The 132,868-nt window shown below is 42.1% G+C and overlaps 6 protein-coding genes and 1 long non-coding RNA gene across 22 annotated transcripts; 4 read left to right on the top strand and 3 right to left on the bottom strand.

Annotated features, from left to right (window-relative positions):
* Positions 1-9,773: 9,773 nt before the first annotated feature.
* LOC133262379 (uncharacterized) lies at positions 9,774-32,733 on the bottom strand. 2 transcript variants are annotated; one of them, XR_009741287.1, is made up of 3 exons: positions 32,191-32,733; positions 12,888-13,083; positions 9,774-10,086 (listed from the first exon to the last, which is right to left on the bottom strand). It is a non-coding gene; the product is annotated as an uncharacterized LOC133262379 (long non-coding RNA). The 2 variants fall into 2 exon arrangements; XR_009741288.1 differs by lacking the exon at positions 32,191-32,733 and adding an exon at positions 26,627-26,701.
* A 1,188-nt stretch (positions 32,734-33,921) lies between these two features.
* On the top strand, positions 33,922-39,174 carry FAM210B (family with sequence similarity 210 member B). The gene is made up of 3 exons (XM_061441256.1): positions 33,922-34,205; positions 37,241-37,413; positions 38,846-39,174. Exons 1-3 carry the CDS (start codon positions 34,029-34,031, stop codon positions 39,060-39,062), a joined length of 567 nt encoding a protein of 188 aa, XP_061297240.1. The 5' UTR covers positions 33,922-34,028; the 3' UTR covers positions 39,063-39,174.
* Positions 39,175-42,260: 3,086 nt separating this feature from the next.
* Positions 42,261-50,227, bottom strand: AURKA (aurora kinase A). Of its 3 annotated transcripts, none has more exons than XM_061441250.1 (9): positions 50,105-50,227; positions 49,457-49,544; positions 48,342-48,624; positions 47,714-47,768; positions 46,616-46,807; positions 45,884-46,022; positions 45,377-45,525; positions 44,633-44,807; positions 42,261-42,973 (listed from the first exon to the last, which is right to left on the bottom strand). In XM_061441250.1, exons 2-9 carry the CDS (start codon positions 49,508-49,510, stop codon positions 42,782-42,784), a joined length of 1,239 nt encoding a protein of 412 aa, XP_061297234.1. In that variant the 5' UTR covers positions 49,511-49,544; positions 50,105-50,227; the 3' UTR covers positions 42,261-42,781. The 3 variants fall into 3 exon arrangements, with proteins under 3 accessions (XP_061297234.1, XP_061297233.1, XP_061297235.1); XM_061441249.1 differs by lacking the exon at positions 50,105-50,227 and adding an exon at positions 49,864-49,990; XM_061441251.1 differs by lacking the exons at positions 49,457-49,544; positions 50,105-50,227 and having other exon boundaries at positions 46,616-46,804; positions 47,710-47,768; positions 48,342-48,508.
* An 806-nt stretch (positions 50,228-51,033) lies between these two features.
* CSTF1 (cleavage stimulation factor subunit 1) lies at positions 51,034-58,758 on the top strand. Of its 2 annotated transcripts, XM_061441244.1 has the most exons (7): positions 51,034-51,169; positions 51,702-51,872; positions 52,567-52,762; positions 54,178-54,455; positions 55,260-55,457; positions 56,028-56,418; positions 57,821-58,758. In XM_061441244.1, the coding sequence occupies exons 1-7, from the start codon at positions 51,050-51,052 to the stop codon at positions 58,078-58,080; spliced, it is 1,614 nt and encodes a 537-aa protein (XP_061297228.1). In that variant the 5' UTR covers positions 51,034-51,049; the 3' UTR covers positions 58,081-58,758. The 2 variants fall into 2 exon arrangements, with proteins under 2 accessions (XP_061297228.1, XP_061297229.1); XM_061441245.1 differs by lacking the exon at positions 51,702-51,872 and having other exon boundaries at positions 51,037-51,169.
* Positions 58,759-61,187: 2,429 nt separating this feature from the next.
* CASS4 (Cas scaffold protein family member 4) lies at positions 61,188-82,804 on the top strand. 5 transcript variants are annotated; one of them, XM_061441358.1, is made up of 7 exons: positions 61,188-61,636; positions 73,928-74,356; positions 76,587-76,691; positions 77,532-77,681; positions 79,083-80,414; positions 81,185-81,244; positions 81,927-82,804. In XM_061441358.1, the coding sequence occupies exons 1-7, from the start codon at positions 61,592-61,594 to the stop codon at positions 82,338-82,340; spliced, it is 2,535 nt and encodes an 844-aa protein (XP_061297342.1). In that variant the 5' UTR covers positions 61,188-61,591; the 3' UTR covers positions 82,341-82,804. The 5 variants fall into 5 exon arrangements, with proteins under 5 accessions (XP_061297342.1, XP_061297344.1, XP_061297346.1 ...); XM_061441359.1 differs by lacking the exon at positions 61,188-61,636 and adding an exon at positions 64,733-65,064; XM_061441360.1 differs by lacking the exon at positions 81,185-81,244.
* A 1,469-nt stretch (positions 82,805-84,273) lies between these two features.
* Positions 84,274-112,091, top strand: RTF2 (replication termination factor 2). Of its 3 annotated transcripts, none has more exons than XM_061441252.1 (9): positions 84,274-84,381; positions 85,448-85,542; positions 85,647-85,740; positions 85,935-86,074; positions 87,217-87,295; positions 103,333-103,446; positions 106,894-106,948; positions 107,035-107,127; positions 109,557-112,091. In XM_061441252.1, exons 1-9 carry the CDS (start codon positions 84,313-84,315, stop codon positions 109,736-109,738), a joined length of 921 nt encoding a protein of 306 aa, XP_061297236.1. In that variant the 5' UTR covers positions 84,274-84,312; the 3' UTR covers positions 109,739-112,091. The 3 variants fall into 3 exon arrangements, with proteins under 3 accessions (XP_061297236.1, XP_061297238.1, XP_061297237.1); XM_061441254.1 differs by having other exon boundaries at positions 106,894-106,936; XM_061441253.1 differs by lacking the exon at positions 106,894-106,948.
* Positions 92,982-100,224, bottom strand: LOC133262287 (beta-1,3-galactosyl-O-glycosyl-glycoprotein beta-1,6-N-acetylglucosaminyltransferase 7-like). 6 transcript variants are annotated; one of them, XM_061441308.1, is made up of 7 exons: positions 100,150-100,224; positions 99,777-99,887; positions 97,152-97,279; positions 96,604-96,698; positions 94,809-95,840; positions 94,275-94,370; positions 92,982-93,565 (listed from the first exon to the last, which is right to left on the bottom strand). In XM_061441308.1, the coding sequence occupies exons 5-7, from the start codon at positions 95,782-95,784 to the stop codon at positions 93,339-93,341; spliced, it is 1,299 nt and encodes a 432-aa protein (XP_061297292.1). In that variant the 5' UTR covers positions 95,785-95,840; positions 96,604-96,698; positions 97,152-97,279; positions 99,777-99,887; positions 100,150-100,224; the 3' UTR covers positions 92,982-93,338. The 6 variants fall into 6 exon arrangements, with proteins under 6 accessions (XP_061297292.1, XP_061297295.1, XP_061297290.1 ...); XM_061441311.1 differs by lacking the exon at positions 97,152-97,279; XM_061441306.1 differs by lacking the exon at positions 100,150-100,224 and having other exon boundaries at positions 99,777-100,105.
* Positions 112,092-132,868: the final 20,777 nt, after the last annotated feature.

Consider the following 132,868-nt stretch of genomic DNA (forward strand, 5'->3'; position numbering starts at 1 on the left):
TCCAGCAGGAAGGAAAAAGAATAGTTTTCAAAGAACACTATGAAGACTAATAAAAACATCTTTGCCCATATATATCTTTGAAGAACATTCAAATGATGCTGTTCTGTTTGGTTGTGAAGGTTAAAACTTAAAAGGTTAAAATACAGCCTTGTTTATAAACAATTCAATCAATAACATACTGGACAAAGTCATTGAAGAAGGAAGATAAAGCAGGTTCTTACTGCCAGAGCTACACATGAAGCCCATTTGCACTGGTGAAGCTAACTACAGCACAAGAAGCACAGCATCACAGCTGCACATTTCATTGTGCTCTTCCCTAGGCTGCCACATAACAGGGTCACAGCTCAAGTCAGGCTTTACACTGATGAATGAAAATAAGCTCCATCAGATCTGTTTCAAAGAGTTAAACATAGCTTTTGATGTTTTAAATTGCCCTAGAAAACATGTATTTTTTTATTCTTCCTGCTTAAAAATAATTATTTCATTTTTTTCAGAAATAACAGGCATAGGGAAGCTTGCTCCTAATCCACTTTTCATAATCATCCACAACCTTAACATCACCACAGTCATTACATATTTCATACGCAATTTCAATCGTAGCACAAGAACTATGCTCATTCATCACACTCATAACATACACCTCTTAAAGTCAACCTAAAAATCACTGAGTAAGGTACCAACACAGGACCTTACTGCTGGCACCAGTGCTGACTGGAGTAAAAGGCATATTTCTATCACACTCACTGCTTCAGCACTATGCAGAGTATCCCTAAACCTGCCTGATATGGGGAGGTTTCTGTATCATAGATGAATTAGAAAAGTCTCAGAAAGCAGAAAAACTGGAATGCAGTAAATTTGATGGTTTTGCAGTGCTGCATTGGTCAATGGGGCAGAAATCCAGAAGCATGTACTTAATCAGGAAGACTTGAACCAGGACAATTATGTAATATTCACATCATTCTGACACTGGTGACAAAAGTAGATCTAATCATTATTCTTACACCTTTAAATGACCGAGCACAAGAAGAAGACACACTTCCTTGTTCTGGGATGGAAATCTATTTACTATCTGCTGTTTTTGCATTCATAGCGTCACAGTTAAGTATCTACCCTAAGCAGTTATGAATTTCCAAGGTCTTTGTGTCTTGCTTTACGTGTCTTATTTCTTTGTTTATAAAAAAAACACACAGCTATTCCTCTCTTATGATTACAAACACAGCAGCATTGCTGGATTGATATTTACTTTAAAAAAAAAAAAATCTATAAATCCATGCATTTACTGCTCAGATTGTCTCCATTAGTAATGACCAGTCACTATTCACCTTGAAGCCTAAGTGATACAAGTTTGGTTTGTTCTATATCTATTATTGACTCAAGATCAGAAATATATATATTAGAAAAAAAAAAAACAACAAAGAGAACAGTCCTCATCCGCTGTAATGGGTACAATAAGCAGCACAACACTTTCAACACATTACTGATATAATCACTACAATTGTAAGGACACACACTGGAGGCAAGCTGCAACTCAACTACAAACCCAAAGGACAAACATGATGAACTCAAGACTACTCTATATTAACATATAAATAATCATAAACATGTATTAATTGATGTAACAACAAATATAGTTTAAATAGGATGAAGGCTTGCTTTTTTAAAAATAAATACTCATACACTGTTTCAGGAACACTTCTAGCTATTCAAATTCACTAACTTACCTTGAATTAACATTTAAGCACAGATAAACCTACAGACATGGCAGGAAATAACCATTTCTTCAGACTTGCATATTTGCACAGGTACAAGAAACTATGGGTGAGACAAAACAACTACAGACCTTTCACCACATGCACCTGCTATTACACGCGTTCAAATTTAGGTTTGCCCACTCAACACAAGCCCATTTTGTACAAGCAGTTGGGTAGCAATTGCAGTGCCTCTTCATCTTCAAAAACCATGCTACTGAACCAACCTACCCCAAAGGGGCCATTATATTGAGTGAGTTGATAATCAAAGCAGTGAAAAGGTGCAGCTGGGAGAATCACTCTAAGCAGCTATTTCCTGTGATGAGAAAAAGCAGTGAGGACCTATTAACACTCATTTCATTAGGGGTTCATATCACACCTTCATGGAGTTTTGCATGAGTGTTGGTGTTTATGACTTAAAGCTGTTGAGAGCATGCTGAGAAAAGCATCCAAGTGCGATTCAGAATAACTGCATTAAGAAATGGATTACTTCCTCTGCCATTAGCATGCAGCTGTGAAGGTCATCTCAGGACTTCTTCAGCTCTAAGTGTATTTAACTCCTCTTATTATAATATCTTACCTCATGGTGTTGAGTATTCCCTAAGGCTAATGTTGCAGGCAAGGAAGCTCCTCTTCAGCAGCTGCTGAAGAGGATGAGACACTTTCACTCGCTGTCTAGAATGAGGTCACAGCTTCACCATATCTATGCCAGGAACAACTTTCTTCTTCAGCTACAGAGAGAGCTAATGGGGACTGCTGAAACATAGCACTCTAAATGTTTTTACCTAGTTGCTAGTTTCATCAGGATAAGCAGCCACGCAAAATTCTATATTCAGGAAACAAAAAACAAAAAAACAGAGGAGCATTATTTTTTGCAATAACTTGCTTTGAGAACTAATGAGTCTTTTTATCTCAACTTCAGTGAAAGACCCTGACTTTCCATCCAACCCTGTAGGCCTTGGACTTCCCAAATTCAAAATGAAATAGTGAAAATTTTACAAAGGTGTATTTATATGAAATGTGCACACAATGGAAAAAGACAGACAGAAGCATTTCTATCCCTTTCAGTTATGCCATCATTCTGAGATCACAGAAAAAATCTGGTTCTGAGATTGACCAAACACTTGGAGATCTGGAGCTCCAGCACCGCCAGGAGGCAGGAGTCCCAGCATGCAGTGAGATAATTCCATGAGTCATTGCAATTCAGATGTTCATCACCACCAGGATCAGTGCCTTTAAGAAAATATTAGGCAAAAGCAAGAGGTAAAAGAAAGGTGGATGGGAATTAAAGTCTGAACAGTTGTGCAAAACAGTTACTGGATGCACATAGTGACATTTAAGACACAGGAGAGAGCAAGATCTGAGGATGGATATCTTTGGTGCCTATCAGCATGTAAGAACCAATAAGTGTGAAATCAACAGCTAATTAATACAGATTTTGTCTGTATTGTTGCTACTGTCTTATTTCACAAAGCCTACATGCTAGTCTTGTCTTGAGCCTTTCAGAGCAAAGCACCTCTTCACACAAGACTTGTCCCTCAAGATGAGGCAGAACTCAATTACTCTGCATTTTAGCAAAACACCAGAGCAACCCTTGCAGCCTTTCGCTGCCTGCCTCTTCATCACAGTCAACTACATGATACCTGTAAAAAGACTTGCATTTAGTTATCTAAAAATTGTACTGCATGTGCTTGGAAATGTGCTCTAAATCAAGGGCTCATCACTTAAATTTCTGAAGTGGCTTATGGACAGCAAATAAAGATAATATTTTGTTTTCAAATTCTCTGCATGAAAGCAATTTAGGGGGACTTAAGAATTCAAAACTTCTGGTAAAACAAATCAGGAAGCGGGACTGAACATGAGGCATGCAATAAACTTGTCTTCATACATAAGAAAGCAATTAATAGATTTACATATACACTTGATGTGTAAAACTTAAACCAAACACTGCACTATTATGCTAACAAAATGCACTGCATTATATTTTTATGTTTAGGTAACAGGCCATCTATTTAATCAGAAAGGCACATTATATAATGCAAAGGTTGGTCTTTAACACATAGATGCTCCTAAACTGTTAATACATTTCCAGGCTTGCAGCCAGGTATGAGGTGGGTGGCCTTAGTTCTTGCCTTTGTGACCATACAGATTTTCATTTCCTTCTGAGTCAAGAATGTGTAAATCAGTAGCTGTGATCATGTATTCCAAAACAGCTATCACAAGCACCATTAACCACCTTCCTAGCCCTCTTTTGAGAAGACAGCTATCACAACTCTAGCACAATTCCGGTAATGAAATCTATTTGCATAGAGTCTAATGCTTAAACAAGCTTTAAAGGGTACTAAGCATCCAGTTTTTCTAAGAGATCATGGGCAAAGTAAATCAACATATAATTTAATTTATGGTGATAAGCCATGCAAATTGCATGAAGTAAATTGCCAAAAAGAAAATCTGGGTATGCCTAGCACAAGTTTTTGCATGTCCAAATAGATTGTGTATATGTTAATAAATTAATTTATTAATTATTGGGGAGGTAGGGATTTTCAGAAAGAGGTATTCTCCGACCAGGTTGGTTCTGGCATTTTTCATTCAGGAGTCAATGCATACCACATAGATAGTCTTGGCCCAGAGGCCAGAGGTCTTCCCATTTTAACCAGATATCCATCAGGCCAGCCTGTTTCTTCTGAAAGACACAAGTGACTTTCTCAGTACCAAAATGATGAAAGCAGGTGCTACTGAAAAACACAAAACAAGGGAGAATACTGACTCCTGCATTACACAGTGGCCTGAACACTCAGTTGCAGGGAAGGCGAATAGCAAAGACAGGAAAAATGCCCATCAGCAGACATCAAAGCAGTGTTAAAACAGACCTTTTTAAGCAGAATCAACTAAAATTCTCTGAAATCAATTTTCCTCTCTTAAGGGGCAGCACGCTGCTCCCAGTGACATCTAGCACAGTAGGCAGTCACAAGCAGAATCTGACTGGAAGATGCTCTTAAGCTCATTTGATTTACTCTGTGTCTCCTTGCTGGCCATGCCACAGTGTTTTTAACTCTATGCAGCAAATGCAGTCTCAGCTATTACCCTTTTCTCTGTACTGATGGCTATTGTTACTCAAATGATAGCTGAACAGACAAATAATTTGCCCCATTTCCTAAGTACTATTTGACACTACTGCCCTGTTTAATGCCATGCGTAGCAAATGGGAACTTCACAGAATGAGGCCTAAGGAAAAAACAAATCAATAATCCATGTATACAACTGGCATAAACCTGACATTCCATAAATAAACCTATGACTGTGTGGCTAGAGTTCATGTGCTGGTATGGAATTTGTGCCCAGAAAAAGCAGGTTCATGCATAGGAGTAACTGAGAAACTTCATACAGGCTGATATATACAGTGAAGAGGACAGTGTTCAACATTCTAAATCTACTTAGGTAAACGCAATTAGTCACTAAGAGATCATATTGAATTATTTATGATATCAAAGAAGTTCCCATTGATTAAAACCAGACTAGATGAAGCAGAAAAAACTGCAGCAAGAATTTGTGACAGTTGCATATTGCAATAGTAAAAAGCTTTTACTAATGAGTGATTGTTCTCTCCTGCTAATTGCATTTAGATCTGAAAGCATAGGCCTTTTTCTTTTGGCCAAGCAAGCTGAGTTGAAACCAAAATAACATACAGGCATATACAAATGAAAACATGCACAAGCTGACTTGTGAGTGTAATAACAATGCAAATGTTGTTTCCACTACTGATGCATATAATTTAGTCTCATTATGGATGATCCAGCATGCAATTTGATAATTCTATCACATTGTTATTGCCTAAAATGCAAATATTCTTTTGTTGTCAAAAAAGTATCTTAAAATTATAAACCAGAGATGTCATAAACTCTGTTACAAAGTTAATAACTATGAAAACCTAAATTTTAAATCAAAAGCTAGAAGAAATGGGGATGACATTGGAAGCAATGAGGCAGTGACTTTCTATGAAGATAAAACATTGTATTTCTTTTTCTTTCTTTTTTTCCCCCAAAATTTCTATATTTAATTAGTTACAAATCTGTTGAAAGAAAATCATGGAATCAGATGGGGCACACATAAGTTACTAAATATTCTTTTTGGAAATGAATTCACCACGTAGAAAAACATGATGTTCTCAGAGCTTCAATATATCATTTTCTCCTCTCATCTCAAATAATATTAAACTGGTTTAGATTAGATGTCTACCACCTCTGATTATTTATTGTGTAGTGTCACTAGGAGCTGACGTGTCACCATGCAAAGGTTTTTTTCTCTTGTATTAAAATACCTTCTTTTCTGGCAAAACACTAAGCCAGATGCACTGAGCAGGCTCATGTATTTCCAAAGGCAATCATACAAAAGAGACAAGGGAACACTTGCCTCCATGCAATTCTGCTAACAATAAGACTTTACATCATTTTATGCAGGCTTGATGGGAAGTAGTCCTAACCTTTGCTGAGTCCAAAGGGACAGAAACAGGAAACCTTCAAGGGGCACATGAAAACTTTGCCCTGTAGTTTTGGCCTTTATTTTTAGGTATTCTCAATTTTTGTCAGCTAAAACTATACTGTACTTTTAAGGGTTAAATGACAAGCTAGTAATACCCTTTAAAACTTAAAGCCTACACACTACAGATATGTAAGGCAACCAAGGCCAAATAACTGTTACTTAGAGTGAAATAACCACAATCTAAATTCCATATGATAACACATGCACAGTGAAAATCCATGCTTTCTCTGACTGACAGGTTAATCAAAATGGAGCTAATTATTTCTAAGATAGGCTGGATTTTAAATATAATTTTTTTGATCTAAGTGCAGCTCCTTACCAGAATCTAAGAGCAGTGAAATTACTGACACTCCAAATAGACAAGAAATATTCAAAACCAAATTATTACCTGAAAAGCAATATATGAAGAGGTATTGAATATTGTACCAGACATTTCTGGTTTGCTTTGCTTAAAGAAGACTAGAGTATGAGGCTTTGTTTTTCCCTTGCTGCTGGCTTACAGACCAGAAGGCTACTTAATTGTTAGCATGAGCAGAAGTATCTTTTGCATACCTCCCTGCTGTTGCCCCTCTTCTAAATGAACATGATTTCTTATTTAGCCACCAAAACACACTGCTGTTTTCATCTTTGATGGATCCATAAACTTAAGGAAGAGATCAGAAAAGATGTAGGGGACCATTTCTTAATTGATGCCAAATATTGAAGCTAGCAAAGTTGTCAGGGAGGATGTTTAATTCAGGGAACAGTATTTTCCAGATTATAACAGCCAAGAGATAGCCCAGGGAGCAGAATTTTCAGGGATAGCTGGAGCTCTGTGATGGTTTTGTGGTCTGTTTTCTTAAATGCTGTCCCTTTGGTAGCTCTGCTTAATTAAAAATTATTCTGAAACACTGAAGTAATATTTTACTTCTAATGTGACAGTTACTCCCAATTTGTTGCATAATTACTAATCAGAAAAGGCAAATAGCTGCCTAATAGCTGCCTAGGCATATGCACAAATATTGCTATTTTGAAAATTAGCTCACTGATACACTACCCACTTCCTTGTTTTCCTGGGAGCTGGTAAGAGCAGAACACGTAACACACGGTTTTGACATCATTTTTCTTGAAGAGATAAGCGCATTAAGACAGCTCTGTAAGCAGTGAGTGAAAGCTCTCCACGATCAAAACCACCACTTGTGCTAAGAGCAAAAAAGTAATTTCTGTAGGGGAGGAACAGTCTAGAAACAAGCCATAACTTAATGAGAAACTGTCATTACAAAATATGTCATTGCTCAAAAAGTGTCGCTTAGCGCAACCATGTTAATTTAAAAAATCCATGTTCAAAAATCTTGTTTACACTGTGAATCCAATAGCACCTTGCCCATTGTGTCAGCACCTCTGCAATCAGACCCACACTGGCTGTACGTTCATGGTACGTAAGCAGCTAAAATGTGTACTTTAACATCCTACAACCGGTAGCTCACAGTAAAAAATAGCTGTTTCTTAAGAACTTTCCCATCATCATGAGTTACATACATATATTTACATCTATATCTGTGCATTTATACATGTATATGTACAAGCCATACACTCATTTTCCTTATGAAGGCACACTTTGAATAAGCCACTGACAATTCATAGAAAATCTGGAATTAACCAAGTTTTGCTGTCATGTTTGTTCTTTGCATTTGTTATTTGTGTTCTTTTGGTGAGAATTTAAGCACTCCCTGTTCTGCTGCCCGTCTTACAGCTAGCGAGTTTGAATTAAAATGTACAAAATAAATGAGATCCACAGATTTGCCATCGGCATTTTAAGATAAACTGGCACAAAGCAATCTACAATTTACTTAGGAAGATTAGCACTACCTACTTCTTGTGCGAAGCTTGAATCAAAATGGTTCTCTTCTAGACCCTCTGTCAACTTAATCCAACTGTTGTTTCAATTTTTGTCGTCTTATGTTGTGGAGCTACAGAATACAACTGTTCTGTATGGCAGAAACTCGAAAACAAAACTAATTCCTTTTTTTATTTTAAAGGCATGCTGCGACCAAATTTCTTCAAATTGCTGGGAACATTGGGTTCTGGGAGACTATAGGATTTTAACCATAAGCACCACAAAATGGGAACTGCTGAGTGCCCCCTGAGCAAATCCAGCCAAAGTCTGTAAATCTAACTCAGCAGGTCAGCATTTCTGGAGAGCTCCACATCCTGTTTGGAAATAACAAAAGAAGTGAGAAGCATTTCAAGCAGCTCGGCACCGCTCCATGGCAGAGCACAAACCTGCAGTTTGAGCTCAGCGTGGTGACTTGTGCAAGCCAGAGAACATGATCTGGCTTTTGGTACGCATTACATCTTGCAGAAGGTTTGCTCGTCTTTTCCCCAGATCCTCACATATCACGCCGTTCACAGATGGCCACCACGAGCAGGTTGATGCTGAGAGCAGCTTGCTGTGCCACAGCACGGGCATGATCAGAGGCACTCAGCAAAAGCACTGTCCTGCAGGAGTGCCTGAATTCGAACAGATCTAATCAGCAGTTCAGACAGGCCTGCCTTCTCCACCTGGCCAGAAGTGTTTATAGACAAAAACAATATGCTAGCATTTCCCTGACATTCACGCTAATAAACTGTGGAAGGAAATCAGCATTAGGAAGCAAAACAACATGTAATTGCCATAGACAAGTATTGCAAAACAGCCAATTTGTCTGTGATTCAAATGAAAAATCACTATTACCCTGCCTTGACTTGCTGTCTTCTGTATCAGAACCTGTTATTAATCATATTCCCAGTCCAGCCCCTAGAAATAGTACAGTTTAATACTCAGCAGGAAATGGGCATATTGACATAATAACCAAAGTGTATATATATTTTTTGGTTGAATAATTGCTTCCTTTCAAGGGAGGAAGGTTATGAAGCCATCGTGAATTCAACTTTGACAAAAAACTCAGTTTTAAATAGATACCAAAATGGGAAGGTCGCTCAAGTGGAAAAAGATTATCACTGGATGCAACAGTGTACATTAAATGACAATTAGAGAAGTTTCTTATTAAAACAAAACACAAAAGGCTTTCTTGACACCATACTGTGAGATACTGGCAGGTTTTTATTTCTCTATAAGTAAATGCTTCAAGCTCTGACTCATTACAGTGGCCATCTTCAGACCTCTAAATAACCTTCAACAACAGTAACAGAAACACTTGAGAATGTCACCTAATCCCAATAAGGTGAATTATTAATTGAGGGAATCATTAGGGTTTTTCCTAATGATCAAAAATCCTCTCTGGAAAAATTATTATGGTCAGTGCTTTTGTACCTGGCTGTCAAGGGCCTCTCAATCCCACTGCTGGAGAATCTTGTTCAACGAGGTAGTTCTTGTTCAGCAGTGGGAGTGGGACGAACTAGAAGACACAACAGCAGTACAGGTGGCCCATTCCTCTAAAGACTTCTGAATTTGGCTGATAAAATGCATCTGCAACCACTTTCTCAGAATAAAACTAAACTGCCTGGAGTTGATGGCCAAGTATGTGGAAGGAAGTGTTCACAGAGAATGAACGAGAGCAAAGACATCTTCAATGCATCAGCATTTCTTACACCCATCACTAGTTTCTTTCCATGCAGCTTTTATTCTCTTGGTTGATACCAATTGTACCTTTCCTGTAGTTTTTTTGTGAAGCAAAGATTTGTGCATTGGTTGCCCCCTGGCTGCTCTTGTTTATAACATGCTGCCATGATTCCAGATTAGTGCTTCTGCTTCTAGTGTTCCTGTTAGAAAAGGTGTGACTTTTTTACAACAGATGATCATCTTCTCCCTGGGGTTCTCCTGCAAAGCAAAAAAAAAAACCCAGACATGAGGCTAAAGGTTTTGTTTCTGAACAACGGGAAGAGGTCATCCAACCTGACTCCAGTGTACTCAGACTGCACCAGTCCTGGAGGTGCTGTGACTTAAAGGTTTGCCATAATGCACTTGGATGGATTTTTTTTTGCCCAAGATAATTAAAGGAAGACAGACTGGAAAGATCCTGCCATTTCTGTAGGCAGAAGCACACTGCACCGCTTCCTGAGCTACATGACACTTTTTAAAATAGACAATGCAGAAGGACTTTGTGATTACTGCTATCAAGAAGTAATGAATGCCTGAGAACAGGGTAGCATGAGGAGATTAGCAAAACTGCCAACTGGGTGTGCAGGATCTGACCTTCAGGACACTGGTAATTTAAGAGAGGAAGGCCTGTGTCATAGATGGTGAATATTTCATGCTGAATATGTTCTGGGACCTGTTTTTCTCAATACCTCATTGCAACTGCTGTTTCACAACAAAAGCAAAAGCTACAATGCATTTTTGATGTCCTAATGACGTTGTTTGGTTGATTGATAAGTTAAAGATCAGCCCTATTTGATTATCAGCCTTTTCCATAAGGGTTCAAGCTAGCTCATTTAGAAAGGAGCTGCAGAAGAGTTGCAGTAACTATAGCAAGTGGAGAAGCACAAAGCAACAGGCCTCTCAAGCCCCTTCTGAAACTGAAGAATTAAGCAGGTTACTGCCCCTTCCCAATGCTTTTGATTATCTTTGACATCATAAACTCCACCCTGGCAGCTGTGGTTCCAATGGGTTGTGTCCTATTGGAAAGCACAACTGTTCCCAGTCTATCACTGATGGTGCAGCTCATGTCAAAGCTCACATCATGACATGATGCAGCTCATGTCAAAGACCAGCAGTTTTATATCAGGACTTATACAATAGCAGGCCACTGATCATGAGTGAGCATGAAAAGCACATACAGTCTCTTGTATTAGACTTCTTAATGCTTCCCTTTATTCTCACTCTGTTTCCTTCTCACCCAGGGGATAAATTAATATTTTATGAGGATATGTCTGTGCTTCAGGCATAAGGACATACCTACAGAGTAGAACAGTCAAGAGAGGCAAAAAATTCAAAGAACCATGAACACTTGGCTCACTTCTTTTCTAGGACCTGCTGAAGCAAAATCCTGGAGTGTTTGCTTGATTTTAACACCTCAACAACCACCAGAAGAGATCTTTCTCCCAGCAATGTCAGCAGTAGGAGGTAACTGAAGGACATAATACAGCAGTGTTTTCAAGGAAAACTTGTTTTCAGACACCTGCTGAGCATCATTAATACATTCATTCTGGTTAGGCTAACACAGTCAGTCAAGCATGGACTTCCAACAGGGACTGTTCTTCTCACTGACGGGTGCTGAGGATGCTTCTATCATCTTTGAATATAACTCACTAACGAACATTTCCGGTTTGCTTCAGCCCCAGAAAAACAGCACAGGTAATTGAACTGCACAACAAGAAAATAAGGTAGACACTCAAGGTGCCCAATAAAATAAAATAAAATACATTGAAGACATTTCAGCAACTAGCTCTGGATGACCTCACCCAAACTGTGCCAGAGCTCGGTTTTGGTGGAGCTCTGGAATGTGTTTGGACCTATTTTGCAGACTGCATCTGAGCAGCATGCAAGACATTCTTAACCAAAGAAAAGGAGAGGTGGTTACATGTTTCCTGTTGCTCTGAAAACCTTCCAGTTTCTCTTGCATCAGCAGACACCTCAACAATAAAATAGCTTTGTGGCTTTGTCAATTATGTGAGTCCCCTCCTTTGAGGACTTAGGGAACAAGGAGGAGTCCTTGTCCTTGCTGTCTCCCAGTGACATGCCCTATCACCTTAAAGTGACGCTATAGTGTTATCTCCTTACTGCATTAAGACATGGTACTTAAAATGTTAGCCACCAAAACTGAGGACTTTCTATTATGCTGTTCAGGCTTTTTACTATCAATCTACAATCCTCAAGTACAGCTTTCCAGTGGCTTTCAGAATCACAAATACATTGTAAGAAAAAGCCCTTTTTCTGTTTTGTAGCATTTAAAGGTAAGCAATTTATCATGTAAAAGTCAAAAGGTAAGCCTTCCTGATGTCTTTTAGACCAATGGAAACATTCCAGACAATAACACTTTTTGTTTCCTGTGCTGATGACGTAGATGTTATGGCAGACTGCAATCTAAGCCACCTGCAGTAACCATTTAATGCTTTAATTTTTTCCATTATATGTAATTTGGGTCTTCTGGACAAGGAAGTAGGGAGCGCATGGATAACCAACATAGCTAAAAGCTTTGCAATTAGCCCAGTACATAGTTCAGTGCAATTAACATTAGAATGAGTTTGGATTTATATTTTTTTTAGCCAGATCCTGAAAGACCAAGCAGTACATCACTTTTAAAACAGTTCAAGCACCATGACAGTCTCAAAATTCCCATTGCAATGGAGAAACTCTTGGAGTTTCTGGAGAAGTAGGTTTCTTTCCACTAACATCAAGGCAATTATAGTTGCCCTGATAGTGTCACAGCAAGTGTGGGGAGAAGAATGAGGACCTTTGTGACCTGCCCATTTGAAACCAAGGTCAATTTATGAGGTTCTTCTCACCCTAAAATCCATGGGGAATTAGGAAGTTTTACTCAAAAAGTGAAGTAATAAAACAGAGACTTGTTAATCATCTGACCCTCTACCCTGTGCCACACACAGAGATAAAAGTCTTAGAAAGAAAAGAAGTTAATACATGCCAAGGTGGAACATATGGACACATCTGGGCACTCCTACCTGATTTTTCCTTCAAGATGGTTCTGCATCCAGGATGCTGGCTCCTGCTGGCAAGGTAGCAAAACTCCTTATACAGCATGTGGGAAAATTAGATCCCTAAACAGATCTGTGGATTCTTTTACAGGAGCCCTGTAATTTCTAAACTCACACAGAAATGACAAGACTGTCCTTTTTTCCCTCCTGAGGCTGACCAATCCTGCTAAAAGCAATAAAAGTTATCAGCAAAACTTTCAGAAGCAATGCTAGATACTGTTTAAATATTTTGCAGTATTAATAAGGGAAAAAAAGGAAAAGGCGCAAGTTCATGAAATGTCATGGTCCAGTTAAAAATATGAAGCAATACAGAAAGCTACAGCACTCACATAGCTCATAAAGGAACGTTCTGTGCCCTCATTCTGAGCATAACCTGGGATCCACCTGAGGTTGTATAAAATGCCTTTTTTCCAACTTGCCACAGCATCCCACAGTTATTCTCTTTGTAATACAATTGATTGCTTAGCTGCAGCTGATGCTCTGCTTTTATATACTGTGCCCCGGCTGCTGCAGCCTTCTCTTTTCCCCACAGAGCATCCTTAATTAAATTACTCTGCATTGTACCCAGACTGCAAAGGGATGGGGAGCTAGAGCTAGTGCACAGCTTCAAGCGTTCAAGCAGGAGGAAGCCAGAAACAAAGACTGGTTTGTCTGGACAATGGTGCAATCCCCATGCAGTAAGCATGGGTCCTCCTGTGGGATAGCCTACAACCACAGAGTACACAGGAGACAGAGTAGTTACCAACTAGCAGAACATCAGTCTCAGGAAATGTCTCATAATGGAAAATAAAAATCCTTGGAAAAGACCTTTTCCAGGTTTAGTAAGGACCTGCTGGAAGAAGGCAGCTACTCAGGGTGACTCAGGGTTACCACAAGCAAGTTTAGGTCTGCTAGCTCAGCCCATTTATTGGACTTCTGGATGCAAAGCTGAACTGATTTGCACTGATTCATATTAACTTCTTGAGTAATGCCCAAACACACCTGGGAGGTTCAGTCTTATGACCTAAAACATCCTGCCCCATTCTCTTCCACCTCCAAATTTCCAGTAACTGCTCTTGCAAAAAATAGGACTGTATTGCTTGAATTTTAATAGGAGGCTTCTCAGAGTGGGACAACTCTGTAGATTAAAAGGTTTCTCAATGAAATGAGAATTGAGATAAATGAGCGTGAACTCATCAACTTAATCAAAATAATAATTTGGTCATATTGCAATTCAAACAGAAATAACTTCCAGTATCTGAAGCAGTAAATAATTAGAATCATAGAACCTACCTCCCTCAAGTGGCACCTGATTGCATGTGGCATTTCACGACATGGACTCAAGTTGATGCAGAGACTCAAATCCCAATTTATTACAACCAAGCCCTTTTTATCCCCCTGTTCGGTACTTTCCCAACCTGCACATGCATACAATGCTCAATCTCATTGGCCCCTGTAAAACTCTCCAGGTAAATAGTCCAATCACAGTGCTACAGACCCTCTCACAACCCCCACATCCTCCAGCCTTCAACGCCTCAACTCATCGCCCCAGGGCTTGTCAAAGCACCAAGGCCTCAGAGCTCATTCCCAAACCGTTCTTCATGAAAATCTTACCGCCTTCACTCCCCACAATTGCATATCAGGAAAACAGGCCACCCAGGAAGCGGTGGAGTCCCCATCCCAGGAGTTATTTAAAAGACACGTAGACTGGGGACACAATTTAGTGGTAGAATTGGCAGTGCTGGGTTAATGGTTGGACTCAATAGTCTTAATGGTCTTTTCCAACCTAAGCGATTCTATGACTCTGTGATCTACAGAATATGATGGTTACAAAGGGTGTTCTGAAAAGCAATAAAAGCAATCCTGAGTATTTTTTAAAGAGCAGGGGAGAACAGAGGAGAAATAAATTCATCAGACCTAAGATGAACTTACCACACACATAAAATAAACTTCACAATCTGATCATCACATAAGATTCATCACAATGGAAAAAAATAATTAAGCCAATGCGCATATCAGACTCTGAATCAAGCAATTTTGCTGGGCTAAGCCTAGAATAAAAATGATCTTGTCTGTGTGTGACTAAAGGTTACTGCTCTTACAAATCAAATGGAAAAATGTATTCATCAAAAACATATCTATTAGCTTCACAATAGTAAGCACTCTGTGAATCCAAAGAAGTTTCTTAGGAATAGGTAATGCTGAAGGCTTACCCAGAAACTAGATAGCTGCTAATTTTCAGAAACAATTACTCAATTTGCTAGCAAATATTTCTTCCTGCAGTGCTTTGGAAGAGAGGGTCAATTCTACTCACTCACTCATGTCTGTTTTTGCAGCTCTATATACTTAGGTATTTTTAATTTTCTGGTAACTTCTCTTAATATAATTTTGGAGATTTTATTAAGTATTTCATATAGCAACCCATTGTAAGTCAATCTCCAACATAATGTATTATTATTTTATATGCATCTTCAGCTCAAAAGTATTTCAATAAAGCTCTAAAAGCAGTGGCAAAGACAATACACTGTGTTGTGCATCACCATGGCAATGCTTCAGAAAATAGCTTTGATTTGGGGTCAGAAAGACCAAACATTATAATAGATTGAAAGGACAGAGTTCACCTTGGTACAACCTAAAACTATCATGGTCTAACTATCATGTTCTCATTTTTTGAGATGTGCCCAAAACAGCAAGATTCAGGCAAGAAGAATGCCTGTTGATGCTAAAGTGACTCAGACCTTCAGTAAACAGGACACATTCAGAAAGTCTATGAGTAGGGGTAAGGTCCATTTTCCCAGAGCCAGTCTTTTGAAGTTTAAGCCAGCCTATATCAAAAGGCAGGATTATATTTCAAAAGAATACATTTTTATGGATCATCTGTTGCTTCATGTATTACTTAGTGCTTCACTTAATCCTCAAATTGTGTAACTGGACTACTTTACGTGATTATAGTAATATCTATCCCTACAGCTAAGTAAACTGAGATAACAGAGGTTAAGCATTTCTCTCAAGACAGTGAAACCTGGATGAGACTTTGATTCATAAACCTGTGTGCTCCCTGTGGACAGCATTGCCCTAAGCATTGCCATACTGCAAGTGAATAGCTTACATAGATGTACGGAGCTGGCACAACACTTGCACCAGCTTCACGTTGTGTTTCAGCTAGTAGAGCCCTGATCCTGGGGTTGGATATCTAGATCACCAGGCATAAAAGCAGCTTTGGGTCCTGCCAGCTCAGAAAAGCCTGGTGCAAATGATCCTACATTCACAGTTAACATAACCACATATATCTCATACCTATCTGCTCCTACCAATGTTGATATGTCTTCAATCTGGAATCCAGAATCCCACACTTATACATGGAGAGTAGCTTTGGGATTGGATCTTTTGTAGGGCTGCCTGGCCCAACACTCAGTCTCAACAACAAAGCCAACCCTTTATTCTTTAATTTCAATAAGCCCCCAGCCCCCACATGTGTTATCAGACAACATGGGAAAGTTTTCAGAGGACATTCTTTGAGTGAGTACAATCTCAAATGGAAAACACAATTAAACGGCAAAAGCAAATAGAGTACTGTCACCTAACTGGGGATCAAATTAGGCCCTTCAGCTTGAGAAGTGCTTATGATACATGTTTTCACTCACTATAAATCCATACAGGTTTAGAATTTGTCAGTTTTCCTCATTAGCTGTAACTCAAAATTGGGTGATTCACTGTCTTTACTATGGATCTATAGTGTATCTCAAGAAAGCTGCTTAGCCTTTATTTGCTTCTGCATCTATAAAAGAGGGTTAAAGATTTTACCCATCTTTAAAGAGTGTCTTCAGAATTACAGGTGCAAAGGCTATTATTTATTATATTATTATTATATATTAGTTGGCAGCTGGGCTTAAACCAAGACAATGTTATAGTAAGTGCGGTTATGGGAGAAGGCTGTGAAACGGTTCTTGCTTTGTTTGTGAAAGTCATTTTCCTCCCTTAGAAAATAACATGTTATATTTGAAACTTTTGATGTTCAATTTAAACAAACGGTTTCTTGATCAAGAGCAGTTTTGCACAGTTTGCTTAACATCCATCGCCCTTTCCTGCCAGTCGCACTAGTGAGCTTCTCCACCTGGTGGAATAGAAGAGAGTGACAGCTGTGTCTGGCTGCAGTACAAGAAAGCTGGGCTTTTTCTCTTCAACATTCAAGGTTTGACAGAGAGCAATTACACCATTACCATCACAAATTGTTTGTCTGGCTACCTTCCAAATTGAGGGAACCACGGCATAAAAGACTAGTGTATCTTGCAGACCTCTACATTAAGGAATTAATTTAGTCTTGCTGCCAAATTAGCTATGCAATTATATGGTAATACATCATGTCATAGAGGACTGCAAAGTTATTTATATGACTGAAACAACATGATGCACATGTTCAACAAAACAACAAGCAAAACTTCTTAACTAACCTCCTCTACTAAAACACCCACTTTCTTTGCTGTTATCCCTTCTGAGGGCTGAGATTAACTATGCAGCTGAAAACTTAGGGGAGATGTGGGTTTGGGAATTCGGAAGGCTGAATCGCAGAAGCGTTCAGACTGGAAACTGCTCAGGAGAGTGCACTGGAGGGAAGCACCAGAAACCACATCTAGGCTCTGCCCACACTACACCTGGATCACTTACAACAGCCAGGGGCTATGCAGAGAGTCAAGAGGTGACAAGAGTGGGTGAAGAGAATAAGAACACAGCTGCTAAATGACTCAGTGCTGCAGCCAGTACCTGCACAGAACATAGCAACAAAGTGGATGTTTTGGTAGAGGGGGCTAGTTGAGAAGTTTTGTTTCTTGTTTTGTTATTGATTGTTTGGTGTTTTTAAATCACAGATAATTTCTAAAAAGGAAAGTACAAAACCAAACAAACCAACCGACTGCTGGTGGGGTCAGGCTGGGTGGAAGAAACCCAGAGAATATTTCTTTGTTCTTTCTGCCTCATCTCTTAAGGTAACTTCACCCCTTGATTCAAAGAAACAGTCATCTTTTCAAGTTTTGTGAAATTCCTGCCTTCTCTCCCCATGGCTATTGACTGGTCTCTCTTCATGGGAAGGATCCCACTTCAAAACCTCTTCTGATTCTTCAATGCCATGCCCAGGGCACCAAACATCACTGTGCCCCATCATCAAGTGTCTGTTGTTCTGTGCATACAGATTGGTAATCAAGGAGTCACTGGCACAAATTTCTCTCTAGGTAGTCACACAAGTGATTTTTAAGCAGAACTGGCAACTTGCTAAGGTCAGTTTTGTCATTACAAGTGTACACGAGTACAGGCAGCACAGGAAGAAGGGTATAAAAACTGGATGCAGAGGAGGCAGGGAGTCATGATTCAACAGTTGCATCCCACTTATGTGTTCTTTTATGGTTGCTTAAATTAAAACCTGGTAAAGACATGAAGTGAGAAGAATCCTCTGTTTACGTTAGTTTAGTGCTGGGATAGTTGCCCTTAAAGAACTAGTGCAAGTTTTCATCAATGCAAGATGAAAATCAAACACAATAGACAAAGGAACAACTGATCTACAAGCAAGACACGGGAGAATTCATCAGTAATATTTAACTTCAGCTTGAGGGTGATTCAGATCCGGAATACATAAAAGAGAGATGTCAAGTCAGAAAAAAAAAAAAAAATTACATTAAAATAATCACTGGTTCTTCCAAAAGCTTACAGTGTTTCTCAGCAATTAATTCCTTTGTAAGTTTAAAAAAAAAAAAAGAAAAAAAAATCAAGCTTTAACGTGATAAGAATTACTTTCAGCAGTGTGTAAAGCTAGGAAATGGAAGTAATTTTAAGAGTACTTCCCAGGCTACATTCTCATCCAGATGCCTCAAATGAAACAGGAAGCTTCTCACTCATTCACGTCAGCTCTGGAAAACAATGATTTATTTCATGCTCTGCAGGACTATGACTTCTTCATGGAAAAGCTAGGACCTGATACAAGCTCTGCTGTGAAGACAGATGTAGGAGCAGAAGACCTGTTTCCTCCCGCAAGATATTTTAGGCACACCGAATATCAGTAGTAAACTGCTTCTTCACCTTACTTATTCCATTATAAATGAGTGGCTGTTTGTCTGGTTTCTGACACTATGGGAATGCTGACAAATCCACTAAATCAAACATTTCTATCTAAGGCCAAAAGGGAAAGAAAGAAAAACCTTATTAGATCCTTGAAAACAAATATGAGGGCATGCAGACATGTAAGGTTTGATTATTTCCAGTTAAAGCTGTTGGGCTGGTTCACAGATTTTGCTAACTGCCCTCAGCACTCAGATTACCAGCTCTCTCTGTTCCTTGGTCTATTGAATGTTAAAACCCCAGAGATTTTGCAAAACTTAAGTTCTAACATCAAATATCAGAAAATGCCATTTTAATCACGATAGAACTGATGAAACAAAAACAAAATTTAAAATCAACAGATGTCAAGCTATGTTAGGTGAGCGTCTGCTCATTTTGAACATTAATACAATTCCAAAATGCTCATTCCATAATTATTATTTTTTTAAGGGAAAAAAGAGAAAAAGTTAGGTTAAAACTAACAGCCAGATGCACCCGCCTCAGCCTGCTACTTTGCATTCAGTTAACAAAGCAGCTGGAAAGCCCATCTAAATGCATGGTAAAGCAGATTTCCTTCTGCTTTGCATCCCCTGAGCAGTCCAAAGCAGATAGGGTTTTTTTTTAATTTTGAAACTGTTCAATTAACTTAAAATACCCTGCTCATTCCTATGTGAAGTCCTTTCTGTTCTAGGAGACTGGCTTTTTGTATTCAACTCACTGTATTTAAATAGTGCAGCTAAAGATCAGCTTATAACAGATGAACCACTACTAGGTCATTAGCAACTGTATCTCCTAAAGTTTGCATTGAACTCCAAATTGGTTCATTCAAACATAATTAATCATAAAGGAAATTGGTGTGTTTCTCCCTCACCTTCCAGGCCTGGTGGTAACACAAGTGTGCATGTGTTAAGCCAGGACCTCAACAGAAAAAACACAGTGTGAAAGTGTCAGCTGCCTTCCACAGGAGTCTGAGCCAAAGGCCTGAAGGTACAGTCAGGATTCTGAGGCTCAGTCACTACCAGATAATTAGTCTTTCATTAAAGTTCAGCATCTGCATATTGAATTAATTCTCTGAAGCAGGTTGCCAGCAAGAAATTACCCCACATCCCCACTTTGAAACAGCAGGGTGAGAGCAACTCAGCATGATAAACAGCCCAGAGTTCATATTATAAAGCCAACTTGGTTTTTCTTAAATAACAATCAAATTTCATATGAATGAGGAAGCAACTAAGTTCAAAATATAACAGTGGACAAATCTTGTTTCTCTTTTTACAGACCCCTAAATACTGCTATAAAGTACCTGCTCACCAATTCTTTTTATATTATATGCTTTAGGAAATGTGCAAAAAGTCACCAGATTCTTCTGAGGGTCAATGAAACATCTGCCTGAGAGCACACAGTAGTCTTATAATACGGTTTAAGAAAGAAAGTGAAGAAGAAACCAGAAGACAGATGTATTAAACAGACTTCCTCCCACAGTCACTCAAAAAAAACCCAGTAGTCATATCTTCAACAAATTTACAGGAAGTTCAATATCTTCCCTGTTGGACATTCTTTTACCCTCTGTCCTGGGTTCAGCTTTAGCAGGCATTTTTGTCTTTCCCAGTAGCTGGTGCAGTGCTGTGTTTTTTACTTTAGCCTGAGAGCAACACTGATAACACGCTGATGTTTTTAGTTGTTGCTAAGTAATGGTTATTCCAATCAAGGACTTTTCAGTCTCATGCTCTGCCAGTGAGAAGGAGCACAAGAAGCCAGGTGGAAGCAGAGACAGGACACATAACCCAAACTAGCCAAAGAGGTATTCCATAACACAGCACATCATGCCCAGCATAGAAACTGGGGGGAGTTACCCAGAAGGCCCAAATCACTGCTCGGGTCAGGCTGGGTATCAGTCAGCAGGTGGTGAGCAGATGTATTGTGCATCACTTGTGTTTATTTTTTTCTTTTCCTTTTCCCCTTTTAGTTTTATATTCTCTTCCCTTGTTATTTCCCTTATTATTATCATTGGTGGTAGCAGCAGTGGTTTGTGTTATACCTTAGTTACTGGACTGTTCTTATCTCAGCCCGTGGAATTTCTATTCTTTGGCTTCTCCTCCCCATCCCTCTGGGTGCAGAGGGTTGGAGGGAAGAAGAGGGGAAGTGAGCAAGCAGCTGAGTGGCTCTGAGTTACCGGCTGAGCTTAAACCATGACACCCTCCTAATATACAAATGCTCCAATTGCAATATAAGGTTGGCACCTTGTAGTCTACAGCAGGAAACCACAAGCTGGACAATGTGGGATTTTTTTAATTTTCAGTATTTTTCCTAATAACAAAGGTTCCTTCCTTCATTTGGAGCACTGCTAACTACAAAAATAAAAGCATGCAACACAGGTTCTAACTTGTGAGCACATCTGGTGGCTGCCTCAGAAATGCAGTTCAGATGTTGATAACGAGTTAAAAATAACATGGGTTATGAGGGAAATTATTTCAAATTTTATCTTCAGTCAGTGCCACATAGAATAATCAGGAGATTATTTTTAAGCATTTTTTTGTAAGCTCCAGGGACTTATGCAAGAGCTCCTATTGTTAACCTAGATGGAAACCATTCTTCTAGCTAGCATTTTACATCATTAACAAAAAAAAAAATCTATTGCTGAGCATGAATATACAGCTTAGAATTTCAATTTGATTGTTATTGTCCACTGAAGTACATCCTGTGAACTGATTATGACCTCGTTCCTTAAATAAAGATCTGAAAGGTCCCGAGTTTTTTTTAAGCATCTCTCGCAGCACACGCTGAGTTTGCCACAGGGTCAATTGCCCTGTCTGGCAACAACCCATACTTAGGCAATGGTAATGTGTGCTCCCAGGGTTGCAGTTTTATATCTGTTCCGTTGTAAAAGGGAAACTTCTGAACTGAGTGAATTCTTGGCTCAGCTCCAGCCTGGTGGCAGTGCTCAATGCAGAACAGGTCAAACAAGCAGGCAGGGGATGCTGCCTGCATGGCTGGGTGCACAGACAGAAGCTGGGCATAGCCAAAGCTGCACCTCTGCAGTGACAGTCCTGATGCCTAGGGAGAACATCCTATTCCAAGGGAAACAGATGTAAGAGGATTGGGTGTCATAAACTCACGACTATTTCTTTCCAATCTCACATGTGTAAAGTTGCTTATAGGTGACTCAGAAAACGTATTAGGTAAGTTATTGATCTGGGGTCTATCAGCTCCTTAAAATCAGTGTCTGCCAATGGCGTGTGAGAAAGTCTATTCAGGCATCACAGCTGGATGATGCTGTCTGAAGAGATAAAAGACAGCTGAGCCGGTTCATAATTAACATTCCCAGTTTCTATTAATTTCGACATAGTCAGCACTGATGATGATATTGCACTGGAACAACAGTGACCCACTTCAAAATGACACCAACAAGGCATCTTTCAGATCTTGTTGAATTAATCATTTACATTTCCTGCTAAACACTATTTCCTGGCAGCCTGTAACAAGATTCTCAGATCGATTCTGCCCCCTGTTCCCACCACACAGGCTGGTTTGCTCCCTGTTTGTTCCCTTTTGGTTTATATGCCAGTTTGTTATTCTAGGGTATCTGTGAGTGCTGAACACTCTGGTTTGTAACTCCAGTGCCATTGCCTCAACTTCAAAAAGCACCAAAGAGTTTATCTTTTCTTTTCCTCCTAAATTCCTGACTTTATGCTGATAACAAAAAGGAAGGAAATGATCTGAACTAAGCCCGAGCTCTTTTTGTTCACTGAGAATTAAATACAAATATTAAATACTGTCTTAGGAAAGAGTGCAGTGTGCATCAATACAGTTCCTCCACACATAAAATAAAAATAGAGCAGAATTATAAATGTTCATATAACTTCCATCTAAAAAGTGTTCACCTGTCACAAGTACTTATAAACACTTCACCTCTAACAAAAACAGTATTAAACATCTACGTGCACCATTGTCTCAGTGTGTGAACTGCTTCACGCTAGCTTTTAGGATCAATTATTTTGTAATAAATCAAAAAAGGTGTTCATTTTTCTTTCATTTTTTAAATAGCTTTTAATGCTATTCCCATGGAAACTGCTTACAACCACTTGTCTAATGTTTGTGGGTTCAAGCATTATCCAGGTACAACTCCAAATCCCATAGGCTGCACCAAAAACCTGAATTCAAAAAGGACTGTTACCAGCAATTGATAAACACTGGTATTCATTTACTCTATGAGTCAGCATGAAACAGAGCTGCTTAACGTAGTAAGTGTTTAGCAGACAATGTATATTGTTAAATCTTTCTATCCAATGCAATTACTTTGCCTGTACTACTGTGAGACACAGATGAAGGCTTTTCTAGTCATAGGCAAAATTAGGTTTTGTAACCACAAAGATGAGAAATAGTTTATTTTCAAACCAGAAAATTTCAGGTTCACTTTGGCAGCAGAGTAGCTTCTCCAAAACCATAGTCTCCTGGTTATCTATCCGTGATGCATGTTGCATTCATTAAAAATCTGATACTTCACAAACAACTGAGAACAAAGCAGGTGCTGCTTGTTTCTGATTGTTAGCAAAGCCGTCAAGATTCTCAGGGGTTCAATACATCTGACCCCCAATTAGAAGCAAAATGGTCTACCAATTTATTATTTTTCTTAATTATCTCTTTCTAGAAGGCAGGAGGCCTATTAGTATGTGGGGGATGATGTACCATGGAAGCCACTGAGGGTTTCCATAGGCCTGAATCTGCTGTTACAGCAGACTGATAATTAAGGCTCAGATCACTCTTTGATTTACGGCGGTTTTATACTACTGCAACACTATTCTCTTCACTGAATTGTATCCAGTGTTATCAGGTTGAGTTTCTTTAGGAGTTTCTGTAATCAGGTTATTTTTTAAAGCTCATCCAGGCTTCTGGAATAAGAGTATCCATTCATAGACAGCTTTTCTTCTAACCTTCCCCTTTCTTCACAGTTTGTTGTTGTTGTTGTTTGCTTCTTTTTTCCTTTGAATGCTTAAAAACCTTTGTACAACATCGAAGATCTTTACTGTTTTCTGTTTTTCAGCTCTGCTTTCCAATGCCCCATTTAGATTCACATTGCTAGATCTCCTTCTCTCCCATTTTACAAACTCTGTGTTTACAACAGTGTAACTAAGAATTGCCTCAGTAAGCTCAAATGAGAAGTAGTCTGTAATAAACAGATAAACTTGCTAAACCCATGAATAATAAGTGAATTCTCACATACTATCCCATAGGATAGCAAATAATGAGGAATGTCTTATACATTATTAATAAGAAATAATGAATAATTGGAAGTAATACAGCAGAATGGCTTTCCTCCTTCTTTCCCTAGGGCTGAGGATACCTTCTTAGCCCTCCATCCTCTAGACTTGCTACTGTACCAGATCATATAGGGTGGTTCTTCCAAGTGTATTTTGGCAACTGGCTGCACATCAGAGAACAAGTAAAGAACTTTCTGCAACAGTAAAAAAACATTCAGCAATTTAATTTATATTTCCATATTCTCAGCAGATATGCTTACACTTGGCAGCAGCTCTAAGAGTTATTAGAAGTCAGATAGCCACATTTGCATGTCATTTGGCCTGAAATAATACAGCTTTTTTCTCAGCAGAGCTCATTAGTTCAGCACATAACAGTTAACATGACTTCTGGTTATCCTGAAGCCCTAGAAGCTTGGACTTCTCTCAGTAAAATGTGCTGTAGGCCTTCTCAATGGAAAAAATCTCACTGTTTTCTGTGCCTGTGGTGGTTTAAACCCAACCATGCAGCTCATTCACTCACACCCCCCCTTCTTTCCCTCACCCTGCTCCTGGAGGGATGGGGAGGAGAATCAAAAGAATGCAACTCCCACGGGCTGAGATAAGAACAGCCCAGTAACTAAGGTATAACACACATCACTACTGCTACCACCAGTAATAATAATGATAAGGGAAATAACAAGGGAAGAGAATACAAGACCTCACCACCTGCCGACCGATAACTCCCCTCACCCTGCCCAACGAGCACCGACCGATACCTAGTCCAACCCCGCAGTGCCCTAGCCCTTCCAGCTAACTCCCAGTTACATCCTGGGCATGACGTGCTGTGGTATGGAATACCTCTTTGGTCAGTTTGGGTCAGGTGTCCTGTCTCTTCTTTCTCCTGGCTTCCCCTCCTCCCTGGCAGAGCGTGAGACTCACAAAGTCCTTGGTCAGACCAAACATTTGAGTGTTATCAGCTCTGTTCCCAGGCCAAAAGTCAAAACACAGCACTGCACCAGCTACTAAGAAGGAGAAAAAAATGACTGCTACTGCTAAACTCAGGACAGTACCCACACAGCATGAGGTGCAGGATGCTTTTTTCCTAATGAGAACTAGGGAGTGATGAATGGGGACTGGCTGGTGACTGTTACATTTCCCTAACAGAACTCAGAGGCCAACAAAACCTACACCCTCTTTGTTCCAGGGCAGCTGGCTGCATGACTACTATTGAATTAACCACTTTGCAATAGCAAGATTTCAGACATGGTTTAAACCAAACAATAAGTCATAACTGCATTGCACAAGCCAGCTCCCAAAACCAGCCCAGCTGTGAAAAGTCAGCAGTGCCATCCATTGACTAAACTTTGTAAGGCATGTGCTTGGCAGGGGAGAAATATCTATCAGTGAACAAGCAACATCCCTCAGTGCTGCTTTCTTGCTATTTCAGACAATTTCCCAAAGAAAGCCTGTATGGACTCTGGTCCCAGACAAGTTCTTACAATGCCTGCTCTCAAGCAACAGCTGCCAGATACGTCAAAAGACTTTACTCATGCAGACAGAACACCTGCCATTACACTTGCTGACTCATGATGGAAGGAGGCTTCTGCCAGCTAACTAGTGTCACAAGAAGAACATGACAAGTCACAGGGTGACCACACACCCAGAGGCAAAGAACAGGCTCTTTTCTCCTATTGAGATCGTGTAACAAGCACCACCATAATGCAACATCAGAACCAGGTAAGGTCATAAAGCTGACAACCCTTTACAAAATGACCATTTATAGTGGTCCTACTTTACCAAATCACACTCAAAAATATGACATAAATATTTTATTATTGATAGATTAGGTGCTTTAAATGAATATTCCCCATTAGGGATTGTTAGAAAGGTCAGCAGACCAAAAGGCTGCTTGTAACTGTGGTCTGTAATCTACAATGTTCTCTAGTTATGAGCTCATATTATAAGCTACTCACATCTATTAAATGATTTTACCAACACAACTAATATCATTATTATTTAAGGTTTGATCATTCAAGATAGTTACAATTTTGGGTGTATCTCAAATTCTGGCTGAAAAAAAAGAAAGAGCAGAAGACACCAAGTGAAGGCAAGCTCTCCTCCTGCATCTGCTCCTCTTCTGGTCTCAGGAAACTTATTGATGCAATTCTTCTGATGCAAAAACAGAGACAAGGCACCAGCATGGGGACCTACCCTTCAGTAAAAGGCTCACTTGTTGCATTGCTCCTGAGTGGTGGCTCTGTAGAGCAGGCAGGAGGTAAGGATCACTTTATCCCCTTTAGCCATGCTCTGAAGGAAGTTCCCAGAAGGTTTTCTTCCTTACGCCCAGTCACATCAGAACGTCTTTGTCAAACTAAAGGTTTATAATCAAAAGCGTCAAGGTAAACTCACTTGCACATATTGAGTACAGACTGGGTGCGTCACTCACTTTAGAAGGACATGTCCCAGCACAGCAGCATAACCACCCGAAAGATGTGGGAACAATTTCCAGTAACCTCATACAAATAGGGGCTAATGACTGTGTTTAGAAATTCACATCGGCCTTTTCTGAGTACGCTGCAGACTGAATATTGCATTGCACTGAGCTGTTTGGCCAGAATCTCATTATGGCATTATGCAGTGAGAGGTAGAAAAGAGGGAATCTGGCCTTGGCTGTTACTTGTTCCATCTAAATTGGCTTACAATTTGTTTTATTGCAATATTGGTAGGGAGCAAAGGGCAGAAAAAGCTGCACTTGAGAATCTGAGTCATAGGCCTCTACAGCAGAATGTTATCAACTATTTACATGGCTTTTAAGCCTGAAGGGGAAGAGGACAACTGGCTTTTGTATTTGAGAAAACAATTTGAGATTGCTGAACCTTTAGGAAAACAAACATAAAATATGTCTCTTGCTTAATTTTTCCTAAGTTCTCATGAAGCGAATTATGATCAGCACATTATTCAGTAGTGAGTCAACTCAAAAAACAAATCTAAAGGAGTCGATGCAGATTTGAAGGGCTATGGGAATCAGAAGAGGTGTAAAACAGCTTGAGGAGGCAAAGCTTCTAAATTTGTCCCCATAATTTTTGACAAATTTCACAAAAAAAAAAAACTTTACCTATTTTAACAGTGGCAGATATTAAAACGAATTCACAAAACAGCATCATTTTGTATCCCTCTCTGTGTTAGATTCATCATCACAAGGCATTGCACTTCTGCTGGGCTAGCTGAGTTCATCTGGTTTAAAAGTTTGATAGCTTTCTTCCAGAGGTATGGGTCTAAAGCAGACACCTTTCCTCAGAGTGGGCTGCACTGAATGATAAATTAAATAGCCATCTGAAATCTTATCTAAATGCCAAACCCCAGGTACCTGAATGAATTGTTTGCACTTTACTGCAAAACAAATATCAACCTAAGGGTAGAAGATGGTAAACGCTTCACAGACACAAGGAATGGAAACTTTGCTAGATGCTCAAAAAGGTGACTTAAATGGTAAAGCCTGGCTGTCAAACTGTGAGTAGGTATGTGATAACATGTTTCAAGAAACTAACAGTGGGTACAGAAACCATTGCTGCTTCAAATGTAACCCAAGTTAATAGTTCCGGAAAGGTGAGAACAGCCAGTGACTTCCATGAAGTCAGTTGTGTGTCCTCAGTGCAGCAGTATCACACAGAGACAGAGCAAAAGAGGGCAAGAGCTGTTTGAACATGGAAGCCGAGTTACCCTCCATGTTAGGGTGAAACGCATTAGTGGGTGCCAGGGAAGCTGCTTCTGCTGCCACTCCCTTTAGTTTGTCTGTTCTGTGAAAAAATCAACTTCTTGCTTTGCTACCTTCTTGCTTTTCCCACAGCTAGCAGGAGTCATCAGATGGGATTTTCACTCACACATGTCCAAATGGCTGTATATCACACCATCCAAATGAAAAGACATCTCATCAGACTACTGGAGAGGACTCTTGTGGAGAGTAGAATTAATGCTGCTGATTTGTTGTGTCAACTAAGGCACCAATATCCTGAAAAACTATGCTTCCTCCATGAGGAAGAGTGGGACCTTCACTGCTCAACAGCAACAGTCTGCTCGCACATGTGCATGCCAAGGATGGGCACATGAAATCAGCAGCAGATCACATAAATACAAGCAATATGGACATTTTCACTTTTTTTTCTCTCTCTTTTTATTTTACAACCCTTTTTTCTCAACAAGAATAGGGAGTCAAAGAGCAAGATCTGCTTAGCAATTGAAATTCATCCTTGTGCAGAGGCTCCCAAGAGCCATCACACAAATTGAAACATTAGCTTTCGGAAGCATTGGGGCTGAAGCCACAGTGAATGAAAGTTCCCACATACCTCCAGGGCCCTGAAATGAAACAGGGCCACACAGCCCCGTTTTCCAAGGATTTGCAGGTAAATAAATCAACTAATTCCTCCTCTGCTGTCTTGTTTGGAGATTTTTCTCACCCTAAATTCCCCTCACAGACAAAAATATCTGGGCTGGCTTCCTTCAGATTTAGCTATCCTAGCAGGGCAGTCTTCTCCCATTGCAATAAAAGATACCAAGTTTTAATGATTTTCCACTGGTTTACCTTGAGGAGGAAGATGTTCCTGAAAGGTTAGTACGTAGTTGAGCATTTGTAACACAGAAATTTCTTACTATGTTTGTAAACCGCCAATGGATTCCTCAAATAATAAACAGTCATTTTGTTGTATTTTGCACAGGTACAAATTTTAATTTCAAGGAAATAAAGATTCCTGATATTGCTTTCCTAATATCATTTTAATTCATAGTCATCAACTACCCACATTATCTTCTTAATTTAAACACCTTCAGAACACAATGTGAAAAATCCAATGTACTAAAGAATTAGGCCACTTCAAACTTGTTCACATGCCATGCCTTTAATTTGCTATTAAAAAAAAAAAATTAGCTTCTTTTGTGAATGAGGTTCATGATCAGTTCCCAACTTCTCTCATTATATTTATGTACATGGCATTACTAGATTTGTAATAATACTAAACAATATAGCTTCCATCATGCATAAGCAATCAACTCCCACTCTCATATAGGAACCAATTCCTACTTGTTCATTAGAAGGCATTATATCTTGGAACTAGCACATTCACGATCCCTGAATTATTTGTAGACTAAATGATTTGAGAAACGTGTCATGAATTTGCTCTTGTGAAATTTATAAAACTTAGAAGACTTCTAAGATTTATTTGTCATCAAAACATCATTGTAGTTTGACTGAGACATTATTGAAAGTAGACTGTTACTGATTTACTAATCACTTTTACCCTTGCAAATGTATTTAACTCCTGAACTAGCTCATTGCAGGGTCCCACAACCAGCACTTTGGCTAAACCACAGATTGAACAATTCTGCAACATGGATTTCTAGTTACAGAAATCATGTGCTGTAGCATACTTCAGTTCTGTCACTGTGCCTATAGCGCTGTGAAATCAAGAGAGATTTTGACTTCAAAAAGTCAAATTATGGAAGAGAAAGTATTATATAAGGGGTTTATAATAGATATCTTGATAAAGAGTACCCCCTGTGCTACTTCATTATAAGTGCTCTGATAAAAGCATGACAAACATTTCTGACACATTTTATGAGAATGGCCATTGTGGAAAAGTCTTCACCTCCTGGGAATCCGAATGCATCTTCTGGTGATATTTTACTTACTGCCTCTTTGGCAATCTCTCATCTTGATTCACAGCTTTACTCTTACTGACAATAAACAGTAATTATGCAATAATAACATGAACGACACAAAACCAGAGCAGCACTATCTGGTTGTTGGAAAATTACAAAAGGGAAATAATAGAAAATCTACATAGCAACAGGCTGAGAGAGGAAGACAGGACACAAATGCGGTAGATGAAGTACATTGTCAATCTAAGCCTATTTTCACATAATAGATCCCAAAGCCATCTTGATCTGTGAATTTTGGGATTCATGTCTTGACACACTGTGCTCTTGTTTGAGGGCTGCTGAACACTCTTTTGAGATCTGTAAATATTTTGTCATTTTGCAGCATGCTTTTTTTCCAGTGTGTTTTATATTTAGCAGAGATACCAAAACATTTTAATACAAGTGCCTGTAAGAAAATGAATGACAGAGAAATAAGTACACTTATAAGAGATAAACTATTAAAGTGTTACTTGAAAAGTAACATATTATAAAGATTTATATTCTAATTATCAAAGATAAATAGGACAATATGAGGTAATTTTAGAAAAATTAAAATTACTAGTCAGTCCTGCTTGCTAACAACAACAATCATCTCTATTGACATGAAAGATAAATGCACTGTATGAATGTAAGAGAGAAAATCAGTAACCAAAAAGTTAATTTCTCCTTCACATTCAACTGCTTTGCACCCACTCTGGTGGGCACAGGGTTATGTCCTCCCATGGGATCCAGTAAGAACAAGTTACTAGTTACAGCTAGTAAATACGAGTTCAAGGCAGTTCTTTGTTAGGCCTAAAGTCTTGTTCTCCCACTTGTGCTACAAATTAAGTTAGCATATGTGGTGCCCATCTACAAGAATAGATGGAATGAAGATTCAGGGAACTGTAAGCCTGTCAGCCTGGTCTCAGAGCCAGGAAAGGTTATGGAGCAGATTCAATTGAGTGCCATCAAGCAGCACGTACAGGACAATGAGATCAGGCCCAGTCAATGTGGGTTTATGAAAGGCAGGTTCTGCTTGACTAACTTGGTCTCCTTCTGTGACAAGGTGATCCACTGAGTGAGGGTAAGGCTGTGGATGTTGTCTACCTAGACTTTAGTAAAGCCCCTTTGGCACTGTTTCCCACAGCATTCTCCTGGAGAAACTGGATGCTCATGGCCTGGACTGTTCACTGCAGTACTGTTCACTAGCTGGATGGCCAGGTCCAAAGAGTGGTGGTGAAAGGAGTTAAATCCAGTTCCCAATTTGGGGAACACAAGTGGTGTTCCCCATGTCTCAGTGTTGGGGCGAGTTCTGCTTATTATCTTTATCAATGATCTGGATGAGGGAATTGAGGGTACCCTCAGTACATTTGCAGATGACAGTAACTTGGTTGAGAGTGTTGATCTGCTTCAGGGTAGGAAGGCTCTGCAGAGGGATCTGGACAAGCTGGATTGATGGGGTGAGGCCAATGTTATGAGGCTCTCCCTGCACTTGCGAACTATCTCCACATTAAGGCATCTTAAGCCCAGGTGTTTGCTTGGTTTTCAATGAGCTTACATCATTTGATGTTTATGGCATTGTTCCTTCTTGCTTCTAGCAAAATCTCCCACTGAGACTTTGGAGACAGCAGCCAGACACATAAAACTGCCAACCATAATGCTTTTATGCCTCGTTAAATGAACTCCTGATCTTTTCTGCATTTGCCCAGGCTTTCTAGAGAGCCAGCAGCAGCATAACACATATGTCACAGGAGAGCAGCCCTGCGTTCTCTACCATGCAGTGGCTCTAATGGGTCTGCCAGACACAGGGAAGTGCCCAGTGCCTGTGTGCAGAGCCCAGTGGTGGTTCATGTCAGCAGAACTCAACTCACGTCTCCCTTACTGAGACCAAAATTAACTTTTGGGATTTTCCTATAATTCATTAAAAAATGATGACAAAATTGGAGTGTGCTACGATTAGAGCATTGCCACATTAGTATCATCTGCCTGCTCAGGTGGTGCTGGTGTATAAATTGTCACTGAAAACACATCAGCAAATTGCTTTGGAACAGTAATAAACATAAATACATGAATATGAGTATGTGAAATTGTGTTCCAAGGAACTACAAAGCACACAGAGAGAGACTGGATTTATGAAGCAAGAACTAAAGGAAATGTAAAACCCTACAACTGGCAGTGCTGTTTATTATGCCCAGAACAGACTCTATTTTAATGCATGCAAAGCTCTCTCCCTCTCTTCCTCCAATACACTCCCTGAAACCCATCTGTTCCATGGCACATTGCACTTAACAAGAGCCACCCACCATGCCATTTCAGCATTGTTTATTCAGTGTTGTCCTGTGCAGTTCCAGCTTGTGCTCCTAAACTGCAAGCTCTTCCAGAGGGAAAACCTCTTTATCTGACACAGCGCTCCTATTGTACTCAGCCCTGTATGCTTACATCCCTGCAAAAACAACATGCCTGAAGAGGAAAGGCTTAGACACCAGGAAAAGAGAAGTAATTTACTCTTGGAGCTCAGCATTCAGATGCATTGTTTCAGTACATTAGTGTAGTATTTATCCTCCCCACCCCAGTGAGCAGCCTTGTCTGTGATGGCAAGAAGCCACCATTCCAGAAAACTGCAACCACTGCAGTTATGAAATGTTGGCATTGTGCAGGACGAGGAAGAGTGGCCATGAACTAAACCATGAGGAGTTTCACATCAACATGAGGAAGAACTTCTTTACGCTGAGGGTGGCAGAGCACTGAACAGGCTGCCCAAGGGGTTGTGGAGTCTCCCTCTCTGGAGCCATCCCAAGCCCGCCTGGACATGTTCCTGTGTCACCTGCTCTAGGTGGTCCTGCCTTGGCAGGGAGTTGGACTGAACGATCTTCAGAGGTCCCTTCCAGCACCAATGACTCTGTGAACCATAGGTATTAACACAGTGCAGGTCAGTCTTCCTCCCAAGGAACAAGTGACAAGCTGAAGGGGAATGGCCTCAGGTTGTGCCAGGGGAAGTTTAGATTGAATATTATGACAAATTTCATCAGCAAAAGGGTTGTCAAGCACTGGAGTCCCCATCCCTGGAGGTATTTTACAGACATTCTGATGCGGCACTTGGGGACATGGTTTAGCGATGGAGTTGGCAATGCTGGGTTAACGGTTGGACTCAATGATCTTAAATATCTTTTCCAACCTACACAATTCTATGATTCTGTGTTCAGTAGCATTAACATTGAATAGCTGGAACACTGCAGAAGGTCTGGAAATCACTGCAGTTATCCTCTGATCCTGAAAATTACCAACCAACCAAAGCCCTGCTCATTGCAATCAAGCTCCCCAGGGCACTGGGATTCACTCCCTCTCCACCCAACATCTCCAGCTCCCCCAGACTGATGTTACACTTCAGTGGTATTTTTAATTCATACTTGTTCTATTGTGGTTTTAATGTAGAAACAAGAGGTAAACGTGAGACTTCTCAGTGCTTGCGGGAAGCTTCTTCTGGTCTTAGAGACGCGATGAACCCTTTGGAGCTGGATAAGCTCTGTGCTTGCACTCTGCCCTGCACCATGAAGTCCTGGCAAATTACCAGAGCTCCTCAAGATAAAGCCGGTAAGGAAATAAACTGCTTGCACCGTAAGCCCAGGCACCGGACCTGCAGCAGCAATGACGCCTTAACCACCTCTCCACTTCAGCGCACACGGAGACCTCGGGAGCACGCTGAAAAGGCGACAGGCACCGCCTCCCCTTCACACTTACAAGACTAAATATCACCGAGGGGAGTGGAAAGGCGATTTTCCCCGTCTACCGAGCTACCTGCAAAGCCACACCGCAAAGCTGCAGTGGTCACCCCCATACAGCTCCCTCCTGAAGGGCTGGGGACTGTTCACCAGCCAAGGTGGGGCAGGGCACTGCCACTGAACACCTCCCTCCCCTCAGAGTACAAGCGGACACTCACTCCCCTCACCGACCACATTCAGCCACCATCCCGCCCAGCGGCGGGCACCCTCCTCCTTAAAGGGATGGATCCTCCTCCTTAAAGGGGTAGCGCCCTTACGCACGCCCCGCCCGGCAGGAGGGGCGGGTGTTCGGTGTGTCATGTCTGCCCGCCTGCCCTCCTGGCCGTGCAGAGTTGGGGTTGTTCCGCGGCCGCGCCGTTGTCATGTACCGCCTGGTGCGCCTGGGCCCGCTGCGGCCGCTGGTGCCCCTGCGCAGCGCCCCGCTGCTCGCTGCTGCCTCTCCCCGCGTCCTGTGCTGCGGTCCCCGTCTGGCCTGGGCCGGCCTCAGCCCGCCGCTGCCCCTGGTAACGCTGCGATCCGCCGCCGGCAGCTCCGCCAAGGTAGGGGAGCGGGGAGGGGGCTCGGTTGGGACCCGGTATCCTGGGGTACTGCCCTGTGTGAGGGGGCAGCGCGGCCCAGGGCCCGCCTCTGAGGGGAGGTGTCTCGGTGAGGAGCGGGTTGTAGCTTCGATTAAAGCACAAAGTTGTCCTGGCCTGGAAGTGTTTTGGGGGCTGTCTGCAAGGTTAGAGGTTCGGCTGGCCTGCAGCACCCTGGCGTGTTTGCCCTGCGAGCTGCGGGGTTTGAGCACTTGGGGCGAGTCGTGAGGAAATAAAGGGGTTTCGGTAGTTCACGCAGAGCGGGGCAGGAGCTGCTCCCGGTGACCGTGGCTGAAAGGGTTTGCTGACAGCGGCGGCGGGTCCCCAGCCTGCCTGCGCCGTGTCATCAGCTGAGACGTACAGCACGAACGTGCACCCCGTTAGGGACGTGTTTCACTGTGCTTTCAACATCCAGGTGATTTCTTGGAGGTGGGAAGGGGAAAGTAATACTAATTTCTACCATTATAGAATCACAGACTGGTTTGGGTTGGAAAAGATGCTCTCGTGAGACCTCACTTGGAGCATTGTGTGCAGTTCTGGTGTCCTCAGCGTAAAAAGGACATGGAACTGTTGGAACAAGTCTGGAGGAGGGCCACGAGGATGATCAGGGGACTGGAGCACTTCCTGTATGAAGATACGCTGAAAAAGTTGGGGCTGTTCAGGCTGGAGAAGAGAAGGCTGCGTGGAGACCTCAGAGCAGCCTTCGAGTATCTGAAGGGGGCCTATAGGGATGCTGGGGAGGGACTCTTCATTAGGGACTGTAGTGACAGGACAAGGGGTAATGGGTTAAAACTTTAATGGGTAGTTTAGATTGGATATAAGGAGGAAATTCTTTACTGTAAGGGTGGTGAGGCACTGGAATGGGTTGCCCAGGGAGGTTGTGAATGCTCCATCCCTGGCAGTGTTCAAGGCCAGGTTGGATGAAACCTTGAGTGAGATGGTTTAGTGTGAGGTGTCCCCGCCCATGGCAGGGGGGTTGGAACTGGATGATCTTAAGGTCCTTTCCAGCCCTAACTATTCTATGATTCTATACTGTATTTCAGTAGGATACAGGGGGCTGCTTGACACCTGCTTGTGAATGTAAGTTTTCAATACAAAGCTTCATGTACAGTTTTAATTTCCACAGCTTAATATTCAGGTTAACTTTGGTAGCCTCATTACAAAGCATAACATGATGCTTCAAATTTGTTTTCATGTCCTTAGTTTGCTTAGGAAGCTGAATCTTTGCATAAATTATGTGAACAGAACTGGCTTTCTAGGAGAAATATTGTAGCAGAATTATATGGAAAATGGGTAGCTTTCTCTGCTAAGTTGTTTGTTGTTGAGGACACAACTGTACTGGGTACTTCAAATAACATCTGTCAAAGTGAGACTTTTTTAACATCTTGCTTCAATACCATGCAGAAATTGCCTGGCTTGTGAGCCTGAGAGCACGAGTGAATTGAAATGTACTTGAATGATGAGAACAAGCTATTCTTCAGTCCTTATAATCCATCTTGCAGTTGTGGCTGTGAGACATGGAGTTCCCCTGAGGCTTATGTATCTGTAGATTTGTCAGATCCTATTCTCATGGCAGCTGTGTGAAGAGAATCCTTGTGTTTGGCTCCTTAAATTAGTAATAATCATCTTTGGATGAAAAATTCACTGTAAGCTGTTAAGTCTTAAACTACCATTCAAACCATGCTTGGCTTTTAAGAAAATCACACTGTTGAATAAATGAGCATTCGTGACTAAACACATGCTGTTGGTTGAATTGTTAGGACAGCTTTTGGCAGAAGGTACTATGAGACTGTTTTGTTCAGTTCAGCTCCTGAGCCAAAAAAAAACCAAAAGCTAACATTATCCGTTATTTTTTTAAAGATATGATAATCAGAATAAGTTGGGCTACATAATTCCCTAAATACATATTTAGAGAAAAAGACAAAGCAGCAGCAAATGTAGGGGTTTTGGGGGAGTGGTGTGGTTGGTATGTTTGTAATCACAGATTAAAGCCAGTTCATCCTACCATGAATGTTGTGGGAGAAGCCTCTCATGTGTATCCTAATTTGCACTTTCACTAACTCCAGGGATTAATCAAAAGTATTTTTCTTCTAATTTTCTTCTAATTGAAAGCAATCTACAGCAGGACAAAGTGCTGCCAGGCACTCAGTAGCTGTTGCTGTCCTGTGGGCAGCAGTGGCCTTTAGTGTGCTTGACAGGTTGTCATGACTGCTGCTGAATTCAGCTGGAAAGAAAGGACTCTTCTAATCTTTCCTGACGACTGCTTGCTAATTAAAGAAAAATCCTGAGGTCTCTGTGGAAACGTTTTCTTTCTCCCATTCGTATTTCTTCTACGGCAAGTATGAGGAGGTATCCAAGGGCTGTCTTTTTTACTAGCCCTTCTTTGCCTGCATCACACTATCACATTGCTCTGGGGTATATTTTAGTATAAAGTTCTGCACTTTAAATTTACCCAGTTTAAAAGCTGTCAATAAATTTCACTATGACAAATGAAAAAAACTTTTCAGTGAAGTTAGGCTATTTACACCAGCACTGGCATGTCTATGTAGCTATTGTCTACACTGTGGCAACAGCATTGCTCATGGCTGTCAGCAGCAGTTCCCTGGTTCATCCTTTTTTTCAGCTGATCTACGGAGTGTGATTTATAGGAACTTATGTTGGACTTCTATCAAGAAGTTGCTAGTAAGTGAGCATCAGTTGGTATCATGTAGGCTTCCAGTGCCATGAGCAGCTTAGCTCTTGAGCAAAAAGCTGTGTTACAAGAATTTGCTGTATAAAGCTGAGCAGTGGGTGTAAGCAAAGATCTCTTTGGCACCTCTGTCTCATCTCTCAAGTGACTGCTATACTGATGCGAAAGAGCAAAAATGTGTTACTACCTTCCCAAAGCATTCTGAGCAGTGCTGTATGCAAGCCACTTCTTTCATTATTTCAGATTGGCTCAACTGACTGGAATAGGGTATTGTGCTTAATGGTAATAAATACTTCTGTTTTCTTTTTAGGATGCAGGTGGATCCTCTGAAAAGGCAGCCACAGATCCCAGTGGTGAAAACAAGAAACTCAACAAATCCCAGCAGCTGAAACGAGTGTTTAAAGAGTATGGTGCTGTAGGGGTTTCATTCCATGTTGGAATTTCATTAGTATCTCTAGGTATCTTCTACCTGGCTGTGTCAAGGTGAGGTTTTTACAGTTGTCTGTAGCCTCTAGTTAATGGTTTAGCCAAGAAAAATACCTTACTATTGTGCTTACTTCTGCAAGGGGACATTTACTTTGTGCCACTTTGATCTATACGCAGTAATCTTCTGTATTCTGAGTTTAGATAGATCTGTAAATGGATCTAATCTCCCATCAAGCATGAGAGAAGTTGGATGTACATGGTCTTTTTTATGTAAGTTCAAGACCCATGGTGAGCAGGTGAAAACAGCAGAGTGGAGACTGCACCGGAGTAACTAAACAGATGAGAGAATTCATTTTTGTTCTGCAGAGATATCTTTTATTCTCATGCAGTAGCATGGTCTGCAGAGATAGAGCCATACAAAAGTGCTGGTGCTTAGAGATAAATTTGTTTTTCTGGGTATTGAACTCTGTTTTTGCAGTTGAACTGCAGAAGGTAGCAGATACTGAAACAGGATTAGATTATAAAAGAAAATACTAGATAACCATATAGGAGTCAGGTGGGAAATTGTGTCTGTGGCTCCTGGTGGGAATGCCTCAGTTATAAATAATCTTTGAGCATGAGGTATTCCAGTTGAGGAGACAGGGAAACACACATTATTCCTCAGAATATTCCCTGCTGCTTACTCTTGCCTTCAGTGGGGGGTATGTGAATGCTGATTTCTCTCATTTAGTACATCGTGGCACACACAGGGTGACAATGAATTTTCTTCCTTCAGGTATGATTTAACAGCTTTGGAAAATTACTCAAAATGTAGGGACCTTGATGAAAGCTGTTATGTCCATAGAGAATTAAAATATTAATGGATTCGGTGGATAACACTTATTTGAGATCCATAATACTTCCTTCACTTGCTTGATTTTAGATAAGATACTTGTAGTTTTCTCAGCTTTTGCTCCTCTGTTAGAACACTCTAAGCCTAGCAACAGATACTTCGTTTGGTTTGGGTCAGTCTATATTAATGTGATAAATTTCATCAAGACACAAAGAGGCTTCATTGTAAATCTTGGGAAGATGAATTTCCAACACCAGTTCATAAATTTCTAACTTTTTTAAAGTTCAGAAGTAGAGAAGCGGATTCTTTTCTCTCTGAAGGTTGAACATGGGGCTGAGTATTCTCCATGCACATGCTGCAGCTACTCAGTTGTAAAACTAAGAACATATTCGACTGCACAGTAACTTGCCCTTATATAAGGGGAAGAAAAAGTGCATTTGATAATATTGCATGTGTTGTTGCTACAGAAGTAACTTAAGCTGTTACTGCTGAACTGATTGGTTGAGTTTCTTATTTAATAATATCTAATTTATAAATAATTTATAAAAAATTCCAGTTGGATGCCATGTAAAATTCCCTGGAAAAGAAAAAATGGCATTTTATATTTTTTTAGTATGCAACCTTAAAATAAAGAGATCTTGTGTTCTTTTTCCGCAGTGGAGTGGATATGACTGCAGTTCTCTTCAAACTTGGTTTCAGTGAATCATCATTGCAATCTAAAATGGCAGCTGGCACAAGTACATTTGTGCTGGCATATGCCATTCACAAGTTGTTTGCTCCAGTAAGAATCAGCATTACCGTAGTTTCTGTGCCATTCATTGTCCGATACTGCCGGAAGATTGGTTTCTTCAAACCTCCTACCCCAAATCCATGAGGATTTCTTACTGGTTTTTACTCCAATTGTTTTTGTTTTTTTAATGCTCTATATCCACATAGCTTTTCAGATTGTTAAATTTCTTTAAAAGATTTGTTTGGATCCATGTAAATGCTGACCTCCTCTTGCATTTCTTACTTGTTCTTTCAGGTGAATGGTGGTGAATGGTACACTGTGAAAAAAGTGCTGTCCTTCTTTCCATTTTGCCACCTCTTCTTTAGAAAAACCTGTAAAAATGGTTTTCACTGCAAGTGGTAATATAAGTGCTTGACAATGAGCAGTCTCTTTAGAACACACAGTTCTAGGACTTTATAATCTAGCTTTTGGGGCCTTAATTATTTTTTCTTGTCAAAATAGAGTGCCAGCGTTAGTTTGTGTCTGTGTATTTGGGAAACAGTAAGATTCTCTTCCTAATAGGCTGTGGGATCAACAATATCCTACTATATGAATAGTTCCTTTGGTAAGGGTATATACTGAAATCTAAAGTGGTAGGTGGGTGTTTCTTTTGTTATAGGAGGCATACATCATGAACACAGTCTTGCAGCACAACACACATGCTGAGTTAACTTAGGCAGGAGTACCTGCATGCTTAGTAATCGCACAGTAATAATTGGTTTAGCCAGAACAGGCAATGTACTGTTCTGAAACTACAGCTCCTTTGAGGTGCTTCCATGTTTCAAGAGTTTATTTGAAGATGGGTTTTATTTATAGGCTAGGAGCTGGCCTTAATAAAGTCCTTTTTGTGTTGTTTATTTTTTTTATGCCTACAGACTCTACTGAAATCAGTGTAACCAAAATTACCTCCTGTGGGAACATACTCCAAAGATTATCAAGTCAGAGGCAAAGGTATCTGGGGGTTTTTAATGTATTGAGATCTAGCTGTGTACTAGACACATTTTTTTAATCTGAAAACTAATCCTAGCAGCTTTCTGCTTCTGTGGGTGAAACTCAAAACTGCACCTGAAGTCCAGACATTGCAATTCATAGCTTCCCAAGAGCAATTTATGTGCTGTTGTTTGACAGACTTTTGAATGTACCAATTAGAGGTGATTTTCAATCTTATTTGGATGCTGTTCCTGTTAGAATGCAACTGCACATGAACCACTTTTCAGTTAAACTAAAAACTGGATCCCAAATACTTGAGTATTGACTGCAGCATTGTGGTAAACCTGGGTTTCAGGCTCAGCTCACAGCTGTGAGATAGCTTAAGTCAAGACTTTAGGACCAGTTCCTCCTTCCAGGTCTGCTCTTTTACATTGGCCTTTGTTGATACTTACCCCAAGGTGGCTCTGACACAATCTGTTCATTCAGGAATCTGATTAAAGTAAAATAGCATGCAATTACCCTGAAATTTAGTGAACTGAGAGAAAGGGAAAACTGTAGAAGAGGTAGTTTACTTCCTTTGCCCTGTGGAAGCAAGCTGATACTAGAGACTGCCAACTGAAAGCAAGGGGCCCCTTTGGTCTGTGGGGCTCTGCTGTTAGCCCATTTGCGGGGTTTCTGTCTTAGGATGGAAACAGTCCCTGCAGTGAGCAGATACACATACTGGAGGCTTAATATACAATGCAGACATAGCCATCCATGGCACATGCGTAAAGGTGCATTACACTGGTATTTTGTGCAGTGTTTAACAGCCACAGGAGCAGGGCATAATGAGAATTAGCCTTGTGGTGTAGCCTGTAGAGCTTTAAGCTGTGTCACTAAGAGAGCTTATGTCATGCACAGCTGCTTGGCTTGCTTGTTAGCATATGGAGCCAGTGCTCTGGTGCTTCACATACCCATGTGTGGAGGAGGGATGGCTGTCCCATTCATTTGAACTAGCTGCTTATTCCCCAAAAATAAAAGAAACAAAATGCAGTTGGCTTGCTCCTGTTTTATGCCTGTTTGCAAGTATGGCTGCTGAAGCTGGCAGCTTGGCCAGGGCACTAGCTTCAACTTCCCAGCTCTAATTAGAGCATAAGGAAGCTCTGCCTTTACCCCTGACTAATCTGTGTGATTATACCTGTTATGTGGATGGAAGCTTAGTGCAGTTCTTGCCTATCAAACAGTGCACTGTCTGCACCACAGGTAAAGGGTTAGCATGGTATGACAATGTGCAATGAACAGTAGTGCAGCTTTCTGTGATCTGCTACATTATAGAACAAGTAGCATATTTTTAAATTTCAAGTGGGCTGTCACTGTTTCTTAAGAGTAAGTTTTACTTCGGCTTTTTTTCTCTCCTGTTCATGGAAGCCTTTGGGTTTTGGTTTATTTTTCCTGCATGTCCTCTGTATCGGTTCAGGGCAATGTTCCGTTAACAAGGATAACAGAGGAATTCCAGAATCATCATGTGGCAGCCTTGATTTAATCAGTCATTTCTGATAAGTACATTTTGTCCTAAAGTTGATAGAAAAGGAAGATGCAGGCTTTTTCTAAAAAGTCTCTCTGTAAAGCAGGAATCATTTAAAGCAAATGCACCTCAAAGTTCTTAGTGCTGGTACTTTTATCTGGAGACTTCCTTGCCGTAAAGAAACAGCTTCATTTAAATTATGACCAGGATTCAGATGACCTATTCAGATAAATATGGTTGTATAAACTACTGGCAATCTTTGATGAAGCTTTTTTTACAAAGTATTATATTAATTTGAGAGTATATTTTGAATTCTAGAATCCTTGCTGTAAAAAGACTGTTTTTTTTAAATGGTTTGTAAAATAGCAATGAGCTTAAAGCCTTATAATGAAAATACAATAAATTGCTTTCTCTTAATTTGCTTGGAGTTTTATCAGTTCTTATGCTTTGGTGGCAAGTGCCTACCCTTGCTCCATTTTAGGAAATAACATCTTACAACACCAGATGTTAACATTAGTTCCTGTTACATATCCCATTGGAAAACAGTACCTTCCAGCCCTTTCTCCCAGTGTTGTCTTTGAATAACTGCATTTAAAGAAAGGATGAACCCAAGCTTCTGCCTAGGTAAATGGCAACATGTTTGGTACTTGTAGTCCTGTATGGCAAATGTAGAATAGGGCATGACCATACCTACTTTTGGTACCTGCACTTTGAGCAAGAACTTTATACCAGCCTCCTTTTTGACAGAGGTGGGAGGTAAACTTACTATGTGATCACAGCCAAAGAATCAAGCTGTCCTGATGGTAAAGACAAGGGGTTAGACACAGCCAGTGAAAGTGATAATACCATCAGGAGCCTTACCATGTTGCAGCATTATACAACGCATCTTTATTTCAGAAGTTGACTGCTCACATTTAAGATAAAAATTAGACAAAAATAATGCACACATCATTTTTAGGACATTTCAAGAAACACATTCGCCTTGCTCAGTTTCAGATTACACCACAGTTATGATACCCTTAGCAGCCCAGTAAATTCAGAGGCAGGTATCTCTAGGATATTGCACTGTTCAATAAGCTAAAACAACTTACTCTTGTTGGACCAGTGAACCTTTACCAGGACAGACAACATCATAAGAGCCTTGAACAGCTTAATACTTACATCAACAAACCTGGCCCACACATGACAAGATTTCAAGTATTCTTTTAAGTATTCCACAATGTCCAGCTAGAAGTCAAATAATTTTACATTGTGATCAGAATTTAATAAGACTGCCAACCCAAAGACTTGCATTCCAATTGCTACTAGATTCCAAGACCTGCTTTTTGTATTGTAGGCATTACAGTAGTCACAGTACAAGACTCTCATTGATCCCATGAGGTTGTCCCTGCTAAGACTGTGTTCTGGATGGGGCAGCAGCATCACTTTTTCTGCTACTGGGCACCTTTGTAGAGTTTGCTGTAATCCAGGGATGAAGCAGTACATCCTTCAGGGGCAGTCGAGAGAATGGGCTATGCTTCAGAAGCTTTGAAATTAAATCCCTCGCACCTTCTGTTACAAATGGAGGAAACTTGAATTCCACCTAGGGAAAAAAAAAAAAAAAAGATACTAAACATGATGCAGAAGTTCCTTAACAATAACCAAACTAGAGACAAAGGGCTCTACCCTCTGATGTAGATCTAGAAAGGCTGAGTCAGCCTCAGGCTATGCACCTTATGCCTGCTGAGGCAAGATTAAGTAATTTCATCATAATGCTGAAGAAAACAAGGTTCTCAGAAGTGAAGCTAATATATTGGTTCAGTGTACTTAAGATCAGTTTGCTGGGACCTCTCTAGGGTATGCAAAAGGAAAGGTTAAGCTTACTTATTTTCAGTAACACATAGGATGTTAAATATTCATTTTATAAATTAGAAAAGGAAAGAGGTGAGAAGATTGGTTGCTTCATGAAGAGGTAGAAGTTCAGATGCAGGCAGAAACAGGGCAGAACTAAATACATAAGTGTGGAGGGCCAGAGCAAGTTTCACCTTGATGAGCTGGCCTTGTGTCCTTGAAGCAGAGGAAGGCAGGAGAGGAGGGGACTTGCGGTGGAAAGAAGGAACTCAGCTAACGACTGGAGGAATGCATGGACAGCAGCATTGAACCAATCAGTGTAGCAGTAGAAGCTTGTGAACACAAGGCAGTACCCTATCGGAGTGTTTCTGGTGGCACATGCTTGTAGAACAATATTATAAAAAGCCTGTTAGCGAAGCAATAAAGGTCTTTGGCCTATACCCCTCCAGAGTCCATGTCGTCAATCTCCACAATAAGGCAAGGTATCTTTAAGGTCTCATTCTACTGCATGAGTGAAGATTGTTTCAGGGATTTAGTTTTAGAATCATAGAACAGTTAGGGTTGCAAAGGACATTAAGTTCATCCAGTTCCAACCCCCCTGCCATGGGCAGGGACACCTCACACTAAACCATGTCACCCAAGGCCCTGGCCTTGAACACCACCAGGGATGGAGCATTCACAACCTCCCTGGGCAACCCATTCCAGTGCCTCACCACCCTAACAGTAAAGAATTTCTTTCTTCTATCCAATCTAAACTTCCCCTGTTTAAGTTTGAACCCATTACCCCTTGTCCTATCACCACAGTCCCTAATGAAGAATCCCTCTGCAGGATCCTTATAGGCCCCCTTCAGATACTCGAAGGCTGCTCTGAGGTCTCCACACAGCCTTCTCTTCCCCAGGCTGAACAGCCCCAACTTTCTCAACCTGTACAGGAGTTGCTCCAGCCCCTGATCATCCTCATGGCCTTCTCCAAACTTGTTCCAACGGTTCCATGTCCTTTTTATGTTGAGGACACCAGAACTGCACACAATACTCCAGGTGAGGTCTCATGAAAGCAGAGTAGAGGGGCAGGGTCACCTCCTTCAACCTGCTGGTCACGCTCCTTTTGGTGCGGCCCAGGATATGGTTGGCTTTCTGGGCCGCAAGCTCACACTGCTGGCTCATGTTAAGTTTCTCACCAACCAACACCCCAAGTCCTTCTCCGCAGGGCTGCTCTGAATCCCTTCTCTGCCCAACTTGTAGCTGTGCCTGGGATGGCACATGGCACATTTTATGCATATCATTATGTCTTTCTACAGTTCTAGTAGAAATACATGCTCTGCTTCAAAATGAGCATTTGTTACACTTCAATAAGAAGACAGAATTGAAAGCACAATTCATCTGCCTCAGTCCAAGTAAGCGTGGCACATACCCTGGAGATAGCTCTGTAGGTTTCCTGGTATGTTTCTGATTCAAAAGGTGGTTTCCCTACAAGGAATTCATAGCACAGAACTCCCAGGCTCCAAATATCCACCTTTTCATCATGTGTTCTTCCCTCAATCATTTCAGGAGGTAGGTAGTCAAGTGTCCCACAGAGAGTTGTTCTCCTGAATAAAAGGCAAAGTTAATAATTTACTGATTATGGCAATTGTAAGATCCATTTAAAGAGCCAGATAAAAGCTAATGCTGGCAATCACCTGTACTTCAGTGTTGTCTACCCTGGATAGACTGCACCACCAGAACACCTGGTAAAGAAGTGCTAGCAGTAATTTTGCCAATTTTGCTTTAAAACATTCCAATCACTGCAGTCAGCCTGATCCCTCCTTTCTTTATTCCACTTGCTAGATTAAGTATAGTATTCCTTTGTCAGATGCAATTCACACCAATTGGGAAATGACTTAAGTATATTGCTAGAGTGATGTTTGAACACATGTGCTGGTCTGTGCTCTCAGGGACTGCTCTAACCCTAACAACAGTACACCAACCTTCTTCACTTCCAGGTTCAGCAAGTTTTTAAATATACAAGTTGCTGCAGTGGCCCAGTTCTTAAAGGATTTTTTCCCCACTATTTTAGTAAGTTAACATTTACTTCCATTCCACAACTGTAAGAGTGACAGAGAGTAACATTTTCATTACAGAACTCTTTCACTGCGCAAGGTATGTACTACATTCTCACCTCGAAGATGGAGCATGCACAGACCATCCAAAGTCAGCAATTTTTAGTTCTCCATTTGAACCAAGCAGCAAGTTTTCTGGCTTGATGTCTCGATGAATGACGTTCTTTGAATGACAGTATGATAGAGCATCTGCTAGTTCCGTGATGTACTGTATTCAGAAAGAGAACAAAACTTTAAATTCATTGTCACTCTAGCTTATCTGACTACATTATAGCCTTGTCTAGGCCTAATTAGAAGTTACAGCAATTATTCCTCAAACCCTTTGAAGTCTGACAATACAGGCTCTGCCTGAAATGACCAAGCACTTACAACTATCTTCAGCAGTGCTGAATATCATATCAGTGCTGTGCAGCAACATTTCTTTCTTGTTGCAAGTACATCAACTAGCATCTAAGGAATCACAGTTTCACACAACAATACAGAACTTTATCTGAAGATCTAGCTTTATGCTGCAAATATTCCAAATACAAATAGCAAGTAACACATCAGAAGCTAGAACAACCTACAGTAGCAGTTCTTTGCTCATCAAATTTGGTGAGCTTCTGAAGTTCTTTGTAGACTTCTCCACGTGGTGCATACTCTAGGATAAGGTAGACCCTTGTAACATCATGGAAGTAGCCATATAATCTGAGAATATTGGGGTGCCTGCAAAAAACATTTAAATATTTTTTTCTGAACAGGTGTATTTGTCCATATAACTTTAATTTCCCTTTTCTGCCCTCCCCCCCCATTGTAATCTTGTAAATGTGCCTTCAGCTCACAACATACCGATTGAGAGCTTCATAGCAGACAGATGTTTATCTAAGAAGCAGTTTAGATTCCCTGCTAGCAAGCAGCTAACCAAAAGTTTCGCCAATTCAGATCTTCTTGTCCATGCCCTTCTACAGCAAGTGGAAGAGTAATGACCATTGAAGGTACAAATTCTTATGGGTTTTGGAATTTAACACTTTGTGAAAACTAGTTTCTTCAAGTTAGGCTTATTTTCTGAGAAGCAAAATGCCAGAAACAGATGTTGAGAAAATGCTGTTACCCACATAAATCCAAGCAGCAGGAAGATCTTACCAGAGGTTGCTTCATTGCAAGGTAGACAAAGATAAATCTCCTTGTAGAAAAGCAAGAATTCTAACTAGCAATTTCAAGGTGTCACACACTTGAAACTTTTCATCAGGTTATGCTGTCATAAACAAGGTATTTTGTTTATTTGAACACAAAGAGTGTAACTGGTCATGAAATTTTACCTAAGATGAGACTGTATTTCAACTTCTCTTCGTAGCTGATGCTCTACACCAGCCTCCTCAAGCTGTGTTTTAAAGAGCACTTTCAGTGCCAGAATAAATTTACTCTGCTTCTCACGCGCCAGGTACACATTTCCAAATTTTCCTTTCCCCAGAGGACGACCAATTTCAAAATCATCAAGAGACCATTGCCTTCTGTAAGAGGAAAGAACAAGTTACAAAACCTAGATACTTGTGTGGGCTTTGACTCTAGGTTTACGGTCTATAGTGTTCCTGTTCAATAGATCTTAGTGATCTTTATACCACCATCAAGAGAATAAAATATGCCTTGAGACTTTTCAAAAGAAAGTTCTGAAACCTTGTCTCTTCCTTCCTAAAGTTTACACACAGACACACTAATGTCAACCACACTACTAGAGGTTCCACTTAAACTTGAGAAGAAACTTCTTCTCAGTGAGGGTGACGGAACACTGGAACAGGCTGCCCAGGGAGGTTGTGGGGTCTCCTTCCCTGGAGACATTCAAAACCCGCCTGGACGCATTCCTGTGTAACATTATCTAGGTGTTCCTGCTCCGGCAGGGGGATTGGACTAGATGATCTTTCGAGGTCCCTTCCAATCTCTAACATACTGTGATACTATAAAATACTAAGCCAGGCTCACTTCAATACACTTAATACAGACCTATCATTAGAGCATTTCAGAGCTATTTAAGATAGCCATACTACAGGTCTAACTTCACCCTTGAACTCCAGCCTGTTGCACATATGACAGAGGCTTTGTTTTCAAGTGTGCATCTTGTGATTGGAGCAGTGGCTATCAGTGTTCTCTCATGGGAAGAGCTATTATGCATTTAGCCAAAAGTTTTCTTTAGATTACAGGAAGTTCTTGCTCCTGAGAATTACCAGGTCAAAGTAAGCTTTCCTAGTTTCATCTGCTGTCTCTATGAAGCAAGTGTAGGGCCACTGCTCTCCACAACAAAGAGGCTCAAGTAGCCTTCAGCTTAGCTGCAACCAAGTTGCAGCATGAAGTCCTAGAAGACAAAAACAAGCCAAATCCAACAGGGCTCAGTTAGCTTAAAACAATTTTGATATAAAACTTACTTTTTAGTCTCTTCTTTTTTCTGTTTAGAGGTGCTTTCTGCTTCAGAACTTTTTGCTATGTATAGAAAAGTAGATCAATTTTAAGAAACAGACCCAGAACCACAAGACAAAAATCCACATGGGAGCAAATCTAGCCTCTGTGCAGTATCTCAAGCAGTTCTTTAAATACATTCAATGACATTTTCAACAACTTACTACTGGCAAAGCAGCATAGCAGTTACCAGCAATAAAGATGTAACTTTCAAAGCTTTCTTGAAATTATAAAAAAAAAAACACTCCCCCCCCCCCCAAATACAGTATTTTTATATACAAAAGATTAACATGAATACTGGAAAAACTGATGTATGAGTACCAATTACATTAACTCACAGCCAGATGAGCATCTGCAAATTCTTAAACACTCATATTGGCCCTATATGGGTAACCCTGGCAACAAGGAGAATGCAGTAACATCTAAGCTGAAGCTGTGCTGCTGTGCTGTTTTGGGGCACAACCAAGTACTTCTCTATAAGGCCATCTCTCCATATAATCAACATCAGCTTTTTCTGCACTCCCCTCTGCTTCATAGAGCAGAAGTATCCCGAGTGTCATAACTGTACAAACACATATACATCATCTTCAGAATTACCAGGTGCTGGAGTCTGTTGAGATTTTTCATTGCTCTTGCTTGGAACTTGAGGCCTAGCAGTCGCTTGGACCGGTAATTTTGTTCGGGACTGCTGTGTTGTCTGGTGATTAGACAGTTTTTGGCTTGACAATAGAGGCTTTTGTGGCTGCACTGGAACTCGCTGAGCAAAGTTTGAAGAGCAAAGAACACGTTGCGCTTGAACTCCGCTGTTTAGTAACTGACTCTGGGAGGAATGCTGAGACACAGGGACACGCTTCGGGCCATCCCCAAAGGGATTAGCAACCTTCAAAAAGAAAAAATTATGTATTACTTGTAGAATAGCATACTACAACCCTTACGGCCACATTCATAAAGCACGAGAACACCACAAAGTACATGAACAGGAAAAGTTAGTGTAGTCTGATCTGGTTTATGATTAAAAGCATTCTTAAATTTCTAAACTGACAAGAAAGTTAAGTTTTCTACAGCAGCAAACATAGCTAGCAGAACTTTTCCACACACTTCTCCAGAACATCAGCCAAAGGTATTAAGACAGCAGATCCTTACTATAAAAACATACACTCCTTTGAGCCATTGCTTCCTTTAATGCTGGTCATCTTAACATACATTGCACTGCAACAGGAGTTCCACAGAACAAACCAAGTTCACTCAGTAAAAGCAGATAGCTGAACCTTAACCTTTTGCTTCCAATAAGAGAAAGTAGTTTGGGTTTATGCTTAAGAAAATTCTTAGTTCACAACAGGGTTGGGGTTGGAAGGGACCTTAAAGCTCATACAGTTCCAGCCCCCTGCTACAGACAGGGGCACCTTCCACTAGACCAGGCTGCTCCAAGGGCCATCCAACCTGGCCTTGAACACTGACAGGGATGGGACATCCATCTGAGTTGCCCCATTCTCTGAGGAACCTAGTTGTTCTATGATACTTTGGCTACAGTGAAGTTCAAATGCTGATTAGCTTTAACAATTTTGGCAATTATTTCCTGTGCATGGAAGCTACTGTTTCAAGAAAGCTTTCCCCCTTTTAGCTGCTTAGTACAATTGATAATTACTAGTTTGAAACCTGTAGCTCTTGTGTTATCAGGATAAACGCACCCACCAACCTAACGAGTCATTTACCTTTATAGTACGGCTGTAGTACCCAGAGGGGTTCTCCTTTGTATTCTTGTCCATAGTGCCCGAAAACAGCAACTACATGGAGCTTAGCCTACAGACAGGATGTGGCAAACAGAGTCAGCTCCACAGAAAACACCACGCCTCGGGTCTCCCCTCCCCGTACGCAAGCGCCGGGAGGCCCCAAGACCTAGCTAAAACCTAGCTAAAACTTCGCTATACCCTAGCTATACTCCACCTATACACCACAGCCACCCTGCGCTCGCAGCCTCCCGCCGGCCGGAGCTCTCCCATCGAGCACCCACGGCGCCCAGGGCCCACACAGCGCGGAAGCCCGGCTGCCGCTCACCCTGAAGCTCCGCTGCCTCCGGCCGCCACAACCGTTTAAATTCAAACCGCCCTCCCTTAAATACCCTTTAAACCACCGCCTCTCACCATTGGCCCTTCTCCCGCCGCTCGCGCCCGCTGATTGGCTGCTTTTCAACCGGCCCGCCGGCCCATTGGCTCTTCACAAGCTCCGCTCGTTGCGAGGCTGAGCCTGGCCGCCGTGAGCCTCTGGGGCGCATGCGCAACGGCAGCCTGCTGCGTACCCCGCGCGGGCCCGCCCCGCCCGCCCCGAGGGCGGTGTTTGCGCTACATGCGTATTTTACGTACCGTCTCTCCGCCGCTGGTTCCTTCCGTACTCTAACTGCGTGGACCGGCGCCGCTCGCATACTTTGCTCCGCCAAGTCTCTGCCTGCTCGGGTCTTCCGCTACGTAAATCGCGTACGCCCAGACCACCCACCTGTGGCAACGCTACAACTACCGTCCCCTCCTCGCAGCCACCGAGGCCTCGGAGCCTGCCGCCGCCGCGGGGGGAAGGGCGCCAGGTTCGTCCCGCATCCCGCGAGGCACCAGCCGCTTCCCTCTCCTTCTCCAGCACACACTACCCGCCGGCCCGGGCCGAGGGAGAGGCGGTGCTGCCACCTCGCGTGGAGCCGAGCGCGAGTGGGGCCGGGGGCCATTGTGTGCAGCCGGTGAGGTAGGTGCCCCGGTGGCAGCTCGCAGCCCCGAGGGGCGGGAGGACGGGCAGAGGGGTGAAGCAGGCCTCAGCCTCGCGCTTGCCGGGACGTGCGGCCCAGGGCAGCACCCACGTGCCGCTAGCTCTTGAGGACAAGTGCGAAGGGCTCCCCCGCCTCGGCGCAGCACAGCGCGACAGGGGACGCCTGTCCTGAGGTGGCTCCACCGGCCCGCGGACCCCTCGTGTCACAGCAGAGGTGACCCGCAGCCCGTGGCAGTGCCCAAAACCGCACGGGTTCTCGAGGAGACGCCGAGCGGCAGTGGACAATCAGCGAGCGCGGTTTGCAAGCAGCAGTGTAACAGGAGTGTGAGGCTGCTGCACTGTCTCAGCTGCCCCTGTGGTCCTGCTCACGCCTGTGAGGGGGACCTTGGCTGCCGGGTGACAAGCGGCAGCTGAAGCTAGGTTCAGTACTTCGGGCCTCTAAAGAACCGTGATCGAAGGCAACTTTTAACTGTCTCTGCGGTGTTGAAAACAAGCGCGGAGGCGAACCAGTTGTGTGTGTTGGTGTTCACAAGTGGTACAGGATAGGTAAAAAGAAGATGTCGGGTCGCCGTGTCGCTGCAGCATGTGATAGACGTCAGCTGCCACGGGGCATGGGTAGCATGGCATCCCCCCTCCTTGACCCGCGCCCGCTTCGACTGCCGTTTCTTGAGGCTGACGTGAGTAGGACTTTTCGGAGGGGGGGGCGTGCTCTCGGGGCGGGCTCGGCCTGCCGGGGTTTGAGCGGTCCGGCAGCGGGAGGTGCTTGCGGCCGCGTAGCCCAGGTGCGGGTCGGCCTGCAACGCCGGGCAGCGATATCAGCACTTGCTGTCTCACAGCCCGCTCACGTCCCCGTGTTTGGGACCGCGGTCTCTCAGCGGAAGCAGCGTTTCGGAGCTTTGCCGCTGGGACACAAAAGCACCCGGCTCCCCGCCTCCCGCCAGCAATCGCCCTCCTGCTGCGAGCCGGGGACCTGCCGCCTGCGTCCCGCCCTGAGCGCGGCTGTGCCGGCTCGGGCCAAGGCCCCGACCTCCCCGGAAGGGGAACGGGAAGGGGACGTGGTTTGGGACCCCGGGCGCGGCCGCTCCCGCCCCGCCCCTCCGCGCCGTGCGGGGGCTCCCTCGGCGCGTCACAGGTCACGTGACACCGGGATTTGCCAGGGCCCGCGCGTGGTGTCACGGTCATGTGATTTTGCGATTCTCTCCCTTCAAGAGTCGCCTCCAATCGATCTGCGGGCGCTCGATGCAGCAGCCTTCGCGGAGGAGCATTCTTCGGTCCCGGCCGCCGCCGCCGCCTCCTCCCTTGCCGCCGCCGCCCATCGATGCGCTCAGGGCTCCGGTCGCCATTTTAGGGGGAGAGCGAGGGAGGCAGAAGGAAGGGTCGGTAGGTACCGGGGCTGCGCCGCGCTGTCCCCCGCCTTCGGCTCCGCTGCCCGTGCCGCGCCTCGCCCTCGGCAGCTCCCGCCCGCAGCTGCCCGCCCCTCCCCCGGCGCTGGAAGCCCGCGTACTGTGGCCTCAGCGCTCCAGCGAAGCACTCCCCGCCCTCATTCAGCCCCTTCTCCCCCACGCCCCCTCGCTGCCCGGTTATTGGTCCCCGGAGCCGGTTACGGGCCGTGCAGCCCGGGGCTGTGAGAGGGTTTGCGGGCGGTGGGGAGGATGCGGTGTCCCGGGCTGAGAGAGAGGGAGGGAGCGGGTCGGGGCGGCGGGAGGGTGCCAGCGTTGGGCTGCCCTGCGTGGTTTGGGTCGATCCCCTCCCCAGTGCCCGGGGCCGCCTTCTGGCGAGGCTCAGTGGAAGGCCTTTGACAGAATCATTCTGCTAACTAATGCCGCATTATTTCTGTCTTCTCCATTGCTCCTTAATATACAGTTCGTGCTCTGTTTATTGGTGAGGTTTTAATTTCTACAGCAGACAAGTGCAACAGGTTTTTCCTTGCCTTTTGTTTTTTCTTTCAGTCTCTGATTCTTACCTAAAATAAAGGTGTCTGCACTGAAATTGGGCAGGATGTGCTTTATTTGAAGGTTGTGCTTTTTTTCATGAGACTCTCTTGTATGTAATTTTTCTTCTTTATTTATTTCAGGCCCCTCCAAGGCATTCCTTGCTCACAATGTATAGAACAAAAGTCAGTTTGAAAGACCGTCAGCAACTTTATAAACTGATAATTAGTCAGCTGCTTTATGATGGATACATAAATATTGCCAATGGCTTGATAAATGAGATAAAACCACAATCAGTCTGTGCACCATCTGAACAACTGCTGCACCTAATTAAGTTAGGTAAGCTGCAATAAAAAGCTAACATAAAAGTCTAGTTTCTAAATCTCTAGTTTAAATCCTTGTGAATTAAGAGGTTAGAGTTAACTGACAATATGTCTTTTATGCAATGGTTATGTCTAGTAATAGCATAACACTTCACATACTTAGATAAAGCCTTTGCCTCTGTGGCTTTTTTGAAGGGCATTCTGGCTCTGTGTTTCATTGTTTAGTATGCATTAAAAGCAAAACATCACGTAGTCAAAATCCCTTTGTTTGCACTTCTGTGCCACATAAGAATACTTGCTCAAGGTCCTGGGTGACTGGCAACCTTCTGAAAGCACATTCCAGTAAACAGGATCACGGTGTCCACAGACCTAACAGTTCTGTGCCAGACCCACACAGTTCTGTGCCAACTTTAGAGATATTTTCTATATGATTCTTCCTGACAATGCTGGAAAGGGAGCAAGCCCTTCCATTGGCAGTCTTTGCTAGCCTTGGTGTATCAGTCTCAAGAAAATTAGCTTCACAATCTAGGGTCTCAGCAGAGGTGTTGCCTGGTCTCTCTCTGTGCATTTTTCTCTCTGAAAGTACATCTGTGCCCCAGTATGTAGTCACAACACCAGAGCTGCTGTTGAAACAAGCTGACTTAAGATACTGGAAGAGGTCTAGCCATGCCATCATTGTATTGTAACTGAACTGGTTCTGCTGCCTGAACTAGTTGACTTCCAAGGTTATAAATATGTGAAGCCCTGTTTCTGAAATAAGAATGCTAGACTTGCAATTTGTAGATGAAAGCAAGAAAAACTTGCATTTGATGGATCGATGATCAAAGTTGGGCACATAGCTGGAAATTCTTGTGTCTGCTCTGTTACCACTTCCAGTGCTGAACTCTCTTCATAGATGCATCCTGAAAATAAATAAAAATCTATAGGGTGGGTGTGAAGAGGAGTAAGTGTTTCTGTTTGCAGTGCTGCACTAGTTATTGTTGGAGCAGAGGGTTTTTTTCCCTTCAGTGCAGTGAAACAGAAAGAAGATTTGGTAAATGCTTCAGTCTTTTATTTTAAATCTCATGTAACAGGGCTCCAGCTTGTTTCTTCCTCTGTGAAAAGCTGCCAGTGGCTTCACAGACTTGATTGTCAATGCATTTGTCATTCTACTCTCATACTGTCATTCTACAGTATTTGCTGGTTGTATTTTCACAGTTAATTTTGAGAACTGTGTTCTGCTCTATGGTAGCCAAATTACTTCTCACTCCTCATAAGAAGTACTGCTGTGTCACTAAATCTGCTCTGCTAGCTTAGCCTTGTTCACCAGGAGCTGCCTCTCAAAACCTGACTTGTAGCTGTTACCAAAGCCTATGGCATAGGTATGGCCACAGCCTATCTGTCTAAGGAGAAGGTTAACCTGGTTTAAGTGCATCAACTTCTCTCTTTCAGGAATGGAGAACGATGACAGTGCTGTTCAGTATGCAATTGGACGGTCAGATACAGTAGCTCCAGGCACAGGAATTGACTTGGAATTTGATGCAGATGTACAGACCATGTCTCCCGAGGCTTCCGAATATGAGACTTGTTATGTCACATCTCACAAAGGGCCGTGTCGTGTAGCTACATATAGCAGAGACGGACAGTTAATAGCTACAGGATCTGCTGATGCCTCAATAAAAATTCTTGATACAGAGAGAATGTTGGCCAAAAGTGCTATGCCTATTGAGGTAAAAATACGACTTGAATCGTAACCACTGTGTGAATTCTTGAGGTGCTGTCTGTTTCATGCTGTGTCTGTGCCTTGTGGCTGGTTCAGTGGGTTCTGTCTCGCCATATTTCCTACTCCAACAGCGGCTCATAAAGTACCCTTGAAGAGAAGGAAGAAGAAATAGGGCAAGTGTACCTGTGTAACTTCTGGCAGCAGTCCTAAGAATTGAGCCAGAGATTGCTTCTAATAGATGCTGATAATTGTTACACTGTATAAACACAGTTCGTTTTTGAGCCCACATATACCTTTGCCCTCCACAGCCTCTCGTGGCTGTGTGTTCAGAACTGTTTCACATAATACATGTTTATTTGCATCATTTTTTTTTCTCCAGTATGGTTACTAGGTAGTAGTTTAGAAGTGGGTGAGTTGGGGTGCTTTTGCGCAGAGCGCACACCAAATTCTCAGCAGTATCCTGTGAGTAGAAATTGCAGTTTTCCCAGCTGGTACAGTGTCCCTTAATTCTTACAGCAATACAGTATTTTGGTTTGGACTACTTATGACAGTGGTATGTTTTCTTGCATGCATTCTCTGCTGCTGAAACTAGCGTGTCCTTGAGCAAGTCAGTTGACCTTTGTAAAGATACAGGGATCTTATATGATAACAGTGTCTGATGGGCCTTCAAATAACCGAGATAATGGTGATATGTGCCTAGGCATGTGTCAGAAATGTAGTTGTTTAGCTGCTCTGGGAAGCATAAAACCTACTTTTTCTGTTAAAAAGCATGTTTACTTTCTAACACTCACTTGTTCAATGTTCTTTGTAGGTCATGATGAATGAGACAGCACAGCAAAACATGGAAAATCATCCTGTTATTCGAACTCTGTATGATCATGTGGATGAAGTTACGTGCTTAGCTTTTCATCCAACAGAACAGATCCTAGCATCTGGTTCAAGGGACTACACACTTAAGTTATTTGATTATTCAAAACCTTCTGCCAAAAGAGCCTTCAAATACATACAGGTTAGATACGATACCAGTTCAGAGCAACCAAAGCTTGAATGTATATGTACTTGAGGTATCAGTAACCTGAATTGTGTCTGGGTTTATAAGTGCTTAGGTTTGTAGGAGTATGCACATACAAAATGTGGAGACATTATGGTAAATACGTGTTAAGAGTTCGTGCATAATGGATACCTGCGTTCCTTAGATCTAGTGCCTGTCTGCTTTTTGTTAATTTAGATCTGATCTGGGTAACTCTGATGTCAATTATATTATCTTCCTTTTGGAAGAGTTTGGGATTATGTGGTGGGCTTTGGGGTTTGTGACTGGCTGATAGAACCTCCTGTCACTCTTGTGCAATATCCCAAAAATGAGCAGGCATTGCAAGCTGCTTCAGGACAAGAAGTAAGGCAGCCTGTCATTTTAATCCTATGGGAAGCATTTTCTATTTTGAAACAAGCAGAACACATTGTGCTAACGGATAATTTAACCAGGCTTTTAACACTTTAATGCCACCAGAATTGAATGGCAGAATGCCACTTCCATTTCAGACTTTTTTCTTACACCAGTTATGTATTTTTGATCAAACAGGAGGCAGAGATGTTGCGCTCAATTTCTTTTCACCCTTCTGGAGATTTCATACTTGTTGGTACTCAGCACCCTACTTTACGACTGTACGATATCAATACTTTCCAGTGTTTTGTGTCTTGCAATCCTCAAGATCAGCACACTGATGCCATATGTTCAGTAAATTACAACACAAGTGCAAACATGTATGTGACGGGAAGTAAGGATGGATGCATCAAACTGTGGGATGGTGTTTCGAATCGCTGCATCACTACTTTTGAGAAGGCACATGATGGAGCTGAAGTCTGTTCTGCTATTTTTTCCAAAAACTCAAAGTATATCTTGTCAAGTGGAAAAGACTCTGTAGCTAAACTATGGGAGATATCCACTGGTCGAACACTGGTCAAATATACAGGTATGTGGCAGGTGACCTTCCAGGTACCTTCCCTTTCAGGTACTGACCCACAGCAGGGTAATATTGTCAGAGGAACCAGGAGTTCTTAAAGGCACTGGGAGACTGCTGCTTTGAGGTTAAATTGCCCCAAACTTTTGAAAACATTTAAGTAGACTAATTCCAAAAGAGAAACTGTGATTCCTGTATGTCCATCTGTGTAAATGTATTTAGTTTGAGTGCATTTTGGAGACTTTTCTGACACTGTTACTCCATTGCTTTGGAGGGAAGTTGTGACTAAATTAGGGAGAAGTAAGAAGGAGGGCTGCTCTGAGGACCACTTGTGGAGAGAGTTTAGAAACAATGATTATTAAAACAAAAATACATCATCACTTTCCTGGCTTGAGTAGGGACACAGCTTAAACTGGAATGGTCAAAACCGAAACCTAATCCATTTCTGGCTAGAGTAGGCCACGTTCCCTCAGAGCACCCACTCAGACACAGGTAATTGAACCTACTTTGTGGCAGTTTTTTAACGATTAAACTCTTGTGCAAAAGATGGCTCTAGTAAGGTGTGGCAGTATTCTGAAATAGCTACAGCTGGTTGGTTTCCTTTCCATTGTATGCAAGGTGGTCCTACTCAGAGCATTCTGGCAATGCCATGCTTTGATCTCTGCAGGACTTAAACGGTGAAGGATGCAGAAGCTTTGCATACAATAGCAGCTAAGTGACAGGGAAGCTTTTGAGTCAAGCACTAATGTGCTTAAGCATTAGAAGTCATAGCATAAAAGACGAGAGGATGTTGAAAATGTTACCAGCTTTTGGGATGTGTATGGTCTTTTTCTGTATGCTAGCTCTGTCTGCTCTCAACCAGCAGAGTGCAGCACCTCCTTGATAAACTTTGGCAACATAACTAGGTAGGATGCTGGTGTGTGCATTGCAGAGTAAATGCCTATACAGGAAACTACATGTTTTATTTGAAGGGTTTGGAGGGGAAGTATGGCCAAGTTAGCCCATACAGTGCCATATGATACGTAGATTAAAACCAAAAGTTGTCCTTGGTAATGAGAATCTATGTATTTGACTGTCTGTGGTACTCTGCCTTAGTTACAGCTGTAAGCCTCATACAAAATATATAAGGCAGAAGTGCTTTTAGTTAAGTGACTGCACTCATAGCGAGTGGCTGGACATGACTGACACAGCTGGAGTAGTTAATCTTTCTGTCCTTTAAGAGGTTTTAGAATTTGCTGTGTATATTAACTGTTCATTATTGACTCACCTGTTGTATGTGGAAGCAGTAGACTGAGAAAATAAGGCTCCTTTATAGACTGCAGAAATTGATGCTTATGGGAGGTTTGTTCTTAGGTCTTTAGAAACTTCCGAAAACTGATCCTGTCTGTGTTAATATTTTGCTGCACGTATTTAGGAGCTGGTTTGAGTGGACGACAAGTACACAGGACACAAGCTGTCTTCAACCACACAGAAGATTATGTGCTGCTTCCGGATGAAAGGACCATAAGTCTCTGCTGCTGGGACTCAAGAACTGCTGAAAGGAGAAATCTTCTTTCTCTGGGGCACAACAGCATTGTCCGTTGCATTGTCCATTCTCCTACCAATCCTGGCTTCATGACCTGCAGTGACGACTACAGGGCTAGATTCTGGTACAGAAGGTCCACGACAGACTAAGGACTTTATAAAACAGTGATGCTCCAGATTGATTCTATCATCTTGAATTGATTGTACTGCCGACAGATGCCTACAAGAAAGCTGTGCTGTGTCTGGTCTTTCATTCTGTCAAGTGTGGCAGAAACAATATCAAAATACTGAGACTAAGTTTTGCCCCATGCTAATTTTTTTTATTAGTGTGTGTGGCTAATTTTTTGTCAGTCATCTCCAATTGTACTCAAGGAGTGGAGAGGGGAAGGAGGGGGGCAAAGAATAAAATGATCCTTGCAGAAAGGATTAAACTTGTTTTCCTGTCTTTCTAAATCCCACATGACAATAATGTGACTGTATCTTGCTCAAACTGGGCAGTGTGAGCCAGTTTTGCTCTGCATTGTATCTGTGCAATCCCACCGAAGTCTGTTTAAAGAATGGATTACACAAGTAACAGCAGAACTTGGCAGATACTTTAATGAAGCCTTAAGCTGCCTTCAGTTCTGATCATTCTTTGTAAAGCTGTTTTGTATTTTTTTTGTCGGGGGGGGGTGTATTTTATTTTTTTTTTTTTTCAATTATTTTCCAAGTGTCCCTTCAGTTCTGAGCCGGTTTTGTGCCATAAGAACTTGGAACAGGATGTTAAAACTGTTCAGATGAATTCCGGAAATGGTGTTCTCGTTCTGGTATTAAAGCTCAGACTTAAAATCGGGTCTTGCTTTGAATTTATCTTGACAAGTGGGATCTCAAAATGAATTCATGGTATTTCCAAGAAATATCCACATTGCAAATGTAAAATGTGCTGTGGCATGTGAAAATGAGAATAATTTTGCCGTCAAGAAGCTGTTGTGCATATTAATTTTCGTATGTGTACCTCAGAAATGTCATTTTGCTTCATTTTATTGAGTAGTTTTCATTCTGTTACACAGCACTTGAATTACATTTTTTCTTCATTATTCAGAAACCCAGACTCAGTGTTTCTTCTCCTTGTTACTGCTATAGTCCAAGTATCCCAGACCATGTCCCATTCAGCAGGAGTACAGGTTGTTAAGGACCTGTGCTTAAACCTTCTGTAACTTTGAAAATTCACTGCTTATTTTACAGGGAGTTGCCTGTGCAAAGCGTTAAACAATTGAGGCATCTTTGCACAGTGCTCTTGGGCTTCATATATGGGAGGCTTCCTCTACTCAAAAGCTCAGCACTTGCCTTCATGAGGATTTTTAAATGTAAGAAAGATTACTCTTACTGCTGCATTAACTCCCCATTCCCACTGATGCTCATCAGGGGCTGACGAGGGTACAGGTTTTCTCTGTATTTAAATAAAAATTACCTTTTAAAAAGTTACTTAACATATGAAGGAAATGTATTGGTTTTCTATATAACGAAGAAGAAAATTAATAGTGGAAAGCTGTGTCTTTGGGGACATGTTGAAGCTTGATGAATTCATTTGTTGTGTTTCAACTGTACATTTGCAGTGTATGGGATTGTTTTTTAAAAGAGAGAATGCAGGTTTTTTTCTCTTGAAAGCTGCTGCTCTGGAAACGTTCCTTAGGCTCAGCAATGCTATCATGAGATAGCAGTTCTGGTGGCTCTTCGTGGAGAAACAAGGAGAGTGCCTCTGTGCTCACTCAGTGGCAGCCACCCTCCTCTTGCAGCCTGCCTGCTAAGCTGATAGCACTGGCAGTGCTGAGGGCACTGCTGCATTCGTGTCAGTTCCATTAAAGAGGCCTTAAGTAACACATCTATTATTGGTGTTTGGACTCTTTCTATTTTAAAGACACTTTAAAATAGTAGTTATGGAATATAGAAATGTAGTTGTAAAATGTAGGAATAGTTCTGTTCATTCAACACAAGAACACCCTGCCACTGGCACCTTTCTTACTTTTCATATCATGTTCTTTCTTACTTTTCATCATCTTGCTTGAGGCCAGAAGTTTAGGGTTTTCTGTTTAAGAAATAAGGGCTGGAAGAAACTTAAACTCATCCTATTTGGGTAGATAATGCAATCCTGGAGTGAAATGGTTTAGTGCTATAGCATCCTAGTGGTGGTCTGAAGGTGGCTGGGGGGGGGGCAAGGCACTGGGAGCAAGCAACAGTGTAAGTGAAGAGGAGCTGTAGCTGCCTTGTGGAGAACAAGGTTGTGTGCACACGTAGTCACCCTGTTTGATCTGCATTTGCTTGGAGGGAATACATCCTTCTGCTGTGCAAGTCTGCAAGTGTCTCAGTAAACGTTCTTTATGTGATCATACTTACTGCTACTGTCAGAGAAGCTTCACACACAGAAGCTGTATCCATCTATTGAAGCTCCAGTGCAGCCACTTGCCCTTCATGAGTTTTGCAGTCTGTGCCTCTCAGTAGCTACATCCCAGAGCAGTGCTCTCATACTCGGGATTTACCACCTCCTCAAGAAAGCCTCTGTCACCTGTCTAAAGGTCTGTTGTGTATGTCTGGTGTGTAACCTACTCTTGCTTCTCAGAAGAAGCTGTCATGGAAGCATGGCGAGATGATACCACAGCTAATGCATTCCGCCAGAGAAACACGCGGATGTGAGAGCAGCTTTGGAGACAACCGTAACTCCGGATTTGTATCTCTCGGTTCTCAGCATTCCTCAGCACACTGATTTGGCGCTGATGGCACCCAGCTCTCGGGAAAGTCTTTCCTATAGGGCTCCTTCTGGAATTAGGCTAATTTGCCACCCTTTTAAACAGATTTCAAACTTTATACTGAAGAGGGTGTTCTGGGCTGGGATGGATATTTCTCATTTCGTGGACACAGAGCCTGGCTTTCCATGAGAGCTGCCAATGAGACTGAATCCCAGGAAAATGAAGTGCAATAAAGTCGTTACGATGGTTGTAACTGAGGTTAGGAGGTTCTTCAGCTGGCTGTAAGGGACCCTTCAAACTTGGTGCAGCACAATTGCTCTACTCACTGAGTGGATGCTGCAAGCCAGGAGTCAAATGCATTCCCTTGTGTTTGAGCCTTGGTGCAGCTGAGGGGGAGTCTTTCACAGCCTTTACCACAGGAGTGGATGGCAACATGTAAGGTTTCCCCAAAGCCCCTTTATAAACAAATCCATATCAGTGTCTTTGAAAGGCATAAAGACTGCTGGCTTCAAACTCCTGAATTGATACCGCTGTAGCAGTCCTATTTCCATCGAGCACTGCGCAGCCCTTGTGGTACGTATTATTCTTGTGTTCGTTCCATTTCTAAAAGAGGAAATACAGGAACATGCAGCAAACCCAAAGGGTGAGACTTCTGACTGCGGTTAATTGCGACAAGTTGGTGACAGTGAGACCAAGGAAAATTCCACTTGCAGACAGGCTCTTTTTCTCACAGATGCTAACGGGGCTTTTCTGGTTTGTGCTCTGCCCCTTGTAGTCTTGGCTGTTGCCACAGAAATTGCCTTTCATGCAAATCTTTTCTACAAGTTCCTAAATGCAGATGTGCTTTCTTGAGACGTAGCTCCTAACATACGGAGACTGGGCAAAGGCAGAGTCTCTCCCTCCTGCCGTGGTTATCTGCAGTGCTCCAAGGGATGTGAATGACAGCAATGGATAAACACGTGAGAATCAACAGAACTGCAAAGGTAGGTCTGGTTTTCTGAGTACAGCGTATAAACAACTAAGACAAATGGGGCCTAGAGAAGGGTTTGATGTTTAATCCAGCATGGCGCTGCTGATGTGGGAAATGCTTGGTGTTCTCTTGAGCCGCACAGAAAGCTCTTTACGATGCCCATGTACTCACTGTCTCCTGGTGCTCTCTGTTGCTACAAAGCTATTAACCATAAGGAATGTCTTCCTGGGGAGGGCTCTGAATAAAGCAGGCTCCCCAGGTAGCACATACCTGTGGATAAACACATTTGTGAGATAGTAAATATGTACCTTCAAGCTTCCAGCAATCTTCCTCTATCCTGTAGTAACATTAGAGACGTGGTTATGCTGTCAGAGACTTCCAGTGACAGTCCAGGTGACTTGCTGTGTGATAGATCATTTCCCTACGTTACACACAAACCATTTTGAATACTGTATTTGTTTAAAGACTGGAACAAGCTTATGAGGGGGTTGGCTTTTATTTGTGTATTCCTATTGCATCTGCTGTAATTTTATGTATATATTCATAGATAAAATACCCTGCTGTAGCTATAAGGGTTAGAGAATGCTGAAGTCTTGATCCAAAGTCAGTGCCTTGATTGTGCTCCTGTCTGCAAGTCTAATGAGCAGGGAATTATTAGTTTCATCCTGGGTTATGATCTCAGTGTTCATTGTAAATAAACTGCATTCTGGAAATTTGAGGCGAAACACAGTGGGGTTAAAAAGCTCAGTACCAGCACGGTGAGTCCTTTTTTTGCACTCAAAAGTTGACATTGAGGCATGTAAAGCTAAGAGGACTCTTCTCCATGTGAAGTAATCAGAAATGATGTTTTTAATGACACAGAATAATACGATTTCTATACAAAGAATGGAGTTTCTATTTCTAAGAATGATATTTTCAGTTTTCTGAATTGGCTAAAGAAATGTAATGGTGGTAGCAAGCTCATTTCCCATCTTGCCGTGCGATCTTCAGACATGGCCACAGCACACCCAGTCAAATTCAGCTGAGTAACAACTGAAAAAGTCCGATTTATTTCCACTATGTAATTTATTAGCTGTTTCTAAGGTTCCTGCTCCCCTGGCAGTGCTGTTCATTGTAATAGTTGAATGTGACAACACAAAAACAACAGGAATGTGTCTTTTCTACTAGCTGGACTTGAAGCGCCACATGCCAACCATCAGTAGCTTTGGTGGGACAGGTAACGCTCTGCAGTTACCACCGTGCCCAAACTATCCCACCTTCACAAGGAAAACTGGTTCTGAAATGAACCCAGGGCACAAGCAGAGCTGGAGAAATGATGCAACTCCTTTCTTGTTGCACATACACCTGCGACACAGTCTGCACAGGAAATGTTGCACCTTGTGGTGCAATCTAAAACAGTTTGCATGACGGCCTGCGCTTAGGAAAGTTCTTGTACTGTTTGGCAACATTGTCTGTTGCCAGAGAAAAATAGGAGAGGGTTTTTAAACACGCATTAAGTTGGTAGGAGGTTTTCTCCCCTTCCAAAATGCCCAGTTCACATATTCCCATCCTGTCGGCAAACAAGTGCGATGTGGTTATGTGGGTGATGTGTGCACCCACAGCCCCAGGTGCAGGCCATCACCCCCCAGGCTCCATTTCCAGCACCTGGAGGTAGATAACGTGATTCAAAATAGGATTTGCCAAAGGTGATGCACTGAACAAGGAGTTCCTTAGCCAAGAGAAAATACTGGAGAGTCTCCATCTTCCTCAGACGATAAATCTGGGGCTGTTCTCAGGCATGCAGTCAAGCAGAAGTGGCAGTCAGGATGCAGTCAAGATGCAGTCAAGTCAAGTGCCCAGCTTTCCTGGGGAAATCTTACATGTAAAACTTCAGTTGTGTCATGGATGGAACAGTCCTGACCCAGGGAATTTTAACATCATGTAATTTATGCCAGTTAATACAAACTTCTAATCACTGGTGTGGGTGGCGGAGGTAGAACCATGGACAATTAAGCAAGCACTTAAGTAAACACCTTCGGGGGGGGGGGGGGGGAATACGCTCTGTCCGCTCCAGCTTACAGAATCCCAGACTGGTTTGGGTTGGAAGGACCTTGCAGCTCACCCAGTTCCACAGGCAGGGACACCTTCCACTAGAGCAGGTTGCTCCAAGCCCCTGTGTCCAACCTGGCCTTGAACACTGCCAGGGATGGGGCAGCCACAGCTTCTCTGGGCACCCTGTGCCAGCGCCTCAGCACCCTCACAGGGAAGAAGGGAGCATTTAGTTGTATTTGACAGTAGCTTTGTGTCCACAGCCTTGTCACTTGTATTTCTGTATCTTTGCAAATGCTGGTGACATAGTTCAAAATCCAGGTCAGTCAGTGAATTGGCTGCTCCTTATCTTCTTTATGAAGTGTTCAAACCAGTAACAGTGCTGGTTGTGATATGAAAGAAAGAAAAGCAAAGCCCCAAAAGCACTGAAATGAGCTGCTTTGTGCCATGAATCCTTTCTCATGAGGACAAGGGCATCAGCTGCTGGTCTGCCCCATGTAGATTTTGTTGAGAAAGCATTTTCAATGCAGCATTTCCTATTCAAGATGCTTGGCTTTTCTAGCTGCGTGATTGTGGGTTTGGGAGCCAGTGTCTAATTTCATCTTGCACTGCCATGGAAAGAGGAAGGAAAAGACTTTTGCCAGAGCAAAGGCAGCATGTACAAAGGCAAAGCCAGTAAAAGTTTGCAAATCCCAAGATGCTCACAAGGGCAGAGTGGTAAAATCTGTGCATTTGTGTAAGTGTGACCCAGGCAGAGCTGTTGTTGAGCAAATAGCAACTATGGGTAATTTTAAATAACTGCTATTTAATAATATTGCAGATTCAGTTTAATAATAACCAAAGGAACAAACCCCTTCAGCCGCAGTCACTGTGTAGCTTTCAGGTTTTCTGCCCTTGAAGAAAGAGATTATTTTGCAGGGATTTCTGTGACAACAGAGAACTGCTCAGTTTTCCAGGGACCCGAACACCTCAATCTAAAAGCCAAACCCCTTTTAAGTTCAACAAACCAAGAGTAAAGAGCGATGCTGCAAGCAGCTCTTCAAACCCAGCCCCACCGCCCCCCGGCTCCCAGCTCGGATGCGGTCGTGAAGCACAAAGGCGCTCCCTGGGGCGGCTGCCGGAGGGAGGGACGGACCGGACGGAGGCCGTGCGTGTGCCCGCACGGCCCCGCAGCAGCTGCCGGCGCTGCAGATAACTCCGCTGCGTGATCAGCTCCCTCTGCTCCCAGTAGCTGCGCTCCTCCGGGGCTGCCCTTGAGCGCAGCGGGGCTGGAACGGGGCTTCCAGCCTGACCCTTCCCTGCTGCTGCCGCTCCGCTTGGGCTGGGAGAGGAAGGGTTGGGGGAGATCTCATCGTCCTCCTCCTCAGGTGATGGAGTAACAGGGAGGTAACAGACAGCAAAATGAAGGTCAATGTAAGTACTGATTTATTGTATTTCTGTTGCAGCTAATGGCTGTACTTACTTCATTTGGAGTGGAAACGTGGACAGTGTAAAACCTGTATTTATCAGGATCCCTGTTCACAGCACGCCGCTAATCCTATCACAGAGCATGGGGTCTTAGTCTTTAAAATACAATCCAAATCAAGCTGAAAAAAAGTGTTTTATCAAGAACAACGGTGGGGTCAAGAAGGGCAAGGTTTTGTACCCTGCACATGAGGCAATATTACACCTTGTTAAAGTGTTACCACGAATGGTCCTGGTTGCTCATTAAGATGTCTTTTGGTTTGCATATTTTCTTGGAAATAATGAGCTTAAATGAATAACATTTGAGCCATATGTTATAATAGATATATGGGTTGGGTTTTTTTCACTGATTACTAGAAAACGGGCAATGGAAATGTGTCACCAACTTGAGCTACTTTTTGCAGAAGAAAACGTCAATGAGTTGTGCAAGCCTGGGAGGTGTTCATTCTAGGATAACACTGCAGTGCTCTTTGCGAAGAGAACTGAAGCTCAAAAGAAAGGGGTGGTGGTTGTGTTCACCTTTAGGGAATACTGCCCTGGGATGGAAGGAGGGGGGAGAAGTGGATGCATCAAAAACATGACTTTAAACTGGTTTACAGAGTCCTATGTTAATGGGTTTGCCCAAGCCTCCAGTCCCACACACGGAGACTCCTGGCATTATCCTGCTTTGTGCTAAGGAGCATTTCTTTGGCTTTGAACAGGGGTGGATGTTGCAGCGTGATGTGCAGCTGATCTCTGGCAGCTGTGACTCGGGCAGGGTCTGTGCGGTCCCCGTGTGCCTGCTGTTAATGACAGGGGAAGGGGCAATGTCCAGCTGCTGCCCTGAGCCAGGATGCACACAGGGGGCCAGGGCAGGAGAAAACCCTCCCGCATCCTTGCCCAGGGAAACATTAACATTCCAGATAAAGGCAGCTTGGTCCCAAAGGGTAGTCTTGAACAGGAATACCATTCTGGGGCAGATAACTGCGCTGGGAGAGCTGGAGGAAGCCGCAGCGTTTGGGAGTTGTGATGTCGCCGCTGATTCATTATGAATCAGAGAACAGCCACCCCTGAACTGCTGCCCTTGCGCTGCTGTCACTTCTGATGCGCCCAGGGAATCAGCAGGTCAGATGGGATGTGGGACGCATCCTGGCCCGCCTGTGCACCCAGAGCAGGGATGTACAGCAGTGCCTGAAAATCCTACAGCTTGCTCCTGATAATGCACCCTAGGAATTGTTTGCTTGTTCCCTGGACAGGCAGAGGAAGGGAAGGAAGGACCCTGCTCTACTGAGTCTCTGAAGCATCTATTGCTTAGGAGGCAGACAGAGAAAACTTGTATGCATCAGAACTTTCTGGATCTTTAAATCCACATTTGGAAATAAATGTTGTAGCAAAATGTAATTAAGATACTAAAAGCAAAGTAATTTGGTGCATATGGGCAAAACTGTTTGCATTGTGGGAGGAACCAAACCCCATAAATACATATTCTGGTTTCTAAATATCAGGAAATGGCAGTTTATTTTAACTTGAACTTAAGGCATGAGATCACACATGCAAAAATGTTGTGAATGGGAATGAAATCCTGATGGCACTGAAACAGGGAGAGGAGGGGTCTGTTGGTTCTAACACAGCTGGAATGTGATTAACTGCATTTGTGGAGAAAAACAACAGACCTGGCTTGTAATTCCCACCTCTGCAGCACTGACTAACGTGGAGCTGCACAAGTTCTGTCTCTCAGCGGTTCTGCCTCATTTGTTAAACTGGCTTTTCTTTATTGCATCCGAAACGGATTTGACCATTCAGAATTTCAAACCTGCTGATTAGCAGCTGGCTCCACTCTCAAAAAATCAATTAACCACTGAATAGGCGATAAAAGCAAGCCCTGACACCCATCCCTTGTTGAAGGTCATGCAAAAAGGTCTGAAAAGGTGTGATCAGATCACTTATATTCCAAAACACACAAACACAAAAGCATGGGCCAAGGACCTTCTGCAAGTCACAGATGTTGCACATCAAGTGGGACACAAGTAGAAGGAAGGCATGTGGAGAAAGAGCTGAGCATTCAAGGTGGATTCTCCTTTCTTCGGTGGGATGTTGAAGATGTGAACCCTGTCTACAATTAAAGGAATGGGGCAATTCAAGTGACTCAGCCTGGTGTGCTGTTTAAATGGGGCTTCTCTGGAAAGCCTGTTCCCAGCTCACCGGGCAATGGAGAATGTTTATTTCTTCAGCTTTGTTGGTGGTGAGGGGATTAACTGGAAACAGTTCTGTAAACACATCACAGGGTGTCACTGACGCATGAACATCACCGTTCAGCAAGCACAACCTCTTGCCTTTAGTTGTATCTTCTCCTCAAATACGTCCAATCCCATTTTCCTGCAGTAAAGGTGCTTGCAGATGTTTTTTTATGCGTGAAATGCAGCTGAGAAATATTTGTCCTTACCCACAAAACCTCGCATGATTAAAACTGTCTCTTTTTTAAGATTGCTTTAATAGAGTTTTTTTAAGAAGCAAATTTAAGACAGCAGACAAAAAATGTTATTTTTCATTTTAAATGCTGTGAGGTACCTCTGTGTCACGTGAAATAGTGTGTAGCAGTGAACTGATGTTCCAAATACAACTGAGTGGGAAGGGGAGGGGTAGAGACATTATGGCAGACTCGCAGGCAGGATGCTCACATTATCACTTGATAATCATGAAGGTTTTTTATGCAACATTTGCATGTATTTTATAAGGACTAAAAGGACTTCTCTTTTCTGTTGTAGGCTGAGGATAGGGATTGGAACAAGAGAGGGATCGGGAGAACTTAGTGGGCTTTTTTTGCCCTAGTAAAAGCACAGGTATTTACTGTGTATATAAAGCACAGATGTCAGTCTGTGAGTACTGAATTCTGTATTGTAGAATTGTACAATTATCAACTTTACTGAGTCCTAATTAAAATTTTCCCTCTTTTCATTAATAAACATGTGCTAACAGCTTTCATTGTGAAGATTGCCAAGGGCTGTTAGGTTTTATAGTGGGAGTGCTGCTGGGTAAGGATACACAAACAATAAAGATGTAAAAAGTCTGAGTTGCAGGGAGAATTGCTATCTTAACATCTGATCTACACCCCAATGAAGGGAGACACCCTTCCAGCTACAGGAGAACTTTTCTGCATGCCTAAGTTAACTGAACCTGTGTTAGCAGAGGTCTTGCACTGTAAATCCCTTCAGTATGGTCTAGTGTGAGGCATCCCTGCCCATGGCAGGGGTTGGAACTGGATGATCTTGAAGTCCTTTCCAACCCTAACCATCCTGTGATTCTATGTGACTAACTTGCATCACTCCAACATGGTCATGGACTGTGTGGCAGAGAACAGTGTCTCGGTAAGAGGATGCAGACGCAGCCTCTGTTTTCTAGGTCTGTGCTCTGTCGTTGTCTTGTTAGAATCTGCTCAGTGAGAGAAGAGTATCAGCACTGTCGGCGGGTGCTTTCTCATGGGGCAAGAGACTGGCCTTTAAGATGTTCTTTGTCTTGGGAGATTTCTGTCAGGGCTGCTGATGGGAAGAAGCAGCAAACGTCAAAGAAGGGGAAACAATTTGATCTCATGTGTTGCTTTAGCACTTACCACATGTGGGTTATTGTAAAGACACATTAATGAGGTTGCATAAAATAACAAAGAGCTGTACATAGCTGGCCCTCGATGGCATTTTGTGGGTGATAGCGTTAGACAGCCCATTTCCGCTCCTCTGGCAATAAAGAGAAAGTGCAGATCCCATTGGCCCCCACAGCCCAGCTTCCTCCCAGCTACACATCCTTTAAGGTCTCTGTGATCCTGGGAATGCAGTACTTGTTTATGGTTAATGGCAGGTCAGAGATGCTTCTGCTTACACTATAGAAGCGGGCTGCCACAGTGATTCCCTACATATGTCCTGGATAGCTGAAAGTGTAGATAGGGCCCAAATTTCTGATTAACAGCCCACACTGGATGAACCAGAGCCTGTAGTACACATAACCTCACCCCATGTTACTGAGTAGACCTCCACTACGTGTGCTATCAGGTCGAGCACTCACCCCATAAGCCTGCTGTAACTTTTGCGCATAGAATTACTCCCAGTGATTGTGATCACAGAATCAATTGGGGTGAGTTCTCTCAGATGTCTCCACAAATCAGACTTTGGAAAGCACAGGCAGAGTGCTGGCTTCTTCCCCAGCTCCACCATGCTTTGGTTTACTCAGCATGGCTGTACGCTCCTCATAGGAGTCTTGCTAGGCGTTTAATGTCAGTGGAACATGGATATATCAATCTAGCTTTCATAAGTGGCCCAGCTCAGTGGCTCCAGCAGGTTTTTCTAGTGCCATAGGATTCAGTGCCATCTCAAACTCTGCTGGAAAATCAACTACCAATAGCAAACTCGTTGCTGACAGAACTACAGCACTTGTCTGTATCAAAGTTCAACACTTGCTTGCATGTATATCCTATAAAATAGCTAACCACATCAGTGCCTGTGATGCTAGTCATTGCTATGAGCTTGTTACAGTCGATTTTACCAGTATTAGACTGACCCTCAACATCTGCTTCGGCATCCTGGGCTAATACTTGTTGAATCCACAGCTGGGACTCCTAAAAACTAATGGAGCTTATGTGAACAGTATTGCCTACATTCCCTTGGAGATAACACTGCGCAGAAGAAATGCTTTCACATCAGCCCTGGTGCAGTCAGGTCCTGAGAGGCTGCATGAGCAACCAGAATGTTTGGAAAGGAAATGAGAAATAAAGGGGACTTACTAGTCCTATAAACAGAGGAGCAAAGGAGAAAAGGGAGCAAAATACAAAGGTAGACCTGCTTGACCTGTTCTTACACCTTGTGCAAATGTTCCTTCTTCTCTGTTGTTATGGAGGTTAGAATTGAGCAGAAATGCCTTACTTCTGTGGTGTGGTGCTAATTGTATTGCTCTTTTCAATGTATTACTGCAGCTTTCTGCCAGGCTGTGGGCACACAAGAGTCTGTTCATGGAAGATGTTGGCAGGGCTTTTTTGCTTTGTCTTAGTGATTTGGCTGGTGTGGGGGATTTGTGCCTCCTCATATCACACTGCGACAAGAGGATGTCCTCTGAAAGGGTTTTGCATGGGACTGCTAGTTACAAGTTACTGATACCCTCTGTGTTAAATGTTTCTACCTTTTATAAATCCCTTCAGAGGCTAGTTCCAAGTCAAAAGGATAAAGACCTTCATTAAAATACCTTCCTAAGTTTCTCTACCCTTTTCAAAATGCACTGAAATGTGTCACCAAGGGCTGCAAGCCTTGGGTCACTGTCACCTGGAACTGTATCTGCGCCACCGGCTGTCCTGTTGTGCCAGTGATGGTCTGGCTCTGCTGACAGAAAATCATGAAGAACCAAATTATATAGCTGTGCACTTGTGCAATACTGAAACAGAGTACATGGAAAAGATTTGCTCTCCAGCTCTATCACTGTGTCCTGAACCATGTGTTCTGAACCTTGAAACCTAATGTGGCACTGCCTTACATGGAAAAACCTTTTGGAAAGGTTCAGGGGTCTGACATCCTCCCAGTTTGTCCATGTTCTATAGTCTGGAGGTTGTGGTCTGTCTCCATCACTTTGGTTCCAGCCCTGTGTATGGGCTATGAGATGATCCGTGAACAGATTTTTTCCACCTAAGTCAGGTTTTCCAAAGTGTCCTATGATTTTTAATCTTTACTTTTTTAGTCCCCTGCTTGGCTTGCCATTGAGATGGTCTCAAGGGTTCCTGGGTATCACTGCTGCCTACAGATGTGAGCTCACATGCCCTAAGTTGAGCTCGACAGAGCAGAGACCACCTTTCAAAATCTGAACCATTCTGCTTTGAAGGTACCCTGCTGTGGGCTACTTGCCCTTGGATGCTGGCACAGCTTTATTGTGCTGTGCTTCACGAGAAGGGACCCCTCTGCTGAACAGGTTTGTGACTTTCATGGTGTCAGTTTAAAGTTTAACTCTTCATTCAGTGTGAGTGCCCTGAATATATCACCTGCCTTTGCCGAATGACAAGGTGGTCAGTGGAAGAGCTTGGCTGTTGAACACAGAACTCCCTGTTGCTTTCATTGACCTGGCGGCTCTCTTGCTTCACTTGTTCTGCAGCAAAGCAGTTCCAGCAGTGCCTAGGGAAAGAAATGAGAGAATAGTTGGAATAATTTATCCTGCTAGGACCTGCTGCAGTCATGTTTGAGTATAGGAGGAATCTCCTCACTCCATGTGACTTAGGTTGCAGTCTCTGCAGAAATCCTCACTGATGTGTACAGGCCAAATTCTGACCCAGTGAAAATCAGCATATTTAAAACAAATTAGATTAGCGTAGTTTCAATACATTGTCTGATTAAATAATCAGAACCACCAATGTGTTTAGTACGCTATTTCCACAAGACTTAGCTGGGGAAATGTCACATTTAGATGCCATTAAAACCGTACCGTGAACCTCTTATTTGTGTTGGTGCAGCTAGGAAGGACAGCCTTGTCTCGTGCACTAGTTCATGGGTTCAGGCTTCCTGGCTCTGCCACTGATTTCCTGTGTGTGCCTGGATAAGGCTCTTCACATTGCAGTTGCCTGGTTGCAAATGGGGGAGAGTGTTTCTCTGCCCATCATCTTCGGGTCAGAAGTAGGGGGTCTTGTCTTTCAGCGAGAATGTACAGCATTTGACAACAAGGGATCTACAAGTGTTGCTGATGGATAATAGGAAAAGTTGGCTGATTTCCTCTTTATTTTGATAACTGCAACAATGTGTGAAGCCCAAGCCAAGCCTGGACTGTGCTTTGTGGTGGGATTCCTGGAGGCCTGCCTTCAACACAGGTGGTTCAGAGCATTTGGCATGGTCCAAATAGAAAGTGGACTCCCACTTCAAGGCAAGAAGGCTGTTTTAACAAGGCTAGGATGCAAGGTAAATGGGGCTGTTGTTCATCTCTGGCAGCTGCTGAGGTACAAGCCCATGTATCATAAAAAGGCCATTGTTCATGGTCACCCTGACCAAGAAATGCATGTGGCGAACAACAAGCCATTTTCATCGGCTGAGCTGACAAATTGCTTTATTCCTGCTGCAACTTCAAGCCAGCTGTTGCTTTACAGCAAATGCTCTGGACAAAAATGCAAGGCATCACATTTCCTGTTTGGGTACTATCTCTTTGGACATTACTTGCATGTTCTGATAAGAAACTAATGCTTAAAATCAGCCAGTGTCCCACTGACTGGGAAGCAGTCAGTCTGGGTTTAAAGCTGCAAGAAAATGGTATCTTGTACTGCAAAACGCTATGTCCACAGCTCACTCTACCCTTTGCACAAATGCCTTGGGTGAATCAAACTGCATGCTCTTACCCTTCTTATTTTTTTAACTTTCACTTTGTGCAGAGTAGCCAAATACCTCCGAAAATATGATAAAAATAAAACATGGTGATCTACACACTCACAATTGCCAGAAATTTACGGGCTTCAGCTGAGAGAGGTAGGGCTGCTCAGTAGTGAAGAAGCTGGGAAAGATGGATATTTGCTATCTCACAGTTCCTGTGACCTTAGGATTTCTTGCTTCTTCTTTCTTGGTTTCCTGTCTAAAAGAGCACTCTATGAAGATGCTGCGAGATATACTGGAGATAGAGGTATTCAGATACAGGTAATGTCTGTGTGATGGAGAGAAACACAGGCACTGTTTCAGGTGTGCTTACCTGAAGAAATGCTCACAGACACACTGACCAGCCATGAAGACTTAGCAGCCAGCAGAGCTGGTGCCACTGTGTGCATAACTAGGTTTCTCTCTCAGCTGATGTGTCACATAAGTTATTAGCCTGGGATGCTCTGAATCAGTATGATCCAGCCCTGCAGTCTGGGGTAGATGTGGATGCTGACAGCTGAGTCTGGGTCATCACAAGCACCACAGCTCTCCAGCAGCATTTCTGCCATTGATGTTGCCACTGAGCACTTATTACTCCCCTTAGCATTGATGTTGCTGAGAGATCTGCTTTTCTAAGACTGAGAAAAGACAAAGTTTAAAGGAAAACAAACAAAGTCAGGATGGTTTTGATGTTTGGTTGTGAAGGATTTTTTTGGGAGGGTAGGTAAAAATAATCAGACTTTTCCAGATGCAGTTGAAGTCCCTGGATGAGCTGGGTAGCAGGCAGCAAGGCACAAGGTTCAATTTTGGATGGTTGATGTGTTTTTTCTGCACCTTCTGACAAAGAATGCACAGAATAGCAATGGGAAAACACCTGGTTTTCATACGGAGATGTGGTGAAGTAATGAGTCTAAGTAATGAACATTAGCACTGCTCTTCCTTGGGGGGAAAAGGTACTGAAAAAATATATTGTTTTAATATTATTATTATTATATATTTCTTTACTGCATGGAGCCCAGCAGACACAGGCTGTAAATGTTACAACTCACCGAAACCAATGCACTGAGAAATGGTGGTTAATGCAAAAATGAGTGGACTTGAGTTAAACTGAATTAAATCTCTTTACCAGGGTTTGTAGCCATAGGACAAGGGGCGATGGGTTCAAACTGAAACAAGGGGAAATTAAGGTTAGACATAAGGAAGAAGTTCTTTACTGTGAGGGTTTTGAGGCTCTGGCACAGAGTGTTCAGAGAAGTGCCCCATCCCTGGCCGTGTTCAAGGCCAGGCTGGAGACAGCCCTGAGTGACATGGTTTTGTGTGACCCATGGCAAGGGATTGGAACTGGATGATCTTAAGGTCCTTTCCAATTCTAACTGTTCTATGATCCTATGAAATTAAGGAGGAGATAAACACCAAACTAGACACAAACCAACACTTCTGCTGGTGCAGTAGAACAGTGCTGGTCTGTTTTCTCTCTCTAGAACACCTTGGCGAAGGCGCTTTATGACAACAAGGCAGAGTGCTCGGATGAGCTGGCCTTCCGCAAAGGAGACATCCTGACGGTTCTGGACCAAAACGTCATCGGCAGCGAAGGCTGGTGGAGATGCTCCCTCCATGGCAGGCAGGGCCTGGCCCCCGCTAACCGCCTGCACCTACTTGCTGCCTCACAGGCTGCCCTGCTGCCTCCTTCCACCCGGAGCGGTGCCGCAGAGTCACCACCCGGCCCGCAAAACATCTACCAGGTTCCTTCCATCCCCAAGCCCACTGTGCTGTCATCTGCCTATGAGAAGATGGAGGGGTGGGTTAAATCTCCAGCGAGGGTCTCCTCTCCACCTGCCCAAGCAATATACCAGGTACCAGCCGTGGCTGCACAGCTGCTCAGTGAAAGGACGCAGAGCTCAACAAGCCAGGTAAGAACATAAGCAGCTATAAAAGTAGTAAGTGTTACTATTAAAACTATCATTGGGAGCAGGAAAGTAATAACTGCTGTTGTCCTGGACATCTCAGTGGAATTCACAGCAGAGCCATTCAAATAAATGGTGTTTAGGAAACTCCCATCAATTCTGTTACAGTTCATAGCATTGTATGAGAAATGCTGCTCTGGGCAACATATAGTACTCTCTATATTCTGTAGTCCCTCACTTTTCCCTCACAGTTTAAAGAGGCTGTCAAATAAGACAGGAAGTAAAGAATATACCATGTGTTTTGGAAGAATCTAGAAACGGTTTACAAACCTACCCCAAAGTTAAAATAACAAGACACAGAGCTTTTTCCTCTGTTGGTCTACAGCATCCAGAGTCCTCTGGGCACATGTGGGGTCTTTGCACCCATCTGCACAGGAACATGATTTGTAATTAAAAAAGCCACCCTTTGCTGTGTGATTGATGTCTCTGGTGTAGTTTTATTATTTCCAGCACCTCAGTAAGTGCTGTGATCTGATTTCTCCACATTCCTAACCATAAAGAAGCCATTTGCAAACTCAGTGTGAGATGGATACAAATTGTCCATGTCGTGCCAGCAAAACAGGCTGAAAAATGTTCTTGATCTGGATGAATGGCCCCATAGAAGATGTCCTTGGCTATTCCTGTGTCTCTGTCATTTCATGAGTTTATATACCTAAGCCTTGTTTACTCTAACAGAGAAAGACAAAACATCTTAGGCTGCTTTTAAGAAGTTCAGATTTGCCTGAGCTGCCTCTTGCACAACACCCCAGCTGTTACTACACCAACTGTACCGTGGTGGTCACAGATGCACAAGGAGGCTCGGGGGTGAACAGGCTCTGTGAGGGCACAGGGAACCTCCGCAGTCTGGGCAATCCCATGTAGACCCTATGGGACAACTGGCAAAGTTCCTGGCATACTCAGCTGCCCTCTGAGCAGCTGGGTAAAGCCACTGTAAATCTTTGAGGGAGCTGATTGAAAGCAATAAAGCACAGCAAAATCCCCCAAAGCCTGTGTGCTTTCACCCTATTGAAAAAGCTTTGTCAGCTCTGCCTAACATCAAGGCACCTTCTTGCTTCACTGTGCCTGAAAGTACTTTAAAAAATGGCAAGAAAAGATACTCGGTTTAGTTTCCTTTCTGCGGTACACTGAACGAGATCCATCCATCTGAAAACAGACCTGAGCTAAAGATGCCTTTCCTTTTACCCTTTTAGCTCAGGAAAGTCTCTTCTTCTATGCCTCTGTTTGCAAGTAAGTTGGCTTATGTCACAGAGCACTAGAGGAATTGTGCTCATTCCTTGCTCCCTTCCTTCATGAAGCAGGCAGTTGTAAAGCTGGACCCTTGTTCCTCTGAATTCAGTGGCTACACCACTCACATGGTGGGGAACACTACCTCCAACATTAAATACTGTGATTTCTCTTTTGCAGTAGCGTTTCTGTGGGTCAGTAACGTGAAGTCCATTTATGAACTCCTTGTGGAAAGCTAGGCTAAACCCATCCTGAACAAACAAAATTCAGTGGTTTGGAAGCTGATTTTTAACAATGTCCTCCCCAAACATTCATACTTTGGCACCTTAACTCACTGTCCCACCAGTCATGGCCCTTCAAATTACATTTTGAGCAAACAGGAGAATTAGTCTGTAACTGACCTCATGTAATTCTCGTATCAGACTTCTCTATGGACTGGTCAGGACATCAAGGTTACTCCTTCCAAATGAGTCAGTCTTTCATAAATACAGAATAATGTGTCTCAGCCTGTACCTTTTTGTTGCTCGTACTTCCACTAAATATGACTTGACCTGATGGCTCTGTGGGCCTGAAGAAGTAGAAATTCCCCCACTTACTCTTTTTAGTGGTTCTGCTTTTGGGTAGTCTAAAGATTAAAGTGATAAGCTGGGTTTTCCCTAAATCTTTTCCTTCCCCCGGTTAGTAAGGCAGATCACCTTTGGTTTGTATGTGCCAATTCTAATCTGAAATAAAGCAGAAATGCTGGCAAAGGAGAATTCTGGGGGAAAAAAAAACACCATGCAGGCTTGTAAGGTCAGTTCCTGTCTATCACTGTCAGTGAAAAGCTGGAAGGTTTTTAATCCCTTAAGAGTGATTACTCTGACAGTGGCCTATTCAACTTGAGTTTTCAAAGATGTCCTGAGCTTAGTGCTCGCTGCAGCTCTCTCACTGTTGGTTTTTCTCCCCCTCTAAGCATCTGTTTACTCTCCCGAGAGCGTGCTGGGCTTCAGTCCCAAGTATCAGGAGTGAGGTGTATGATGTTCCATCCACACAGCGCCGGGAGTCCTTGCTCATGCAGGTGAGTCCAGCCATGGTCCCCCCTGCAGCTCTGACCCTGCAGGACTTCAGAATAGAGTTTCAGGTAAATTCTGGTGGTTTCCTGTTCACTTTTTGTAGAATTTGGCAGAAAATAATCTATTTTTAGGGAAGTTCAAGATGTAAAGCAGTTCTCTTTGGAGTTTGGTAGATATTTAGAGAAATGTAGCTTATCTGGTACATTTCTAAGAAACACTTCTTGTTTTACCACTACTGAATAATCATTTGATCAGGAAGATTCCAAGATGTTCATAGAAGAGTCACTAGTGCATGTGCAAAAAGAAACTAAATGTCACCCACACCACTTGCCTCCTGGGCAAGAAAATGCAAGGGATTAGGCACACTCAGGGTAAGGGCAACATGTTGGCTGCATCTACTGCTGAAGCATCTTGTTACATGATCTTGCTCTTGCTAACATGCTGCCCTGAGGAGAGCAAATGTCACCGTATCGCCTCTACACCTCACTGCAGCCCATGTAGGTCACCAGGATGGGACAGACGCCAGGACCCATCCTGTCATCTACCACACAAAGGTGCATGTGGGACTGGAGCATGTCCACAGAGCCTACATACATACCTTATGCTCCTGACACTGCAGGGTTGAACCCACTCTAATTCATTTATTGTTAAGTTATCCAAAACCTCCATTGTGTTATCCACTTTGTATACGTGGGGTGATCCCTGCTCAGACCAAAAGTTAGGCAATTAGGTGGTGGCTGCCTTGCACAATGCAGTATATCACCTGAAAGCCTTTGACTCTGTCCAAGTCTTCAGTGGGGTCTCAACAGGGTTGAAGTCAACCTGGTTTTATTGCCTTTGACTAGATTGGTTCCACTCCGCCCACAGCACGAAAGGGCGCTGTGCTTGCCAGATCCACCGAGTGTTTCCAGGAGGAGCAGAAGCAGCTTTACAACATCCCATACAGCCCAGAAAAGGCAGGAGGTGTTACCCAGAAAGACTCACCAGTGGGCAATGTAAGTAAGGCTTGCTGCACACGAGAGAATAATCTCTCATTACTGGGATGTTGTGCATGTGTGCTGAACCTCCCTCAAGGTGATGGCAGGGGTAAGACCAGCACATCTTCAGTGTAGTGCTTTGTCCTTCCTATTAAAGAGACAAATGCTGCCTGGCTCCTGGATAGTCACGGTACCTACCAGGACTAAAGCTACACCTGTGATCGCGTTTGATTTTTAGATTACAGGCAACATCATCTCTTGCCTTGACTTCTTTTTATGACAGTGCAAAAAGCAAATTCAGTACGCTACATTCTTGAATGTCTGTAATATTCAAACAAATAGAAATGAATGGTCCCTATTCCTTGCAGCACTCTCCTGACACTTTTTTGGGGAGTGAAGCACACCTGGTTTCGGGGGGTGGGTCAGGCTTCCCCCTATTTGATAAGTACCATCCTTAAAAAAAGGACTGATCTGAAATTTCACAACAAAGAAAATGCCTCAATGGAAAACTCTTTATGAGTTGAGTGCCAATTACTTCAGGTTTCCTGAATGGTTTTAAGATCCAAAAGAATTTTTACAGGCTCCTTAGCACACGTGCCCAGGGCTAAGATATGGATCTTGCAGCAGACTAGCCAGCACAGGAAATCTGAGGCTTCCTGGTTTTGTGGATTTAAAAAGAAATGCTGCAGGTTCATGGGTGCCTCATGATTAGAGAAACCAGCCTTGCGCAGAGCCTGTTCAGCTGTGACAGTAGGACTGGTGCTACCCAGAACTGGGGTGCTGGCATATGAGCAATTGTTCACTAAAGCTAGCATTCCTGATAGCTTCATGGCTGTTAGCAGCTGTACCCATCAGCTGCAACAGTCTGGGAGCAGGTTTCCTTCCAGAGACATGGTTTATTGCTGCTTCCAAAATCAAATTTTCTTAGAATTCTTTGTTTGTGGGCAATTCAGAAAAAATCTGGCTTTGGTCTGAAACACCCATGTCTGGGCTCCCCTTCTCACACACATCTTCTGCAAATGGGGAAGCCTGACCTGGCCAGTTCTTCATAAAAAACTTATTATAGACCAGTTCCTTCAGATGTTTATTGATGCTGCACAGTCCTATAGCTCCTTGCACTCCCTAGTGCTTGTGCTTCATGTGTGTAATGCATCCAGGTACAATCCCTCCCGAAGTGCCTGTTAGTATTAGTCTGTATTTTCTTACACAAGAAGTGGTCCTGCATTCACGATTTCCAGCTTTGACTTCAGCTGTACAGAGACATTTTTCAAGGCATGGGGCAAGTTCTGTTTCCATCTTAGCAAACCTGTATCTCTTATTGCAGTTACTTGAGAGCTGCATACCTTTACGGGCTCTAAAAATTCAGTTTTGTTTCTTGTTTCAAACAACAGTTTATAAATCCTGTGTGCTCTGTTGCAGTTATATGATGTCCCTCCCAAAAGAGAAAGTGATGTTGCAGAAAATGAATCTCAGAAAAAGTGCTGGGGGCATTACAATACTTTGCCAAATCCTCGCAAGTCAGAATGGATTTATGATATTCCAGTATCACCTGAAAAAACAGGATTAAAAAACCCTTCTGGCCATTCCCTGGAGAACCAGGTGCTGTATGACATACCACCAGCCAGGTACAAGGCATTAACAACAAATACAGAAGCCAAAGCTGCAAACCCACAGTTATATGATATTCCACCAATGCAACGGAAATTAACATTTCCAGATATCCATCTTTATGACGTTCCATCCTCACGGGATGTGCTCCTTTTGCCACAAAACGGTAGCTGTGATGTCCCCCCACTTCTCGTGGCTCCGAAGGCTGAGAATCAGATCTCTGAAGAGAATGTTTATGATATTCCAAAAGGTTTGCCCACTGTTGTGGAGTCCAAGGAAGAGCTGGAAAAAAGCAGCGATAATTCTGGAGAGCAAGCATACAGTGCTTCTCCACAGCTTTCAAGAGATGCTAAATTAGAACAAGACAGATTATCTGTTTCTAGTGTGGACAGCAGAACCAGCACCCTCTCTACATCCTCGAACTCTTCTGCTGAGTCTTTTTCTATCTCATCATCAGAAGAGCCTGCCAAAGAAATTAAACTGGACCTTGATGTAGCCATAGAGACCCTGACTAGATTGCAGCACAGTGTATCCAGCTCTGTTGCAAGTTTAATGATCTTTGTGAGTAGTAAATGGAGGTTACAAGAACATCTAGAGAAAAGCATTGAGGAAATTCACAGAGCAGTCGATCACATAAAAGTATCACTGGGAGAATTCTTGGCCTTTGCTCAACTTGTAAAGGTAAACGCCTCTTACCTCTCTGATAACAACATTCAGACCAGAATTAAAAAACAGCTAGAAATTCTCACAAACTCCTTCAAAATTTTAACAGAAACAAGAGAAGCTCTAAACAACTGCAGCTGGTCACTAGAGGCTTTGGTCCTCAGGAAACCTCAAAACAACCCAGATGATCTTGATCGCTTTGTTATGGTAGCCCGCACGATTCCAGATGATATCAAGAGGTTTGTATCCATCATCATTGCCAATGGAAAGCTCCTCTTCAGAAAGAATGAGAAGGAACAAGAAATGAAACAATCAAAAGTGATCCCAGAATACAAAATGGCAAAACAAATCACAGTGCTGAGAAGAACAGAAATTGATTCGCTTCAAACAAATACTCCTGATAAATCCAATCAAAATCAGGCCTCTTCTGAGAAGCCAAAAGAAAATGCCACTGAGGACTCTGATTATATTCAGTTACAGGTTAGTATAACTGGATTTTACTACCTAGCTACATTCTTCAGGGTTTGCAAACACTAAGCTATTAGCACTCATATCTTTGCGTTGATGCCAAATTCAGTTTGCATTACTTCTATTTTCCAGACTTCACATGAATTCAGGATTTTGTTACAGGGCTGGATGGCACATGTAGAATGATCATTTGAAGTGGCATTTGAGAATTTAGGCAGCCAGCCAGCACTGAGAAAAAATTTTTAGCTTCTAGGTGGGGATTGCCAATTTGCTGCTTCTAACTAGTAGTTCTCTTCTTGCCAATACATTTTGTTTGATTCTGACATGACGCTACAGGAGATGTTCACTTTCTAACCTGAGGTATATTGGAAAGCATGCTTTAGTAAAAAGTTTTGCTTTAACAAATTAAACTCTTACTGTGAATTATCAGATTTGTTAGAAGCATTCTGGATGCTTGTTAGAATCATTCCCCTTACAATTACTGAAATGTCTACAAGAATGTAACTCTTGGTTTCACAAAGTAATGCTGGCCTCTCCTTAGAATTTCAGAAACGTTATGTTTTGCTGATGTTGGTTTCAGTCTTAGCTCTCGCTGGATCAGACATGAAATTTTTAGTAGGAAAAACCCTATAGTTGCTTCTAATAAGCATACTATTTTTGTTGCAACATGAAGGCTGCATAGTAAGTAGTTATTTCACCCTGAAAGAAGAGGAAAAACACATTCGTATTTAAATATTTAATGTAAACCATTTCAAATTTGCTTTCATTTTGATTTGTAACAGGCACAGAAAATCATTTCAGGTAAAGAAGTCACAAAGAAGAGCACACACTCAAAACCAAAGGTATTTCTGATTTTGAAAACTATTACTTATGAGGACTCCTGGTCCCCGATTGCTAAAATTCAAAGTAATTTGCATTTGGATACACATATCTATACAGAGAGATCGATTTGGTTTCTCCTAGTTAATTTTTCCAGAAGTAGTTCTTAGAATTACTGCCGAAAACTTGTGGAAAGCATTTCTTTTCCTCAAATGGAATGAACCACTATAGTTTAAAGTTATACTATTTATTTGCTTTACTTTGTGTATCATATGGGGTAGGGCTGTGAGAGTAGTTCAAATACCTTGTATACCACTGGCATAAGGATTGACTCTACTGTTGTTGTACAGTTTTAGTCATTCATAATCCTCATGAAGTCAGCACCATTAAAGATCAAGACTGAGTGTTTTGTACTATCTGAAAGCCTGAAATCCAGATCGTATATAAAGGATTGATGTTACACTACAGCACTTTGTGTGCTATCCATTATTAAAACTGTATTCAGTGACAATCAGGAGAAAACACCACTTTGAAATTGAGTACATTATGGAAAGAGAAATGATAGTAAAAGACTTCTGGGATGTGGCAATTTGGAGACTATTAACTAACAAAACTCCCTGTAAGTGAAGGATAGCAGGTAGAGTAAAATAATAAACAGTGTGCCACCAAGCTGAGTCTATTTATTTTTATTTAACCTTTTTCCAGGTTTTGCCATCTGCAAAGAAGACTGTGATTCAAAGCAAGCAGGACTCTGCAAAAAAAATAGCTCTCCCCGAGCACTGCAGGCTGTGTTTCGGTGCACTTCACAAGGCAATTGGTGTATTTACTATGAGTCTGAACAACAACCAGCCGCCCGAAGTCTTCATATCCCACAGCAAATTGATCATTATGGTGGGACAAAAGTTAGTGGATTCTCTCTGCCAAGAGACTCAAGACAGGGATGCTCGGAACGACGTTCTCCACAGCAGCAGCCGGTTCTGCAGCCTCTTGAAGAATCTGGCTCTCGCTACTAAAAATGCTGCAATACAATATCCAAATGCAGATGCCATTAGGGGACTTCAGGACCAAACTGAGGAGCTGTCTAAATACACACAGCAATTTAGAGCAATGATGGAGTGAAAGACACTGCTGTTTTTACAGATTCTTCATTGTTGCTGCTCCTCTGGCATGAGGCAGTCAAGGGAGACAAAAGAAGCTCAGTGACACTAACTTTAAGTCACCTCTAAGAACTCCTGCTGGGAAGTTCCTGGGTGCTGGTGCACTTTTAGTAGGTGGAGATCCACACAGCAGCAGATGTAGAAAATGTAGAATTAAATCTGTATTTTCTTCTCCATTCTTTAGATCCTGCCTGATTATGTCCTCAGCTTAGTGTCTGGGCAGGAATGTCTGTTGTGTATTAGAGCAAAATTATTTTATTATCTGGCTGATTTCTTATTTTTTAATTTCTATATAGGTCAGATATTTTTCCTTTATTTTTACTTTCTTATTCAGGTATGTCAAGTCTCTTTTTAGACTTTGCTGCACAATGTTCTGTAATTTATAATATCCCATCATCGTTCCCTGAGGACTTTACTCACAATTTCTAATTATATTTTTTCAAGCAGCAGAGAATTTTATTTATTTTTTTTTAAATACACGAATGTGATGCATGTATTATATGACAAACTCTGGCAAGTACTGCACGTATCCTAGATGTTAATGGGAAATGCTCCAGCTGGTAGCTGAGCACAGAGGAGAGTAAACTTGGAGGAGTCCTGGCTCCTGGTAAATCTACAGGGAGCTACATATCAGCATAGAACCATAGAACACCAGGTTGGAAGGGACCTCAAGGATCACCTGGTCCAACCTTCCTAGGCAAAGCATGACCTAGACCAGCTGCCCCAACACCTTGTCCAGCTGAGTATTAACAGTATCTAGGTTGGGGAATTCACCACTTCTTGGGGAGATTCTGTCTGATTGTTTTCATTGAGAAATATTTCTCTCTTGTGTTCACTTGTAATCTCCTCAGGAGTGACTTGTGCCCATCACCTCTTGCCTTTTCCATGTGACCCCTTGTAAAAAGGGAGCCTCTCCATCTTCTTTGTTCTAGCTTTTAAATACTGGGACAGTGGTCCTGCCGCAGCCTGGAGCTGTTCCCAGCATTGCTCCAGCTGAAACAACAATTTCAGTCACTGAACAAGCAGTTCAGTTCAGTACTATGCAGTGCTTGCATAGTACAGGGCCTGTACTATGTTGGCCTGTGCAACTTGCCGGACTTTATCCCCATATAGCCTGGATCTGAACTACAACAGTGGCCGGCCACCACCCAGGCAGACTGTACTCCTGCGTTGTGAACGTCCCAATTAGTTTATTTTAAAGGTTTTATCTGAAATCTCAAAGCCGGGCCTTTATTGGCAGTGTCGTACCTGTGTCTTTGTCCTGGACCATTACCTTTGTGCGCAGTTACAGCTAACTGGCACTGCCCCGCTGCACACACGCTGTGGAAACCCAGCTCATCTTCCTCGGCTGCACCTTCCCTTGGCAGTCGCCACGGCTTTTACCGCTATTTAAGCACCGGTACCTGTCAAGAGTACTGTTTGCACAGCCCGGTGCACGAACCGCAGCTCACGTTGGCTCTGAGCTGTATTAAACTCGTCCCTCGCGTGACCGTCACCGCCCCTCCCGCCTCAGCGGCCCGGGCAGCGGCAAGGCGAGCAGGGGCACCCCGCGGCCCACTCCTGCAACACCTCGTTTGGCCATAAATCACCCAAAATCGGTGTCCGATGAGGGGTTTCCTCATACCAAAGGGGGAATCCCGCTGCAGTGAGGTGCGGGCAAGGACAAGCCGCCGGGCGCTCCACTCTGTCAGGAGCCGTTGCTCCCCCCCCGGTGCGCGGTGGTACGTCCCGCTCCCCTCCGGCACCGCCCGATGGACTCGCCCACCCCGCCCCGTCCCACCCCTCCCTCCTTGAGCTGTGGCCACGCCCCCAGCCGGCTGGTTGCTATGGAGCAGCCATGACTCTCGCCGTGTGCGCCGGAAGTGCTTCTCATCTCCGGAAGTGTTTGTGCTGTGAGGAAGTGGACGCGGAAACGCTGGGGGTGGGGGAGCAAGATGGGATGCGATGGTGGCACCATCCCCAAGCGCCATGAGCTGGTCAAGGGACCCCGCAAAGTCGAGAAGGTTCGAGGGGGCTGCGGGGGGCGCTGCCGGGAGCGCGGCCTGGGCCGTCGGGCCGGCCTTGTGAGCCTAGGCCCTGCCCGCGGCCGATGAAGAGGCCTTGGGAGGGCCTGGTGAACGCCGCCCGGCTCGCTGTGGTTGACGGTTGGCAACGGGGGGGAAAGCGCTTGTCTGTGGGTACCGCCTCTTGGTCTGCATCTATGGCGCTAGTGGCAGTTACAGCGGAGATCTGTGGCTGTCCTGGAGGGCTTTCCAGGCACAGGGCAGTCTGCCTTCACCTAGAGGGGTGGTGTCTGATGGTAGTTTAATAGTGTGGCCAGACTGGGCCATTTCAGCATTCCGTCTGCCTGTATTCTGAATGGTGCTTGGGCTCTTTTTGGCTGATGTTTTAGGGTAATGGATATACAATGGTATCCTCTGTGCGTATAGGTGGATGAAAGTTGGGGAAAATCTCACAAGAAGCATTAGAAAGCGTAGATAAACTTTGCATGCTGGTGTAAAATAAGTAAATAAAATCCTTTTCCTCTCCACACCAGGCTATTGGAGTAGGTGTGAACCTCAGCCTTTCTTTTATGGCCTTATCTGTCATAAAATTTGTGGATTTAGACTGGAGGAGCAGGTAGCAGCCTAATATCCCCATATTTGCTTTTTTTTTGCTATCTTGGTCCTTACAGGGAGTGGATCTGGTAGTTGACCCAGGCAGGGGGGAGATGCAGAATTAGAGGGAAGAGGGCAATGGAGAAAATGTGAAGACCAAAAAAGAATAAAGAGGGAAAGGGACAGGTGGAAGTGCCAAAAAATAGGAAATCTGAGTCAGATGAGGGAGATAGGTCCCCAGTCCCATAATGCAGGAAAAGTTAATAGAGGTAAACTCTCAAAGCTGATAATGAATTTTGCTAAAAAGATTTGCTAAACCCATTTAATGGGTAAGCTTTGAGTGTAGAAAGTAGGTTTGGTAAGATACCTGCAGATTTGATTAAAGCTCCAAGTATTACTTGATTTTTATGGTTAAGTAATTTGCAAATACAAAAGCTATTTTTAAATCACGAGTATATTGTTTTTCCTTCAGGCTGACAAAAATGCTGAATTGGTGGCAAAATGGCACTACTGTGCTCTGAGTCAGGAGAAGTTGCGTCGCCCCATTGTGGCCTGTGAGCTGGGCAGGTATGAATGTTTCCTTATAGATCACTGTAATAAAAGGTGCTAATTTATTATTGAAAGAATGTTATGAGAATCAAATATGTTTACTAATTTTTTTTATATTGCAGGTTGTATAATAAAGATGCCATCATTGAATTTTTGTTGGATAAGTCAGCTGATAAAACTCCTATGACAGCTGCATTACATATCAAGAGCATCAAGGTAAACAGGTTGTGTCAAATAGTGAAGAGTGCCATGAAAGGGAAAACATGCAGCAAGACCTCAGTTTGCTTGTCTTCTTAGCGTACACTAAAAGTGTTAAAAATTGCAAATCACACTAAAAAAATCTTGGGGAATGTTATCATGGCTTAAGAATGATTATTAAATAGCTTAAGACTTACATTTTTGTTTTTCAGAATGTAACAGAACTAAAGCTTGCAGATAATCCAGGTTGGAGTGGTGATAAAGAGAGTATAAAAGGTGACAAATATGATGACATGCAGTCTGCCCGCTTCATATGCCCAGTGGTGGGATTAGAAATGAATGGAAGACATAGGTCAGTATTGAAGTTTCTGGATTTTGTTTTAAAAGTCATTACTGTGCTAAACGGAATGTAGAGTAGGTAAAAATGTTTGAATTAATGGTGTTGCAAATCACATGTATGCTCAAGCCTTTGTGGGGAATATTTGACTTCAAAAGGAGGGAATTGAGACTGCTAAGTGTTCTGTCTTTTTATATTCAAGAGGATAGATAAAAAATTAACCCTTTCATAAATTAATTTATACATGCAGTAAAGGAATACAGAGGGCAATGTTTGCAGAGAAAAAGTGACTAAAAGTTGTTTGGGGGCTTTACTGTGTGCATCAACTGAAATTTTAGGTGCTTAAAAATGTATTTTTATTGTTGTTTCTCTGTGGAAACTTGCATAAATCTGAAAATCCCTGAAAGTTTTTAAAAAGAACTTAAAACATTATTTAAAATTAAATAGAAGATTTGGAAAACAGATTTTGCTTACATAAGAAATTGATAAAATTTTGTCTTTATAGATCAAAGGAAGTAACAGAAGACTATCTGGTGCTGAAATCCTGTTTACTTCTTAGTATTTGATGCCCGAGATACCTTTTTGCATTAAAGGAGAGGAGCACATATATACACATAATAGGGAGGGCTGGTTATGTGAGTGGGAGATAATAAACACTTTAGTCTATGTACTGGATCCTGTACTGTGAGGATGGTGAGTCACTGGCACGGGTTTCCCAGAGAAGCTGTGGCTGCCCCATCCCTGGCAGTGTTCAAGGCCAGCTTGGCGCAACCTGCTCTAGTGGAAGGTGTCCCTGCCCATGGCAGGGGGTTGGAACTGGATGAGCTTCAAGGTCCCTTCTAACCCAAACCATCTGTGACTCTGTGACCTGTATTGACCTATAGCAAATGTACCAAAACATCTCAAAGTGCATTTGTCTTGCTAAGATCCACTTGAGAGATTGTCGTAAACCCATGATGAGTTACACCGAGAATGAAATAACAAAATGTGTTATGGTTTAATCTATTTAAAGATGCCGATACTTTGATTAGCTGCAAGAATTTGTAAAGAAGTTGGCTGTGTCCTGCTAGCTCATTGCTGTGTTGTTTCTGTGTTAAATCAGCACTGAATAGGGCTTCTTAAAAACAATTGTATGTCTTGTCGTCTTCTCTTTGAAGGTTTTGCTTCTTGAGAAACTGTGGCTGTGTGTTCTCTGAACGTGCTCTCAAAGAAATTAAATCGGAAGTTTGTCATAAGGTGAGTTTTTCATCAGCTTTAGTAGCAGTAGGGTCACATCTGACCTCCACAGATAGATACACAGATACATACATATGAGTGTATGTGTATGTACATATATATATATATGTACATACACAGTTGCATTCACATCCACTATTGTAAAGCTTGTTTTTTTAATCTGAATTTTGTTGAGGGATGAATGTAACTTGATTATTCAATGCAGGAATGTGATGGTTTGGCTAGTCTGATGATCTTATAAAAACTAAATGAATCCCACATGTTTTCTGGATTTCTTAAATAATCAGTATTTAGCACAGCCTCATGTTTGCGTGTAAATGTTTTCACACATGTTGATCCTTCACAATATTCAGAAGGACACTTTTAGAAATAGTGAAGTGGATATAATATAACTTAGTCTGTCATCTTTTCATTACTGGACAATGGGGGACAATGCTAACCACCCTGGAGAACATGTTTTAGTCCACATTTCCTTTGAGCAAAGTTGAAGAGTGATTTGGTAGATTTTTGGATATACACCGATGATGTTCTCGTTCTCCATTGGAACCAAGAAGGGACCAGAACTCTTCTAAATAAGATCATGGGGAACTGGTTGCTGTGTGTTCTGGTAACTTAACTGTTTGTATCTGAAGTGCTAATTAGCAGCATTCCCCCAGCACATTCTATGTTTATGCAGCAATGGGGCATATATAGTAAATTAACTGGAACTGGAATGAAGAAAAAAATAATAATTGTCTGTTATACATATGCTAGAAATAGAGTTTTTTAATTTAATAAATAGAATCCTCTTGTAATCCATGCTCTTTCAAAGCACAAAAAAAGTAAATGCAGAACGTTGGAATGTTGTAGATTGCCATACGCACATTTTTACTGGTCCTACCCACTGTATTTTAAGAATTGCAGTATTGTTTTTGAAATGAAAAGCAACCTGAGATCCATGTGGACTACAGTATTACTCTTTTCTTGCCACCTTCTGCCTGCCAGTGTGTGCCCAGATGCCCAGCCCTAGGTGCCCCTGCCACGTCTGGACATAGAGGCATTATGTGACTTCAGAGAGCAACATGATGAGAGTAGTTAAAAAATAATTTAACTACTGTATTTGCTTGTTTATGCTGTGTTTTCCATTCTTTTCAGCTAGCAGAATCTGTTTTCACTTCATCCCAGTGGATGAGGTTTATAGCATGGATATAAACTAAAGAAGTGTCAGTCTAAGAGCTGTGTGCCAGTTCTCCACTACGAGAAAGCTCTTTCAAAACAAGATATTCTTGTGCATTAATTTTGTCTGTGAGCCTACAGAGCACTCCTGATAGTCTGCTAAATTGTAAACAGCAAGTTTCCCAAAGGACTCTGTCAAACAGATGCTGTAGTGATGCAATGAAAACATTCACCAGAGAATACAAATACCCAGCAGCCCACACAACAGTTCTGCTCATATACCTTAAACAAGATCTTCTGAACTAGATAATGAGCATATATTTACATGCTACAAGGTGCATATCGCAAAACGTTGTGCTTTGTGAAACTGGCTTGCTCCTTTTGCAGGCTGCCTGGCTTCGCTCATGGAGATGCTTACTACTTTGTGGGAAGCCCCACAGACCAGCCAGTTTTTTCACTGCTCTGTTTTCTTCTCAGGATTTTTTCTGTTGCAGCTCATACAAGAAATAGAGCAATCTGTTTGCGCAGTGATATGCAGGTCACAAAATAAGTGTTCAGGAAAGAGCTGAATTCATATAAACATTTAGTCTTGTTCAAGGAAATGGAAAACACCGAGATGAAGAATTCAGCATTTCCGTAGTACTAGATTTGAAAGGCTTTATGGAGTCTAGGTACAGGGAGGATGAAGCAGTCTTTCTATTGGAGTTCTCTTTAAAAAAAAAACACATTTTGCCTCCACAGAAACTTACATAAAGAGCTGACAATATTAAATACATGTATTTATCTGCTTTACTGGAATTGTTAAAAAGACTGTACTGGTACTAGGGCATGGCACAAGAATGTGAAACTGTCATGGGTGGAGGACTTTTAGTAAGGCAACTGTAATTGTGTGAGGCCTTTTTCTAAGTGATGTGCCTCCCTTGGAAGTAAACTGTTGTTTCTCAATTCACATCTTAAGTAGCAATATACTGAAGGATTCAAGTTGAAAAAAAATAACGCTAAAGTGAGAAACCCTAAGGCAAGCAAACAGTCAGACACTGTAGCAGTGTTGAGGGAGGCTTTGAAGGGTCTTGCCAAAATACTAAACTCCCTGGCCAAAGGCTTTTTGAAAGAGCAATGAGAATGTTTTTATGGTGTTTTATGTTGGAGAGTGAGCTTGTTAGATGAAGTAAGTGCTTGGGACAAATTCTGAAGCTTCTAACTATTTGGACTGAAAAAGAGCTTTTTCTAAAACACAGCAACTTATGAGTAGAAAGAAAATATGGAATACCTGTTTACACAGAAGCATAGTTTGTTTGAGCCATGTTTTTGAGGTTTTGTACAGCAAGAAGAAAAAATGTTAACTCTGTACCAAGTCACATGCTAAAATGTGCAGGACAGGGCTTCCAATCAGCAGAAAGGGAAACAACTTTGATTCCAGATAAGAATTTGGTGCTATATATTCTGCACAGAAGCCCTGAAGATCAGTAGTTTTCTGCTGCCTCTTGCTTCCTATTCTTCAGGAAGAATTACATGCGACATGGCAATTGAAACTTGTACTTTTGAATAGGACATTCTTACCTATTGTTAATTCTCCAACAGACTACTAAATGAAAAAAACCAGCAAGACTGTTTCTACTTGCTCTTTTTGTGTTTGATGGGATCTTGAAGGCTGTAAGTTAGTGCTCATCTCTGTTGGTCCATTGATTTTGGTGGGGCCAAAGTGATTAAATGTTTTAGAATTTCTGTTCTAACTGGCTTCCTGGTTCTTCCATGGGCAGTTTTTGGTGCCTGCTTGTTTGGAAGTTGCTATTTGACAAAGTTATGCCTGTAGAAATGATGCAGTGAAAGAAGTGCCTAGGAGTGCATGGCATCTATTTAACTTCATGTTTTGGGGTTCAGAAAAGCCACTGTTGCCAATTGTTAGTGTTGAGTCCCCTGTCTAAGAAGTTACGATTGCTGTAGTATGCTAGAGGTCATTTGGAGATGGGACAGTGGTTATTGAATCTGCAGTGGAAGCCCTCTGGGGAGTCACTCTGGAAGTTAAGGAAAAGATTACATTTTAAAGCATAATTCCTTACATCACTTGAAATTTATTTTAGAATTGTTTTTGGAGTCAACAGACTCTTAATACACACTTGAAATAGTACCCTAACTATTAAAGTCTGCCATATAAAACAATCACATGTTTAACTTAGATACAGAGCTATTGAACATGTGCTTTTTGAAACAGAAATTATGTATGCATCTTTCAGATAGAGAGTAATGTGTATGCAGTATGTTACAGAGCACAGTTTTTCCTTGAACAAAGTCACTTTGACACTGCTCTTAGATCAATAGTCACCAAAAGTTAGTAAACATTGGCTGCTGAGATCTAAAAGTTGGTTGATATAACACGTACAGAACTCTGTGAATGATTTTTATGTATGTTTAAATGCTTTCAGCTTTTGACAGTTTTATTAATTTGTTTACCATTGTTAGAAGTAAAAATTATCTCAAGACTATAATGTGGTCATGGTCACTCAGTTTAATGTGTAGAATACTGCTTCTTAATGACTGACAATGGGGTGGTTCAGTTATGGATTTTCTGGGGGTTTATAGATGTAAAATTCTGTCTAAGATACAAAATCCTTTAGGAAAAGTGGATCACACTCCAGTGTGGTCAGACTGATCTGGGCAAATTCATACCTAAATTATATTTTAAGAGGGCTATTTGTGCAGATGTTTTTTCCCAGTTTGACTTGTTCAGTTTCTGCAAAATAAGCCCATGTTATAGAGCACCTTGTTACTGACTTTATCCTTCTAATTCAGTTCAGAAGCTATACACAACAATTGTTCTGTGTGATGCTGATGAAAGGTAAAAGCTGGATACTGCATTTGCTGCGCTTTGGAAGACAGCATGGAGTGGATTAATGCTGGCAGTGCCCTTCTGTGGGTTGGGAGTGGTTTGGAGATTAATTATGAATATTGCTATGATTAATACGTGCCAGAGACCCATTAGCTTCACTAATGGTTTTTACAGGGGCTCTCCACAAGCTCAGTGTGAGCATGCTGCCTGGCTCTTTTTCGCCTTTCTTTTTTATTCCTTGTATTTCCTGGCATAAAAAAGGCATCTCCAGCAGTATTTAGCAACAGAATAAGTCCTGAATTATACATGAAACTGAATACCGGCCTTTGGGTTGATATTATAAGTTTTTATAACTAACTAGATTTATTTATTCTGGATAAATAGAAAGACCAGATGGGCTTTCTTTAGGTTAAAGTTCATTTGGAAGAAATTTATGTTTCTGGGAAATTCGTGTGGGAAAATGAGCAGTGCAGTTCCAGGAACCTGGGAATAAGTTTGTAGTAGGAAGCTTTCATGTTCTATTGCTGGGTTATTTGTTGATGTTTGTTTGTTTGTTTGTTTGTTTGTTTGTTTGTTTGTTTTGGAAAACTGCTTAATCTGTAAGTCAGTTTTCTTGTAAAAATTGACTGATGTTTTGGATGCATGTTGAAGCTTACATCTAAATTGCTCCTAGACCTGTATTAATACCTTGTATTTTCTAATCAAGTGAGCTTATAAGTAACAGGCTATATTTTATTAGTTGCCATCAGAGTTCAAGCAAAATAACTAGTAGTTTATTTGGGTTTGCTGGAATGATACTTTCATCTGCATTCTCACCAAAATGCTTCTAAAGGGAGATGAACAGTTTGAAACAACTTGTCACAATTCAGGTTTCTCCTAGTCTCTTTCTGTCAGTATCTCCTAACTAAAGACTTTTGGAGACAGAGTGTAGAGATGGTCTTATGAGACTTTTAATCCTGTGGAAGAGTTGTTATATTGTAGAAAAGACCACCACCTATATCCTGTTTCCTTAAATCCCCCATCTTTTTGGCTTGGTGTCCTTCATAGTCTTGAAGAGGCAGGAGCAGCGCTTGCCTGGAAAAGGGCTGATCCTTGTTCATTACTGTTCCCTGGTTATGCCTGTGTTGTGTATTGAAAAGCACTTCCTTAGTATAGACCAGCAAGTGGTGCTTTTGGTCTGCAGAAGGTTTGGGAAATGAGATGCTTGTCCCAGTGTTATTTCCAGTTGTTGCAGACTTGTTGCAAGGTCAGGGAAGTTTGATTTCCCTCATGTACACTGGGGTTGAAAGACTGCTTTCACTCCATTTTCCTTTGTTCCCTGGTCTCAACTTTCCTATGTCTACTTGCCCTAAGCCCCTGCAGAGCTTACAAAACAGGGACTTAAAGGATCACAGGATCTCTACTACTGTTTCTGGCGCACAAACACACACACACACACACACACACACACACACCCTTTACATTAGGAGTAAAGCCTGACCAGGGCAGGAGTGATGTTGCCATGCTACACAATGAAATTAGAGATGCAGCTGGCCATGGAAAAAAGAGGGGAGAGAGAGACAACACAAACCAACAAAAAATCCTCAGTGAAATGGGCTGTGTCTGAAACCAGCTGTCACTTGCATATCTACAAGCTCTGAAATTTTAGTCATTCAGAATAATCTGGTTCATAATACATACAATAGACATGACTTTAATTTGTGCTTTTCTTTTATCTTTCTTTGGTCTTGCATCCATTTTATTGTTTTCATACTGGTTAGTCCTTTTTTTGCCAAGGACGCAAGGAACACGCATTTTTCCAGTTAAATGTATCACTTAAAGGATTATGAAATTCCCCCTTGTCTTTAGTAAATTATAGATTCAGACATCTCATTTTCTTTGAGAATTAACCCATTAATTGTGGCTGTTTATCTTACTGTAATAAATAAGAACTGTTTATTTCACTGGCAAGCTGGTAGTACAGTATTGTACTTATGCTGTAATGCACAGAGTGAAGTCTATGGCTAAGAATGTTAACATTTCTGTCAGTATTTTGAACGCTTGTTTAGATGTTAGTTAAACTCAAACATTCAGCTTCATGTTGAAGTAGTTCTCTTCCTGAAAACGCCAGTGATCTTCGATGGGGACTTCTGCCTGGTGCAGTACTTTAAGCCTATAGCGTCTCTCTAGGCAGTCCATAACAAGTGGGTATGTTGCAGGCTCAAATTTGTTGGCAAACAGATGAGGTGACTCTATAATCCACTGCAAATCCCCTAGTCCGTAGACACAAATGTCTCTGATGTAATGACCTGCGAAGACAAACTGAAGTTATCTGAAAGCAGCAGAAAGTTGAACAGAATAATAGTATTGCTCTGTAGTGTTGTTAACAGAACTTTTTGATTTCACATAGAGCATCACAAAAATATATCTGTAGGATAATGCTAGATCTTAAACATGGAGGCAAGAGTTTGCTTTTGTATTTTACACCAATGGGTATGTTACTTCCAGCTCTGCTTAATACTGTGTTTCGTAGTTGGACATGCTGAAGTTCTGATCTACTACTATTTGTATACCTGTTTAACCATGGAGTACTTCACTGTGCTGAGTTGAGACAGTTAAACATTTTGTGGTTTTGGATGTGGTCAGCACTGTTCTTTATTATTGTTCCAATTGAAGAAGACTTAATCCAATGTTGATGAAAATGCCTGGCAGGCATGCCTGTCAGAAAAACCCCTATCCTTCGCTGAAAACCGATCGGTCAAGTTAATGCATTGGTAATCGGAGGTTGAAAGTAAGTTGTCAGTATATGGATACTGTGACAGTCTTTACAAGAGTATGTCAGAAGCTATTTAGATTGGATACACTGGAGTAAGGTGGCTTTCAGTTTTGATACTTCCAAAATAAGTTATATGTGACCAGTGAGGCACATTTAATACCCCCTTTAAAGCATAATGTGTAATTTGCCATTAATGCTGATCAGTGAGTCACATTTGAGTTCATTACTGAAATTCACATTACCTTTGCAGCCTTTGTGTATAGTTCCTTCTTGATCTTTCCATTTAATGGCTCGTATGTTTCCTTCCCAGTCTGCATGTGGTGTAGCCCCTGGAGCATCTTTAAAAACATAAAGTTCTGATAAGATTTCTTTCTACTTATTAGAGGGAAAATTCTCACTGCTGAAGACTTAACTGTAGTCATGTTCAGTATTTATTTACAGATATTTGCATCATTCTCAGCTTTATGAGTTTTAATTCCTTGAGAGCAAGAGCTTTCATGTAACAAAACCCCCTCCTTTTTAATCAACATTATTCTAGCTAATGGTCTGCATGTTAAGTAGTACTTTTATGGAATCAAGCTTTGTTTCTTGGCTGTCAGATGTGACTTTCTGAAAGGGCGGCATCAAGGCTGGAGAAATTACCATGTTTATGCAATGTGACTCAGTTAAGCGGTGGTGTTAAGCTCTGAATTGGAGCTCACTAGCTCTCCATATCAGAGGCCTTACAGTGCTGTTGCTCCAGGGGTTATGCATAGTAGAAGTAACATACATCTTACCATTTAAGCGATTCAGTGTGACCCAGTAGTGTTCATCCGGGCTGTATGTGTCTCTTGACCATTCAAGCAAATCTTTTGCACGTGCATCAGTCAGTGTAAACTCTACAAATTCTTTAGTGAGTATGTAGTAAGCACTACCAAAATATATAGTCAAATTATATGGAGGTTTAGCTTTTGTATTCTTTGTTGGATACACGTATGACATTCCAGAATGTACATACTCCTTGTAACTAACTTGTGTCCTATGTTTCATATGAAGTGGTTGAACTACCCCAGGAGTCATATTTTTACCATTCCATTTACTTTTAATGTATTGTATAATGTCTTTGTTTGTTTTAATGGGATAATCTTGCCCACATAGATTAATAACATAATTCCACTGAATTTTGGAACGAACTAGATCTCTCATGCAGTTAATATCAGCTTGTAATCTTGAAAATCCTGCATAAACAACATTTTCTCTTTTTGAGGAAAGAAAAATATTTTCAAAACAATTGACGATGTTTTGAACAGCAGCTTTATAATCCTGTGATGACTTCTCATCAACATGTATGCAGTAAATATTCTGAGGCATATAAATAGCTCTTAGCAGCTTTACAAACATTTCCAGCTCCTTGTGAATTGTAATAATGTATGCCAAGGAGAAATTCCCTTCTTCATCTGACAGTGGTCTTGTGATAAAATGCAGTGTCTTCAAAACCACAGAGCAGTTGCATGAAGTCTGAATGCAGCTGAGTATTTTAGGTTGGTAGGTATTCTGGCAAGAGTTTCCAATTTTAAAGGCAGCAGTTTTCCCTGCAAAAAGAGCTGAACAAAGCTCATCCGGGTAAAATCCACACTCTGCTATATTTGCATTAAATTTTTGTTCATTTGGCCCTTCAGAAAGTATATCCTTCAGGTAGATGAAAGTGTAGATGAACATGCAGACAGCAATGCAGAGTAAAAATCCTGATTTTGTTGCATCAAGTGGGTTCATCTTCTATTTTCCAGATACTGTCTTCTCATTGTAGTTGAATTAAGTGTTCAGTTTATCTGAAAGAAAAAGTGAGATAGAAAGATGGAGAGAACCTTTTGTAATTTATTAATAGGTGACATGTTAGTGATGTATCTAAATGTTGAGATTACTCTTTCCAGTTACTAGGAGGAACTCTGTGTGCCCATGCTCATGCTGCAGTGTACTCAGCCCTTGGATATGGTACTTGCAGAGCCATGAAGCAGTCTTTCTAGGACAAACAAAATTATCCAAAGAACCAAAAATGGCTTTTTATGGTTCATTAGTTGATCAAGGAGGAGGGCTAATCCATTGGATACAGCCTTCTCCTCTGAGGCCAGGTATGTCTCAGTGGGTGAGTCCGGTGATGTGGGTTGGTCAAGGTCTAGCTTTAGAACAGGGCAGATTTGTGAGCACTGTGTGCTGGGGGACAGCTGCTGCTGAGATTTCCTGAAGGCCTAAGAAACCTTAAGTTCTCCCAGAGGACCAGAATTAAATAAATTAAATCAGCAAAAAATTTATTAAACAAGCAAAAGGAAGAGGCTAAAATGTAATCCACAAAATACACTGGGTTTTATCTTTATGCAGGCAGCAGATGAGATTTCTCTGCCATCTTTGTATTAGTGCTTTGGAAAACAGAACATGGCAGACAATCATTTCTTATTTTCAGCATGTGTGCATATCGAGAGTTAAGTGCATCACTGCCAGGGTTAACATTGAGATAACTGTAGTTTACATCAGTATAGGCACAGGAGTTTTTCCATTGTGATTTTTTTTTTTTTTTTTTTTCCTCCTCATGTTTACCTTATTGAAAGTCAGAAGAATGAGAGTGCAGGGGTACTAAATCCCACAGCAGTTACATGGAGGCTTTATCCTTGAAGCATTTGGTATAGAACTTCCTAGAGAAAATACCGGGGTGGAGGAAGGGTTCAACTGCCATTAATTGTAAGAGTTAAATTAAGACATTATTTTTCTTTGTTCAGTGAATTTATTTACTGTATTTCACCTGTAAATGTTTCATGCTTTGCAGCTATCAACATCACAACATACTTGGTTTTACATAGGGAAAGAGAGCAATCTGCGTTTATAAAGAGTGCTGTTGTGGTTAGAAGGCTCTGGGGTTTTCATTAGAAAGAAGATGATAATTCTTTTAATGAAAACTCAGTATACATCAGTCTTAGAAGCTTGAAAATAAAGAGGGGATTTTCGTTTAAGTAGTAGAAATGAGACATAAAGTTCAAAAAGCATTAAGAATACAGCGTTTGAACCAAAGAATGGATACTCTGTATTACCACAATTTTAAAATCTTATTAGGCTTTTGGGAAAGAATGTATTTATTTAATTGTCCTTACTGGTATGCACTGGATTTCATGCTGGAAGAATGCCTCTTTTCCACTTGGCATTCCAGAAAGTGGAGTTGAACGTTAGGTGGAGGGTTCATCCATTTTGCCTGTATGTTCTGTCAGTACTGCTCATCAGTCTGTGTTGGATGAATAGGCCAAAGAAAAACATTAGGAAATCAGGTCCCAGGAGAATGTATTTTTCTTCATGGCTCCCAAGGGATACATTTACTGGGTAAACAAGGTTGATGTGAGTCTTTGATTCCTTTGAAGAAAAGCTTCAGCAGATCAAATCCATGTCAACCTTTTGGTATTGTGCAGAAAGTAGGAGAAAAGGAATGCCACCAAAAGGTGAAAGCCAGGGGTTTGCAGTAAAAATGACGTACGCCAGTGCTGTGGCCTGCTACCAGCTGACTGCTGGAGCCAAGAATAGATTTGCATATGGCCATGATGTGCCCAGTGGCAGAAATTGGGAAGAGGGAGTGTCTGTTCGGGAAGCACAGATTTTCATGGAGTCAGAAAAACTAATTCCAGGAGGAGCATTGAGGTTGCTCTGAATTAATGAATGTGATGAGATCCCTATGGTATGTCACAGGGAATGTTCATTCTGGACATAAAAATTACACTGAAGGCACTGGGCAGCTGTAGAAATAACAGGGACTTTATACCCGCTTAGAATATAGAACATCTGTACATGATGATGTACATGAGCATGCTCATCGGGTTTTTTCCTTAAATACATCTTTGTGGACAGGTTGCAGAGGATAGTTCCCTGGGGAATCAAGCTGTTTGTATCACACACTTAGATTTTTTTATTACCCTTCAGGTAATAGCTTCCAGGGATGTTTCAGGTTGTTAAGTGTTTACTATGGATTTTTCCTATTGAACCATGAGGTGTTGAGAAGCTGTATTTTGCATGGCAGCATGAAAGTACACAAACACCATGCTATCAGGTAGGAAGAAATAATTCCTTCTCCGGTGTTAATATGTTTCTGGGGAACGACTAAATGATGAAGCCTTGTCTATGAGAACAGAACTTGACATCTTTTAGCCTCAAGATGTATTATAGAATGAAAGCATTGATTTTTCTGTTTTTACCAGATCTAGAGCTAGAATTGGTGCTGTTAGTCCAATTGCATTTGAAATTTGCCACTTAGAAGAATCCTTTAGCCCCTATGCTGTTGTTTCCTGTCAAGGACTACACTACTGTATTTCTGTATTTCTTCCTGCCCTTGGAGAGCAAGGTGTCATACTGTTGAGCAGATCCACTGTCCAGACATAATCCAGTCTGTGATATCTTGCCTTTTAAATTTTATTATGCAAGAGTGCCATTATAGGTATTTATTGTTATCAGAATGCATTTGAAACTCAACCTTTTCTATGTTACAGACATTTTCTAAATCTGGAGGGTGAAGTTGTCTTAATTTTTAGAAGTGCTGAGGTAGTGGCTGACACTGTAGGGATTTTCAAGCAACTTTGTGATTGCTGTTATGGATATTACTTAACAGAAAATTGTTGTTAGGCTAAGCTCTTCCACCTCAATTAAATAGGTAAACTGGAGAAAAGTAGAATTACGTTTATGCCTGAAAAGAAGCCTGTGAAATATCTCAGTTAATCCAGACCCCATTAGCTGTGTACTTTGCTCCGCAGTTCACAGTAGCAAATCATTTTACATTTTGCAGTTCCTTCCTGCCCCAGTGTTTTGGGCTGGATTATTTCACCTCTAAATACTCTATTTTGCCTGTACTCTTTGTATTTGCTTAATATTAAAGCTTAGATTAAAATGTAAGCTTTGTATTTGCTTAATATTAAAGCTTAGTTTAAATTGTAGTTCTTAAAGCTTCATAATTCAGTGAACCAAACAATTTAGGAATACATCATTTTTTTAAAAAATGGCTAAAAGGTATTAACTGCTCCTTCCCAAATATTTTATGTCTGTTTTTTGTCTGAAAGGGGTTTATACAGGCATTAGTATAAACATTTTATGAAGAGGTGAATACTAATTTGGTCCTTTAAAATCTAAATGTTAAAAGTCAGCGCTTTTAACTGCTTTTTACTTTGCATTTTTGCTTCAGCCTGGGGAAGTGTGCTGAGCCTGCTTCTGTGTTGTGATGTATCAAGTAAAACAAAATTTCTTCATCAAACCTAATTAACCCTGCCTTAGAAATGTAACATTATTCTTCCTTAAAAATAGTGTATTGGTGTTTACTGGTATATACTCAACAGATTTATAGAGCTTTTTCCTGTCATTGTTTTTTGTTTTCATTGTGTATTTGACTTTATAACAGTTCCAAACAAGTACTATGAAAGCTATTTAAACCCTTGAGTTAGAGGGTATAAAAATGAAGTTGAACAGAGCATAACAAGTATTCCTAAGTACTGTGATTTTTATAATGCAAACGACACCAATAGTAATGACCTCCATCATACACTACCTCTATGACAAAGTAAAAAAGAAATGAAGTATTAACCTTATGGCACAGTTGAGTATTTTAAGTGAAATAATTAAATATTTCTATAAATATAATAATTAAATATTTCTGAAGTGAAAATATTTGATTTACAAAAATAAAAATGTGTTTTAATAGAGGAATAGTAGAAATCTGAAGCCCTGCAATCTTATTTATCCAGTCTTACCTTGTATGAAATTAGCCAGGAGACGGCAGCATCATAAAAATAAATGGAGAGTCCCATTGTCCTTCAGCAGAATTCAGACGGTGTTCTTCATTCTGTCGCTTGTGTGGGGATCTGGTGTAAGTGAAAGGGGTTAAACATTAACGGGAATGTTTTCATTTAGGGCTTCATCTGGCTTCCCGCAATGCTTAGCATATTTATTCTGCAGTAATGCTGTTTGGCTTCAGAAATTTCCTCTGCTTCACAGTAATGAGTGAAAACTTTAGCTTCTCTAAATTCTGTTGCCACTCTTTCTCAGACAGCCTTTAAAGGACCGAAATCAGACTTTCAAATATGTAGAATACATTGCTGATGATTATAAATAGTATTGCCTTACCTCAGAGGCTTTAACCTCTGCACTGCTAACCGAGCATGCTGGCTGATGAGAACTGGGAAAGAAACAGCCCTCTCCTCCTCCCCCGAGTTCTTAACTGTTTGCTTGCTGAAACTTTCCAATTTGCAGCAAATAAATATAGCAAAGAAATGCCTCTGGTCATTTCTAGTAGTTGGAAGCTTAAAAGATAAATGAAATGCCTCATTCTGAAACAGAATAATACTACTTTTATAAAGATTTTTAGTAAGTGAAAGGCTCTTAATAAGTGAAAAGTTAGCATCTGAAATTTGCTGGAATTGGAAGGTTTGGGGTTTTGGAAGCAAGTAAGAAGGCTGGTGTATTTTGGACATGTTCTGATAAAAATAGCATGTTGGTCAGAAATAGAGAGAAAAACCTTGAAGTAAATTAAGGCACAGCTGCAGGTGTGGCAGTTACAACATTATCATTGACTCTCGGGGAAGCTCTGTGAATAGAGGCTTCTGCTTGGACAGTGGTTTTGTAGGAGATGCTACAACTGCTGCATGAAAGTTTGTGTTCTGTGAATTAGTATGTAGGAGACTTTCCACTTCTCCCAAGTTATCATTTAGTCTTTGACCCATTGTATGTCTGAGTAGGGTGGCAATGTCGAAAATTGTGTTTGTCAAATATTGTACTACTGTAAACATCTAGATATACAAAGATACTTGCCTGCTTATTTGTAAGTCAATTTGTAATGACTGGAGTAGTCATGGGTGGAGCTATATCTTAGATGCTGTACCAAAAAACTCCTAAATTCACTGTCAAAAGTAGTTGGCCTCAAAAAATGAAGTACAGTTATTGTCTTATGTAGCTGAAATTTAAGAGACAAATGTAAACTTTAGAATTCAGGAAATCATTTTAAACTAAGATTTCATTATTACTAACAAAAATCATGTGTTTTATTCTCTGAGAAAGGTAAGAAACTATCCTACCAGATTAAAATGACTTGAAATTTAGGTCTTCATTATTTGAAAAAGTAATTTAGCTATCTCTTTTACTAGTTTAAAAGATTAGATTTATGTCAAAATTAATATCTCCTTTACAGCTCGTAATACCTTGAATCTTATAAGTTTACGCCTTTGGGTTGTTTTCTGGTTTTTGGGTTTGTTTTCTTTAAAGTTGATATTGTGTGTGTGTGTGTGTATGTGTGTGTGTGTATGTGTATACACATGGGATATGTAGGGTATGTAAATTTATGACTGTCAGACTTCGGAGACTTCTTGATCATATTTGAACAGCCTTTAATTCCGTGATGCGAGCATGTTAAGCCATTTAGATATAAGCAATTTTGAATGCACTTTTATAATTGGACTCTGGAAGGCCTTTTAGACAAAATCCTTGCTGCTTGTTCAGCATCTCCTTCAGATAACATCCCACTCTTATTCAATTACAGACCGAATCTTGCATTCAGATCTGCAAGCTGCTGGTCTAATGCTTTTGTCCATTCCTGAGTAGTCTCCAAGTTCAGTCTCATTTAGAAATATCTTCTATTAAAGTGCTACAAAAATATAAAGGAACTACAGCAGGTACCTTCCTATGTAGTTAATGTCCCAATATAAACAAGGTACAGCAAGGGAGACCCTGTGATATCAGACATACACCCCAGAAGACTTTAACCTGAAGGAGCAATCTTTCTAAATTTGCAAAACTGACCACTTGTGTTCAGATTCATTTTGAAACAAATTTAAATACATTTTAAAATCCATATTTAAAATTAAATACATATTTAAATACATTTAAATAAATGTGTTCATCACCGCAGACTGCAGTCAAAGCACTGTCCCTGTGTCCTTTCATTTGTTTAATTCCTACTGCAAACCTTTGTTTAGAAAACAGAAGAGTAGTGACAGAGGTGGGGTTATTAACTGATCTTCCACATTAACAGAAAGCTTCTGGATTTAACAAAATAACAAAAAAAAAAAAAGGAAAAAGAAATTGAGATCTTAGAAAATGTTATAGTCAATGTACTGACTTCGCCAACTGATCAAAAATGTGCACAGTGAAACATTTGTGTCTTCAATCATAAAGCAAATGGGGAATTACATGAACCACATTACATGCATTATCCAGATTAATTACAAATATACTTTGAAACTTGGCAGAGTCTAATAGATCAGATGACTGACAGTGAGGTAGCAAGGCTGGGTTAATGAATAATGCTGCTTTTACGACCCCTTTTCATCCCCAGAGTCATTTAAAAAATAATCTTTTAAATAGAAAAAAAGTCCAAACAAACCAGGTTTTGCTGTCTAGTGTTGGGGAGAAAAATTCCCTCATGCTGTCTGCTCGACATGCAGAGGAATAACACCTTTGTCATTGTTCCTAGTCAATGCAGAGGAATAACACCTTTGTCATTGTTCCTAGTCAATGCAGAGGAATAACACCTTTGTCATTGTTCCTAGTCAATGCAGAGGAATAACACCTTTGTCATTGTTCCTAGTCAATATAAAGAAACTGCTCCTGTCAGATGTTACTCCTTGTGTTGAAAGACAAATTCACGGCATAACACTTAGGTCTTTATGAAATGCATTCATAACTAAAACAATATTTCAAAGTAATTTAGTGTTTTGGTTTTACCTATGGGGTTCAGAAAATTGAGTAGATTGTAGATAGGAGTACTTTGTTTAATCTAGTCACTGTACATTTCATGCTAGTAAGACAAGGAACCCACGGATGGAAAATACACAATGGGACCTTTCCTTTAAAAAAAAATAATAATAATTAAAAGTGTTGGTACTCATAATGAAATAATTTGCAATTTTTGTTACTAATGGTACAGGCTTTGGACAAGAACAAAATATTTTCCTATATATTTTTCTTATAGAGTTTTCTGTGCAGATTGATATGTGAGCTGCTTTTAAATTGGTTATCAAAAGGTCATGATTCACTAGTAAGATGAGTATTTATTCTACTTTTCAAGAAGGAATGCTGCCAATTGGTATTATTTTGCTCTGTGGTAAAATCAACTGAGATTTTCCCTTTGACGTTTTAAGTGAGAAGATGTGTTAGACTGTATTAAAACAGAACTATTGGAAAAGACACAGCGGCAAGTGGAAGGGCTGGAGATCTCCTTGGAGAGCTTAAGCACAGTATTAATTCTAGCAAAGGTCAGCCAGCATACAGACCTTAAAAGTAATACTGGTTTTGTCCATTTTTTTTTCCTTTAAGTGTGGTGTTCCCTTTCAAGAGGAAGATGTGATTATCCTTAATGGCAATAAAGAAGATGTGGAAGTATTGAAGAAAAGAATGGAGGATAGAAGACTTAAAAGTAAATTAGAAAAGGTAATATTTTTATATGTTGTTTAAAACAAAATTGAAACAATTCTTGCCGGTAATGCGGTCTGCTCTTAGATTGCATAGTTTTGCTAACCTTTGTGCAGATGGAAGGATTTACTCAGTCAGCTGTGTTGTATCAGTGCTACTTTTTAAAGTAATGGGATTGTGAGCATATTTTGCTAATAGCTTATTGAAGTTGTATGTACTGAAACTGTCTTGAATAGCGAGCGGTGTGTAGTGCTATGAAGATCACAGAATTCAATGCCAGCTATGCTTCAGGTCTTTCTTGAAAGGTCTTTCTTGAAACGAATAGAGATTGTATTAGTTAACTCTAGTAATGAGCAAAATCTTAACCTGATGGCAGGTTATTAGTTGTTTGCTCTCAAAGTATCCTCTGAGGCCAATGTCAGAAACAATACTGGGGTATGTAGATTCCTGGTCTGATTCTGTAAGACCACTGCTGGGAAATTTTTACATACTTTGTGGTTCTTACAGTCCTGGGTGATTACTGGTGATGCTACTTCCTGCCACAGTGTCGAGGTCTTTGCATTTATTTTTGGTTTCAATCTGATGAGGCAAAATGCCATGTAAATAAAGTTGCTGATCTACTCAATGCACAGTGTACTACTCTGTGAAGTAGTAGTTGTTTTGTGGTACAGTACTGTCAAATGAAAGTTCTGCATAAGGGACTTCTTTCAACATTTTTGTGTTGTTCTGAACTGGCATTGCTGCTCTGGAGGATGACAGAGCAAGCAAAAAGTCAGTGTTGACTCAATCCAGAGTGCAGGCATATTTGGTTGACTCTCAAGAGCATGAATCTGACACTTTCAGCCACAGAGACTTTAGGTGGAGGTCGATCATCTCATCCCTATTACTGCACTTAATTTTGCCTGCCTGTAGGATTAGATGGCATACAAATGTTTTCCTGGATTGTTTTGAGACAAATACTTGTTTAATTTCCTATGAGCACATAATTCCTTCTTGTCATGGGGTCTTTATACATCAATACACCATCATTGGGCCTGGGCAATGCAACAAAAGAATGGTTACCCATACAAGTTCTGCTATTCTTTTTCCTCTGTGTTTATAGCCTCTGCATTTAGTATCCTATAGCTTTTTGCATAAAAGCAGTACTGTAAATCTCGTGCTGTCTCTTCAGATGTTTGTGGGGTTTTTATTCCCAGTACTTTATAATTAAATGTTTTAAAGAATTTTACAGATAATTTGATGATAGAATATTGGAGATCTGAGTAGATGAGTAATCAGCCCCAAAAGCAGTGGTTAGTTGTGCTCAATTTTCATTAGGAAGGTAGCCCTGACAAAGCAATGATAGCTTTGGTTCAAGTAAATTGGAATAGTCTGAAAGCTGGAACAAAGCTTACACACAACAAAGAAGTACCACCTAAGTGTGGTGTCCAGTTGTCTTTTACAGTGTTGGCATGGTCGCTTATGGTGGCAGACAAAAGGAAATCATGCTTTGGCCTGAATATACCTTGGCTGAATATGCAAATATTTTGTGTTTGCTTAGTGGAGGCTTACAGTACAGGCAGGTACAGTATTTGCAAATCTCTCAGCAGGTGTCTTGCATTTCATCCTCAAGTTTTCAAGGTTTTTTTGCAGTTCTGCCTTCCTTGCTGCACAAGCTGATGTTTTTGCAGCTAGAACCAGTCTTCTCTGCTGTCACTGGCACTATTCACTTTAATCCAAGATCTGTGAGCTGCAGTCCTGATATTGGAAGACAGTTTCTAGTTTTGGGTCTGTTGGCACTGCTGTTCAGGTGTCTTCCTCCGTTCCTTTTGGCAAGGAGAGAAAGGGGACCAGCTGTATTTGGAGCATGAAGTACAAACTCCTTTCATTCATACCCATGACACAAATTATAAGGAAGGCACAGCTTGCACTAGTGTAAAAATTTATTCAAGCTCAACTATGTCATATTATAATGTATATATACTTCTATATAATATATATGCATACATATGTTTAAAATCTCATAATTCAGGTGCCAGCTACTGGAGGTAACTTTTCTTTGTAAAGCACCCTGAAAAGAGGTTTTTCATGTGCACTGGAGGATCAGGAGATGAAAGTTTGCTTTTTAGAATAGCAACCCTCTGCCACCACCTTCTGGCTAAGCTTTGCAGCAACGTGTGGTACAGCATTTTTTTTCCCTCAAGCATTAACCATATTCTTGGCAGCTTGGCTTTTGCTAATTTTTATAACACATTTCAATTTATTTATTCTCTTTGAGTTTGTGCAGCTTTCTTGACATATGTACACCATTCCAAATGTATACAGTCATCTTTTGTAATAACAGTGCCAATGACTGCTTTAACACATCTTTTTCAGCTTGGCATTTATGTCATCAAAGCCATTAATGGGATTCTTGTTGCTGTTGTTTGGGGTTTTGTGTGCTTTAATCTGGACAAATATAAATTAACTTGGAAAATCTGGTTCACAGATGCTTTTAAAAATTTTAGATTAACTATTTGCATCTTCCCAAGTAGTCCTGCAGCAAAGGCCCCAGTTACTGAAAGTTACCAGCAGGAGGTTTTGTGTTAACTAAATGAAATTAAGTGGATATGAGATGCAGGATTATTCTGGTTTTGTGTTTTGTTTTTATTTTTAATTGAAAAATCATAGAATCACAGAATGGTTTGGGTTGAAAAAGACCTTAAGATCATGTAGTTCCAACCCCCCTGCCACAACCAGGGATGCCTTACACTGGACCATATCACCCAACCTGGTCTTGGACACTGCCATGGACGGAGCATTTACCACTTTGTGGGCAACCTGTTCCAATGCCTCAGCACCCTCACAGTAAAGAACTTCTTCCATATATCTAACCTGAACTTCCCCTGTTTCAGTTTGAACCCATCACCCTTGTCCTATTGCTACAGTTCCAGAGTCTCTCCCCAGCATCCTTGTAGGCCCCCTTCGGATACTGGAAGGCTGCTCTGAGGTCTCCTTGCAGCTTCTCAAGGCTGAACAGCCCCATCTTTCTCAGCTTGTCTTCATATGGGATGTGCTTCCTCCCCTGATCATTCTCATGGCCTCCTCTGGACTTGTTCCAGCAGCTCCATGTCCTTCTTATGTTGTTGTTTCCAGTTAACTGTTCTGTTTAATGTCATTCAATTTACTGTCCTGCCATGTGGGTTCAGAGTATCAGATTACCTTAATGATAACACCCTCCCCTGCAAAGCATACAAACCAAAATACTGCATCCAGACAGTTTAGTTTTGGCCTGCAGAATGTTCTTTAAGGTAACTTCAAGGTTCCCAAGGTTATTATTTTTTCATATAGAAATAATGCAAAAGTGTGGATCAGTATGGTGGAAGGAAAATTTCTGACGTGTAAGACATAAAAATGTAACACCTGAAGTTGTGTGTCTATCAAATACAAGTTTGGAATTGTATATCCTTTGGGTACGTTACCAGATTTCTGTTTGTGTTGTTTCAGAAATCAAAGAAATCCAAGTCAGCAGAATCAGCTTCTCAGCAAGGTACCACTGAAGGTAAAGTCACAGCTCCAAATTCTGTGTAGCCTTCTGAGTTGTGAAGCAGATTCATGATCCCTTCTTTTTTTTTTTTTCTTTCATAGATTCTCCAGGTCCGTCAAAGGCTAAGGATGGAAAGGAGTGTATCAGTTCCAGTTCTGGGGAAAAGAGGCAGGTTACCCTCACCAAAAGTTCAGGTTGGTGTTTCTTCTTCAATCTAAGTTTGAAAAACCTGGGAAAACAAATAGTTCTGTTTTGAAAAAAAAAAAAAAAACAACACTGCAGGAGAGATCCTTCTCTGGCTATTTTGTACCATAGGTTTGAGAAGCTACCCACTCACTTCTTGTCTTCAGGGCAGCCATGATGTCATGGCTCAGTTTTTCAAAGAACCCCCTCTTTCAAAAGTCTATCCTGAAAGTGTGCCTTTCCAAGCTGAAGTAGGAAGTTGCCTTGTGAACATGCACAGATCTCCTTGTTCAATAGAAACTATACTCAGTTTAAGTCTTTGTTAGAGCTTTGCTTTAAAATCTGTGAAATCTACAACACTGACTCTGCAGAAAGTGTATAATGGCTGCTGTTTGGTTTTCCGTATTCTACACAGTTTGCCTTTGTCCCAGCTGCTGTCTATCATCCATCCTATACTCTGAGTAAATAATTCACAGAGTAGGGACTGACTTCTTGCTATAGTCCTAAAACAACAGGTTCTCTGCTTGTGCTTGTGACTGGCAAGTGCTGTAGTGATGCAGATAACTAATAAAAATAATAAATACTTTTCACCACAGTGTATCTTTTATTTTTTCACTCTGAAACCAGCCAGATCTTCTTGTCTATGCCATTCCAATATTGCTTTAAATTGGTGGGAACCAACTTGAATAAATGAGATTAGAGATTCTTACTTACGCAGTGATATAGTCGAGGGTTTGGTATATCTGTTTTATTAGCTAGGAGGTAGTGTGAGGAGAATTGGTAGTTTTCCTAAAGTACAAGTGGTCGAGAAATCTGTTATGGTAGTTTATTTCAGTGAAGTGTATTAAAATGTCCCAAGCTAACAGCTTGACCTTTAGTCCTCCATTTTAGCAGTGGAATGTAACTTTGGGACGTACTGATGTACTTATGCACCTCATGCAGCTATGAGTAAACTCTGCAGTCCTGTAGTCCAGAGGATGGTGCCCTCTCTCTATGATATTACAGAAATTATGTCATTTAATGTCTCCAGTGTTTTCATTCAGAACTATAGGAATGGGTCCATTTTTAAAGTCAATATGAGCTTTCCATGTGGAGTATTCAGTTATGTACATAACAGCCACAGAAAAATTCAGTTTGAAGAAACTAAGAATATTTAAACAATGAACTGTAAATAAACTATGTGAGCAGCTGGGAGAATTTCCATCAGAAATGCCTTACCTGCTCCCTTCTGTCAGTTCTTATAAAGGATAGACTTCTAAGAATATTGCATTCCAGAGTATTGCTCTTGGATATTTAGAAACCTAGTAATTCTAATAATAGTTTATGTATCTTTGTCTTCCAAGAGTGTAAAAGAAAACATGCACCTTTTGAAATGTCAGGTAAATAATTTATGTTTCTGGCAGCAGTTATATTGGCCAGCAAGAGGTTAAGAGGAGAGAAGGGAAAATAAAGGAAGATCTGTGAATTGAGGAATGCCAGTAGCATAGGAATTAATTTGTGAACATGGCACCCTAAGGTTTCTGGACTTGCAGCATGCATATTCATTCTTTCAGATCCAGTATTTGGTAATTCTTTCCAGACAATTGTTGGTGACATTAAAAGCAGCATTCTCCAAAAATAAAAAGGGTCTGATCTATGATGATTCAGGATTGCGCATGCAATTCCTCTGACTCCATGCAGAAGTCGGAGATAAATCTGTTTTCAGACAGGCTCCCTACTAGCTCTTTACATGCTGTTTTGCCAGAGTTGAAGTAAATATGTTGAGTTTCTGCAGACTTTTATGTATTCACTTCTTTGTGCAAGAGATGGCATGTTCTTTTTAAAATAGTCCTTCAACTTTGGAAAACATTTAACAGTTGTTAAGAAGAGGCTGGGGGAGCGGGGGTGTAGCAATAGATGTAATACACTGAGAGAGATTGTATCAGAAACAGAGGGATGGGCATTTTCCTATCCCAAATATGAAATTATGCAGGCCATTGTTATTGGTCATAAATGACTCTGCAAAGAATAAAGGGAGGAGAAAGATTCCCTGGGGACAGTATGTCACAAGTTTAGCTTTTGTCATTTGATAGCTAATTTCTAAATAATACTTCAGGGTGGTGGAATACTTTCATGTTTCTTAAGACAACAGTTCAGAGCCATTTTTCATGTAGAGGGATAAATGTCAATACTGCATTACAGTGCAAGGGATTTACACAAGTAGGAAAGAATTCCTCCCTCTCCAAGATTTCTAAATGCATTTTGAGTATAAATTCTAAAAGCTGTGAACGTACTTGGTGTTGACTATGGTTATGGGATATATTTGCAATCGCCCTGAAAAATGTATATACTTAATCTCTGCACGCATTATTTTTTAATACCTTTTTCCATCATTATTTAAATACTTTTATTGGTTGTAAGCTTTTAAGCCTGCTTCATTCTACTCCTTTTTCTCTGTCAGATAATGGAAATTCATCTGTCCCAGGAAAAGTCAATAAGGCTTCTGCTACTACTACGAAGAGATCCATTGCGGACAGTGAGAAGTCTGAAGCATACAAATCTATTTTTACATCGCATAGCTCAGCAAAACGTTCAAAGGAAGAGTGTTCCAATTGGGTTACTCACACAGCATACTGCTTCTGAAATAATGATGAGCCTGAATGTAACATTCATTACTGCTTTTCTTCCCTAAGGCTTTTTCTATAACTGATACAGAACTTTTGTTGTAATCTGATGCTATCTGGGTTTATGCAGTTTGTAAACTGTTTATAAACTTATGGATAACTAGCAAACTTGCATTAGTTGCAGCTTCTATTACGTAAGAAATAGATCCCCAGAACCCATGCTGTATCAGCAGACCTGATTCTAAAATGGATTATCCGCACATAAATTTTTCTTCTCCCAGTTGGATGCTGTCATTCTTACTCACAGCAGCTAGTGTCCTCAGTAGTAACAGTGAGAGGAGGAGGATCTGCCTACTGTCCTCTTGTGTTATCGTAGAATCAAGAAATGATTGGGGTTGGAAGGGACCTTAAAGATCATCCCGTTCCAGCTGCCTGCCACGGGCAGCAACCTCTTTGTCTGCAGACCAGGTTGCTCAAAGCCCCATCCAGCTAGGCCTTTAACAACTTTGGGCAGCCTGTTCCTCGCCACCCTCACAGGAAACAATTCCTGCCTCATATTTGATATTTGCTGCAACTACAATTATAGTTTTCAATGTATTAGTACAGAAATTCACATTTTTTGTAACTTTCTGACAGCTAACTAGGTAGAGCTAGTATGTTTCTTAAAGGTTCTATAAGTATTTTCAAGTAATTTGCCTTTTGATGGAGTACATGAATGGATAATAATGAAACTGTTTGTACAGCATTCTTCTCGTACATGTTGTTGTAGGCTGTTTTTAATAACCAAGTATTCCCTTGTAAATCGCTATCTACAAAGATGAGCCTGCGATAGCTTTCTGGGGTTTCCCCAGAAAGGTTTTGAGGGTTTTCTTTTTGGGTGTGTGTTTTAAAGTTAGAATTACCAGGTGTGAGCTTTCTTTTTTCAGAGGATCAGAATACAATGGAACAAACTTATGAGTTTCCTTATTTTTCTGCTGAAACAGTAAGGTTCTGTGTAACTCTGAGGAGCAATTTGCCATTTTGAATTTGGCAGCTTACATGAAAATACAAGCATTTGCACAGGGTGAGAGAGAAATGAGTGGTGACAGAACAGGAACAGGCAGATCTCAACTGGCTTTTTAGGGAGAAATAAGTGGGCACCAGTGTCAGGGGAATCAAATCCACTGGTGACTGATGGAGGGAACCGTGCCAGGCTGGATTAGCTTTTGCAAACGTTTCTCTTGCACTTTGCAGGCAACTGAAATGTGCTGCTTTCACATCTGTAGCACACATTTCTGACATAAAGCTCTTACCAGGAAGCAACGACTGCTTGTTACAGGAAGATGCTAGGTTTAGTACTCGCTCAGTTTTGCTTTTATATTTATACTTTTGATCCCTGAGATGTTGATTTAAATGAAACTTGCTCTTGTTGTGTGACCATAATGCTTCATGGTCAGTTGAACTGATAGACAAGTGCTTATTTGGTCAGTGCTACAACAGAATAACTTTTTATGGGCTTTCCTTTGCCCCTTGTATTCTTAGCTATTTTCCAAAGGCAGGAATTCTTTTAAAATGTTAATGTTCCATAGCAGTTCCATAGCAGCTGAATATTTAAATCCAATAATAACGACATGAAATGACCAGAGAGAGGGATGGAACCCTTTCACCTTCCTCTCTTCCTCTGTTAAAATACGCTTTTATAATCTTGGCACAAACTAACCAGAATAGAAATGCAGAAAGTAGGAGGCTTGTAAAACCGCTGCATGATGTTACATTGTTACCTTGTGCATGAAAATGATTCATTATCCTCATAATTTATGTTTAAAACTGTCCCCATTTCTAATTGGCAATAGTGAATTGCAGGTTCAAATGCTGTGTTTACAGTTGTGTAGGTGGTCTCCATGATTCAGGTGTGTTGAATGAAACTGCTAGGATTTTATTATTATTTTGATAAGTATAATTAAAAATTGGCTTGTTGCAGAATTTGTATGGTGGTAAGCAGTTTTGGTTTCCGACGATGGGAATGCCTATATACCTCACATCAAACAGTTTGAGGTTTACTTGAGCTTCCAGGAAGCACTCAGCCATGGTTTGTATGCGTGTCTAATAATCAGCTTTGTTCTCCTTGTTCTGTATTCTTTTCCACTTCATTATTAACCTTTATTAGTTGTTAGTTACAGATAATGAAATTACTACACTAAAAGATATACTGTAGTAAGGCCTTCTTTTGCAGTCTAATTCTGTTTTGACAGTACATGTTAAAGTCCTATTAGTGCTTTATAGGAATGCATTATTCTTCTGTTTAAATCGGTTGTAAATCCTAAGAGGAATTAACTTAATTCTTGTGATCAAGCTATTACTTTGCTAAAGAATACAACACAACATAATATGCAGTTTTGTTTCCCTTTTCTTGATAATGTGTTAGGCAAAGTCCAGCCTGCCGACTTGGGAACAGGCTTTCCTGCTCATTGGGGCAGGAAATAATAGTGACTTCTTTCTTTCAATCTGACTGGATCATCTATTAAAATAAGTTCATGACTACCATAATTTGGTTAATGTATGGATTGCACATAGACACTTGAGTTTATTATCTGGAACTGGTAGTTTGTGCTCTGCCACTTGGATAGGATTTTGTTTGGGAGTTTGCCATCCTGAATTTGCAGATGGAGTTCTTAAAGTGTTTATGGTTTATGGAAGTGTTGTCAGTGACTACTGAGGTCTTTTCCTTCCCTTTACAAAAACCAGCTGTGAAGGAATGTGATATATTGTTGGCATGTAATGCAATTCATCGCCACAATTGACTTTTGTTAATGTAAAATAGAGGAGCAAAAAACTGACACTTCTGTTGTTGGCAGGCTCAGCCAGGCAGTTGAGACTGGAACGTTGACTTGGCAAGTTTTAATAGATGCAAGCAAATAGTTTGCTGGAGGATGTTTGCTTTGTTGTGGTTTGCTTTTTGTGGGGGAGGGCAATTTAATTTTCTTTTAATATAGGTGAATTTGAATGTTGGTGAAAGTTGAAGACTGCAGAAGTCTTAGAATCTAAAACCTATATTTTCTGAGATGCCACATTAGTCTCCCACAGCATTGCATCCATGTGTCTGTTCTGGGAGTTCGCAGAACAGTTAATTCTGTTTCCATGATGTTCAAGCCTTGGCCTCCCTTCTGAACAGAAGAGCTTAAAAAGGATCCAATTAGTGTCAGTTGTATAATAGGGGGATTTGTGTGTGTGTGTGTGTGTGTGTGTGTGTGTGTGTGTGTGAGTGATGTGGACCCTGCCCACTGGGAACTGGAATGAAATTGAACAACTTCCTTCACATAGCCCGGTAATCAAATGCTGGGTGTATACTGTGCAGCCATATATCCTGTTACAGTCCTGTGAGCTGCCTGTTGTCCTGCACACTTGCTGAGCATTCAGTCCTTCTGATTTCATTACCTTTCAATCTGACAATGTGGGGGTATTCACACATTCACACTTAGCAAGGTCAGCCTGCTATCCATGTTCAGTGTTACAGTTTTGTTCCCTACTCACTAAATTGGATGTGAGATTCATGCTGTTCCATGGGGTATCCAAAACCTTTCTCCTCGTCCCCAGTGATCCATCACAGCACCTGTGGCCTCAGGCATGGTGGAGCAGCCTCAGTCCCCTCCCGCAGCTTGACAAACCACCTTGTGCTCTCCTGCACCGTGGGCTGACCTGCAAAGAGGAATGGAGGTGCTGATGCTATGGCTTTTTGCCTTTGCAGAGGACAGTAAGCACTAAACCTTGCATGCCGGACACTCTCGAGCTGACAAAAGTGGGTTTGGGACAGATTGCTCTTCCCTGGCTCCTGCACACTGCAGTAGAGGGTGACTTCCCTCCTTCACTCCCTAGCCTCCATTTTTTGCACATCTCCTGACCTCACCATATTCTAGTACCATCAGCTCTGCCCAGTGTATTTTTACTAGCAGTTAGGCTGGAGGTATGTGCTGATCAGCCTGCTGGTGGGTAGCACTGAGCTCTGCAGCCTGTCCCTCTGTAAGGACGTTGTTGAAGGCCTCATCTCTCCAGCCATTTATTTCCATAAGACCTCTAAAACCAGAGTGTCTTCAAGGGTGTTACATCTGAGAATACTAGTTGAAATTAAACAATGTTTTATAACATTGCTGGTACAGCTGAGGGTGTAGAAGCCCTGAATCTCTAGAAAATTAGACTAAAATCCTTCAGACAAAAAAGGAGTACCCCAACAGCCATCGGGAAGACTTTTGAAGAAGAGCAACATGGAGTATCTTTTCTGGAAAGACTGAAATTGTGACATCCTGAGGATAAACCTGTAGTTAGTAAACAGTGAGCTTCAAAGGACAGAGTTTGTTCTTTAAGTATATGTGAAATTTTATTTCCCTTGACTATATTTTGTTTTAGAAGTAATCATAGAACTATCTTCTCTCTAATGGGAATAGAGTTTGGGAGGCATACAGTGGGAAAATTCATGCCGTTTGCTCAGATGGGTGGGAGATTTTATTGGACTCTCGGAACCTCTCTGCTTCAGTCTCCAAGGTCCATGTCATGAGATCATCACATGCCTGTGAAATTGACCCAAAAAAAGCCTAACATTCCCTTTAAAACATTAAAATATTTCTTATTAATGTCCTATTCTTAGCTGAACTGAGCGAACACAATTGTCTTTAAGTGTCTCGTCTTGCTTGCTTCGCAGCCCAGACGCCAGTTGCAGTTGGTATATTTTGCTCCAGATTCAGAACTGCAGTGACCCTGCCAAATAGTTTCTTAGTTGCATTTGAAAATAAAAGGGCTGTTTATACATCACAATCCACAGAGGGTCTGAAATCAGTGTGTCCAAGATGAATACAAATCATAGACAAAAAGTGTTTTGTTGGAAGGCTTCACAAATATGGAACTGATTACTGCTAGACAGCAGAGATTTCCTTCTGTAAGATGGAACTGATATAATTCCTTCCTGACAGCTAGAAGTTATAATTGAGTTCGTTTTTTTTCTGCATTTTAAACTTTACCAACTTTCAAAATGAGCAAGAGGGATGGAATCCTAATCCATCTGCAACTGATGGGAATTCTGCCTGTAAGCCAGGATTTAAATCTAAATATCCATCCAACTGCGCAGTTACTCTGGAGGTACTGCTAACAATTTCATAGCTGTGGTTTTGTCAAGCATTTAACTTCATGTGGATTAAACTATCTCTTACAGGTCAGTGACAGAATTCAATTTGCAGATTGACCACAGATCTTTTTTTGGAGGAAGAGCCGATTTCATTATGACATTGAGGAAAATGAAATTCTCATTTTTAAATGTTGCCCTACCAGCTCTTTGTAACCCATCCAGCAGAACTCAACCCTTGCATGGTACTTGTGATATCTCCAACAGGTTTTCTCAAAAGTTAAGGGTGTGAGTTGGTGAAAACCAACCCCTTCCCCATGTAGAGCATTTGTCTGTCAGGCTGCACTACTGCTTCTTCCACCTGGTTTTCCCTTTGTTCATTCTCATTTGCCACCCCTTATCCACTGCCTACAGAAATCAGACAGTGCTTTCCTTGGTGATGATCAGGAGAGCAGGGAACAGGGAATGATCTGGGTGATGGATGCTCTGGTTTTGCAGCCCTGTTTGCTCTCTGGGGCTAATTTGCTGCTGTTATGCAGCCAGACAGGCTGCCTCACCCAGCTGAACATTCTCCGTCTTCCAGGCTGTGTCCTGAATTTGGTGGCAGTTTGAGTCAGGGCAGGCTCATAGCTTGTCACTGTGTGATTTATTTATTTTCCTCCCTGTGTGGCGGTTTTTAAAGAGCAGAGTTGTATCTGCAGTGGAGAACGTATCATAGAATCCCAGACTGGCTTGGGTTGGAAGGGACCTTAAAGCTCATCCAGTTCAATCCCCTGCCTCAGTCAGGGGCACCTTCCACTAGGGCAGGTTGCTCCAAGCCCCATCCAACATGGCCTTGAGCACTGCCAGGGGTGGGGCAGCCACAGCTTCTCTGGGCAGCTTGTTCAAGATGTTCAGTCTCCCATGATACTGGTAAGAAGCTGCTTCCCTTCTTCTTTTCATGACCTCGGATAGATCTTTCTCTCCCAGTCTTTTTCTCCCTTCTCTCATGTTAGTTATCACCCCACTGTACGCGGATCTCTTAAGAGTTAATTATTATGTCTGGAGGATGGAAGGTGTCCCTATCAGGGTACAATGTAATTTGTAAATAGGAGACAAGGAATGCTTTTCTGTGGGCTGTCAAAGGCTGACTTGACTTTGGGAAGAAGTATGTTGTTAGCCTAAAATAGAAACAATTTGACAGTGTAAGTTTTCCTAATGGATGTCACATTTTTATGCCATGAGTTTCCTCTTTTTTAATTAAAAGTAATTCTGAGGAATCACTGAGTATCCACTTTGCAGTGATAAGTGGGGATGTCTGTATTAGCATGGAAAGGGCTGTGTGGAATGGGATGGGTGTAGCTTTCTCCAACTTGCCTACAAAGCTAAAGAAATGCAAAGCAGCTTATTGCTCAATTATGCTGACTTTAGCAAGAAGGCAGGACAAATTAAAAAAAGAAAAAGGGAATATCTAGTCTCAGCCTGGGTATTTAATGGGTCCCAAAATGTGCTGAACTCTTTAGTCTAAATGGGTTCTTTAGTGTGGTGTCAAATAAGTTAAAGAGCAAGGGAGCTTTACAGAGCTTCCTACATTGTTTAAACTTGTTTAACTCATGTTAAGGCTAATGTACATTTATTCAAACTGACAAAGTGCTGAATTTACACAACAGGGATAGTAATAATTAGGTCAGATACTTTTTAAATGGTGGGGTGTTGGGGGTGGGAATACTTGACTCCTCTTATGCTTATGAATGGCAATGATTATTAGCACTGGCCAGGTCAGTAGGGATACCTGCGTATGCTTCTCACCCCCATCAGTTCCCCTCCCCATCCAGTGCTAAATGCCATGTCCCAGCTCCCATCCTGGCCGTTCAAGCAGCAGCTGCCAGTCAAGCTTTGCATTGTATGTTACTTGGGAGAAAGTGGTATTCCTAATGTGATTACATGTATTTTTAGTAAGCCCATCACTGTCCTTTGAAGCTGGCCCTCCTCTTCCCTGCTGGGATCTGACTGAGACCAGTAAATTACACTAACAAAGATGAAAACTCAATCATCAAAACCGCATTATCTGTCCAAGCTTATGAAGTCGAACTATTTTTTCATGGTAGTCACTTCAGACCGACTAGTTCTTCTGTATTTATTGTAAATGTTTCCCTTGACCCTTGACGTCCCTATGGTTGGAGATGAGGTATCTGTATTTTGCACTTTTCCAGAGATACTTGGTGCTGATGATTCCTAGGACAGAATCCCGGTTTAGTTAGTCCATGGAGCTGATCCAGCACAGCGGGATTTGTTTCTCCAAGAATGTTTTTTCTTGGCTTTCCTAATATTTGAACAAGGACTCTTGTTTAATTCAGTGAAACAGAATCTGCTAGCCTTTGAATTGTGGTCAGCAGCGGGCATGCTGGGCTGGTTGGATCTCTTAAGCTGTAGCCATTTACTTCCCCATTGAGATTTAAGCTACTCATAGCTCATTTGGTTTGCATGTTTCCATTCTTAAAGGAATCATTAAACAGTCTCAAACATCCCCGTCGGCCCGGCTGCTGCCAGCTGCGCCGGGCAGGGGCGAGAGGCTCACAAACCGCAGGGAAGAGCCGGAATTTGACCGAATGGGTGAAGATTTGGTTCCACACACGCCGGCTGCCTGAGCACAAGTACTTGCGAGGGTGCGCTCCTGGTGAATGCAGCCTCCGAAGCAGTGAGCAGGCAGGGGTGCATCTGCAGCATCCCGGGTGCTGTAAAAGCATCCCGGGAGCTAAGTGGGAGTCGCCGAGTTCAACCGCAGGAGGTTGTGTCGCAGAACTGGATCTATTCCTTCACACTTGGTTGGGTTTTTCTTCCCTCCATTCCCTCGCTTCCTCCCTCCACCCGCTTTTGGCTTTGCGGGCAGGGACGGAACAAGAGCTGCACTTGGCCGCGTTATCCATGCGGTGGCACCCGAAGTCCAGCTCAGGGAACGGCCGGGAGCAGCGGGGATGTGCCCCGGCCTGGAGACACCCTCGCAAAGCCCGAACTGAGATTCTTCCCTTCTAAAACTTCCTGTTCCTTTCTCTGCTGCCCAGAGTTTCTCAGACTCCCTCACTGTGCTGTAAGTCATCTCCGCTTTTCAAGCAAGTAAGATCCGAGGGCTGGAGCAGCTCTGCTCTGGAGCCAGGCTGAGAGAGCTGGGCTGGTTCAGCCTGGAGAAGAGAAGGCTCCTTAAGGGGAGACCTTAGAGCAGCTCCAGTACCTGAAGGGGCTACAGGAAACCTGGAGAGGGGCTTGGGACAAGGGATGTAGGGACAGGCCAAGGGGAATGGCTTTAACCTGCCAGAGGGGAGACTGAGATGAGCTCTTAGGCCGAAGCTCTTCCCTGTGAGGGTGCTGAGGCGCTGGCACAGGGTGCCCAGAGAAGCTGTGGCTGCCCCATCCCTGGCAGTGTTCAAGGCCAGGTTGGACACAGGGGCTTGGAGCAAGCTGCTCTAGTGGAAGGTGTCCCTGCCCGTAGCAGTGGTTGGAACTGGATGAGCTTTAAGGTCCCTTCCAACACAAAACCCATCTGTGATTCTGTGATAGCAGCAGCCCTAAAGCTTTCCCTTCTGTTACTTACAGCAACACTAATTTCCTGTAACTCCGAGTAACACTGGTAAATGCTGTTACGGCGTCACACAGGTGACCATGCAGTAATAACTGCTGCACATGGTCTGGATAGCACAGAATTTTGATCTAGTGCCTGTCTTGAAGGTCCTGTGATCACAGAATCAATCTGTGGTCTCTATTGTCCTTTCCCTCTTCTTTGTATGTATATAGTTTGTATGCACTTAATATCAGGGACCGCATCATACTTGTGAGTGAAGAAATACTGGTGGTAATATAGAGATGGAGTGCAAAAAGGGAGAAGCCAGTGCAGAAGCAGTGCCTGTCCTTTAACAGGATGACTCTGAAGTGAAAACAACAGGATTTGACTGTTTAATACATTGATTTTTTTCAAAGAGACTTGGTCAGAAAATAGAGGTTTTGTTCCACAGAAAATTCCAGTGTTTCAGAACTTGCTGACATTCCAGATGAGGAGGAAAAGTGCAAACTACTCCCTGAAGTAACGTTCTGTAAAACGTTGTTCTGGGATAGTTGAGTTGTGCCCATCGCTTGAGTTGTTCCAGCTATGTTCAAATACTTTCGTTCTTAAAAACAAGCTACTCACAATTAACATTTACTATATCTTAAATTTGAAATGAAATAAAATATTTGGCTCCATCACCCCCTAAACCCACTGCCAATAGCTGTGTGTTTGTGATTTCAATCCTATTTTCTGGCATCTGTATTACATTGAAACGTTTTCAGCAGCTCTCCTTGCAATGTTTAGCACTCCACATTTGATTTGGAGAGATCTCCAAGTCAAGTTGCCTGTAGTTGGAATTTTAAACACAAAAGAGGGAAAGAAAAACTTGTCTTCTATTTTAGGGTCTTGCAGTACTGGAAATGCAACCACCGCAGAGTGAATATTTAACTAGTGCATGAGAATCTAAAAAAGTGCAAAGCAAATGCAATGCAGCAGTCTCTTTGCCTTGTTCAACTAGAGCAGCATTAAGACATTAAAAATAGATTTACAGATTTCATAATGTGATTGCAACATTCACACAGGTTGGGATTTTTAATTTAACTTTGAACTGGATAATGCAGATTGCATAGAGACCAGAATGGACTATATTCTAATGGGAGAATTTGCCTTATGCTGGATTAACATATCAAAGGCAGAAGAGGATTTTTTGAGGAGATGGCACAATGATCTGGCTTGCTTGCTAGGTTAACATCCTACTCAAGCTGTTGGTTGGCATCAGTGTATGGCTTCAGAGCCATACGCTGCAGGCACATTGCAGGGAGTAGGGTATCAGGGAATCACTTGGTCTGCTTTTACCATGGTCCTTCATGTTGTGGGCTACAGCTGGTCACAGTACAGGCTGGTAAATGTTGCTTCTGTCTTCTCTTGGTGTTAGGGGCCTGACCAAACAGCTATGAGGAGGCACAGGGCAGTGCTGGAAGGGCAGCGTGCTCCAGCAGCTTGCCAGCCTGGTGGAAGTCATGGTGCTACTGAAAGCACGTTGTGATTTTGCTGGGACAGCCCATGCCTCTCACAGTCAGGGGGGATTAGCTCCCATTCCCATCACTGTAGGTTGCTTTGTGCTCACTCACACTGAAGACCTTTGTGTCTGGAAGCAGCACGTGATGTGAACCCTCTTGTATTTGAGTACATTGCCAGTCTGCTTTGGAAATGGGCTTCAATTTTGGTGATTCATCAGTAAAGTAGGAGTATGAGATGAGGAGCACCGGTGGATCTCTTCCCATGTTTGCTCTGGCTGCTTTTTTGGCTCTCTGGAGCTATTCCTTTGCACCAGATACTGCTCTTGGGGCAGGCTTGTCAGTGGAGCTGTGCCAGAGTTGGTCCACTTCTCCACTGCCAAACAGCCAGAATAATGAAATCCTTTGTGTTTGACTCCAGAAGGATCAAACTACCACTGCCTCTACTTAGGCAGAATACAACTCTGACCCCCTGCACATGCAAATGTCTCATTGTGATGGTGCTGTGTCTGTCACATGCTATTTTGCACCCTGACACATGGAAATAGGATGGGATCACACCACCTGTACCTCCTAAGACGTATTCATTGACCCAGCCCCCATCCGTGTTGTAGCAGTATGTCTTATTGTTAGAATCCCTCTCTGAGGTTTATCTCTTTGATAAAGAGCTTGACAGCTGAACTCTCAATATCACACTGGTTAGCTTTTTCCTAGTAGAAGTGGAAGTGGTCTATTTGCAGTACTCTGCCCTATATCCCTCTGCACTAAGCCATTGCAACCCTCCGCTGGTGTGGTAAGCTTTGTGTGCTTTTCTAGGATGGTGGCATTTCATGATCACAAGGATTATCCTTGTTCCTCCACAATGTCAGAAAATGGGGTATATGAAAGCAACCGAGTGATGGGATAAACAGAAGGAATTATGAAAACTATATAATTTTGTCTGAGAACTCTGATGCCTTCTGGGAAGTGTCATATAATACCCAGCATGAAATACCCCATCAAACACAGACAGCACAGACGTGGAGCAATGTTGAGCAAGCAGTTTGACCAGAGCCACTGATTATTGGTTTCAAAACATCCCAGTGCTATGTGGCCACAACAATCCGAGACAAAATTGGAGTAGTCAGAGAGAATCAAAGTTGTGCAGACATGCTGCTCGCACAATGACTGTTGAAGATCACTTCATGCAGATATGCAACAGCTGCAACAGGTTTCATGCAGAGACATGCCTTCATAGTTAACGTAAGTATAGGCATCAGCATTCGCAGGGGAAGGAATGCTGCCTGAAAGTAGTAGTGAGCCTTCTGCATCTGGCACAAGAATTCATATTGAATCGTATCAGAAGTGAAGGAACAACCTCGGTGCTGCAGCTTGGACAGAGGGTTGTCCATGAACTGGGCATCTTCGGAAATGAAAAATGAGGTTATGTGGAAGCTTGCATTGCTGCTGCTGGTGTGAGAGTTGTCCTGAGGATAAGGATGCTGTGATTTGCCAGAGCACAAATTAAGCCATTGCTTTTACACTTGGCCTTTTTGAATCTGTACTGCTACCTTCCAGCAGCCTCTGAGGCTCATGGGCTATTTCTACATGACCTGAGCATGGTAATGAAGAAAAATAAATTTTATTGACTACATAGTGATGCCCAGCATCCTCTGGAAGGTGTGATCACCAGAACGAAAGATGCTGAGAACTGACCTCCAATAGCAGATACACTAAACCAGCAAATGCCTGTTTGTGTATTCTGAATAGAGTTTGAACAGTTGTCATCTAGAGGGTGCAGACAGCTCTCCAGTGTGGTCATTTTTAACACCAGAATGTGTTTTTTCATGGCCCAGCAAAACCATCAAGAAAATCTTGACTTTGAAAATCACTGTGTTTGACGTGATCTCTTTGCCTTGTTCCTTCCAAACCACAGCCACCTGGCTGAGGAGTCTGGTCTGTCTTCCTATGATATCAGCAGGCACTGAGGTCTACCAGTGTGTTGGGCAAAATTCATGGTGGTTGTTACAACTAAAACTTGCTGATTTTTACCTTTCAAAGTTACCTTGTATTTAATGGCAGGGTTTAGGTGTTTTTTTTCTGAAATGAATCTTCCAATCTATCTGAAACAAACCAGCAAGTGCTTGTGAAATAGATTCATTCTTCTCTATAAGCTCTGGGTTCAAGATTTGGAGATTACTGAAACTATTTTCACTAATTCAGCTTGGAGTATTCCTTTAGGGTTGTTTTTTTTTAACCTCTAAGGATGTTTCCTTTCATCAGCAGGAATTGCAATAGTCTGCAATGACTTTTTCTCCTTTTGGGCAACAAAAGTTAAACAAGAATATATAACACGATTGCAGCTAGCTTTCAGAACTGTGCTGTAAAAACTAATCAATGTTGCTATGATCTTACTTGCCTTGAGATTGCAGGTAAATAACACCTCATTGATTTGTTTTGACTTCCCATAGCAAGCTTGGATTATTGGGTTCCAAGTGTGCTTTTTATTAAGCTTCTCTGAAATGATTTTCAAAGGATGAAAACCCAGGCTTAGCTAGCTCCAGAGTTTAATAGAGCCAAACTGTTACCCATAGTCTTTAAGGAACATGCTGTAACCTCTTTGCTAAACAATCTGCTCTGCTGTTACCAAGTTTTACCCAATATTCAAATGAAACTTATTCCTTTTCAACCTTTGCCAAGCTGAGGTTGTTAAGAAAGAGATACAAATTAAAAGGATTAAAAATGCAGCTCTAATTAAAAACATATGAGCAGTTAAAAGCTGGCTCTGCCCTGGTTATCTGTGCACATAGAAATATCACTCACAACCTAAAACAGGCATAGTCTCCACTAGTGCTTGCTAAGGGCACCACCAAACAGTGTAATAATACCCTGTGCTTTCTGTAGAGCTTCTATGTAGGTCCTAAAAGGTTGGGCCATCGCTATCCCCACTCTCAGAGAAGCAGCTGGGGCAGGGAGCAAGGAGAGGAGCATTTCTCTGCTTGCATCTTCAACAGACTTCAAGTACGTGGTGGCCTCCTCTGTGGAGAAGAGCTCCTGGTTGTCCCCAGAAGCTGTGGCAGTGCCATGAGGCAGGATGGGGAGGATTTGCCTTTCCAAGCAGACCTGATACTTCTTTTCAGAAGAACGTAAAGTGCAACAAAAACATATCAAGCAATTTTGTCTTTCTATGACAAAACCGAGTTGGCATCTCTTAATAAGTATCTAAACAAGCGCTCGAAGACACATAATCACAAAACAGCCTGTGCTATCACAGCTCGGCATTTTAAAGGATTAGGGGGGGATTAGGCCGTTTGTAAATTCCTCACCAACCTTTTGGAGAGACAGGATGGAATATTTTCTAAAGAATTCACAAGCAGCAACTGTCTGTTAAAAGCCTTTATTCCCTGATTTGTGCTGGGTGTGGATCGCTTTGTGATATTTTGTTAAAGGTAGCATAACATAGCTCATCAATCTCGGCTGCATATAAATCCTGCTTGGTATGACTCCTAATAAGTTTCAAGGGCTTTGTGCTCCCCATGAAGAATGGGAAAACCTCCTTGCACCAGAGTATAACAGGTCCTTTAATTCTCCTGCTGGTGTTGCTGGTTTAACATACCCACCCAAGGGAATAATATCACCTGGGGAAAAGCAGTGAGTGAATTCCGATCCCCAAGTGGTGTTCCAGAAAAGCCACTCGTATTCAGTACTTCTGGGACCAGTGTATCATGATTGGCTTGAAAAATCACAGTAAACAATCAGCGTTCTCCAGACAGGATAACAGGACTTACCTGCTTTTTCTGGGAATAGGAGACAAAGCTGGACAGGAAAGGAGAGGAACACCCTGACTCACACCTGCATCCAGGTGAGATGATCTGACAGATCATTTGGATAGGGTGCGTATTAAACAGGGCTGTTCAGAGCACCCCTCAGGCAAGAAGGAATAGGGAATACTAGGTTAAAAAAACAAAAACAAACTAGGTTTGCTTGAATGGGTTAATTTTTCAGTATTATTTTGGCTGCTGGTTGATGGCAGACATTGATGAGAGCAGCTGCGGTTACAGATAATAACCCAATTGCTTTGTGATGGAGGTGAAACTCTCCTGTGCTCGTATCTCTTGCTTTGACCAAGATCATAGTTTGGTTTGGGTGCATGGATAAAGTTCAGGAATACTGCAGGTAAGGCCACAGGCCAAAGCTGACAGTGCTGCAGCATCCATGGGTTGTTATCATCTCACAACTAAGGATGGAGTTTCTGCTCAACTCTACCTGTTTACAAGCGGTAAGCCTTGCCTATCTGCAGGTCTGCCAAGGATGGGTCAATAAAAAAGACTGCAAACTTTGGGCAAAGGTTTTAGCTATTTACTTTTATACCCTAAATGTTCAATGCTCTGAACATGGCAATTTCCTCTATATTATCTTACTACTGTTTCTTTAGCCAAAATCTAAGCACGAGCATGAAAGCTACAGTGGGTTAAGGATGTGAATTTAAAACATCCCATTTAGTCCTTAATAGCCTGTGTATGACCATTTACTACTACCAATCTGCAGACATCTCAGAGTGGCCACCCAGGGAGGTCCTCAGGAATTGGCAAACCTTTCCGGACAGCTGTAGATGTGGGCAGACAGCCACAGCAGCCAGCGCTGTGCCTTTAACAGGGGAAGTTCAAGTTAGATATAAGGAAGAACTTCTTTATTGTGAGGGGGGTGAGGCACTGGAATGGGTTGCCCATGGAATCTGTGAATGCCCCATCCAAAGCCCACCAAGGCCAGGTTGGACAGAGCCTTGGGTGACATGGTTTAGTGTGAGGTGTCCCTGCGCAGGGGGGTTGCAACTGGATGATCTTAAGGTCCTTTCCAACCCTAACTATCCTATGATTCTATGAACTTCATACATCCTCATAAATTTCTCATTTATTTTGTCTGAGCTTACCAAGGTACGATCATAAGGAGTTTTACCCAGAGAAGTTTGAAGACACACATGCCAGATTTGCAGGAGGGAAGGAGAGTCCCCCAGACCTTTGCTATTGTATGAGCTGGTGACTTGGGTACCAATACAAGTGACTGGGCCACCACACAAGTAGCAACATCCTCTTCCCTGCAAGGAAAAAGGGGATTCCCACCCCATGTCATCTTGACTGGTTCTTTGCTCCCTTCATTCACTCCTAAGTATGTTTGGAGTGGTGTTCATTTGACAGATTCCATGTGGGTAAGTAGGGCATGGGGGTGTTAATTTTTGTTGCTACTTGTCCTTCAGACATGGCCTGCAAGTTCTGGCCTGTAGCCATGCTGGAGAGGTTAATGTGTTGCTGGCAGTCCTCTAACCAGAGCCACTTTGCACTTGGGTGCTTCTCTCTGTAGAAACACAAACAGTATTTCATACGGTCACCCCTTAGGAAATACAGCAATTCACATTAGTTTAATTAACCTGGAAAAGCCATTGTCCTGAAATGCAGTGAGGGAGAGCAGAGCAAGCACAAGGGTTAAATGGGAGAAAGAGCCAAATTTTAAACCAGAAGAGTAGATGTAAATCTTCCTTTTACAAGTGGGGGAGGATTTAGTACACACAGGCCCAGCAGGTGCCCAGTTTATTGCTAATTGCATCTTCACATTTCAGCTGTATTAAAAAAAAAATAGATAAAAGAAGATAATCCTTGAATATTTAATGTCCCATTTCTTCATGATCACAGGATTAGTTGGGAAATTGAAGTACCTGGGAGAATGGAACAGAGCAGCATTAGCAGCTACTGCTGAGTGCAGATGGGAGACAGGTACCTTTCCCTGCTGGGTTGTGCAATGGAGAAGCACTGGCCACCTTAAAAGCTGATGGGTTTGCTCTTCTTGGTCTGCTCCTCGCCTCCTCCTCCATGTTTTAATAATTCCTGGGTGACTGATACTGACCTCCAGGTCAGGAGTCTCCAGTTAACAACCAGGAAATACCCTTCCCATTGGTCATTATTGCCTAATTATCAACTCGCAGTATTTCGCAATCGCTGTCAATGACAATAGATGGCTATTTTGAGGGATGGGGGCTGCAGAGCACTTGGCATCATTTGCATGTGAAAGCCCAGCAGTGAGATGCAGAGGTGAGTGCGTGCCAGGGCTCTGCTGCTCCGGGCTCAGGAGTGGTACCTCCAGTATCACACCGAGAAGAAAGTTTTTCACTAGTACAATGGCTAGAAATGGCTGAATTTAAGGTCAGGTATTTCCAACCAATGCCACGGTGTCAGTAAGAGCTTACAAAAGCTGGAAACGGTGAAATGTGCCCAAAACAGCCCATTCCTTCCCTGTTACCGTTCTGATCACAGACAATGAAGCCTTGGCTTGAATCAACATCAGGCTGGGCTAAGCCAGGGTGTCTTCTTGGTCCGGCAGACACAGGGGCTATGAGAGCAGGAGCAACCCCCAGTCCTTCACCCACCCTCATCTGCCACAAATGATGTGCCTTATCTGTATAAATCTATACATGTCTGTATGTATGCATACATATGTAGTGAGGGACACTCCCTATCCAAGGGACTTTACAGTGTTTATGGCATGTTGAAATGTTTCTTTAAAAAGCTTAGGTTTAGAAACAGCCTCCTTCTCTAACAAGGAAGGTGATGGGAGAGGGAAGTGCATTTTAGTGTCCTGGGTGGGTGATGTAGAAAAGCACTGTAGAAACTGCTGTGGAATAAGAACATTTGAAGGCTGGAGCTGCCTGCTGGGTGTTGGGTCTCCATGGGAGTCCTCCATGGGCCACTTTAAGTCACTAATCTGGCAGAAACAATGCCTGAAGGGGTTCAACAAGTGCTGGGAGCTGGATCTTGCTGCTGGGAGCCCAAAGAGAGGAGTGGGAAGAGATGAAAGGGAAATTCTCACCACCACCTTTGGCACTGGTGAGCTGGGTTAGTGCAGCAGAACCAACAGAACAGCAGCCTGGGGCCACATTCACTGTAAGTGAATCCAGATGCTACAGCAGTGTCCAGCATCACACATCTGATGTGCATCAGAAGTGCAAGGACATGTTTATCTCTGTGCAATGGAGCACATGGTGTAGCATTTCCACCTGCACAATGCTTTGTACTGCTCTAGTATGCACTTCACCATTACCCCAACCTGATTCACCCTTGAAAAATGTAATAGACTTGAACCAACAGACAAAATTTGCTCCAATGGGGATATGGAATTGCTCATTTGGCACCCAGATGGCTTCAGACAGGATTTGGCATCTTCTGGCAGCATAGCCTTACACAGAGAATTAATGTGAAGCAGCCAACTTCATAGCATGGTAATTTGATGTTAACTTCCATCTGCAGGCACCAAAAGTGTTGTGGTGATGTATCAATAGCAGTATAAACCTACCTCATGTGCCTCTGTAATGAATACAGCTTACACAGCTGCTCCTGGTGAAGCTATTGTGGAGGAACCAGAGTAGATGAACCTGGCCTGAGAGCTCAGTAACTGGCCCATTTCTTCTGAGGAAGGATCACAAGGTGTGTAAATCTTCTCCCATGTTAAACCATCAAACTAAAACGGTCAATCCAAACGTGAATATACCTGAAAAAGTATTTACTACTATAAATGATGCTGAAAATTAATGTAGCTGAAATGCAGCTGAACCCTTTTTTTGATACATTTTGCTATTTCTCTTTGTTCACTGGGGCTAGCTGGGCTGCAGTCAATGTCACTGGTTCCTCTGGAGAACCAGAGTCCTTTCATTTTTGTTAGCCATCCACCCGCAGTAAGAGAAAATAAATAATAGAAATAAAAGCAGCTTGCTGCTGTAGCATAGCTAAGGATAGGAAGAAATGTGCAAAGTAACTGAAGTTCTTCTGTTGAGAGTGTGCTTTTAGAGGGTCACAGAGCTGGTAAGTGAGGAGTGTAACTCGGGCATCCTGACAGTCCCATTCCTGCTCTGCTCATCACCTAAACCCTACATAGGTCCCTGTGTATTCCTGGGTCATGTTTGCTTTTTCTCAGACTAGACTCCTAGCTAATGCTTTCAGAAACAGGTTTGAAATTAAGATTTTCATATTTACGTCCCTATTAACATAGATACATTAAAAAACTTAATGAGCTTATGTAACAAATTGCTACATGACATTGTTAACAATTCAGGAGAGGATCTGTACTTAGGTAGATAAGAATGGCATTTGCAATGGCACCAGCTCTGGTAAAATTACAAGGAGCATCAATTGCATGCTTCATATAGGCAGTCCTGAGACTGGAGCCTAAAGGTCTCAGGCACAGTCCGGTCCCGCCAGCGAGGTGTGTGCATGGGGAGCCATGTACCACAATCCACTTACAGAACTCAAACAGGGTGGCAGAGGGACTTTCTGTGTCCAGGGAATGAGATGAGACCATGGCCACAGCCCAGGTCTCAGCAGAGCCGGCATCACTCTTTGCTGTCACAGCCTTCCTGTGTTGAGCAAGACCCCTGGGGTATGTCTGCAGCAACCAGAGCTTTCCCTTTGCCTGCTCTGAACCAGCTCGATGTGTCAGTGGCTTTGGGAGGCCGCCAGTCATTGCTCTGCAGGAGCCAGTGTGCCTGCTCCGGTAGGGAATTGGTGTGTCGAGTGCTGCAAGGGCTCCTGGATCTTCCAGATCACATCTGGCCAGCTTGGGGCAGGGGTAGGGTGAGCTGGAGGTGTTTGTAGCTTGTAGATATGCTTTACATTTCCGTGTTTCCTGCTTCTGCGCTATAAACAAAGACACACCGCATCCCCAACGTTTGGGAGAGGAAGATGGCATGCTGCCAGCCAGCACAGGTAGTGCAGAGCTGGAGAAGACCAGTGGAGCGTGGTAGGTGTTTGGCTGGTCTGAGACTGCTGAACAGGTAAATTCTCCTCTGTGTGTGTGCAGACATGGTTCTTGCTACTGACCAGGCTCGTGGGCACAACATGATCTCCAGAGAAGCTGAGACAGCAAGTACTCAAACCCTTCCCCTCCCCAGTTAGTGCAGCTTTATATGTATGTATATGACCAGACAAGTCAATAACTGGGGCTCTTTCACCCAGTCTCACCACTGGCCAGCAGCTGTGGCAGCAGAAGTGTGAACTCATCCCTCCCTCCTATTCATTGGAAAGCCTCCCTGTCATTACTTACACACCGCGGTTACTAAGCAGGGCCAGGTCTGGGCTCCAGAAGGCACTGCAGGCCTGGTGAGGTTTGGCTTGCTTTGCTGGAAGAAGCCACAAGCGCAAGTGGCAACTGGTGCCCTGTGCATGGACGAGGAGCCAGGGGACTGGGGGTTCTGAAGGACCCTGGCCTCATGGCTATATTTTGCTGGCCATTGCAGTGGAAAACACCACTGTGGCTTGGAAACCTGGGACCAAACTTGAACTGGTGAGGATGAAGAGATTTGCAGTGATGTTGCTTTGAGTGGCTCCTAACCACGCTACAACAGATTTACAGTCTCACTGAAACACAAGCAAGGATTCCTTTGGCAAAACTATGCTGGGATAAGCTATGCTGACAGAAGAGCACTTTAGCTGGTGTATTCTGTGTTTACACAAGAGGAGTGCTTTATCGGTCTAGCTATACTGGCAAAATTCCCCTCGGGCTAGCTCATCTTCCCTCTGCACCTTTGCTGTGTAGCTCTGTGGGCAGAGGCTCCAAGGAGGGGTGCATCTGGCACTAGGTGAGGGGACTTGTCAAGCGCCTGGCCATGCTTGAATGGGGCTGTTTGCCAGGGTCCCCCCAGGGCAAGCATTGCCTGACAGCCCCGACCCAGACTGGAGTTCAGGTCATTCTGGCAGCGCACCAGCACACACCCTCTGGTGTGGACATGGTATGATCTGGGGTAACCCATAATTTGCATGGGTGCAGCTTGACCTGATTTATGCCTGTGTCTGCCGCTGGATTTGCATCTGTTCAGCTGAGCTGGTTTTGTTTCGCTGCTGTGATTGTTTTCAATTCTAATGCAGCGCAGCACAAGGAAGTGGTAGCTTCGCTCCTCTCCTCTCAGCATCACGGCTGGTTGGCAAAGGCAGCCATCCATCTTGCACTGATACAGCTCTCAGCTGTAAAAGCTGCCTTCCCTGCCCCCCAAGGTCTCTCTTGTTCCTTGACAGACCCTTGCCCAACATCTCCCCTAGGCAAAAAACTTCCAGCGTCTCAGAGGGATGGAGCAGCTCTTCTCACATCCCCTCTTAGGCTTTCCCTGGCTGCTGCCCAAGGCCGTGCTCCCAGAGTTGCTCATCCCAGCTCTCTGGACCACCAACTCATCTAACAGTGCCAGGTGTGGACCCAGAGCTGCCTGTCTGCTGAGTCAGTCAAAGCACATGGATAGGGTCAGCTTTGGAGTTCTTGTGAATTTGTTTCGCTGACAGGGTGATGGACCAGATCTGGCTGCAATGGTGTGGGAAAAGACATTTTATGCAGCAAGAAACTGCTCCTGCCAAATGAATGTCAGCCTCTTTCTTAATACATTTTCATTGGTAGCATGAATTTGTACTGGCTTTGTGCTTCCCTGTGATGGATTTTTGTACTAGTAGTAGGAGCTTGGACTATGTTGCCTGGCGGTGTTTGGACTGCGGCTCCTAAATTGCACGGGATGGGAACACTTGGCTCTTTCCCGAAACAACTATGTTAGAGGTTAGAAATCTAGCAAATACCTTTGTTATGGCACCTAAACTTTTCCGGTCCAATATGTACTGGGCATTTTTCACTGCTCCAGTGGGTAGAAATGTAGCACAGACAAAGAGCAAGCTAGGGGTCAGGCATGGAGAGCCACAGCTGCCTGTTCACAGCAATATTCCCAAGCAAAACTCCATTAACAACAGCAACGATGGGAAATCTTAGAGCATGGGTGCATGTGTGCAGGCAGAGGGGAAAGGGATGACAGAAAAAAGGTTGGAAGCCCCCAAATGAAGATGCCTGAAATGCTGCCTCAAGTTAGATTTGAACTGAAGCACTCCAAATCTTATTGCCTCCATTTTATCACTAAATAGCAAAGAGTGCAGGCTTTTAATACAAGAAGAATCATCTGGACATCCCAAGTCTGTGTCCTTCTGCTATCTTACCTGCATGCAATCAGCTGGACACAGATAAGAGCTTTCTAAGTGGCATGCATTCTTTCACCTCAGAGTATGTCCTTTGTGCCTTTGCGGCAGCAGCGCTGCATGAAGCTTTGCAAATCATTTTGCATGGAAAAAGAATACAGATCTATTTAAAAAATATCCACAGCCTGCATATATTTGCTACAGGAACCACACAATGTCACCCCGGACTCCTGTCTCTGCACATACACCTGCAACATCAAGTCCTTGAGAGCACAGCTTGAAGCAGGTTTGGAAGAATTTGGAGGTATTTTCTAGCACCTGATATTTCATAATGCTGACAGCCCTTCAGTGGTGCCTTATTAGTGTGATTAGAAATGACAGGGTGCATTAGGGGTAGAGTTTTGACTGATGTAGTTTTTGCCAGCTGTTCATTCTTTCTCACTGTACAGTTCTGCTTCATCTTGCCATCTAATAGAGCTGCTGTTCACTGGGGTTTCAGCAATGGGGAAACACCACAAAAGGCGGAAACGTGATGCCACAAAACCCTCTGTATTTTCCAATGCATTGCAAGTATGCAAACACCTGTGGTAATCTTTTAAAGGGGACATGGAAGGTGAGAGTGTCCTTGTGCTCTGCTTTGCTGCTAAGTGATAAAAAGGCCAAAGAGATTGAGAGTTCTGTGGTTGTCTCTTTGTCCTTCCAAGCTTTTCCCCCATATCTGACACAGTTCAGATTTTCTCCAGCCCAGCTCTGGTGGAGGGCTCCAGGGAGGACTGGCTGTTTAGAGGGATTAGGAATCTTAAAGAACCTGGACTATGGAAGTAAGAGTAACTGAATTTGTTTTCTTTACTTCTTTACATTGCCTACAGGGAAAATCCACAGCTTCAACTCACATGACCCATTTCCCTGACACTGAGGTCAGTTTACTGATTTCATCACCCCTTTAAGATGAATGAAGAGTGAAAGGTAACTAGAAAGAAGGCATCTGTCTGTTCTCTAAACCCCTTTCCTACTGCACAGGTATTGTCTACGTCTCTGCTGAGCTCCTTTATATTGCGCTCAAAATCATCTTTGAAAGTGTTCAGGTTATTTAGATATTAGGATTTTCAGCTTGTGGACATCTATGTATATGAGTGTGTCTATGTGGAGAAGGGGCTATTTTAAAAACACACTTGACACACTTGATTAATTCCCTAAAGGTGCACAAGCTGCAGGACCCCTCGAAGTTGGGGATGGAAAAGACCTTTTGTACATGGTGCCCATCTCTGCCCAAAACCTTCCCCAAACCATCACTGCTGTGCCCCAGCACTTGTTTTCTTAAAACATGGTGCATCATTTAAGGTATCATGTGGGCTGTGTATACTCTGAAAGCTGAAGAGAGAATACAGACAGCATCTCATGGCAGATGTTTTCACAGTGCAAGTACATCTCAGTGACAGTGTCCACTCCTGTTTCTAAAAGGGCAGAAGGAGTGGGAGGCTCGTATTGAAGGATTAGTATTAGCTACAGCTTGAATGGGGCTGACCAATATTTTTTCAGCTCATTTCTGTGTCTATTTCTGCAATACTTGCTTTTCTGCTGGTTTAGGCTATGAGATTCTTTCTTTTTGTGGTACTGGGGCTTTTTTTTTCTTATTTAAGTGTAAGCAATTAGCTGTAGGAATGTACGATCCACCAAGGCTTTATTTTATAAAGTATGAATTATGCATACTGTGCCAAGAGTCTGTTTATCTTTTTGCTTCCAGAAAAGAGCCTAACTAAATTTATGAATCCTGATTTCACATTTAACATTGTGGTGTTTTGACTGTTTCTGGTTTTCGATCTTGGGTTTTTTTTTCTGACGTGTAGTCTGCTTCCTGCACTAGCGAACTGAGCTCAATCACACACAGTCCAGCGAGAACATCCTTTGGAGCAGCACAATGGCTGACAGCAGTGAAGATCTTGGCACTGCTACTCCTAATGGATATAAAATGTAGGGAATAAAAATAATCAGAGCATGTCTCCTGAAGCGAGTGATCACATCTCTGCAGGCAAGTGTCAGAACCCCAAGGAGGTACCTCAGGGTC

Source organism: Pezoporus flaviventris, unplaced genomic scaffold, assembly GCF_033815535.1.
Source record: "Pezoporus flaviventris isolate CSIRO_AGI_PZ_B2104156 unplaced genomic scaffold, CSIRO_AGI_Pfla_v1 ptg000213l, whole genome shotgun sequence".
In the NCBI taxonomy this organism is placed as follows: Eukaryota; Metazoa; Chordata; class Aves; order Psittaciformes; family Psittacidae; genus Pezoporus; species Pezoporus flaviventris.

Coding starts and splice junctions, on each gene's coding strand:
- AURKA (XM_061441250.1), bottom strand. CDS start 49,510: ATGGACAAGAATACAAAGGAGAACCCCTCTGGGTACTACAGCCGTACT. Junction 46,808..47,713: donor AAAAAAGAAGAGACTAAAAA/GTAAGTTTTATA, acceptor TTCCTCTTACAG/AAGGCAATGGTCTCTTGATG. Junction 42,974..44,632: donor CCTACAGAGCTATCTCCAGG/GTATGTGCCACG, acceptor TTTTTTCCCTAG/GTGGAATTCAAGTTTCCTCC.
- LOC133262287 (XM_061441310.1), bottom strand. CDS start 95,784: ATGAACCCACTTGATGCAACAAAATCAGGATTTTTACTCTGCATTGCT. Junction 94,371..94,808: donor CACACTGAATCGCTTAAATG/GTAAGATGTATG, acceptor ATGTTTTTAAAG/ATGCTCCAGGGGCTACACCA. Junction 93,566..94,274: donor TATACACAAAGGCTGCAAAG/GTAATGTGAATT, acceptor TTGTCTTCGCAG/GTCATTACATCAGAGACATT.
- RTF2 (XM_061441252.1), top strand. CDS start 84,313: ATGGGATGCGATGGTGGCACCATCCCCAAGCGCCATGAGCTGGTCAAG. Junction 85,543..85,646: donor GTGGCCTGTGAGCTGGGCAG/GTATGAATGTTT, acceptor TTTATATTGCAG/GTTGTATAATAAAGATGCCA. Junction 107,128..109,556: donor TACCCTCACCAAAAGTTCAG/GTTGGTGTTTCT, acceptor TTTCTCTGTCAG/ATAATGGAAATTCATCTGTC.
- CASS4 (XM_061441358.1), top strand. CDS start 61,592: ATGACAGCAATGGATAAACACGTGAGAATCAACAGAACTGCAAAG. Junction 76,692..77,531: donor GGGAGTCCTTGCTCATGCAG/GTGAGTCCAGCC, acceptor GCCTTTGACTAG/ATTGGTTCCACTCCGCCCAC. Junction 81,245..81,926: donor GCACACACTCAAAACCAAAG/GTATTTCTGATT, acceptor ACCTTTTTCCAG/GTTTTGCCATCTGCAAAGAA.
- CSTF1 (XM_061441244.1), top strand. CDS start 51,050: ATGTCGGGTCGCCGTGTCGCTGCAGCATGTGATAGACGTCAGCTGCCA. Junction 55,458..56,027: donor GAGCCTTCAAATACATACAG/GTTAGATACGAT, acceptor TTGATCAAACAG/GAGGCAGAGATGTTGCGCTC. Junction 56,419..57,820: donor AACACTGGTCAAATATACAG/GTATGTGGCAGG, acceptor GCACGTATTTAG/GAGCTGGTTTGAGTGGACGA.
- FAM210B (XM_061441256.1), top strand. CDS start 34,029: ATGTACCGCCTGGTGCGCCTGGGCCCGCTGCGGCCGCTGGTGCCCCTG. Junction 34,206..37,240: donor CCGCCGGCAGCTCCGCCAAG/GTAGGGGAGCGG, acceptor TTTTCTTTTTAG/GATGCAGGTGGATCCTCTGA. Junction 37,414..38,845: donor TTCTACCTGGCTGTGTCAAG/GTGAGGTTTTTA, acceptor CTTTTTCCGCAG/TGGAGTGGATATGACTGCAG.